Source organism: Saccostrea echinata, unplaced genomic scaffold (genome assembly GCF_033153115.1).
Source record: "Saccostrea echinata isolate AGI-Se365-2 ecotype Australia unplaced genomic scaffold, CSIRO_AGI_Sech_v1 ptg000028l, whole genome shotgun sequence".
NCBI classification, from domain to species: Eukaryota; Metazoa; Mollusca; class Bivalvia; order Ostreida; family Ostreidae; genus Saccostrea; species Saccostrea echinata.
Genome location: NW_026889777.1, coordinates 14,045,501 through 14,189,679, shown reverse-complemented (window position 1 = coordinate 14,189,679; position 144,179 = coordinate 14,045,501). Strand labels below are relative to the sequence as shown.

General features: G+C 32.5%; 3 protein-coding genes across 5 annotated transcripts; 2 read left to right on the top strand and 1 right to left on the bottom strand.

The window, feature by feature from the left end:
• Positions 1-3,600: 3,600 nt before the first annotated feature.
• Positions 3,601-26,773, top strand: LOC133194150 (bifunctional 3'-5' exonuclease/ATP-dependent helicase WRN-like). Of its 2 annotated transcripts, none has more exons than XM_061330131.1 (25): positions 3,601-4,187; positions 4,699-4,765; positions 5,207-5,282; positions 7,299-7,366; positions 7,584-7,692; positions 7,838-7,912; positions 9,691-9,883; positions 10,080-10,186; positions 11,533-11,690; positions 12,046-12,137; positions 14,149-14,221; positions 14,649-14,757; positions 15,009-15,110; positions 15,234-15,314; positions 15,791-15,923; positions 17,229-17,335; positions 17,535-17,566; positions 17,711-17,888; positions 18,282-18,420; positions 21,027-21,139; positions 23,004-23,154; positions 23,640-23,729; positions 24,040-24,202; positions 24,806-24,954; positions 25,710-26,773. In XM_061330131.1, the coding sequence occupies exons 1-25, from the start codon at positions 3,618-3,620 to the stop codon at positions 25,929-25,931; spliced, it is 3,357 nt and encodes a 1,118-aa protein (XP_061186115.1). In that variant the 5' UTR covers positions 3,601-3,617; the 3' UTR covers positions 25,932-26,773. The 2 variants fall into 2 exon arrangements, with proteins under 2 accessions (XP_061186115.1, XP_061186116.1); XM_061330132.1 differs by having other exon boundaries at positions 24,806-24,964; positions 25,710-25,801.
• Positions 26,774-36,478: 9,705 nt separating this feature from the next.
• LOC133193788 (helix-loop-helix protein 13-like) lies at positions 36,479-42,987 on the top strand. Its single transcript, XM_061329717.1, has 2 exons — positions 36,479-36,968; positions 42,902-42,987. Exons 1-2 carry the CDS (start codon positions 36,479-36,481, stop codon positions 42,985-42,987), a joined length of 576 nt encoding a protein of 191 aa, XP_061185701.1.
• A 16,379-nt stretch (positions 42,988-59,366) lies between these two features.
• Positions 59,367-121,927, bottom strand: LOC133194156 (parathyroid hormone/parathyroid hormone-related peptide receptor-like). Of its 2 annotated transcripts, XM_061330149.1 has the most exons (13): positions 121,703-121,927; positions 79,220-79,313; positions 74,608-74,718; positions 73,598-73,722; positions 72,631-72,725; positions 71,882-72,047; positions 69,306-69,462; positions 68,903-68,963; positions 68,244-68,313; positions 67,796-67,884; positions 66,322-66,463; positions 65,466-65,507; positions 59,367-60,834 (listed from the first exon to the last, which is right to left on the bottom strand). In XM_061330149.1, exons 1-13 carry the CDS (start codon positions 121,757-121,759, stop codon positions 60,475-60,477), a joined length of 1,569 nt encoding a protein of 522 aa, XP_061186133.1. In that variant the 5' UTR covers positions 121,760-121,927; the 3' UTR covers positions 59,367-60,474. The 2 variants fall into 2 exon arrangements, with proteins under 2 accessions (XP_061186133.1, XP_061186134.1); XM_061330150.1 differs by lacking the exons at positions 79,220-79,313; positions 121,703-121,927 and adding an exon at positions 75,211-75,288.
• Positions 121,928-144,179: the final 22,252 nt, after the last annotated feature.

Genomic DNA, 144,179 nt, shown 5'->3' with positions numbered 1-144,179 from the left:
GGTGCGCCATTAGCTCTACAATCAAACAACATTTTGTGATAAAACTCAGTGAACAAATTAACTTATTCAAACTGTAAATCATTTTGAGATTAAATATCTTTAATTGACTGTTTGTGACGTTTTTAGAAGATAGGGTGTGAGGACTGTCACAGGTAAAGTTTAAAAATGTGACCATCCGATGTAACTTTTGATAACTTACCAGACTTTGCAACATTTTAAGATCTAAAGCAATAGTAATGCCAACGAGGTATCACTAATCTTTTTCTAAAAATATCTGGCCATTAGGTGTCGCCTATGGCAAGTGCTTTTATAAATAAACACTAGGAGCTCCTTGGGTGGCTTGTACCTCACACACTAACCTCGGACATAAATAGTGTTCTACCATTTTGCTGATACAGTCATGTGATCTTATTTGAAATTCCTCCAAATGTTATACCTTTGAAATCTGAGTTATTTTGTGGCACGCCCAACACTATGTTTTTGGCTTCAATGATTATTAACATAAGGTTGTAATCAAAACCAATATATAAGGAAGAATTAGACCAGTTAAAAAAACTTTCTGAAGAACTTAATGCAGAGCGAAATATGAAATGAGTTACAAGACAGTTTCCGGCGGAGAAATGTATCGATTTGATGCCCCTTTGTCCAACAATCACATCCAAGGTTTGTATGGAGTGTAGCGGAGTCAGCAGAGAATTGCCAATTGATAAATAAAGGGATACCCAGGTACAGTAGAACCACTGGTATCATAGAAATGGAGTATACTATATATTTACATTAACTTCCAGTGCCCGTGTACCACAGGAGTTCGCAATTTTATCAATAAAGTCAATAAAAATCACTTGATTGACAAAGGAATGCAACGCGTTTTTTGAGAAATCGACCAATTTGCTTTTACCCACCGCTTATTCAATACAACTCGTTAACATTCATGTCAAACAACATTTCTCTACTAAAATTTGTTCTCTAACCCTTCTCGAATGCTGTCAATACCCACTTTCTTCGATTTCGCGTAAACATTCGTTTTACCGAGAAGCCATTGCGTGACGTCACATCAAAGCCGAACCTGACAGATAATTATTCGATTGTCATAAATTAAAAAAAAAAAATTTCAAAAACAAAGGGCTATAATTTCAGTTGCATGTGCGTGCAAATTGAAATATTGAGTAAGTAAAAGGAAATTCGTCGTGTCCAACAACTCTGCTGATACACTTTGGTAAGTTGGTGATAATATAAAGCAACAGGAAATAATTCAAAGTTTATTCTCTATCTTTTTTTTTTTTATTTGATAATTATCTGTCAGGTTCGGGTTTGATGTGACGTCACGCAATGGCTTCTCGGTAAAACGAATGTTTATGCGAAATCAAAGAAAGTGGGTATTGACAGCATTCCAGAAGGGTTAGAGAACAAATTTTAGTAGAGAAATGTTGTTTGACATGAATTTTAACAAGTTGTATTGAATAAGCAGTGGGTAAAAGCAAATTGGTCGATTTCTCCAAAAGCATGTTGCATTCCTGTTCGCTATGCTAACGCATAGCTCATGGCTTGGTCAATCGAGTGATTTTTATTGACTTTATTGATAAAATTGTGAACTCCTGTGCCATGTACACTGCTAAATGTACTGATCATACTGGACCTGATAATTATTCCTAAACATTTAGTAACATAAATAAATACATCTGAACTTTATGACCATTTTCCCCTGAAAACAAAATGAAAGTCAACTTTGTTTGACATTAATTTACATTTGTAAATAAATACTGATTCCGAGGAAATTCGAATCAATGAACCCTTTCTCGTGTTTACTAGTATGTCCATCGCAAACAGAAACAGTAATTTCACAGGATACGTACATTCAAAATTCCAACACTCTTTCAATGTTTAATATGGAATCTACATTTACCGTTAGGAAGAAATATTGCAAAATATGTGACCTACCATGATAATAATTGCCATTTTGGTGGCGCCACCTGTCGAAACAAATCAGATCAATTTAATTCTATTCGACTATATCGCATGCTGTTTACAGGGCAGATATAGCGTAAGTCCTACGTCTTACCCTCTGCACAAATTAAAATTTACAATCAACAGAGACATAAATTTTTTTATCTCTCTATTCAATAATGAAAAGTGGGGGAGAGTACAAATAAGTCTATGTACGATTTAACATATATTCATAATGGCGGCAAAATAGGAAAGGACAGACTAGCTCACTAAGCGTCTGAAGTATGCCATTGTTACGTGTATTTAGCTTTAGTTAGCTATATAGCTTGATTTAGCTATTTTTAATTATCATACTTTTCTATAATGTGCAATTTTTCATCATGTATAAAATGGTTCTTAGCCAAATTGCATATCCTTAGGAAACTCAAAAGCATCAGTGTTAAACAGGTCCGGCACAATCTCTTGATTTAGCTATATAGCTTGATTTAGCTATATAGCTTTATTAAGCTATTCAGAATAGCTTAATTTAGCTATTTTATCACACTTTTTTCTTAAATGTTTTATTTTCTCAGCATGCACAAAAAGTCGCACCTTGGTGCAGTGATAATATTCAACCTTGAACTCTTCTGGAAATAAAGCATGTAAAAATCACTCATCAAATTGCGTCTCCTTAATAGACTTTGTACTCAAAGTTCTAAAAGTTTTGGGGCTATATAAAGCAATTGATACAGTTACTTCTTCATTGAAATTATAAAAGAGGCCAATTATGGTCAACAAGATAATGGATTGGTAATAATTCAGTACAATGAGAAGCAATCATACTAATCCATGTCTCAACGCACACAAGGTCGTGTACAGTTACTCAAACAATGGAAATTCATCTTTTGCTTAAAAGAACTCAAATGCTGCAATGTTAGAACTATCTTTGATTTCAGTTGTTGTTTTGATAGCCCACAGTACATATATGAATAGTCTAATACTTGCGACTTTTTGTCTTTTTCTTACAAAAAATTTTTTCTGAAAAACTGCACATAAATAGCTTTATCAAGCTATTTTGAATAGCTTAATAAAGCTATATAGCTTTTTCAAGCTATATAGCTAAATCAAGAGATTGTGCTGGACCTGTTAAAATGTGTTTGATTAGGGTTCCTTTTAAATAGTCCATAGATTAGTATAAGTTGTTACATACTCCCAAGTTTTTGTCCATTTCTTGTAATTTAAAAAAAAAAATTGTAGAAAGCTTTATTGAAATAGATTTATCAAGCTATTCTGAATTGCTAAATAAAGCTATATAGCTAATTCAAGCTTTATAGCTAGATCAAGAGATTGCGTTGGTCTGTAAACTGTAAAAATAGATTTAATTATAGAAACGTGAGGGTATTCAAGTTAAAAATCGGTAAAATTTCAATTGAATGTAAATAACATTATGTCATATATATCTACACTCAATCTCGTATTGTCATTTTTTAGCTCAGATACACCATATATAGGTTTGATTTTATGACCAGTAATTATCATTTTCAGAAATGATGAACTCGGTCTCGCCCTAACTGTTGATATATATAACAAAGACTTAATCGTATATTTTATTTTAATTTGATCAATGTTGTACTTGTAGTAGTAAACAAGGAAACTCTATTGCTTTTTCAGTGAGTTGTTGAACAAGGACAGCAATGGAAACTGACGTATTGATTAAGAAACTACAAGAGTTACGGAAGTCTGTTACAGGTGTGATTAGCCAGCTTGTTTCTGGGGATAACCTGATTAGCAATACTGACACACAGCAGGTGTTTGAATACTTGGAACAGGCAGGGCTCTGTTTAAAAGATGTAGGAAAACTTCTCAAGGGAGAGGATGTCAGCAAAACAGGGGGTATTAAGGAAACAGTAAAAGCGGGTTGTTGTTCATGTGGTAAGGGCAGTGGCCAAGTTACGGACCTCGGAGAATCTTTGTCAAAAAATGTGAAAAATAACTCTGATCCAATCTCTTTGGAAATTGATAGTGATGAAGAATGTAATTTAAAGAAAAGGGGACTAGATTCGAGGGACAATGAAATAAGACGTGAATCTAAAACTGACTTCGATTCGGATGGTACTGAAGACATGGAGGAAGGAGAACCATCAGAAGAACAAGTATCCCACAATTCAAATCAATCCCATAATTTTGCTGTCAATGAAGGGCAAGAGGAAACAGCTGACGGTTTTGGATCTGATGAAGATTTCTTCGATGATAGCATGCTACAGGTATTGTGGTATCAAAAAATCATGATAAGTAACCAGGCATCTGTGAGAAATGATTCAATTTGCTGATTTATTAATCTGATTAAAACCAGATCTCATTTGTGTTCGGTAAATGATGTTAATATATGTCATTTTTTGGGAGCAGATGAGTTTTAATCAGTTTGCAGTTGAAAAGTAAATTATATGGTCAAAGACTAGTGAATTTAAAGAGATATTGAATTAAATATGCATGCATTATATATATAAGATTGATTTGTTTTGTTTTCATTTAAGAAAGTTTAGTCATATGTCTGTATATTAATTGAAAACACGTAGAAATTTAGCATTGTTTTAAATTAAGCATATTAATACTGAAAATCACTTTTCTTTCTAATCATGCCTTGACTTTGTAATTATTGTCAGTAGAGGCTTTGTTTGAATTTGAAGAGACTGAACAATTTTCCAGTTTCCATTCTTAGAAAAATTGTATATTGGTTTAAATTAGTAACTTCATGTACTGATATCACATTATTAGGAGATAGAGGAGGCAGAACAGAGTTTTAACAGCAACAAAAATGTGGTAGAAGATGACGGGGACAATGGTAAGGAGATATATGTATATATATGTACAATATATAATGAACAAGTCAAATTTTCAATAAGGGGTAGCATCCTACAGGTACATGTGTTGCACTCCACTCTGTGACAATAATATTGAAACTGTGTAAATGTTTGTATCAAAATATCTCTCTTGTTAAAATGTGCACTTCAGCATGTTAAACAGTTTATTAGAAAATGCTTTGCATTTCACATGTTTCAATTATTGTATGTATATATAACATTAGATAAGGAATAGATTAATGCATTTTTTGTTTGTAAATGTTAAAAATATTGTTTACCTGAAAACAGTTATATTGAACATAATAATCTTTTCGAGTGTGTATTGCTGGTAAATGGCATTTCAGAATTGAAAGGAAAAGAGGAAAAAAATCAAAACAAACATCAAGTTTGATAATTAAATATATCAATTTGAAAATTTCTAGATCCTCAGAATCAGCCAGATGACTCTAAATACCTGGAAGTCCTGAAGCAATACTTTGGATATTCCAAATTCAGGCCGTAAGTTTTTTTTATTTCACAGATCTGTATGTAGGCTTTTCAGATTGTGCAATGAGCTTTGACTGTAATAGATGTTGATTTTTTTTATATATCCCATAGCATACAAGTATTGAGAGAGAAAAAATTCTAAATAATGAAAAAAAATATTTTATGAATGTTTAGTGTGTAAAATTATTTTTTTATACGCCCATCTTAAGACAGGACATATTATGTTATGGCGTTCATGTCCGTCCGTCCATCTGTTAGCTTTTTTGTGTCCGGCTCATAACTTTAATGCTATTAAACCTAGAATTATGAAACTTTGTCAGCTGATACATCTTGGGTAGAAGGTGTGTCGCACATTAAAAGTAGGTCACTCTGACCTTTAATTAAAATGCTATGGCCAAATAAGGAAAAATCCTGTCTGGCTCATAACTAGAAAACTATTAGACTTGGAATCATCAAACTTGGCCAATTTATGCATCTTAGGTAGGTGTGTCGCAACCTATTTCAAGGTCACTGTGACCTTTTATTTAGGTGAAATTTTTAAAAAAAATCTGTGTCTCTATGCTATTGAATTACACAATCCAAAAAAATGTAAGAGTGTTACAGTATCCTTATTAAAAAGTGTTAAATCAAGAAAATACTTATTTTCTTTCATTATATACTTTACAGCAATCTATAACAAATGTAATTATCAAGCACTGGTCAAGGAGAATTTTGATAACAGAAAATTGCATGTCAAATTAGAGAGAAATTAATGAGTTTTAGTGTGAGGAGCTAACTGGTAGACATCTCTGATCAAGCAGGTGTTATCTATATCTCTTGGGAACTGGGCAAAAAGAATCAGCCGTGTTGGATTAAATAGATTTTTTTGGCTAGCCTAACTTTTAAAATGAATTTGGTGAAAAGTAATTAAAACTAATTTTATATTGTAAAATAAACTAATTTGATATAGTATAATATAATTATAACTAATTATATGGGGGATATTGGAATCAGCATGTCCATTTGTCCGTATGCACTGCAGCTTAAAACCAGTTTGACATTAAATCTAAAAAAAATCATCAGGTATTTTAAAAATAAAATGTTTTATGGTAGATAGTGCCTACAAATCTAAGAGTCATGCAGTTACCAAAAATGTTGCATCAAGATTACACAAGTTTTTGTTTCTTTTTATAAATCTTTGTAACAAATTGAAAAAATCTCTGTTTTCAACAGAATGACATAAATATGCATTTTTACTGCAATACAGACTACAAAGCAGATAGTGCAGACCCATTCATCCCTTGGGAGTAATGAATGGACATGCATCCAGTTAAAGATTATAATAATTATTACTTAATGAGTTCAATGTAAGAAGGCTAGCTGTCTCAATCATTTCTGTTAGAGCATCTGTGATCAAGCAGTTCTTATCTGCATCCTTTGAGAATTAGACAGAAGATCTACTAGTCAGTTTATAGCATATTTCATTTGATGGCCAGCCTTTTATTTTCAAAATTAATTTGGTATAGATTAAATTGTTAAGACTAATTTGATATTGTTTGATATGAGTTGGGTTGCAGATTGGCATTTCTCAAGCTCTGACACAACCAGTTGAGAATCTATGATGTAATATTTGTTATAATTAATGCCTACACTACAGGAGATGTATAAACAGCAAATATTATAAGGAACGGAAAAGTCATGGAAATCTTTGAATCAAGGTTGACATGATTTTCTTGCACCCTAAACTGTTTATGAGAATTGAAAAATATTTGACGAGCATATCATGCTGTGGCAGGGCACTTTATTTAATTTGACAGCTAGCACCAACTGTGCAAGTGAAACCTGTAATGCTCAATCAAATTTCAAAAAGCACATTGAAATTTTTACAATAAAGAATGTAACACAGTTTTTATGAGGTGTTATTAAAGTATAAAATGTGTGTATGTAGTCTAGATGCTGAAAATGATACGAGTGTTCATCAAAGTTCAAATATGACACATGTTTTCATCAAATATGATACATGTAAACATATTGTGTTTATTCTCACAGGATGCAGTGGAAAATTATTAACTCTGTCCTGAACGACAAAAGAGACAGCTGTGTTGTCATGGCTACAGGTTTGTCAGCCCCCCAACAATAATTGAGTTAATTGCAAATTAAAGTAGGGGTTGATCCAGTGGAAATAATGTTTTTAGGATTGAATTTGACTGCATCTGCAGTTGATTATTTACATGTATGTAAATGTATGAATCTTGGCATTTTTTCTTTACTGGTATATGATCATGTTCATGTGATTTCAGTCAGTCTGCACTCCTCTTATTTTATTGATTTCAGGCTATGGTAAGAGTTTGTGCTATCAGTACCCCTCAGTATTTACCCAGAGGTCTACAGTGGTTATATCTCCTCTTATTTCACTGATGCAAGATCAAGTGATGGGGCTCAAGTAAGAACTGTGTTAATTGTTGGTACTGGCATACAAAAATTTCATCAACAAGTTTAATAAGATTGATTGGTAAAGCAATACCTTAACTGAAGACAAAGTTGTTTATATGGAATTATTGATGTTAGAGGGGTTTTTAATGTTTCAGGGCAGCTAATATAGAAGCTTGCTTCTTAGGATCAGCTCAGGAGAATTCTGGTCAAGTCCTTCATGATTTGAGGAGGTAGACTATTCAACCACATGTTTCTCTTTGAATTTTGATTCAGCTTCATTTTATCATTTATAAAAAAAAAAAATGTACCGTAATTTTGGGGGTATACGTCGATGGGGTGTATAGGTCGAAAGGCTCATTTTCAGCCGTAATTTTTAAAAAATCCTTAGATTGGACGAATGCGGAAGAAAGGACGAGGCTTTGTTTATCGATTTCTAGATGTAGATACTACGTATCAGAACATTTGAACTTCTTGGCTTAACCTGTGATATTATCGTATTGAGAAAATAAAATGGTATTTTTTGAAACATTTTAATAGTGTTTGATATCAAAAAAAAGTTTCTTTAGTTGAAACTTCCTTGAATTCTTCTATACAACGTATTTTCTCCAACTTGCCAGTTCAATGCCGTCGTAGTTTGACTCTGTCGTTAAACAGTATCCATAAATACGGTAGTATACGACAGCTATAAATTAGGGAAATACACAAGATCAAACAATAATGATTTCCATTTTTAAACATCGTGGACATCCTTAACCTATTTTATATAGGCATTATTTACAATATCCGATGACCGCCATTTTTATATTTCTTGTATTAGGGATTAGCTGAAGCACGCAAATGACTATTACATGTAATAATGAGCAATTGAAATTAATCGTATTTCCAAGCTGTAATTTGGCCTGTGATATTTGTTGTAAAAATAAATTTAATTAGGAGTACATTTGCAATTTAACAGTCAATGTGAATTTCACAGCTTTGTATGTTCAATGATGTGTAGCACTAATACCCCTATTACGGCACGTGCTGTAAATCATGCCCCGCAGGCGGTTAAACCAACACAGGTGTCAACACCTTTTTGTACGCATTGTATATCCCTTTATCTGTCAGACAATTAAAATTCAAACAGAAGCCAATCTTTGAATAAATCAGTGTACCTCTTGGGTATGAGGAAGATAAGTTCACTTTATTAGTTAATTAGATACATGTATGAAATATATTTATGATTAGCGGTATATTTGATAAATAAATTTAGGAATTACGGGCAACAATTTATTTCACGCATTTTACATTTAAAAAAATATCACAAGACAATGAAAAAATATTTATGTAGACAATTTCAATTCATCGATACGCATAAATGGTAAAAAAAAAAAAATTAAAAAAAAAGAAAAAAAGATGACGATTATTTACCAAATTGCGATTGTGGAAACTTCTCCGTATTCTAGATTTTGATACGGTTTTATGGTTTTATTTTTAGTGAATGAATGCGACTTCCAACTTCACAAGATGGAGACAAATAGCATGTTGTAAAATATACTTTGATGAAACATTATTTACGAGATGATAAATAATTTTTTTTGGGTACATCGGTGGATATTTAAGGGAACTTAATTTGCAAGAAATCAACGGAATATATACTTTAATTCTTTATTGTGTATTATTTTTTCTCGGTAAAATAATTTAAAAAGTTACGAAAATTGTACAGATTTGTTTTGAAATTGACGTAAATTTTACGGATTTTGGGTCATTTTTCGTAAACTTGAGCCTTAGAAAGGTCGATTCTTTAAATAGGACGACCCCAACGGTTCTGAGAAGAAAAGTATCGACCTATCTTCCAAAAATTACGGTAGTTACCGCTGCTGTAAAGCAGAGTTTTAATTTTAATTCAAAAAGATTAATTAGCAAGAACGCAGATAAGATCATGAATTTGCTCTCACTGCTAAAATATAAGTTATTTGCACATTAGGATTAAATACTCTTTTGTCCTTCCTCTTTATTTGTATGGTAGGGGTAAATATCGCATTGTGTACATCACCCCAGAGTACGCCTCAGGCACTGGAGTGAGCTGTCTCACAGATCTAGATCGGGAAGTCGGGATTGACCTGATAGCAATAGATGAGGCCCATTGTGTGTCACAGTGGGGTCACGACTTCAGGTCAGCCTACAGGTCATTAGGTCAACTCAAACAAACATTCCCAAAGGTAACTCATTGATGATTCTTGTTTTCTACTCAATTTGTTTGCACACATTGTTGCAGTTATTTTAGTTGGAGAAAAACCGGTAACTAGCAGGAGTTATGGAACCTACTTTTACATGTATGAATCATTTGTGAAAAAAAGAATGTGTAAGCATTCAATTCATGGGTATATATAAGCATACATGTGCTTCAATTTGTAGGTTCCTATTCTGGCATTAACAGCCACAGCAACACAGGAGGTGCGGCTAGACATTTGTAGAAGTCTGAAATTAAAGAATCCCAGTATTGTGTGTACAGGGTTTGACAGGTAAAGAGGACCCCAGTAGTGTGTGTACAGGGTTTGACAGGTAAAGAGGACCCCAGTATTGTGTGTACAGGGTTTGACAGGTAAAGAGGACCCCAGTATTGTGTGTACAGGGTTTGACAGGTAAAGAGGACCCCAGTATTGTGTGTACAGGGTTTGACATGTAAAGAGGACCCCGGTAGTGTGTGTACAGGGTTTGACATGTAAAGAGGACCCCAGTATTGTGTGTACAGGGTTTGACATGTAAAGAGGACCCCAGTAGTGTGTGTACAGGGTTTGACAGGTAAAGAGGACCCCAGTAGTGTGTGTACAGGGTTTGACAGGTAAAGAGGACCCCAGTTGTGTGTGTACAGGGTTTGACATGTAAAGAGGACCCCAGTAGTGTGTGTACAGGGTTTGACATGTAAGGAGGACCCCAGTAGTGTGTGTACAGAGTTTGACAGGTAAAGAGGACCCCAGTAGTGTGTGTACAGGGTTTGACATGTAAAGAGGACCCCAGTTGTGTGTGTACAGGGTTTGACAGGTAAAGAGGATCCCAGAAGTGTGTGTACAGGGTTTGACATAACTCTTTAAGAATGTTAAGATATGGGTGGCTATAATAAGAGAAAAATGATTAAATCATGGATCTCCCCATCCCTCATTAATTCAGATGTCACTATTTGAGAACAGTATCTAATTAAAAATATTTTTAAATTGATATATAATAGTTTAGTTCAACAGAGCCTAAGACTCAGGTGAGCTTTTCTGAAGTGTCCAGTTTACATCTGTCTGTTGATTTGGGCAAGAGTCAGTTTATCAGTATGCAAACATCCTTTATAGTGAAAATTCAATTATTTTATAAGCGATGGTCAAGGGGAGTACATGTAAGATAGAGCTGTAATGGAAGGTTGAGGTTGTATATCAGTATATACATGTATATATAGTTATGATAGAGGAAAAAATCTTCATTATTAATTTTCCTAGGAAGCTCTGATAATCAAATTAGTAAGGACCACGTACCATAGTGTAAATTTCCAATCATAGAACACAGGGTTTGATTGTGACCATAGTAGGGAATTGTCTTTTTACCTGAGAAATAGAGGGAAACCTTAGACAAAAGTCTTTAAAAATCTTCATTACACAAACAGCAGGGCTGCAATTAGTCATTTTAAAATGCAAGCATTGCCATGTAGTGTAGGTTTATGATTTATTTTTCTCAAATATTGGCCCTGCAGGGCTAGTATACATTTCAGAGTTAAAAAAAGATATTGTCTAAAATTGTTAGGCAAGTTTGATGATCACTAATTTGTAATATATTAAAAACCTGTAAAGAAAAGTTTACTCAAACTATTCTTATATGTACATTCTAGGCCAAATCTGTTCCTGTCTGTGGGTTTGAAGTCTGACATTTTCTTTGACCTGCGGTCTCAGATGACAAAATGTGGCACCCAGTATAGGTTTGAGGGGCCTACCATTATCTATTGTCCAACCAAAAAGGCCACAGATGAAGTTGCAGCTATTGTGAAAGGTAAAGCAAGATTTATACAACTTTTTTGATTCATTTGAATGATGTAGTGACCAAAACTGTTGAATATATTTCAATATTTCAAAAGCAGATGAGGACATCATTTACAAGGTGACCAATAAAATCATCTGGTTTACATATGTATGCCCCTTTCAGAATTTAATAGTGTAGGAACATTTTTTGCCATATAATAATAATACCTGTAAACTGCTGTATTTACATGTACTTTTATAAGAAAAGAAATTTGGTATTTCTTAATTTTCACAAATTTTAAAAATCATGTTTTTTTTAAGGTGAAGGTCATTACTTGAGGTCAAAAATAATTATACTAGATGAAGATATATTCTCTTTCCATTAGGTATGAATATACCCAGTGCCCGCTACCATGCAAGCCTTACACAGACAGAGAGAAATAAGGCACACAGACAGTTTGTGAATGACCAAATCCAGGTAAAACATATTTTCAGAATGCAGGTAAACTTCTGTATTCGGACATCAGATATGTTGACAAACTGGGATATGTCAACGTCCGTCCCAGCTATAGAAATGATTTACAAAAACTCTGATATGTCAACCTCGGTTATGTTGACTACCCTGCTTATCTCGATGTATATTCACAGTCCTACGAGCAAAATTTACCATGGATGCTTGTTTTCTTTGCAGGCAAATGCATAAACTATCATGCTAGTAGTAAATAACTGACCACTTTAAGATTTAGTTATATCTTTAATGTTACAAAGCAGGTGACACATGCATTCCTAGGAACACTCTAGTTCAAGCTTATGTACAGTGTATTTTTTGTTCAGTAGTATAGAAGGGAAAAAGTATTTTGAAGAATAGTAATTTCAAGAATTGCAGGTCTGCAATCAGTAATATTTTACATTACAAGCATCTCCATACACATGTAGTTTAGAATAAGGTTTGTGAAAAGAATGGAGTCTGGAGCTAGGATTGGAATACAATTGGTCAAAGTTATAGGTCAGTGTATTATATGGGAATGTATAGGAAAAATCTTTTAAAGTCTTCTTCTCAAGAATAAGGGGCACTGTATTGGTATTCTAATTTGGATGCATCCTCATATAGTGTAGATTTAAGTTTGTTCAAATATTAAACCTGGGGCTAGATCCAGGCCACAAATTGAAATATACATGTATGTAAGAAAAAATAAATTACATGTACAGGTACACTTTGATCTGTTGACTCAGGTGAGTGTTGTGGCCCATGGACCTCTTGTCCAAATTAATGAACATTTTTAGCTCACCTCAACGAAGTTGGGGGAGCTTATGTACTACCCTCGGCGTCGGTGTCCCAGGTTAAAGTTTTTGGAGCAGTTTTCTTTTCAAGTACTTCTATGCCCTATATTAATCAGAGATGCATGTAGGATGCTTCTAATATGTTTCATTGTACCAGTCAAGGTTTCAGATGCTGCAATTTCAGCTAAAGAATGACCAGGTTAATGTTTTTGGAGCAGGTTAAACTTTTTGGAGCAGGTTAAACTTTTTGGAGCAGGTCTCATTTCCAAGTAACTATAAGCCCTATATTGACCAAACTTGCATGGATGATACACCTAAGGATGCACACTACTGAATTTGCTTCAGATGCTGGATCTGACCTACATTTTCTGGATGAGTGACCAGGTCAAAGTTTTTGGAGCAGATTTCATTTCCAAGCAGCGTTAAGTCCTATGTTGACCAAACTTGCATGGATGATACATCTAAGAATGCACACTACTGGACTTGCTTCGGATGCTGGATCTGACCTACATTTTCTGGATGAGTGACCAGGTTAAAGTTTTTGGAGCAGATTTCATTTCCAAGCAGCGTTAAGTCCTATGTTGACCAAACTTGCATGGATGATACATTTAAGAATGCACACTACTGGACTTGCTTCGGATGCTGGATCTGACCTATATTTTCTGGATGAGTGACCAGGTTAAAGTTTTTGGAGCAGATCTCATTTTCAATAACTATAAGGTCTATCTGAACCAAACTTGCATGGATGATGCATCAAGTGACGAACACTCTCAAACTTGCTTCAGATGCTGGATTTGACTTACATTTTTTGGATGAGTGACTAGTTTTAAGTTTTTAGATAAGTCCATTCCCAAGTAACTGCAAGCCCCATCAGACCAAAATTGCATAAATGTTGCATCTAGGGATGCACATTACTAGATTATTAGTTTAGTGTGGGACTTTGCCTTACTTAAAGACAACATTCGTTGAGGTGAGCTCTGTAATCTCTGATTACCTATTTTTTCCTGAACAATTCAGATGAAACATTTAATTTTCAATTAGTTTATCAGTTGTCTTGATTCAAAGTGCTTGTCTCAAAATATATTTTTATCTATCCATTAGTGGATGTGCAATGTTATTCTTGGTCAAAGGTTTTTCACAGTCATGTACTGGAGTGTAAAAATTATTGATAATTTTTCACAGATTTAGACTTCTTTAATCTACTTCAGGTTGTTATTGCAACAGTGGCATTTGGGATGGGCATCGATAAACCTGATGTCAGAAAGGTCATTCACTATGGTGGTAAGTTCTTATAAATAAACGTACAATTATTAAGATCCCGGGGGTATATTGTTTTTGTCCTGTCTGTCTGTTTGCCTGTCTGTTGTCAACTTTAACCTAGCCCATAATTTATTGTGCTGTCAAGGGTAAGGCTTTAATATATGACATGAGTGTTCCTTATGACAAAACCTTTCCATTGGTACAGAAATTTTAATCATGTGACCTCAACTGTGACCTTTGACCTACATTTGAAAAACTTTAACATTGGCTATAACTATTGCACTGTAGTCTACGTCCCACTCCAGAACTGTGTTATCATCGGGGGCGTAGTGTATCACAAACACATCTTGTTTTTCTTCTGTAGCCCTTTGAGGAATAAAATCGTATTAGTATAAGGTGATCAGTAATTACCTGTGCTTACAAATTGACATCCGTTTCTGTTCTCTAGCTCCTAAGGATATAGAGTCGTACTACCAGGAGGTGGGGCGTGGGGGGAGAGACGGACTGCCCAGTGAGTGCCATGTGTTCTACGCAGAGAAAGATTTCAATACATCCAGGTGAGCTATTCCGATTACTGTATAGATCAGGACACATGACTTTTGTGCAGAATTGCTTCACTAACTCGTGTGAATAACATAAAGTTTAAAATATCTTGAGTTGGAGAATAAGGATTAAATATGATGCACATTTCCTCTTAGTTCTCTTGATAGCAATTCACAGTTTCTCTTATTGTATATATGTGAAAAAGTATATATTACACTAGATAACACATCTGTCCTTGTATGATGTGATATGATTAATTACACAGGCACTTTATAAAAGAACTGCATAACGAGGCATTCAGAGAACACAAGATGAAGATGTTGGGGAAAATGCAGCAATACTTGAAGGCTTCCACATGTAGAAGGAGGTATGCACACAATTTCAAAGTATCCCTCCTCAGTCTGCAAAGAATTTGTTAAATCAGAATCTCTAAGGACTGAATTTTTACAAAGCAGTTTTCATTGAATATTGTCATTTTCTTTTTTGGCAGGTTACTACTTTCACATTTTGAAAACAGGAAATTAGATGACATCGGAGGAACAACTAACTGTTGTGATAATTGTCGCAGGAAGTAAGCTAGTATTAGAGTTTATTGGAAAATCCCCCCCCCCCCCAGTTTTATTGTTGCCCCTCTTGTTCTTGTTGAATGTGGGTGAAATCAAAATAGGGCTAATTCAGATAAGACAGTTATATCTTCAACACAACTATGTTTGATCAAATTTAAAATGAAGCAAAATGGTTTGAAAGTGTGATAGGGCAAAAATAACACGGGGCAAAAATAACCCTGTTTACAGTAGATAAGAAACATTTTTCTTTCCATATGCTATTTATTTACAAATCAAGTGGTCAAATCAATTGTGAAGGTCAGAGCACAACTCTGTGTAAAATGTTAAACACTTTTCTGAGTGCAAAATGATCCTCTCCAAATACAGTCCTGTACAAGTCTCTTTTAATCTTATGTCCTTTACTAAAAGCAGGGTCCTTTGAGATCTTCACCATCTCAGTGAAATCTAGTTTTCATAAGAAATTTAAATCTGTCATCTTCAGCATTGAGAGAAGCCAACAGCAAAGTTACTATGATGCCAAGAATTGGTCTACTGTGCTGCCCCCTGGTGGTGACCTTGATACAGGGGAGCAAGATTTCAGTAAAGAAGCACGAGAGTTCTTTGATGCTATTCTGGTTTGTATGCAGTAATTTTTGTCATTCAAAATGAACAGTCTAAAGGTACATAAACATGCACACGTATATGTGTATTGTATTTGTTTTGACTTTTATTCATAATTCGTTATTGGACATAAATTACGTTTCTACAAGTTTTGATATTTTATAGTAAACCCTTAATGAGAAAACTCATGCAACATAGAGATGAACAGATTCATATAATGAGAAACTTGCATTTCTTGTCATTAATATAGTGGAAACAACTTCATCAATCTTAAAATCAAGAAAAAATTATTTTCATTAACAGTAAAAAATACATGTATATATACATGTTCATACATATATAAGGAAAAAGAAATCTTCTGTAGTATTATATCCTCTGGTGATTAAGGGCATACATGTGATAAGTCAAAGACCACAAAACTGTACAGGAGCCATAAAAAAACTGGAATTTTGGTGAAAAAACTGTACACTGCCTATCAAAAAACAGTACAAAAATGGTATAAAATATCGCTTAGATTTTTCTGAAATTCCATCGTAATCATTGTAATAAACATCGTATATTTTATACCTACGAAGATCTGGGTCAGATTCACGTATATTAAGTCATGTATATCAACTTCAGAAGTTGGCTTAATTTTTTTCAATCAAGTTACGTATACGAAACATTACATGTAACAGTAATTAAGTACCCCTTAAGAAATAAAGCTACCTAAAGGGGTATTTGATACGGATTTATAGCAAGATAATTATCCCAATTGGCAGTTCACACCTTCGCACGCGATGGTTTGTGTACACTACACAATTATCAGAAGGTCAAGTGTCAAACACAGGTAACGTTTTCCAGTGTCTCGTGAGCGAGAATGAGAGGAAAATGGCGGCATTTAGCGAGAAATTCAAAATACTGTACAAATTTTCATATTCCGTGAATTTTGGTGTCCCGCCTGTACATGATGAATGGGCTCGAAAAACTGTACATTTTGCGTACAGCCTGTACATATCACATGTATGTAAGGGACAGTTTGTCCTCCATCAGTGTAACTCATTTTTATAGTGCTCAAAAAAGCTGATTCATGTTCACAAAGGCTTAATATCTTTGTGTGTTCATTCATGAATGTACATGGTTTGAAAATTTGAGGTTATATTTTAAGAGTTTTAGAGAAGCATGTTAAATAACCAGCTATAGTTGGTATAATTCCTGAGAAAATGGTTTTTAAAACTACTGTACATTTATTCCAAAAAAGAAAAAAATCTAAGTAAAGGTGAAAAAGGCACTAATTGGGATAATTTTGTCTTTAGATTAATAGAATGTTCTAATTTTAGACATTAGGCAGTCGATTTGGATTCCAGACAGTTGTCTTGTTTATTGTGGGGTCTCACTCCCAGAAAACAAGCAAATTTTCTCATCTTCCTGGATTTGGGAAGGGAAAGTAAGTGGTTCAAGTACTAGACTTTCATTTTAAAGCAGTCATGGATATACATGTAATCTGTGCAAAGTTTTAGTATTTTAGATGACATGTTCTATAAAATATGTCATTATTTTTTCATGGAGAAAAGGGAAAAAATGGCTAATTACAAAATGACGTCAAATGTTTTGGGTATTAAACAGAGTTGTTTCCCTTGTACCAGGTACAGAAAAGTTAACTGGTGGAAAAGTTTTGGTATGTTTTTATGTCATCTGATTTAGTTTTATAGTTTATTGGTGTATATTCATGGAATGAATAAAGATATGTGTGAAATCCCCCCCCCCCTCAATAAAAGGGGGTGTTCCACCCTTGTGAAATGTCAGTGATTGCTATGTTTAGGAAAGGCTTTGATGTTCGAGGGTTACTTAAAGGAAGTAGCCATAAGTAACAGCTTTGGTTCCACAGTGGAGCTCTCAAAGAAAGGGTCAGCCTGGATGAAGGGGTCACGACCCCTGAAGATGACCCCAACCACAGATATGTTGTCAGAGATGAAACCTACAGTATCTGTCTCAGTCAGGTACAATATTTATTCACATTAGAATTTCCCTGGCTAACAAAGCCTCATAAAAATGTAAAGATCAACACTTCACATATCAAACTGGTTAGATTCACGTTAGATGTGTTACTTATTTTAATGATGGTAAATAAAATGAAATTGATTTTACTGAAAATAAATGTATACCTTGAATTTTATTTTCTTCAGTAAGGGAGTAAAAAATTTAAAGCTCTTTTGCTTCAAAATGGCTGAATACACAGATGATATTAGGAAATATATAAAGCAGATTTACAGTAAACAATGCAATTCAATGCTGAAATAATTTACTTTTAGAGCAATGGAAAATTTCTAAAAAAAAAAAGGAGTGAAATTTTTTTTCATTATAAAAAAAACTGTAACTTTTATTATTTGCAGACCTGCTCCGTTGGTGAGGAATGTTAGTGAACCAACCAAGATGTCAGGAGCTTCCAGCTGGACTAGTAAACCAGAAGAAACTCCAAAAATTCTCGCACCAAAGAAACCAGAGGTGGATGAAAACACCCTCAGAATTCAGGTAAAATAATGTTAAGCTGAGGGAGGGGGGTGGGTGGGTGGGTAAGAGGTGCTTAATCTTCATAGGGACCTAGAAGTAGCTAAGATAGGCTGTTTGATTAGGATCCAGTTGAATGTTTCATCTTGAACTTGATCCACTAAGGTAAGTTGATTAACTATATCTTGTTCCACATAGATGGGCATGCTGCGAGACTTTGATCCACAAAAGTGAGTCTTGATCCACATAGATGACTTTTTGATCTGGATTTGGATCCAGCTGAGTGTTAACTGGGTCTTGATCCACTAAAAAGTAAACTGTTTGCTTGGAATGTGGATGCAGGTTAAGATGAGAATTGTGATCTGGATACACATGTAGAATAATCTGTTCTAGTACCGTGGAGCACTGAAGTTTGGGTCAAGGTGATTTGTTGTTTTTGTTTTAATTCACATAAAGCTATCATTAAAAATATCTTTGTTTCCCCTAACCCGACCCAAAAATCTCAAGTTGGGTAGGTAGGTAGGCAAACATTTTTTTTTTGACAGCAGCTTTGAAAACACATTCTTAAAATTAAATGGAATGATACCTTTATAAATAAGTTAAGTACAAAAGAAAGCAATTTGTAACAACTAGAATACCACATAGATGCTGTTTAGACTAAAATTTAAGGTAAATTAATTCACAACTATTATTAATCGAAATTGTGAAATATCTCATACCAGAATAAATTTGTTGAAATTGAATACATCTGTTTAAAAGATTCTCGGGTAAGCAAAGACCGGACGTCCGAGTATTTTATCAGCTTCCAGTGCTTACAGTGCTTACACATACAGTGTACTTTTTCAAGGACTTTGAACTGTGCAGTGGTTCTGGAGCATTTTGTTTTGGAGTCTCGAAGTAAGGAGCTATTTTCTAAGTTGCAGGTTCAAATCCCAATGCGGGACGTTGAGACCGGTTCTTCGAATGAGACCATAAAACCTATGTCCAATGTCGCAGTAGATACTAACACGAAAAAGATCCCTCACTGCTCAATGGCCTAAAGTGTCGCATACAAGTCTAAATTTGGAGCCCTTCAGCAGACAAATATTTTAATAAATATTGTTTTCCAATAATTATCAAAGGAATCCAAATACAAAGGAACAATCTATTTTGAATTCAAGGGTCTTGTTAAAGAAAACTGCACGGACGTCTCAGGAAGCTTGTATCATAATTTCAAATCTATTTGGAAAAGTATGTTGACCATATTTAATTGAGACAACCCGTATCTTAAAATGATAAAATGTCATGCACAATGTCAAAGTCATGAAATTTAACCCATGTTTAATGGGCATGAAAAAAGGACGTTTGAATTCTATTCATTAGGATGAAATATGCAGACTTATTTACAACTCTTATGGTCACATATACATGTAGTAAACATGGGAATATTGATGAACTGTTTAAAAGATCAAAACTCAAACTAAAAAAAATGCAGTGAAATTGATTGGTTTGTTCACAAGGTGGGCCTCTTGTCTGCTCATGAGGGGTATCATGAGGAGGTTCTATGGGCCTAAGCATGCTCTCTAATGACCAAATTCTCTCACCCTCTCTTTGGTCATCATTTTAAGACAGGTTGTTTTTTTTTGTTTGTATATTGTTTAACGTCCCTCTTGAGAATTTTTCACTCATATGGAGACACCACCATTTGCCGGTGGAGAGTTGCAAATTTTATCCTATACTCGGCGCTTACGGCCATTGAGCAGTGAGGGATCTTTTTCGTGCCAGCACCTACTGTGACATGGGACCTCTGTTTATACAGTCTCATCCGAAGGACCAGTCTCCATGCCCCACAGTGGGATTCGAACCCACGATGTAAGGATCAACTCCTTTTGCCGCGACTCTAGAGCAGACGCTCTAACCACTGCGTAATGCGGGCGACAAGACAGGCTGGTAAATACAACCGAAACACGCTTAAAAGGTCATTGCATATTTCATTTTATTAACAAAGTGTTTCAAGAGTGTAGGAGTCTTGTATGAGGCATAAGGTTGATACATCTTCTTTCTTTTAAAACATGAATTTACCCTCCTTGATCGAAACGTGGGCGCCATTTTGTTTCCAACGAACGCTTGAAAATCACAGAACAAAATCAGTCGCTCTTGTGAAAACGGATTTTGATGGAAATCTATTTTATAAAAGTTGATAAACATATATAAAAAAAAAAATATTGGAATAATCTCAGGAGAAAAACTTTCCAGTCGGCATGTTTTAATTGGGTCGGTCGCGTTAGGGGAAACAAAGGTATTTTTTATTTTGGCCTTAGGAGTTAAACGGATTTTGATGGAATTCTATTTTATAAAAGTTGATAAACATATATAAAAAAAAAAAATATTGGAATAATCTTATGAGAAAAACTTTCCAGTCAGCATGTTTTAATTGGGTCGGTCGCGTTAGGGGAAACAAAGGTATTTTTTATTTTGGCCTTAGGAATTTATTTTGATCTAGATGTTTAATCAGGATACAAGTAATATGATAATAAACAGGCACCATTTATCAGCATTAGCATACTTTTTTTTTGCCAGTAAATATTTACAGAATGTGTCCCATGTGTTCAATACAAAAAATGAGTACATGAACATAATTTCATCTTTAGGCTGATTTGTATTCCAAGCTTGTAAAGGAGAGGAACGACTTGGCACAGGACACAGGATACACACCGCATTCTATAGCCAGTAATAAGGTTCTTCTGGACATGGCCAAAATCAGGTACACTTTATGTGTTCTACATTAGACATCTCTAAACACCCAAAACCATTGATATTGGAAATTCAGGACTTCAAAACTAAACATTTGAAAAATGACTAGGCTAAAAAATGTAGTTGAAAAAAATCTCACACCAGAATGTTTAAGGATTTTAGAGATATTCATAAAAGATGTCCTTTATCTCTCTCTTAAGGAGGTTGGATCCTGCCATCAAAAGTAATGAGAATTTTTTATCAAGTATATTTTTAGAACTTATACACATAGCTTTTTTAAAAATCAAAACAAAAAATGGGGGTCAATGCGCTTCTTTTGGCGCTACAGAGCATTTAGTTTGACCTTTTTGCACTGTAAATACGTCTTTCACATAATTCAATTTTTAAAGTTTCTACTCCAATAATTTTTGTTCAAATAAATAATGGGGACAAAAACAGTCTTATTTCATCTTAAATACCGTATATACTCGCCTATAAGTCGGTCCGCCTATAAGTCGGTTGTATATTTTGAGCTTATATTAGAGAGATTGACCCGCTAAAATACCAATCTTTTTATAACTCGCCTATAAGTCGGACAAAGATTTTTGGACCAAAGTTTAACTCCCAAAAAACCAACTTATAGGCGAGTATATATGGTAGACACATTAAAATTTGTGACAACGAAGAAATTTTCAAATTACTCCGTATGTTCAATTATTTGACCTTTTATTACCTTTGATTATTTGCACTCAAACATTTTCATTTTTCTGGCATTAAAAATTTAACAAGCAAAAAAATCATTTGAAAGTAATGACATTTTACTGAATTTAAGAAGAATGGTTAAAAGTATCGTATATATTCAGAAAAGAAAATAAAAAGTGGGGGTCTGTGATGTTAATTTTTAGATATTACTAAAACAGTGCTAATTTTAAGCTTAAATTAGGGCTATTTTTTTCTTCATGTTCACAATATATTTGCTATTTTTATCATATATGATGATAGAATTCATGATATCATCATGATAAAATTATCTAGTTTATTTAATAGATAATTTAGGACCAATATAAAACAGTCCACTGCACAAAATAACTATGTGTGCAGACTGCATGTAAAAATAGGAATCCAAACTTAGCATACTTTAAATACTTCGAAAGAGAAAAAAAATGATCATTTCCTTCCAAAAAAACCTTCCGCCACAAAATATAGTTCCTCACTTAATGCTTTTAGAATGGAATTTAATCATGGAGTTTTAACTGAATATAGTTAAATTGGCATTGTAGAATCCAAATTTATTGTAAGAATTAAAACATTATGTAGAACTTTTGAAATATAGGTTAAAATTTGCTTAAAAGCTCAGGAGCGAACCTCGTTAAAAGTGATAAAATGTGTACATGTTCGTGTGTGTAGGCCATTTAGGATGCTTTCCATTTATATTTTCATTGCTGCTGTTTCTAGCTTATTTGGCAATGGTGATGAATACTGTGAAATCATCATTGTTCATGAGGGGATAAATGTACGTGGATTTTGTGGGTCATCCTTACCCACCAATTTACATGCCCATGAACATTAATTTTGTCAATGAATGTATGGGTTAGCCACAAAATTATGTCCCTAAGAATCAGGGAAAAATGCCCAGGAGCATTGACCCCCAGATATAAGAATAAGTCCACAGGATTGTTGACAATTCAGTGGTTTGCTTAAGGCAACTGGGGCCATGCCAGTGATATAAGTTTTGTTTGGTCAATGGAAAGCATTTTGATGCATTTATTTTAAAATAACTAGCTATTAAATCTATACATTTAGTGGTTTTAACATGTAAACAGAAAGTAAACTCTAACAGTAAATTTGTTTTGAGAGACATCAATAAAATCTAGGTCTTGAATTTCTCACTACAGACCCAGCAGCAAGGAATCGTTATTGAGGTTAGAAGATTTCCCTCAGGCCAAGGTTGAGAAGTTTGGACCAAAGTTCATCAAAATCCTCAAAGAGTATTGTCAGGAAAAGGACATCAAAATGGATGACTTCCCAGAAATTAAACTGGCCAAGGTTTGAAAATATTTTAAAAATCTTCTTTCAAATTACATCCTGAATACTATATTCACAATTGCTTGTACAAGTAAGTGTACATGTATATACACACTTTACTTTAACATAGTTTGATATGAAAATAATGATCATGACAGGTCTATACAAGTTTTTATCTCACCTCAACAAAACTAGGTCTGTCATCATTGCTGAAGGATGACAATATTTAAATGTGAGATTCTTCATCATTACCCTGTTCATCATGTAAAATTTTGCTTAAATGATAATGATATTTAAAAAAAAAAATCAAAGTAACTGAAATCCAAACTTCAACATATCTTGCAGTACAAAATTTTTACAGAAATTACCTTTTATTGTTTTTTTAAAGGGGGGAAATAGACATTAATTCTTTATCTTAGTTAGAGTTATCTCTCTTACGAGGGGGTCAGTGAACCTCAAGACCTCTATAGAACTTTTTGTTACAGTGATTTTTTTTGTCCCAACAGAGTAATGAAGACATGCAGAGGGAGCTAAGTCGACTGACAGAAACTCAGCGGACATCTTTCATTATGTTTGGTCTTGAAAACAAATCTCTGGTATGTATACTGATATACAGAATCGTATTATAGCCCCTCTTTGAAAAAATGAGGCTATTGGTTTACATCTGTCGGTCAGTATTTCAGATGTAGTTTTCACCGAGTGGTCTGTTCAATATCTTTTAAAACCCTTTACCAGACATTAAACTTTGTCAGACATCAAACTATGTTTGCTGGTACTCCTATTTAATTTGAGGTTAAAGATTGAAAGAAGTTCTCTGGACTTGCATTGAAATCTGTGAAATAAGTTTATATTCATATGATAAAAATGTTTTATATTCATGTGATAAAATGTGTGATTGTTTTCTAGGAAGAAGTTGCATCATTAAGAGGAATAAAAACTACTACAGTAGTCAGCCATTTGTGTGAAGCAATCAAAGTCGGCCTAGAGGTGGATCCAGTTAAATTAGGGGTGACACCGCAGATTGAGAAAGTCGTCACAAAAGTTATCAAAGGCCCAGAAATACATTCAGGTATGTGACTAGGTGCATTTGGGAGAAAATACATATACTTTACAATGCACCTTTAAAACTGATAATTTTCATAGATATTCTGTATGTAAAAAGCACATTCTTAATTTAAAATCTTGGTCCGATCAGATTTTCTAAGACAAAAAATCAGCATACATTACCAGGAGGTTTGAACGAATATTAAATGATGAAAATCCTTTTGATTTTAAAGAAAATTGATTAAAAATATAGTTTTAGCTGCTTTTCCTCAAAATGTGATTCAGAGAAGGTAAACAGTATTACCAGGCATCAAAAAATTGCACAAAGATCCTTCAATTATGTGAAGTCATACAGGGAATAAGAAAAAGTTCAAAACTACATTGCATATGTCCTTAAAATTTCTGCTTCACCAGCAATTATGGTTTCTGATCATTTCTGAATTAATGATCACATGAAAGGTTTTGAAGCAACTGTATGGTTGAAAAAAAAAACTGAAGTTAAGCCTAACAGTATCTAAACTAATATTCACATGTACATAATACGCTGCTGTTCAGATTTAGATACACTAGGTATAGCAAATATGACATATTCCTGGTGTTCAACAGTATTTTGTATTTTTCTGTTCAGTGATCAGTAAGCTGACCCCAATTAAAGACAGACTACCTGACTACATCGAGTACAATCACATCAAAGTTGTCATCGCTCTCCTTGTACAGAGAAATGGACAGGTGATGACAGAAGGTGGGGAACTGATGCTGGAGGACCACTCATCTCAGGTAAACACAGGTACAGGTACAAAAACATAGGTATAGGTACAAAAACACAGGTATAGGTACAAAAACGTAGGTACAGGTACAAAATCACAGGTACAGGTACAAAAACATAGGTACAGGTACAGGTACGAAAAACATAGGTACAGGTACAAAAAATAGGTACAGGTACAAAAACACAGATACAGGTACAAAAACACAGGTACAGGTACAAAAACGCATTTACAGGTACAAAAACATAGGTACAGGTACAAAAAAAAAATAGGTACAGGTACAAAAACACAGGGACAGATACAAAAACGTAGGTACAGGTACAAAAACACTTGCACATGTACAAAAATATAGGTTCAGGTACAAAACACAAGTACAGGTTCAAAAATATAGGTACAGGTACAAAATCATAGGTACAGGTACAAAACACAAGTATAAGTACAATAACATAGGTACAGATACAGAAACACTAGTACAGGTACAAAAAAACAGAAACAGGTACAAAAACACAGGTAAAGGTACATATGTACAAAAACACGGGTACATGTACAAAAACACATGTAAAGGTACAAAAATATAGGTACAGATACAAAAACATTGGTACAGGTACAAAAACAATGGATATATCTTAGTGTCATACTTATGGAAAGAATAGATAATTTTATTTTAAACTTTGATTGTTTAATTGTCAAATACAGGTATGGATTTGTTTCTGAATCACTTGATCAACATCAAATGTAGATATCGAAAAAAAATTTCTTTTTCTGAAGGATCAAGACGATGTTGTTATTATAAGTGACAATGAAAGTGGATCTCAATCCACACAGAAAGGATCTCGATCTTCACAAAAAGGACCTCAATCAACACAAAGCAATTCCCATCAGAGCTCGTCAGAATCAAGCGGACAAAAAAGAAAGTTACCTTCTTGGATGGGTGGCAGTTCTAAACCAGTAATGAGCAAGAAAATGAAGTCAAACAGTCTCTTCAGATAGTGAAGGGGCACATTTGTATTGTATTTATTCTGGAAGTGGTGCATGAAAAAGAGATGTGGCAAAATTTTGATAGTGCTTTACAGGTCAATCAAAGGAAAAATTCACAAAAGATTCTCTGTGGTGTTTAACCTGATTTAGAGCAGTATGACTGCATCTACATTGCTTCGAATAAATGTCTTATGTACAAATAGATATACATGAAGTGTCATGTGAAGAATTTGAGACTTTGGGTAGACTTTTCTTTACCAGTCCCCAGATCCGCAAGATCCGTGCGCTCATTGCACTATGACGTAAGATTTACGTCACTCAACTGATAAGGGTTAGTCTTGCACATTTTTTGACTGGTTATGGTTAGTCTTGCACCCACTTGAGAGATTAGAGTTAGTCCTTGCACAAAGTTTCAACTGATTAGGGTTAGTCTCACATCCATCCGAGAGAGTAGGGTTAGTCCTCGCACATTGGTTAGTCTAACATCCGCCCGGGAGATTTGGGTTAGTTCTCGCATACCATCCGAGGGATTAAGGTTAGTGTCTTGTTTTCTTTTTAGATAAATTAAGAAATTCAGTGGCATTTGTATTTTTTGCAAGATCTTAATTCAGCTTTAACGACATCTCTTTGGTTTGTTTACATGAAAAAATGGCTAAGTACGAAAGAAACGGCACAAAGCATGTGCTGCACGCACTTTGTTGACAATAATTTTTCTTCTCCTTTTCACTGAATAAACAATATTCATCACTTTTTATCAGAAAACGAGGTTAAAAAATTCATTTCAAAACGAAGTTTTAAACTAAACTTTTAACCATAGAATTCGATTTTGGGGTCAAAAAGGCTAAAAACCTCGTACTTTTTAGCTCACCTGAGCTGAAAGCTCAAGTGAGCTTTTCTGATCACCCGTTGTCCGTCGTCCGTCCGTCCGTCCGTCTGTCTGTCCGTCCGTCCGTCTGTAAACTTTTCACATTTTCAACTTCTTCTCAAGAACCAATGGGCCAATTTTAACCAAACTTGGTACAAAGCATCCTTGGGTGAAGGGGAGTTTAAATTGTTAAAATAAAGGGCCAAGCCCCCTTCCAAGGGGAGATAATCAAGAAAAGACAAAAATAGGGTGGGGTCATTAAAAAATCTTCTTCTCAAGAACCACTGGGCCAGAAAAGCTGAAACTTATGTGAAAGCATCCTGGGGTAGTGTAGATTCTAAATTGTTAAAATCATGACCCCGGGGAGTAGGGCTGGGCCACAATAGGGAATCCAAGTTTTACATTGAAATATGTAGAAAAAATCTTTAAAAATCTTCTTCTCAAGAACCACTGGGCCAGAAAAGCTGAAACTTATGTGGAAGCATCCTGGGGTAGTGTAGATTCTAAATTGTTCAAATCATGACCCCGGGGGGTAGGGCGGGGCCACAATAGGGAATCCAAGTTTTACATTGAAAAATGTAGAAAAAAATCTTTAAAAATCTTCTTCTCAAGAACCACTGGGCCAGAAAAGCTGAAACTTATGTGGAAGCATCCTGGGGTAGTGTAGATTCTAAATTGTTCAAATCATGACCCCCGGGGGTAGGGCGGGGCCACAACAGGGAATCCAAGTTTTACATTGAAATATGTAGAAAAAATCTTTAAAAATTTTCTTCTCAAGAACCACTGGGCCAGAAAAGCTAAAACTTATGTGGAAGCATCCTGGGGTAGTGTAGATTCTAAATTGTAAAAACCATGACCCCCAGGGGTAGGGCGGGGCCACAATAGGGAATCCAAGTTTTACATTGAAATATGTAGAAAATATCTTTAAAAATCTTCTTCTCAAGAACCACTGGGCCAGAAAAGCTGAAACTTATGTGGAAGCATCCTTGGGTAGTGTAGATTCTAAATTGTTCAAATCATGACCCCTGGGGTAGGGCGGGGCCACAATAGGGAATCCAAGTTTTACATTGAAATATGTAGAAAAAATCTTTAAAAATCTTCTTCTCAAGAACCACTGGGCCAGAAAAGCTGAAACTTATGTGGAAGCATCCTGGGGTAGTGTAGATTCTAAATTGTAAAAACCATGACCCCCATGGGTAGGGCGGGGCCACAATAGGGAATCCAAGTTTTACATTGAAATATGTAGAAAATATCTTGAAAAATCTTCTTCTCAAGAACCACTGGGCCAGAAAAGCTGAAACTTATGTGGAAGCATCCTGGGGTAGTGTAGATTCTAAATTGTTCAAATCATGACCCCTGGGGTAGGGCGGGGCCACAATAGGTATTACAAGGGGGAAATCGGGTGAAAAACAGCAAGGCCAAAGTTACTCAGGTGAGCGTTGTGGCCCATGGGCCTCTTGTAACTTTTTCGATCGCTCACGCAATCTCATATATGACTGAAGTCGCCTAGGGCGACACTATATTTTAGCGCGTTTTTCTTGGGACTGGTAAAGTAAAGTCGTTCCGAGACCTGTTTATAGAAACCGAATTTGTTTGGTATAGGTACTGTAAATGTACTTACATTCAATCTTGTGATATACTGCAGCTCCTTGCAGCTTTTTTTTTGCTTATTCAAGTACCTGCTTATATATGATTTAAGGAGGCTCATTATACCCACAGTTTATTTTAGATTTCATTACAGCTCCACTTATGTAGATTTCAAATATCCAAATTGAGGTTATGATCCCAGAAATATTTTTTTAGTGAATTTCTGATTTTAGTTAAATGTTTTATTTCAAGTTTAGTATTAATAGGATTTCAGAGAGTTTAGTGTCAAGTGATGGACATATTCTTTAGACATGTACACAAAATGACAATACTTCATAATATTCAATATTATTTTTATTAGAAAAAATAGTTTTCCCCATTGAATAAACAATTAATGCCTTTTTTTTTAATCTGCATATTTGGATTAAAAAGTCCACTTGCAAGAGTTATCTTTCCTAATTCCCCCAAATTCAAATCACTAAGGACCATTTGAAAATGTTAAATTCAGAATACGGCTAAAATTTCTAGAGTATATATTTAAAAAAAAAAAATAAAGACAAATATATAAATCAACAAGAGTACTGTAAATAGCGCAAGTCAATTATTTATTTCTTCAAGGTTGTAGATTTCAACTCGAATTTCCTCCATACATACATGTTGTCATTGGTAGAGCTCGCCGCTTTCGCTATGACATTGTACATTACTTGTTTAGCGAAGATTTGACTGTTGTTCTCTTTGGTCTCTACTTATAAACAATCCTACTACGTTTATGATTCATAATGAATCCGTTACTTTGTTTTCACTGTTTACAACATCGCATTTTCAGTCTATTTTTAAAGCATTTTGAAGATTTAGATCATAGCAAGCACAGCCTTGGTTTAATGGATATATCAGTATATTGCAGATAAAATTGTAAATAAAACATTCTTCATTGAAATTAGCAATGTCCAGGCTTCCGTTTGGTAATGCAACTTAAATACGACGTCATGTGACGTCAGAGTGTAGACCTTCCAAATGTCACGTGCTGTTTGAAGGGATGGGTCTAAATACAGGTAATAAACGGTACACTGAAAACATGGAAAAGGTATCTGAGCTTGCCCTAACGGTGGCACCGTCAACATTTTATTTATAAGGGAACCTGTACAATTCGTCCCCAGAGGACAACGGACGAAACAATGGAGGTTTATTTTTTTTTTTGTGTAGTACGTCATCAAAAAGTGATGTAATGAGCCTCCTTAAACAGATGCATGTAGATCTACATATTCAGATTTCTAATTCATGATTAAGTTATGTGTCAATCAGTTGACGACGTAATATGCACTAAATTTTTTAGTGTGCTTTACTGTGCTAATTTTTATATAATTATATACACAGTAAGTACTGTGATGACTGTATATATAAATGTCCTTTCAAAAATGTAAAGGTTCAGTAACTGTAACTGCCCCATTGTCTTTTGCGAAACTAATTCCTCAAAAAGAAAAATAAACTGTGAAAGATATAAAAGCATGCATTCTTTTTTTTGATCCAATATAGAGAAATTTTGTGAAAACTTTAATACAGTAACATACAGTAAACACTCTTATAACGAAGTGTCAGGGACGGAAGATTTTGTTTCGGTATAAACGTAAATCGTTATATCCGTTAGGTTCATAATATATTTTAAAGACATGGGAAATGAAAATCTTCGCTGTAAGCGTCAATTCCTTATAAGGGTGTTCACTGTAAGCGTGTTTTACTGTATTAGTCTACAAATTATGAGGTTTACCATATTGTAAAAAATGGAAGAAGGTAAGGATGTTTAAATATTTCCTGGAGAACTGCCAAACCTCACCGGGTTGTGAATTCAAGATTTTTTGTTTCATAACAAGTGAAACCATATTGGTATTAATAGGTACATGGTATAAATAATGCTCTAAAGACAACAATAACAATGTAATAATTTCAAGCTTATCGTCTACAGTTACACTGAAATGATCACAAGGTCATAGTGTACAGTAACACTGTCATGATCACTAGGTCATAGTTTACAGTAACACTGTCATGATCACAAGGTCATAGTTTACAGTAACACTGTAATGATCACAAGGTCATAGTTTATAGTAACACTGTAATGATCACAAGGTCATAGTTTACAGTAACAATGTAATGGTCACAAGGTCATAGTTTACAGTAACACTTTAATGATCACACAGTCATAGTTTACAGTAACACTTTAATGATCACAAGGTTATAGTTTACAGTAACACTGTAATGATCACATGGTCATAGTTTACAGTAACACTGTAAGAATCACAAGGTCATAGTTTACAGTTACACTTTAATGATCACATGGTCATAGTTTACAGTAACACTGTCATGATCACAACGTCATAGTTTACAGTTACACTTTAATGATCACAAGGTCATAGTTTACAGTAACACTGTAATTATCACAAGGTCATACTTTTCAGTAACACTGTAATGATCACATGGTCATAGTTTACAGTAACACTGTAAGAATCACAAGGTCATAGTTTACAGTAACACTGTAAGAATCACAAGGTCATAGTTTACAGTAACAATATCATGATCACAAGGTTATAGTTTACAGTTACACTGTAATGATCACATGGTCATAGTTTACAGTAATAATGTAATGGTCACAAAGTCATAGTATACAGTAACACTGTAAGAATCACAAGGTCATAGTATACAGTTATGGAATGGGTATATGAGGGAAGTAGCAAATTATGGTTCCCCTAAGGCGGAAACTATTTTCCGAGGCGGCGAAGGTATAAACTTGTAGGAAAGAACAGCGAGAAATTTCTGTTATTTTGCTTCAAATTCGTTTTAAATTTAACGAAAGTAGAACAAATTCAATAATTAATATATTTCACTATTTCAGGGGACCTCATCAGAAACGACACATGAACTCGCTGAAAAGCAAATTCACATTTATTTACACGATCGAGTCAGCGTGTCCATGAATTTTAACGATATATACAGTAAATAAAAATATGTAATACCTACACGTACAATAAAAACATCGTACATCGACCCCTGTGCTTCAAGCAACACGTAATTAGACCTTTATAATTGAGCAACTGATGTGTGTAATACATTAGTTCTGTCAGGTCACACGCTGATTTGAGTTAGATTAAACTGAGATATAAACTGACCAGGCCTAGCTGTCACCGGGGTACTAAAACCTTAATTGTTTGTCTAGCTTCTATGTGGGTCAAAAATAGTTGCATAAATCAACATTGACGGGGGTTTTGCAAGGGCATTTGTAGGTTAATAAGAAACGGTGTCAGCCGGGAGGGAAAGGCTTGAAGCGAGTTGGGGCCAGGCATGGTCGAAGTAGGGGCAGAGCCAGCCCTTTATTTGACGTGATTGCCTGCACAAAGCAAGATTTGGAACACTTGAATATTACAGTGAGTCCAGGGTAAGTCACCATTAAGCTTTACACTAAAAGTTGGTGTTAAGCACGAAACACGTAAAGAACTAGGTATGGTAACAGCCAAATTTGGCCCCTTATTTGATGTAAAAATCAAAACACAGTTAAAATTGTTATAGTTTGCAGTTAAGAACTTTAAATGCTGCTTATTTTAAAACCAGCAAAAAATTTGAATAAAAGAGTACAGAGAGGCCACAAAAGAGTGCCAAAGTCGGACATTTTAGTTAATTTCCCCAATTCTGACAGAATTTCGTCAAATTTGAGATACTTTTCACTTAGGGAAATATGGAGTACACGCTTGCCTATCTGAGAATTTTATACACAAGAAGCATCTGATACTAGTGCGTGAAATATATAAAATTGGTAGATAGGCAAGCTTGTGCTCTGTGTTTTCTGAAACAAAATGTGTTATAAAATTGATGAAAATTTGCATAAAAATGAGAAAATTTACATATTTTGTGACCTTTTTGTACCCCGTAACTTAGAATCAATACCCATTTTGTAAGAGGGATGACAACAGGTTTGTAATGAACTATCACATCGCTCCTGGAGACACCACAAATCATGCAGGGGTCTTAGTCTATCTTGTCCCTTCTTTTCAGGATTAAGCACATAAAGCATATCAGTTGTGTATGCATAATCATTTTGTACAAAAATAAAACATTTTTTTTTTCTAATTGGAAAAAAAATTCTTCCTAACGATGTGGATATCCAAGGAAAGCTGGAATGTCTAGCTGTCATTTGAATAATTTTTATTGAACCATGCAGATTTTCACGAATTTCTGTGAAGATTTATTTTAACTTTATTTATAGATATCAAAGATTATTTACATTCTCGCTTTCAGACTGAGTCCATACGTTTGTCACTGTTATAGTCGTCTCTACAGACCAATAAACTCGCTATGCCATCCGACGACAAATTCACAAGCGTGTTTAATTATTGGTTTGTAGAGACGACTATAAAGGGTTAGGAGGTGGTTAAAATATACAGGTTGGTTATAGAATATGTGTTGAATTAGGGGATGAAAGGTCGTTGATTGACCAATGCTAGAAAGTGGCGAAATACACCCCCAAAGTGCGCAGAAAATCTTGCACCGTAAATTTCACTTTATTTACATTACGGGATCTGTAGCGTTATGGTCAAAGACTTAAATATAAACCAATAACGCTACAGTTCTGCAGCTACTCCTGACATTAACTGTAACTATTCTAAGACTGAGCAAGTTGTGGTCCCAAAAGATCCTGTCTCTGATTAAAAAAAATTAAATCTCTATGAAATCCATACCGTCATTCCAATTACAATTCGACATCAAATTAATGAAAAAAGCTACCGCGGAAAGGGCGAGCTTATAAACACTATGTAAGATAAATATTTGTTACATTTATACAAGAACATTTGACGCAATAAAATAATTTCAAACCATCACTGAATGATTAGCTTTTATTTATATAAATTAAGCCTATTTTCAAATGACGTTTAAAACACGCCTTGTATAGCTTTAATAAACACTCCACCATCACGATTTTAAGCATGTTATTGAAGGTTTTACGCATCACCATACCCGAATGGACAAACTGAAGTAATTTTTAAGGCACTTACAAATAAACTAAGCTATGATTTAAAAGATTCCAGTAGCAGGTTTCCACTTCCATTCACCATTGTTCACTATACACAGACTACTAAGTATGTTCAGCAAGGTGACCGTGTGCCTAATTTTGGTGTTCTGTGTTCTAGGAGTTAGCATCACTTCAGGTTTGAAAAATAATTACGACATTATATTTTATTTATTTATTTATTTTTTTACCTTTTTCTGATTTCCTGTGAATATAACTCGCAAATGACATTCACACGTGGTATTTTGTTGAATTTAAGATTTAAAGAGCGTTTCCTCTGATTTTTCCCACATTTTAAGTACATTATGTTTTATGCACCAGGTCCCAGGATCACGAAGCAGTTTAAGACTTAGGTCTAAATTTGCACTTTGTCTAAAAATTTTATTTTATATAATGGCATGAAACAAAATAAGCTGTCGAGAGTGTAATAATGAATATTCTGATTTTCCTACATTACTAATTAACTCAAAAATCAAGAAATGGGTCGTAATTAACATCGATTTTCAACATGAAAAATAGCCCCCTCCATTTTCCCCATACCCCATGTCTCGTATATTGATAAAGGGGAAAAAAATAGAAAACTAACGTAACATATATTCATTCCCCCGGCCCCTTCAGATAGCTGTATTTTATTCCAGGTACGAGAGACACCGAATCTTACAATTATATCACAGCTTTATTTTTAATTTGTTCCTCTTTTCTCTTTTATGAAATTAGCAAGGAGGCGTAGATGTCCGAATGGATACAAGTTTGACAGGAAGACGCGCTCTTGCGTCGAAAAAAAGTGCGCGGAAGGATATGATTATTCTCCGTACTTAGACTCCTGTATTTCCTATGGTAATTGTATTGATTTGAAATTTATATCAGTTTTGATACTTATTTTGAGACAACATCACATTCTAAGCATATCGTTGAAATATTCTAAAATTAATTTGAATTGACACAGTACATGGATTAATTTTTTTTAACTTGTTAAATAAATTTCAATTAAAATTTATTAAGTACATCAATAAGATTCTCCAGAACGCACTGTGCACGTGATTAGTTTGCCTTTTTAAATGTTCTAATTAAATAACTATTTTAGACAACATCTCTATATGTATATGAAATTAGAAAAATGATAAATTCAAGACCTCCTCGGAAAAAAAATTTGATAAATGTTAAAAACATTCGTCAATAATTTAAAGTAATGCTGTTATATTTTGTTTAAAAGTTAAGTGAAAAAGACTTCAAAATGCATGGGCATTTGAACCTATCAAACTGATACTTATTTATAAAATAAAATTCTACTTCTAAAGAGATAGTATCCCCCCTTTCAGAATTCATGCGATGAGATGGCCTTGAATAAATAATTTTCTTTTATGTGCAAATGAAAATTAAAACCAATTTTTCAGAATTCATATGTGTGTATTGATAAGTCTTTTCCTCCTGAGTAATAATGTTTTTAAAATTTATTACTTACAGCTACGGGTGAAGTTAGGCGCTGCTGTAACGGTGCCCTAGGTCGATAAAGGTCCCTCATCTTCTCAGCGAAGAATGATGTCTTGTTTTTTATTTATAGCGAAATAAAAAAAAATTACCAAACTCTAGTTTTCTTTTGTCTGTTCGTATTGCAGGATAATGCACAAAATAATACGTGTATCAGATTAAAAACTAAGTAAAAAATACGGTGTTTGTTTCAGATTATTCACATAATTTTGAAAATATTTACCTTATGGTTTTAAAAAGGAATTTTTAAGGCGGTTAGGTTTTGGGAATGCTGTCAGAATCATGGTCTCCATTTTCAGCAAGTTTCAATTAAGTAAAACGTTTTCAAAAATATTTTATGCCATGCTTATTTTCAGATAATCTAAGACTTCTTCCCTTATGGGTAGAAAAAATTGCTGTAAGCATTTGTCAGGTAAACATATCAATATTAGGATTTCCAGCTGGTTTGTTACAATACGATGGGTGTTGACGTCGCCACATGGTACTAGCAATATTGACACCCGAGGTATTACGATCACTGACCACAAAATAAAATGTGTAACGATCGGAGGGTGTCATTTTGGAATACTAATTTAGCATCAGAAAACTTAAAAATTATATATACATGTATAAGCAAAAATCAATCTATTTCGATTAATTAATCTCATAATATTTTGGGTTTTTTTTTTTGGGGGGGGGGGGGGGGGGGGCTGTAACAACATTAACTCAAAAGTTTTTTCTTCAGTTTTTAACTTTTTAAACACAAAATTAGTTTCTTTTTGTTTTTAAATTTGTTTGTTTGTTTTTTCGGGGGGGGGGGGGGGCTGTCGCAACATTAACTCAAAAGTTTTTCAGTTTTTTACAAATTTTTAAAAGAAAGTGAACATAGTCGATAGTCACACATTTGAAGAAACCTGCATAAAGGAGGTTCTGATGGAAAATGCATGCACGCGCCCCCTCCCGCACATTATCTTCTTGTTCTGAACAAAATGCTGAAGTACCTATTTGAACATAGCAATTACTAAATTTTATGATTCAGTATTTTCAAGTCCTTATATACACAAAAGACGACGAATTCAGTCCCATATTCACAGAGGAATACACACGCGACCAAAACCGTCTTCTACTACCAAAAGCCTTTCTCTGAAGCAATCTTTACAGAAGTAGAGAAAACAATTAAGGAATCGCAGCAGGAATACTTCGCTTTGCTGAATCGACAAGTGCCCGCGATCACAGCGAGCTGACATGAACAATATGGAGACGTCATGTGCTGCTGGAGAAAACAGGGTGAAGATTTCCCCACTCGGAACCCTGGGCCCAGTAACGAACAACGGGATTTTAATTGCCTGTCGCAGTTGATTTTGACATTTAATTATCCTAAGATGAAAATTTTTGGGTATATAAACTCTTCATCATCCTCACTGATTTAATTTCTATTAGAACACAGACTGTCTTCATGTGACATAAATATTCTATAAAAGCTAATTTGAAGTATACCCATATTAAATCGTTCGTGGAGGAAATTTGCTTTTAAAGACATGATATTTCGGATTATTCTTAAATCCGAAAATGTTCTAATATTCAATTGAAATGGAATTTTCTCAGACTCTTCCTGTAAGATTTTACGAGTACTGCCGCGCCTTCGAGGAGGAAATAGAATATTGCTGTAAAAATATTAGCAAAGAGTTCATTTCCGAAGCTAATTTACCTCCAAAACAATACAATATATACCGTTTACAAGAAGATAGCCATAACGAAGTTTTTGACGGTACTGCAGATTTCAGATTTCCCCCCTTAAGTGACGAGAATTTGGAAAAACCACCGAGGGACGCCGCAAATTTCCGAGAACGCCGCAGGATGCTTAGTATCAACTCTGCGTTTGAAGAACTGAGGCTTCATGTACCTACTTTTCCTTATGAAAAGCGTCTTTCTAAAATTGACACCCTGCGTTTGGCCATAGCTTACATTGCCCTTCTTCGAGACCTCCTAGAAGCTGATGTGGCGGATCCTATAGAGTATGTGGAGCGGATACTTAATTCTCCCGACATTCCAAGGTCCCAAATAGTCTGGAACACAAGTGGTAAATATATTTAAAGGATGCATATAGAGATTTGCAATGTATTCACTGGAGTCCCAAGAAGATTTAGTTTGCTTTTCTTCTCACGAGTCCTGGAGTAAAGCATCATAATTATAACTTGACTTGCAAAGATGAAACTGGAAAACTAATTTTCCTCTTTTGATTTTATTCAGCAATATACATAAATAACTTCAAGTTGTATTAAAAGATTGCCAAATCATTTTGTAGAATAAATCGGCAAACATTTCTCATTGAATAAGGCATATATATACGAGGGTCATTCTGTTCAGAAAAATCCATAGACAATACCCATCTTCGTCATATTATTTTTACAAGATTTAAGATCAATGCATGCTTATATGTAAAAACATTTATTTTGTCGATGTGTGAAGTTCCATTTGATTAAATAGCACGCATTTAACTTAATTTTTAAATCAACATGTTTTGTCACCAAGGAGCACGCTTAACGTCAAATCCTAGTACAACGTCATTGACGTTTCTCAAGTTACTTCCTCTCCATTTCCCACACGGTCTAGCGGTTTACTTTCTCGTTTAACCCTTTCCATATCACTTGAACCTTAATTTGATAAGCTGAAGTTAGTTTGTCAGTGTTTTTCGAATATTTTTGCTTTCACAAGTTCCGCAGCAGTGAAGTGCACATCACTTTCTATGACGTTACTAACTCTTTTGACCAGATTTTTTTTTTACCTTAATCTGTTTCCTTGCAGACTTTCCATCGTCTGATTCAAAGTCTACCATATTTTCATGGTTTCTCCAACATTTTCAGACTTTGTTTTAGAGGTTTCCCGAGCGCAAAACAAAATTATATTGCTACTCGTTGTTCTTTGACGTCCCCTTTTTAAGCTTTTTTTCAGTGAGGTCAATCTACCGTCTGGAATTGATTTCTTTTTAACGAAGCAATTGTATTTTAATTCAATTTATCATTTGAAATTATACAAGAATACTAGTTTTAAACTTTAAATTCTTTTTTTTATTTAAGCGTTGTTTATAAGAGATGTTACTATTTACATTATAAAGTGTACTGTTGGTGAATTTTGACCGTGCTCTGTGTCCCTATTCTCGCAGTATTTAATTTTGATAATTTTGATATGCTCGTATATCACGATTCATCTAAAATTTTTATTCAATTTATTTGGATTTATTGTTAAAATATGTATACTAAATTTAGTTATAGTATGACGTTAAATAAAAAAAAAGTTGTTACAAAAGTCTACGTATTTTTTAATGACCCTCTTACATTTATAATGTTACACAATATCAAATAAAAGTAGCAAACAACAGTCATTGACAGTAAGTAACCAAGTTTGAAAATTCTTTTTTTGACTTAATTGTCTTTCAGATTTTTAAAATCTATGTTTTTTTTTTGGCGACACTACATTTTTTCTGTTGCACTCCTGACATGGTATAATTTTTTTTTTCAACTTGGTCAAACAAAAAAAAATATCTGTTTTAATATTTTTTTTTCAATATTAAATTGTTTATACTGAAAGCAATAGATCCTTACAAATTTTCTGTGTGTGTCATTTATAAAATCGCAGAGACACGCACTAGTTATGAAAAAGGGCCCGTGAAAATCATAGGGTTTTCTAACACGATAATTCATTTCTTTTAAATTTTTAACGATTTGTGCATTCCGAAGACAATTTTCAAATAAAGTGACAAAGTTATGTTGAACAAAAAATAAAAACAACCCCCCCCCCCCCCATTTTATACGAATCAAGACTGCTAATTCTGTTAAATATGAAATGTCACAGTTGATAATTATCGCCTTTTAATTTTGAAAATATAAAATATGATAAGATTTAAATTCCAGGGCCTGAAAAGTGTATCAAATTGCACCCATCTGCAATTAGCTAAGTACAATATCTCGTATCAAAACCTGTTAAAACAGAGACATGTAATTTTTGTCTTTGGAATGAAATGAAATGAATCGTTATTTTAAAAAAAATGGATACATGGCAAATACTCGAAACTTTTATTTTCATGGCAAAAGTCTGATGAATTAGAACGGTGCAAAATTTGTTTTTAGGCTATTTTTATTTACGGTGTATCCATTATTCAAATGATGATTTTGCACAATGAAAGATCCATTAATACGGAAGCCTTTCTAGGACCTATCAAATATTTCTGAATTCGGTATAACAAATAAATTAAATTCGTTATAACAATTTTTTTTGGAAATTAATTTAATCTGTTATTACAGATTTTTTGAATTCTTTATTAGCAATTCAAGGATTTGTTATTACGAATCTAATCTGATATAACGAAATTTAAAAAAAAAAATGCTTTTTCAATTTCTTAACGTTTTTACGGATTTAGAAAATCATACAGATTAAATTCGTTATAACGAATGCAATAAATTTGTTGTAACGGATTAAATTCATTATAACGAAAAAAAAAGAAGGAAAGAAAAGAAAAGAAAATGTTATTACAAATGAGATTTGTTATAACGAATTTAAAATAAAAAAAAACGGAAAACTACGGAATTTAATTCGTTATAACACTTTCTTTGAATTCATTATAACGAATTTAATCTGCTATAGCAAATTTGTGTAAATCGTTATAACGAATTCAAAAATTTGTTATAACGAATTAAATTCGTTGAAACAAATTCAAAAATTTGTTATAACGAATTAAATTTGTTTAATCAAATTCAGCAATCAGGACCTATGAAATATATATATAACCTGCATAGGGGTTTATATCTCTCAGTTGATTCGATACGATAGAGCATGCTCTACGTATGAACAATTTCTAAAACGAAGTTAAGTTACTGACAAACATGTTGATGAAACAAGAATATCAGCAGTCTCGTTTAGCGTCATCATTTCGTAAGTTCTATGGTCGATACAATGACCTTGTCAGCAAATACAATCTTTCACTAAGTCAAATGCTGACTGACTTTTTTCATACTAATTGTTAGGCCATTATTTACACACTGAATTGTCGACAGATTTTTCCGTTATTTCCCGATCACGACAAGGAGCACACGACGGGTGTGACCGGTCAGCAGGGGATGCTCACTCCTCCATGGCACCTGATCCCACCTCTGATGTCTTAGAGGTCGGTGTTTGCTCTGCTCCTATTTTGTATTGTATAATGGACTTTTGAGCTTGAATACTGTTCGTTATCTCCATATATTTCATTCATATAAACGACTTAATTCATTATAACAAGTTTTAGAATTTTTTACAACGAATTTAATTCGTTATGACAAATTTTTGAATTATAAAATTTTATAATGAATTCAACAAATTTGTTATAACAGATTAAATTCATTATAACAAATTCAAAGAAATTGTTATAACAAATTAAATTCGTTATAACAAATTCGACAATTCGTTATATCGATATTTTTGATAGGTCCTAAATGGGCTTCCGCAGAAAACAATAAGATGCATCTACTTTTTTGTTTTTGTTTTTTTTTTTGTTTTTTTTTTTTTTTATTTGTTTGTTTTTTAAATTTTGTTTTTTGTTTTGTTTTTATCTGTTTGTTTTTGGCTATACTGACAACAAAATAATTTTTTCAGCTGAAATAAATACGAGTTGTGATATTTTTTCTCTAATTCTCTTATTCAACTACAGTCAAGAACTAGAAAACTAACCAGTCAGCAAGGGCCCCGTCAAGGGGTAGAAATATAAGGGTGCAGCTTACGGAATGAGAATTATACTTGATTATAAAATTCAAAAATATATGAAGAAGAATGAGCAACAGCTTCTGTATTTATAAAATTTCAAGATAATTCCTAAATACAAACAACCTGTAAATAGTTTCCTTGTATTTTCATAAGGCAGTGAAAACACCATATCTATAATAAATCAATTAAATGTACATTTAAACAAGAATGAAGAGTACGTTTTATAAAATATTAGCCTTCAGTGAATGCAAATATCACCCAAGCTTGACTTTAACTTCAAAACAATTATCAGTGTTAATTAATCTTAAAGTGACAGATAAAGATTAAGTCACTAAAATTTTCTGCAGTAGGCAAGATAATTATTCCCAGGGGATAATTGTACTGCTGTCTCATCCTTTCCTTTTTAAAGATTACAATAAGAACTTTTTCAGCAATGACAAAATGAGGTTATTATCCGACTGCCTGTTAAAATTAATAGTGTTCATGAATTCACATAAGGCAGCCAAAATAATAATAAAAAAATAATAATAAAAACTATATCTATATCTTGTTTTTAAAATTCAATAAAATCATAACTCATTGTGTAGTTTACCAAAATACAGTATGAACATTATTTAAATCCACATTTCAGAGAATGTAAACATCATTCAGAATTAACCTTAACTTCAAAACAAACTTCATTTGCAGACAGAGGTGTTAATTAATCTCATTGTGACAGCTAAAGATAATGCTTCAAGATATTAAAGATATTCTTCAAGAGGGAAGTTAATATATCCAACGGGACTCATTGCAGCTTTCATAGTTTACAATAGGAACATTCTTAGGATTTATCTATCTTTGCCCATTCATTCTTGTATAAAGTTGAGGAATCTATCCCACCACCTCAGCTCCAAACTGGATGATATAGAGAACCAAACTTAGCATCAGGATATATCTTACTGCCTATTCAACCAACATACCAGATTTGAACGTAATTGGTCAACTATAAAAAAGTTTTTAGAAAAAAAAAACCCAGAAAATTTGTGGACGGAATAATGACAGACGGACAGACAGACAGACGAACAGATAGACAAACAGAGTGACAGAGTGATTACTTTAGGGCACCTGCAAATCCTTGCGGGCCCCAAATAAAATATACCCAAAAATTCTACAGTTAATATTTTGACTTATTTTTATATAATATGGTATATTTTGATACTTTGATTTAATGTGAAAACCTAACTTTCACACATGGATTTACCTTTAAGTTGCATCTTCACTTTGATATTTTGAATGACTATGGTACGTATTTAACTTTGAAATTTTGATTAAAATATATTTCAAAAAAATCTTCAAGTGCTTTTCAGTCTTATAGGAATTAAAGGGGCCTAGACACAGATTTGAAGGGTAATATCATGACTTATATGTTGCTATAGCATTTCACACGGAAATATAATAAAAGCTTGTTCAGAAACGTCTTTTATCTGGAAATTATTGAAACTACGAATTTCGGGACGCGTTTGATTGACACATCCTTGCACTTTCACAAAATAAACATTATCCTTAATACTAAAAAAGTAGAAATTTCGTTGTATATTAATGAAAAATATTAAAACTATAATCCATGTAAACATTAACAATAACAGAGCTCATGCCTTGTTTACAAAAACAGATGTTTGACGTGATGGAAAAAAAATGTCGTTTTAGTTGAATTCTAAGAATATTCAGGTAAGTTCAAATCATTTAATGGTCTTTGTTTTAGAATAAGTATAGAAATTCAAAATATAAACAATGCAACATGCTCGTATCTTCAATCACTGATGAAAATTAGAGGTGAATAAATGTTTGAAATACGACTAATACTTCAGTACTGACACATTATAAATAAACAAAATGAATTTAAATATAAAATGAATTTGATGTATCACGTAAAATTTTTCAGTAGATTAGGAAAATAATTATAACTTTGTATGAGAAAGGATACGAAACGTTAATAAGCTACCGTATAAACACTTCAGAACATTGATTATTTTTGCGTTGTGATAAAGAAAAAGAAACATAAATATCGATTAACTTCATAGCAATTTCTCAACTTTTTGAAAGTCATAAGTAATATAAAGGATGACAAGTTTGAAAATGAATTAATAAAAATCTTTACAAACAAATTACTAGTATAATTTGTTTCGAATACAACACTTTTTAATTTAAGAATAGTTTTATTAATTGAAACAAAGGCACACGTTTAACATTCATCTGTGTTGTGAATTGGTGAAATATCTGTAACCTTTACATTTGTAGACCTGACAGCCAGAATCGCCTGGATAAAGTGGGAGAGTCTTGGTGTCCATCGAAGAAAGAAATCTTCGTGTCAACACCAGCTATAAGACGACGCTAGCTATAAGACGATACTAGCTGTAAGGCTAATTTGACTACAGCTTCATTTCGAATAAACAACCATGTTGACTTTTTTCCGGATTCTTACTTTTGACTTTTTACCAGACATTGATGTATGTAAATGCTAAATAATTGTAAGTTTGACAAAAAGTCAAATTATATAAGTAATCTGGAGTATATTTATTTATTGAAACCTTGAAAGAAAAAAAAATTATCATAACTTGTATAATCTTATATGTACTAGCATTTGATTATATTTAAGAAATAAATTGTAGTCACTTGCCATGCAATGCTTTGATGTGTAGACCTAGCTGATCTAGTGACGTATATTTCGTGTTCCCACAGTTAAAAATGAGCCACACTGCATTTGTAATGACAGTTTTTATTCATTACATACAAATAATATCCTACAATGAGCAAAACAATGTAGTTGGAAACGAACGACATACCGGTATTAGACACTTCAAACCCGCTTTGTTCGAAGAAAATTAAAGTTTTATTGGAGTCCATAATTATGTTTTGAACAGAATCTAAAAAAAAAAAAAAAAAAAAAAAAAAAAAAAAAAAAAAAAAAAAAAAAAAAAAAAAAAAAACAAGAAATATGTATGTCATATATATTTTTATAAAAAAAAAATCACAACATCGAAATAAACTCTAGAGTTTCTGTTTCAAACCTTTTTGTTCGAAGAAAATTGAAGTCCTATATATTGGAGTCCATATGATTTGATCATAATTTAACAAACAGAAAAAAAGTCCTTACAATTGGTACCTGAAGATTTAAAACGAAACCAGTTACTTTCACTTTAAATGGTTACAACTGTAAATATCAAATCATATTTCTATGAATTAGTACTGATAGACAAGAAAGTTTTTGAGGTCTGACTCCAGGGCCATAAAACTTAAATGAACTCACTTCTGATCTCAATCTGTTTTACAAAAGGAATATATAGTAGAAAAGTGAAACTGAAATTAAAAGTTTTCTAAGTTTTATGGCCCCGAAATCTGAGTGATTGTTGAGTGGCGTCTTTCATACACATTGTTGGGCCATTATTTTCATGCTGAATTGTCTACGGATTTTTCCGTTTACCCGGCCCAGGATCATGAAACAGACGTAGACTTATGTCAGATTTTCAATTGCCTGTAGAGTGTTAATTAATTATTGAAGTAATCTCTAAATTTGCAGATAACAACACTTTTGTAATGCAATATTGAAAAATATTTTAGTTTTGTTCTGCTTGACTTCTAGAACATTGTAGTACAACATAACGATTTTGACTTAAGCTTCAGATGTTTCATAATCCCGGGGCCCGATCATGACAAGGAGCACAAGGGTTTGCCCGGTCGACAGGGGATGCTAACCAGATCCCATCTCTGTTTTCATAGGACATGCTGGCTCTGCTGTGAATTTGCATTGTTTAAATTGTTAATGATAATTATCACTGTTTGTTATCTTATCATTTCATACAAAGCACGGGTGCTTGACAGGTCGGATGCAGGTGAACATAACGTTTTATAGCTAATTTTAGTTTGGAAATTTTTGATCAATTTAAACATAACTTTGTATAACTAATGAATCAGTTTGGAAGTTTTCGATCTATTTTTAATCAAATGTAGATAAAAATAAGTGTTTTTTTTTTTTTTTCACATGGAATGTCTCGTGCATGTTAACATAACTTAGTATGATTTCTACAACATTGGATCTCAGTCAAACAGAGACTAGGAATTATTCTGTCACATAAAAACACAGATTGTCATTACTTAGAAAAATCTACATCTCGAGCACACACAAAAATCTACACCTCGGCAGCATAAGAATGTAAGACATTTACATGTATAATAAGGTTTAAAATATTTAAAATAATGGTAGCAAAATATCATCGAAGAAGGATCCAAATCTTTTACTCTGCAGCATAAACACGGCCACAACCAGTGAGCAAAGCCTATGTTGTACATTAGTCTGATACGTGCAAGGTGTTCCTACAAATGCATATTATACTTGTACTGTACTTTAAATTATGAATTTCAGTGAAGATTTAAACTTCAACTTTACTTCATAAATGTGCGTTTGTACATTAAAGTAGTCATATACATTTTTAAGAATAATACGTTAATACGTCAACATACGTTTTTTAATTACTATTTCTAGTGTACTTGGATTTTTTGATTTTGATTTTGATCAAGCTGTGGGAAACCTTTGAAACTACATCTTTTTTCTTTGAAAATTCATTTTAGAAATTAATATTTGTCAATATATTTAATTTGAAGTAATTGTAATAAGTCTAGAACTGAGCTAGGTCCTGACAACCCCGTCCCTGTTCAGATAAAATTAAGTCTCTGTTGAACCACTACCGTCATTTCAATGTACACAGGCAACAAATTAATGAAAACACGTTTACTGAAAGTGGCGAGCCTATAAACATTATTAAACAAAAATATTTATTTCATTTATAAAAAAACATTAGACACAATAAAGTATTTTTAAATCATTAGCTTTATTTGTATTTAAATCCGATTGTCAAATGACGTTTAAAAACACTCCTCGCTGTTTTGATAAACAGTGTACCACAATAATTCAAAACATGTTATTAAAAGTGTTACGCATCTCCATACCCGGCTGGACATATTGGAATAATAATTCTGGCACTTATAAATACACTGGCTATAATTTGAAAAAAAAAATTCCAGTAGCAGATATCTATTTCCATTCACTACACCGGATATTAAGGATGCTCAGCAGGGTGACCGTGTGCTTTATTTTGGTGATATGTGTTTTAGGAATAAGTATCACTTCAGGTATGACATATGATTATTTTATCCTCTTTTAAATGCTGTCCGATGATTTTTTTTTTACTCGCAAAAGACAATGTATCTTGCATTTGGTATAATTATTTATTATGCAGAGTGATCTACCCTTAATTCTCAATCAAATTAAATTGTAACTGTATATCATATTTATGAACTGAAGCATTCTTAATACGTTATAATAAAAATAAATCAATGGAAGACTTTCTCTGCATGTCTTTTCTCACATTTAATTAAGAAACAGTGATTTCTGTTCGTCTTAAGTTTGAATTTTTTCCTGTAGGTAAAGGCTGGTCCCTGCGTTGAAAGTGAAATTGAAATCGATAAACTCATATTTACATCTGTATACAATATACTAGTAGTTTTCTCCAGGTCTATATCTTTTTTTATAATTGCATAGAGGGTTCTTAATGAAGTTCCTACGTTCGATGAATAAAGATGAATATAAGAATCTTGATCATGTTGATTGAAATATTAAGAATTGACACAGTTACGTGATGCTGAAAACGTCATCAATAGCTCTCCCATATATTCTTTCTTAAACTCTTCAATACCATCTCCCATGTCTTGGATATGAAACAACTGCAAAAATAAAGAGAGAAAAATAAAGGAAAAAAGAAAAACTAGATGTATAAGTGCTATTTCGAAGATTGTGTTTTCATCTGCTTGCTGAACAAGACTCTATTCTATTTCAACACCTCTACAAAAGAAAGAAAATATTATAAGTTATATTAACTTTTTTTTTTATTTTTTCCTCTTGTTTCTCTTATTAGCAAGGAGGATTGGATGTCTGGCAGGTTATACATTTGACAGGATGACGCGCTCCTGCGTGAAAAAGTGTGATCAAGGATTTCATTATTCTCCATACATGGATGCCTGTATTTCGTTTGGTAATTGTATTTGCACTTTTTGTCAGTTTTGAGATTAATTAGATGATTATTTTCTGTGTTTGGTATCCAATATACGATTCTCCACATGCTTTCCCTTTTGAAATGTTTTTAAATTGCTACCTTCCCAGAATAGAGAACTGGGAACAAAAAATAACATATAACATCACCTTTATGCGATTCAGAAATGAAAAAAAAATTGTTTTCTTTTCCGTGCGAATTAAAATTAAAACAAAATTTTCAGAATATGTATGTGTATTGATTTTATCTCAAACTGGGTTACAATAAAGTAATTCATTTACATATATATTACAGATACAGGTGAAGTTAAACGCTGTTGTAACGGTGCCCTAGGACGATAAAATGTCCTCATCTTCTCGGAGGAAAACCATTTCTTTTATGTTTACTTACAAAGAAAAAATAAAAATAATATAACTATAATTTTCATTTGTCTGTTCATATAAATTCAAATTTCATAAAGGAGCTTGGGCATGTTTCATTGCCATTTTGTGTACAATTTTAAATTTATATTTTTATTCAATGTTTCACTTTGTTGGTGCGCCCGCGTGGCGCAGTGGTTAGAGCGTCTGCTCTAGAGTCGCGAAGTAAGGAGCTGATCCTTACGTCGCGGGTTCGAATCCCACTGTGGGACGTGGAGACCGGTCCTTCGGATGAGACCGTATAAACCGAGGTCCCGTGTCGCAGTAGGTGCTGGCACGAAAAAGATCCCTCACTGCTCAATGGCCGTAAGTGCCGAGTATAGGACAAAATTTGCAGCTCTCCACCGGCAAGTGGTGGCGTCTCCATATGAGTGAAAAATTCTCGAGAGGGGCGTTAAACAACATACAAACGAACAAACAAAACTTTGTTGGTGACTAAAATATTGTCTTTGATAATAGTAATAAATTTAACTATAATAAGTAGAAACAAATGCATTTTTCTGCTTTCTCGGAACCCATAAAAGTGTAAATATGCAGTGACCCCATTTAATACTCTCACCATACTCATTTTATCCATTTAATAATATATGTATATAAATCTATCCTCGATATCTTCTGTAACATATGACAGTATTGTCCTTGTTTATTACATATATAGCTAGTTATAACTAAACAACTTATTTTGTTTATATGTATGCATTAATGAACCACTTGGATGAACATATATACTACAACGAACATGATTACTTAATTTGATGATCCATTAAAGATATATAGGACCACCTCTGTGGTAGATAATGCACACTTGCATACAATATTGTATTTACATGTATCTGTGTATTATACATATAACTCTCACTATTATACATAAATCTCAATACATATAATACATGTATACGACTAATGTGTTCTTTTAGGCTTATTTAAGTTTAACAATTTTAAAATTGTCAGTGTGAATAGATTGCATAAACTGTGTTTTTAAAAATTACCACAGAAAGTTAAAATTCAATATATCATAATTATTTGAGACGTAAAGGTCCAGCACTGGACACTGATTTTTCTTCGCAAGATAGAGAGCATGGGAACAATTATTTTTACCAAGCATGATATTTTTTAAGATTTTTTTTTTACCATTTTGCACCGGCCCCATGCTTGTATGTAATAATTTTGAGCAGTACCTGAGAGGTATCCAGAAATATTTGATTCCAAAACTTACATGCAGGTATCTTTCCTTTGTGGCTAGAAACATGACTGAAATGAATTGGCAGGTAAATATAACAATATTAGGATTTCCACTGGTTTGTAACAATGTAATGGGTGTTGACGTCGCCACATGGTACCCTTAATAGTGACACCCGAGGTGTTACGATCAATGTTCGTGTAATGCTCCAGTAATGTCAATATGGAATACGAATTAGGCACCAGAAAATTTCTTTATTATATTTGTAAACAAAAATGTTTCGATTAATTACAGTATGTATTTTCATTAGATAATAAGTTCTTTTTGCTGTCGGCGTTGTTGTGTGGCTCCAGAAAAGTAAACTGAATAAGTTACAATCAGATTTTACAGTAAGAAATATGCCAAAATGAAATACACATGTATTCATAGACGACAGTCATGAATTCGAGAAAAACATAAGCTGGATCGGGTGGTAAATGCAAGCACGCACCCTCTCTATTAGATGGCATCCTCTTGTTCTGAAGTACCTATTTGAACATAGCAATTACTAAATTCTATGATTCAGTATTTTCAAGTCCTTATATACACAAAGACGACGAATTCAGTCCCATATTCTTATAGGAATACACACGCGACCAAAACTGTCTTCAATAACCCAAAGCTTTTCTCTGAGGGGATCTTTACGGAAGTAGAGAAAACAATTAAGGATTCGCATCAGAAATCCCTCGCTTTGCTGAATTGACAAGTGCCCGCGATCATAGCTAGATGACAGGGACAATATATGTTGGCGGAAAAGGCAGACTGACGATTTCGCCACTCGGAACCCGTTGCCCAGTAACGAACAACGGGAATTTAATTGCCTGTCGCAGTTGATTCTGACATCAAGATAAAATTTTTTAGGTATATAAACTCTTCATCATCCTCAGTGATTTAATTTCAACAAGAACAGAATCTGTCTTCAAGTAACATAATTTTCTTGTAAAGGTATAGTTTGAAGTAGACACATTTTTAATCTTTCGAAAAGGAAATTTGTTTCTAAAGAGATGTTAATTCGTTTTTTTTTTTCTAAATCCCAAAATGTGGTAATGTTCGTTTGAAATGGAATTTTTTCAGACTCTTCCTGTAAGATTTAACGAGTACTTCCGCGCATTCGAAGAGGAAATAGACTATTGCTTCAAAAATATTAGCAAAGAGTTCATTTCCGAAGTTAATTTCCCCCAAAACAGCACAATGTATACCATCTACAAGAGGAAACCAATAACGAAGTTTCTGACGGTAATGCAGTGTCAGTTATCTCCGTTTGCTAACGAGATTTGGAAAAAAAAATATTCCAATTATTTGCATTAATTGCTAAAACATGTTTTCCAAATCTATAGTATGACGTTAGATTAAAAAAAAGGTTATAAAAAAAGTCCACTTTTTTAATGACCCTTTATATTTTTAATGTTACACAATATTAAATAAAAGTAGCAAACAACAGTAATTGACAGTAAGTAACCAATAAAAATCAGAATGTGATATCTGTTGTTTAAAAAAACACTTTTAATATTAGATTTGCTCACTTCTCCATGGCACCTGATCCCATCTCTGATATTTGAGAGGTCCTTGTTTGCTCTGCTCCTATTTTGTATTGTATAATGGACTTTTGAGTTTGAATACTGTTCGTTATCTCCATATATTTCAGTTGATTTTGTTATTGCGTTGTTTTCTTCAGATGTCTGAAAAACAAAATTAAATAAATGAATAGTATTTCATTAACTGAGAAATAAGAAAAAAAAACAAAGGTGTATTTATAATTGATAAATTAATACATGTATAATGTTTCTGATTAATTGCGCAAATGTATAGGAATAAACAGATATTTTGCAAGCCTTAATATTGTAATCTGCCAATTCCTTCTCCTTAATAAAAAAACGAACGCGAATAATTGCAAAATTGCATTTGTTAATCTTTTTGTCGTTTGCTGATTTTTTTTTTAAATTAGAAATAAGTCGTGTACTCATTTCATTTTCAAATAAAAATCAGTAAACGACATTAAAAAAAAAACATTAAATGGTAGGCGTATTAAATTCTATTAAATTTGAAGAAAATTTGCTTCAAAAAGCACAAGCTATAAACATTCTCTAGGATATGTACTTATTGTATAAATATAAAATATACAAATATGGTAGACAGGCTATAGATTACATTCTGTGTTTTTGACAAACGTCTTACTTCAAATTAAAGAGAATGTCATCAAAATGAAGAAAATTAAAAAATCTGTATAGGTTTAATATCACTCAAAGTCAAATAACTCACCTTGAAACAGATATGACCTCGTGTAATTTTTTTTTATTTCACTAATGAAGAAATGGGAGTTTGTTTAGTTGCTTAGATTTATCAGCTTATTAACTTGACCATTAATCTGTATATACAATTCATACCTGTATTCCAAATATTTAACTAGAACATAACCATTTGTTCGGAAATGAAGTCAAAATGGGAACGTATCCACCTGTTTACATATTGTCATACATATTCACTACTACTTTAAAACCTCACTTGTAAGTTTTACTATGTCTCATGACATCTGGTAATTTATTTCCATCAAAGAATGCAAATAAAAAATACGTTTTAAATTCGTTTGTCAATATTAAATCTTTTATGATAATAAAAAAAGAGAACTATTTAACGACATATTTGGTGCCAGTTATTGTTGTTTACAATTTCAGACTTACATTGTGCTCTCAAGATGGCAAATGTGTCTATGATTTTTTTTTTCACTATTCTTAAAGCTTTCTTGTACAATTACATTTTGTTCATTATCAAGCTAAATTTTCAATAGATCCATATAATTTTCTAGGTGTGCCATTTAAAAAATTACAGAAACACGTACCCTACTAGTTACGAAAAAAGGGCCAGTGAATCATGGGGTTTTTCTAACACAATAATGCATGTATTTCTTTTTAAATTTGAATGTTTTGTATGAAGACAATTTTTAAAATAAAAGTGAAAATGTTCCTTTGAACAGAAAATACGAGTCAAGACTGCTAACTCTGTTGTAAAAGAAAATTAAACGTCACATATTATAACGCGTTACATCGCTTTTAAAATTTGAAAATATGAAATATTGCAGGATTTAAGGTTTTACCAAAGTGAATCAAATTGCACCTATCTGTAATGTCATAAGTATAGTATATCGTATCAAAACTTATTAAAAACAACTAGAGACATGTACATTTTACTTTGTAATGAAATGAATCATAATTGTTTTTTTAAAAATGGATTTATAGCAAATACCCGAAACTTTGCAAAAGTCCTTTTAAGTCTGTTATCATAACAAAATCTATATAAAAATAGATATATGACAGATATTATTGTTTTGAGGGAAAAGGTGGTACATGCGGAGATGTTTATTCTATCGCATAAGATAAAAATAAAAATGGATGCTGGGCACAGGTGGTTAGACTTCCCATCGGTGAAATGCAGTGAGGGTATTTGTTTGCATGAGTGTGTTGTAACTTGATTATCGCAAGATCCTTTTTGGTCATGGCGAAGGGACAACCAATTGGACGTAACAGTCGAAAGGTCAGCCTGGTGTTTAAATTATATACAAAGAATAAAAACTTGGGATTTTGCAAAAAGTTTAATATGAATTTTAAAGTGCATATAAAAAGAATTTAAAGGTACAGTAATGCAAGTAAAAATTCAAATCATAAAGTGATGGTTGTAGTTGAAAATTTTGATAAAATAACAAATATGGATAGGGCGGAGCTAACAATTACGGATTGTATAAATGCGGGAGACTGGGACCTCGTCTTTTAATGGTCAAGACGAGTTGTGTCTTCTCTGCTGCATTTATACAGGTAAGAAACTTTTGTACACTTACGCATATTTTAAAAGAAAAGGTTAAAGTTTCGTATGGCTCATTTTATTTACAGGATAATATATTTTATAATGTTTGTTATAATATTTATTATATTGTATGAAGTTGTTAATTATAATGATGGATCGTTAAAAATTAATAACCGAATGGTCAAGACGAGTTGTGTCTTCTCTGTTGCATTTATACAGGTTGGGTAAAAACGGCCATTCCCCGTAGCCTGAGTGCAAACCAGTAGTCAGAGGGGGAAAAGTAATTTGCCAGATAAAATGCTCTTCAAAATAAATTAACACTGGTTTACAGAGGATTGTACGAGTTGTTCAACTTGGTGTGACCTCTCACTTTCATAATCAAAGATCCCGGGTTATATGAACAAAACGCATGATCGGCCCAATGTAATTCGGGACTCTGCCTTCCTCAAACTTCAGTGGTTGAGGTATTAAAGGTCATTTTAGGCTGGAGTCCAACTTTAAAACATGTCTGGTGAATTTAGAACTTTGCAAAATTGATTGAATCTTAGCCTATGTGGTGTATCTTTTATTAGTCCCCTACCGGTGAAACCGGAGGGGACTATAGGTTTCCTCTGAGTCCGTCTGTCCGTCTGTCTGTCTGTCTGTCCGTCTACCTGTCTGTCTGTCTGTCTGCCCGTCTGTCTGTCTGTCTGTCAGTCTGTTCCACTTGGTTTTCCGCACTTTTTTCCTAAACGCTTGCAGATATTGAGCTGATGTTTGGTATGTGAGTGTATCTTGATAAGTTACAGATCAAGTTTGCATTTTTTAAATGATGATCTTGCACAATGAAAGATTCTCTTTAAAGTCTCCTAAAAATAATACAAAAGGGAAAACAAAACAAAAAACGGCTACTTTTTTGCTTCTTGTTTTGATTTTTGTTTATATGTTTGTAAGGTTTTGACAATAAAATAAATTGTTCAGCTTTCTCTGTACTGAAATAAATACAAGTTGTGACTTTTTTCTCAAATTCTACCACAGTTACAAATAAAAATATACCCAAATATTCTACAGTTGATAGTTCTACATAATATATTTTGATACTTTGATTTACTGTGAAAATCTAACTTTGACACATGGATTTAACGAAAGTTGCATCTTCGCTTTGATATTTTGAATGACTATGATATTTAGTCCCCTACTGGTGAAACCGGAGGGGACTATAGGTTTCCTCTGAGTCTGTCTGTCCGTCTGTCTGTCTGTCTAGATGTCCCTCTGTCTGTCTGTCAGTCTGTCTCACTTGGTTTTTCGCAATTTTTTTCTAAACGCTTGCAGACATTGAGCTGATTTTTGGCATGTGACTTAACCTTGATGAGATATAGATCAAACTTGCATTTCGCTCCGCTTCATTGATATTTGACGGAATTATGGCAATTTTTCAATTTTCAATTTTAAATGGGAACCAGATTACACTTGCCGGTAGGGGACTAGTATTGCTAATGCAATACTCTCAGAATGCTTGTTAATTTTGACACTTTGATTGAAACATTTATAAAAGTATATATAAACATATCTTTACTGCTTTTCAATCTTTTAAGAATTAAATGTTATAGTGCCCAGATCTTCAATTACTGATGGTAATAAAAGGTGACTTAATGTTTTAAATACGACTCATACTACATTAGTGACACATTATGAAAAACAAAATGCCTTTGAAATATGAAGTAAATTCAATGTGTCGCGTAAAATATTTTTAGAAGATTAGGAAAATAATTATAACTTTTTTATGAGAAAGCATTTGTAACTTTAATTACAATGTAGCTTTCGTATAAACGAAGCTGAACATTGATTACTATTGTGCTGTGATTAAGAACCAGAAGTCTCTGACGGGGCTGTAGCTCTACTGGTTGTACTTATAAAGGAAAATAAAAGTAGCACTTGGACTTGAAACTCTGCAACAGCAATAAATAGAATATTGATCCTTGGTTTAGTCTCTTCTTGTGGCAAGATTTAATATTGCAATCAGACTAAAACTGTAGGAGGAGTAGCCTTTTAAAACAATTTTACAAGAAATTTCGATTTAAGTAATCATGGCAATATCAGTCAATAAAATAAAAAAAAACAACAATAATGACAATTATGTATCTTGGTGTAGTCTACTTGTATGCCAAGTTATACTGAAATCAGACAAAAAGTGTAGAAGGAGTATCACTTCGAAAGTATTTCCACAAAATTTGTACATTAGTTAACCATGGCAACACTATTCATCGAAATCCAAAACTGATAGAAAGAATTATGTATCTTAGTGTAGTCTACTTGTGTGCAAAGTTATACTGAAATCTGTCCAGAACTGTAGGAGGAATAGCGTTTGAAAGTATTTCACAGAAATTTCTATTTTTAGTAATCATGGCAACACCGTCCATTGAAATCAATAACCAATATACAGAATTATGTATCTTAGTAAAGTCTTCTTGTGTGCCAAGTTATACTGAAATCTGACCAAAACTGTAGGAGGAGTAGCGTTTGAAAGTATTTCAAGGAAAATTCTATTTTTAGTAATCATGGCAACACCGTCTATTGAAATCAATAACCAATACACAGAATTATGTATCTTAGTATAGTCTTCTTGTTTGCCAAGTTATATTGAAATCAGATGAAAACTGTCGGAGGAGTAGCGTTTTGAAAGTTTTTCAAAGAAATTTCTATTTTTAATAAGCATGGCAACACTGTTCATTTAAATCAAAAACCGAAATACAAAATTATGTATCTTAGTATGGTCTATTTTTAGTAACCATGGCAACACCGTTCAATGAAATCAAAGACCGATACACAGAATTATGTATCTTAGTATGGTCTACTTGTGTGCCAAGTTATATTGAAATCTGATCAAAACTGTAGGAGGAGTAGCGTTTTGAAAGTATTTCACAGAAATTTCTATTTTTAGTAACCATGGCAACACCGTTCAATGAAATCAAAAACCGATACACAGAATTATGTATCTTAGTATTGTCTACTTGTGTGCCAAGTTATATTGAAATCTGATCAAAACTGTAGGAGGAGTAGCGTTTTGAAAGTATTTCACAGAAATTTCTATTTTTAGTAACCATGGCAACACCGTTCAATGAAATCAAAAACCGATACACAGAATTATGTATCTTAGTATGGTCTACTTGTTTGCCAAGTTATATTGAAATCTGATCAAAACTGTAGGAGGAGTAGCTTTTTGAAAGTATTTCACAGAAATTTCTATTTTTAGTAACCATGGCAATACCGTTCAATGAAATCAAAAACCGATATACAGAATTATGTATCTTAGTATTGTCTACTTGTGTGCCAAGTTATATTGAAATCAGATCAAAACTGTAGGAGGAGTAGCGTTTTGAAAGTTTTTCACAGAAATTTCTATTTTTAGTAACCATGGCAACACCGTTCAATGAAATCAAAGACCGATACACAGAATTATGTATCTTAGTATGGTCTACTTGTGTGCCAAGTTATATTGAAATCAGATCAAAACTGTAGGAGGAGTAGCGTTTTGAAAGTATTTCACAGAAATTTCTATTTTTAGTAACCATGGCAACACCGTTCAATGAAATCAAAAACCGATATACAGAATTATGTATCTTAGTACTGTCTACTTGTGTGCCAAGTTATATTGAAATCAGATCAAAACTGTAGGAGGAGTAGTGTTTTAAAGTTTTTCACAGATATTTCTATTTTTTAGTAACTATGGCAACAACTGATATACAGAATTATGTATTTTAGTATGGTCTACTTGTGTTCCAAGTTATATTGAAATCGGATCAAAACTGTAGGAGGAGTAGCGTTTTGAAAAATTGTTTACAGACGGACAGACAGACAGACAGACAGACAGACAGACAGACAGACAGACGGACGGACGACGGACACCTTAGTATCGCATAAGCTTTTCTGGTCCCTGACTAGTAGAGCTAAAAAGAAAGATAAATATCATTTAACTTCGAAGCAGTTCCTCGGTTTTGGTAAGTCATAAGTAGGATATACAGGAAGCTTGAAAATGAATAGGTAATAAATATTTACAAACAAATTACAATTGTCCATTTACTGCAAAATCAACACTTTTTCTGAAAACTAGTAGTTTTATTTGAAAGAAAAACACGTTTAATACGCTTTCAGTTGAATTGTGAATTAGTGAAATATCTGTAACCATTTCATTTGTAGACTTGATAGTTTGAATAGCATGGATAAAGTGGGAGAGCCTTGGTGTCAATCGAAGAAAGAAATCTTCGTGTCAACACCAGCTATGAGACGACGCACTGGCTATAAGACGAAGCTCACTATAAGGCTAAGCTGACAACAGATAACATCTATGTTGAATTTTTTCCGGATTTTTAAACACGCAGTGCTAAACATTCATTAGTTTAACAAAAAGATAAATTATATAAGTAATCTGGAGAAGTATTTATTTATTAGAACATTGAAAGACTTGTATAATCATTCAAGTTTTTGATTATATTTGAAGAAACAAATTATAGTCACTTCATCGCCATACAATACTTTGATGTGTTGACCAAGCTTATCTAGTGACGTATATTTCGTGTTCCAAAAGTAAAAAAAAATTAAGTTTAACTGAATTTGTAATGACAATTTTATTCAGTATATACAAATAATATAATACAAAGGGCAAACAATGAAGTTGGAAACAAACCACATTTTACACGATTCAAGCCGAAGAAAATTGAAGTCCTATAGGAGTCAAAATGTTTTGAAGAGAATTTAAGAAGCAGAAAAAATATATGTCATACTACTAATTATTTAGTCTTTAAATAGAAATATGTATATTGCAATTCTGTTTGTTTCAATTTAGACACATTCTAAAAATGCTTGAAAAATATACATGTAGACATGGATGTCCTTCTGTTTTTCTTTTAAAAGATAGAATATATATATATATATATATATATATATATATATATATATATATATATATATATATATATATATATATATATATATATATATATATATAAAATTTTACATTAAAACTGATACATTACACAAACGTGGCTCATAACTCTCCAATGTATATAAGTGATAGTAAATAAAAATAATATCTTTGGTCTTCAATAGCTAAGAATGTTAACAATCGATCGCTCAATAAATGTTAACAGAAGATCAATAAAACATTCATTAAGCAGGCAAAACACTGTGTCAGAATTCAAAAGGTGAACTTATAAATACTATACAAAAGTTTCAAAAAAGTTCTTACATCTTATGAGGTGCTCACTTTTAATGGTAACAACTTATTTATTTTCCATAGATAAACAAATAGAGAAGCAGTTCTGTTTTAATACATATATTCAGTGTATGCTTGAAATCAGAGGCCTTTATATCGCATTAATCCGCCTGACAAAACTGTGGGTATAAAAAATAATTTTGTAGAGTTTCTCAGATAGGATACCCAGTTTCGCAAATGAGATACTGATAAATCAAATGATCTAAACTTATACTTTCTGTTCTTTTCTCTTCGTATATGAACAATTTAAAATTTCTTCTAATTAATTCCAAAATTCCGTATACGTTTCACCATATGCTTAAATCAATTAAAACTTTTAAATCAATTAAAACTTTTTTTATTTATTAGAAACTAGCTTAAGCCTCTGACCATTTACACTAATTTTAAAGAGGGAATTTCTAGAATGATTTTTCAGGAATTTATTCGCTACTGTCTAAACACTCCTAGCACTCAGCCCCTTCAAAACTATCATATTTGATCATATGGTCTTACCAAGTTACCAACAACATTATTTCAAAACGCTAAAAAGGTATATAAATAAATACACTCCCGGAAAAAAATCGTTTATTGCTTTTTTTTTTTTTTTTTTTTTTTTTTTTTTACATTACCGGTAGTTAACAACATGGCTGAGTAGTAGAGTTCCTTTAATGTTTTTACTCGAAAAAATTGGAAGAGATTTAAACTTATGACCTGGGATTAAAAAAATCAACATAGAAATGTTGATAGAATATGCACATACTATGCAATTTTCACTGCATTTTAAATGGTATCTGTATATACATGTGAAGACCCAAGCTAATTTCGATTAAAGAAAAATAGTTCAATTTGAAATTCATTTTAGGATTTGGGAATAATACGGAATTTTGGAATGAACTTTGCTAGAAATGTAGATTGTTTATACATGAATAGTTATGAAAAGAAAGCTTTAGTTTTATTTTAAATCATTTATCATTATTTCATTTGCGAAAGTGGATACCCTATCCGAGAAATTCCATTCCTTTATTTTTTGTTATACCCACAGATTTCCCAGTCGATATAAAGCGATTTATAGGTCTGTGCTTGAAATGTCTTATTTGAAGTCTTAGAGAACTAAATAATTTCTCTCTAACATTATATTTGTTGCAAACAAAGAACAAATGACACCAGTCTTCTTGGATGCTGCATGAACAATTGAGACTCTCAACAATATTTCTTCTAAAAAGGTCATTATTCAAAATACAGTCTGTTACAGCTTGTTTGTCGTCGGTGTCCGTGACAAAGTGTCTATAGTCACACAAATAATAAAAGGGAATGTCGTATGTTCAGCGCCATATTATGTCAATATTTAGAATCAACATGCTAAATAAAAGTAAAATTCAATGCGGCTACTGGCCAAGTGGTGTTGAACATGTACTAGGATATGAGGGCTGTTCAGGAATTATTGAGACATTTCATGTAACCCCATAAAAAAAGAGATAAAATCGAGCAAATTCGCCAACATTTTGTCAAGAAAAAATAAAACAAAGCTATAAAAATTCTAGTTAAAAGCGCCGATAGATAAGCCCCGCTGAAATTATAAACTTATATGTCCATTGATCTGGAGCAGTCAGCAGAGATTATCGCTACGTCATTTTAAAGATTTGAAAAGGCTTAACTCTTCTTTATTTTCTGTCATCTCTTGATAACATTCTAGAAATCAAACTCCTAAGTGCTTCACAAAATTTAACTGAAAATTGAAAAAAAAAAAAAACATATATATTTCTGATTTTTTTTTCATTGTATGTGCTTTAAACGTACATGTGTATGTTAATTGTCATCAAAAGACATTCATTAGAAAAGAAAATACACAAAGTGTCTCAATAATTTCCGAACAACCTTCGTATTAAGAATTCATAAATTAAAGAACCCAACATTTTTCACATTAATACATATATGTATATAAATATCCAAAGTGTAATATAGATATTAATCATTATGGTTTTACAATAACTCTTAGTAAATTATCAATATTTATTTTACTCGACTTATAAATATATACATCATAACAACAATGAATATACAATGTGAAAAGTATAATTTGTTTTACAAAAGAGGAAATGTGTAGCAACCGCTAATGATAAAACGCCGCTTAACGCCATGAATTATTGCATTAATAGTTGACATTCTCAACTGCTAATGCTATTTCCCCGCTTAATAGATGAATTGAATCATTAAGCGGTTGAGGATGTCAACTATTGAATAATGTAACAAGTTATTACATTGAGCGTTGCATTGCAACGCATAATGATATTTCTATCATTAAGCGGTGTTTTATCATTAGCGGTTGCTACAATGCTGAGAAATAATATATACACCTATATATTTCATAATAACAATGTTAAGATGCAATACGAGTATGAGTTCTGAGTCTTGCTTCATTGCTGCCGGTGCCTTTCATCTTTATAATCATTAATAAGCTAATGGTACAAATATTGTTCCTTATGGTACAAATATTCTGTTACCTATTTGCTTCAAATCACAGAAATCTCCAAGTGGACTCGTTTTGTAATAAGTAGCAGAAATACATTTGTATAAGAATGAGTAGGTTGAAATGTTTACGAATATTATTACTTAACAGTAAAGTGTGTAGGGAATAGTAAATTCATTTAAAACCATGTTTCAATACATTCCACATTAAATATTTAAGGTAAAGGTGATTTATTGTTTCTATGTACATCCTGTTTTTTGGAAGGTACACGGTGGCGAATTTACTTTTATTTTTAAAATCATTCTTCTATTAGGAAGCTCATATTGCAACCACTCTAGCTTTGTATGCCATGTTATCTTTTAAGTAATAGCTAATAATTAAAGAAACTATATATTTTATATTATGCCAAAGATTATTAGACGGTAATTGTAAAGGCATTTCATAAACAGACTTAAAATAAATACTTATTGATACATTTAACAGTTATTTTCTATTTGATATCCATATTCAATCCCTTGTCAGACATGTTATAGTACACTGTTAACATGTATGATCCTTAGTAGATGGGACTCAGCAGAAAGAAATATAGTGAGCATTCCACGACTGAGATCAACTAAATGTAGATGATCTTCATAACTCAGCTTTCGGTCTTTTCTCTGTCGATAGGAACAGATAAGAATCTACAATTAGCCTCCTCACACGTCTCTCTACGTAGACCATCGGAATTCATCGAAGACCATCGAACGCCATCGGAGTCACAAGGACTCGAGTCCGTAAAGGACCGGGACACACAGTCATTGTTGTTTTTGCCCTTGGGGAGGAGTCGACTAACGTTAGAACAGTCCGTGGATCTCTCCCTGTCGATGAAGGAGGACACGGTGTGAGAATTGCGGGAACTCTTTCTCCACGTGGTCAGGAACGCCGATCTTGAATACGCATAACTTTCCTTCCGCCGTAGAGCGTATTTGTACCACGCCTTCCGGATTTCTTGCAACACCTAGAAAACACATAAACCAATGGCTGAACTAAACTAGGTACTTGCCACAGTTTCATGTTTGTCGCCCTTTCAAATACGGTAACCATCTCTGTAAGCTGATGAACGATATCATATACATGTATTATGGACCGTATTAAAAAAAAACCACATGTCTTGAATTAAATCTACTAAACACGTATATAAATAAATGAAATATTTATTAACACACTAACTTTGCTTATGACTTCAAAGAAACTTCTAAACATAAATTATATTTTTTGTAAACCTGATATTAGAGTGTGAATAATAAAGTGGAAAGCGTATTTTTCCAGGTTACTAAAATGTAGTTCAAAGACTAAACATGTCGGAATTCACTTTATAGTGTGTGTGCAAAAGCATAGCATTTCAAGAAATGAAATATATGGAGATAACGAACAGTATTCAAGCTCAAAAGTCCATTATACAATACAAAATAGGAGCAGAGCAAACACGGACCTCCAAACATCAGAGGTGGGATCAGGTGCCATGGAGGAGTGAGCATCCCCTGCCGACCGGTCACACCCGTCGTGTGCTCCTTGTCATGATCGGGAAATAACGGAAAAATCCGTCGACAATTCAGTGTGTAAATAATGGCCTAACAATTATTATGAAAAACGACAGTCAGCATTTGACTCAATGATAAATTGTATTTGCTGACAAGGTCATTGTATCGACCAAAGAACTTACGAAATGATGACTTTAAACGAGACAGCTGATATTCTTGTTTCATCAACTTATTTGTCAATAATTTACCTCGTTTTAGAAATTGTACATACGTAGAGCATGCTCTTGCGTATCGAATCAACTGAGAGATATATACCCCGTATGCAGGTGATGAAGGTATATTGCTGCATAAGTAAGGGAAGTCGACGATTGAAAAGTTAAAGTCATCACGTTTATCATAAAGCTTGGTTGTTAACGTCTTTTTCAAGTAAAATATCCAAATATGAAACAGATGTGTCAGACTCTGTGGTATCTTTTATCTCAAGTTCACCAGGATATATCGTATCGACATAAGAATGGAAATAGCCATTGTTAATTGACAATACGTCGTCGATATATCTAAATGTCGAGTTGAACGCCATAGCAAGTGTTTTCTTCTTTTCACGTACAAGATTTTGGACAAATTCTGCTTCATATGAATACAAAAAAGGTCTGCTAATAACGGGGCGCAATTGGTACCCATAGAAATTCCAATAGATTGTTGGAAGACCTGGTCTCCAAAAACCACATAGATATTGTCAATCAGAAACTCAAGCATCTTTTTAATGTCAACTTCAGAGTACTTGTGTGTACAATCAGAATGTTTTTTAACAAAATAATTTTGCAAATGACCAATAACAAGGTAAGTATATTTACGAGTTCCATTTTTACTGAAAAAGCAGCTGTCAATGATATCAAAAAGCCTGGACTTTAATTTATCGTGGGGAATGGTTGTGTATAAAGGTGAAAAGTCGTAAGTTTTTAAGCTGTTGATTTTGGTAAAATCTCGTGATTTCAAATTTTCCAAAAGTTCCTTGGAATTTTTACATGTAAGTATCCACATCTGATTTACACCACTTCTCGAATATATTGTTGCACAGTACTCTTGAAGTTTCTCCTTCACCACTGTTAACACTTAGTGAGGAGTAAAGATAGAGGCAGCAAGGAAACCTAATTATATGTGTATTTCTAAAAGTCTTTTTAAGCTTTTGCATAAAATATTTCTGATTAGATTTGAAGAAAATCTTAAGATCGTGGTTTTATGATTAAAAAGAAAACATCATTTGCTATATTTTCAAAATATCACATAATTTCAGGGATTACTATCATAACAAAGTACTCACATGCGATAGAAGTGTTCATAAAAACTCTTATTTGTATGAACAATTAAAATATCTTCGTACATCTTATTAATGATTTATTCATTTTCACATTAAGAATAAACCAAGCATTGCTGAAAAAAAACAAGATATGTTTGGGAAACACTGATGCCCTCGTATGGCAACTTTTAGCGAAGGTTAAACTTTCTCAAATGCAAATCATATATGTTGGTATCCAAAATAAGGTCTTGTCTCAAAGAATGTACCTCTGAAATATGAAAGTCCTAGCAGCAACCATTGAATAGATATGGAAAAGGTTAAAATTTTTCAAAAGTAAGTCAAACATCAAGGTCAAGGTCAAATGGTCAAAATTAATGGTGCTCAAGGAAAGGCCTTCTCACAAAAAAGACACGTGAAATATGAAAGCCCTAGCACCCGCCCATCAAAAGATTTGGCCAAAGTTAAAGTTTTCCAAAAGTGGATCAAACTCCAATCAAAATTGTTGGTGTCCATAGGAAGGTTTTGTCACAAGAATTACATATGTGAGGTATGAACGTCTACCACCAACAGTTCAAAAGTTATGGCCAAGGTTAAAGACTTTCAAAAGTAGGTCAAACTCCTAGCTCAAGGTCAAAGAGTCAAATGTTGTTGATATCTAAAGAAAGGTCACATCAATGTCAAGTATGAAAGCCCTACCACCAACTGTTCAAAAGTTATGGCCAAGGTTAAAAAGTTGGGTAAAATTTTCCAAAACTGGGTAAATCTCCAAGGTCAAGATCAAAATGTCAAATATGATGGTACCCAACGAAAGCTTTTGTCACAAGGAATACACATGTGAAATATAAAAGCCATAGCTCCAACTAATCAAAAGTTATTGGCAATGTTAAAGTTTTTGCAGACAGACAGACAGACGGACGGACAGGGCAAAAGCTATATGCCCCGAATCTTCGATTACGGGGGCATAAAAACTAGTACACAAAAACTGGAAGGAGTTATTGAATTAAGAGCTGTAAGAGCTAGAAAAGGGGTACTGTTTCTTTATATATTATAGAGTAGATAATCTTTGCTTAAAAACAAATCTACAAATTAAAAGAAATGTCAATGACTTTGACTATATATTGTAAAACTAGCAAAATTAAACGTCTACATGAGTTACAGTCTGTACACTAACTATTTATAATTCTACGTCATTTTCATTACTAAAATGTATATTATACACTTGAAAATAGGAAACTATCAGTCCATGCTACATTTCATCCAGGAACCGTGTACTTAATTTAAGGAACAGATTATTTATACAAAAGAAAAAAAAATTGAATGACTAAAGAGCAGAGACAAATACAGGATTTAATTTAAAGATATTCGTATATACCAAAGAATCTGTGAATCACCAAAAAATTCCATTGGTCGCATAAAATAAACATGAACATGTTTATTCTTTAGAGAAATAAACCATATACATATGCTATACTGTGAACAACAAAATTCATATAGAAATATCAGATATTGAAAATAGCAAAATACTATATTCAGAAAAAAACTAAGGGGGGGGGGGGGGGAGGGCGGGCCCACCCTCGTTCTACGGGCATGCTATATTTTTGTTAGTAGCAAGGTCCTTAAATGTACACAAATAAAGAACTATTCATACACAAACTTTACTTATGACTTCAAAGTTTTAAGTCAATTTCCAACTGTACTTTTTCGTGTGGAAAATCTGGCATTAGGTAGTGAAAAATGTGCAAGGACGTCATAATTTTTCTAGGTTACCAAGATAAACATGGTGAATTACTAAAATAAATGAAGTTTATGAAATACTGAGCTTTCAACAGGATAAAAACGATTTAATTCAACACTAACAATTAGTTTAACATGTCTTATTTAGGAATGTGTGCATTAGCATAGAATATCATGTGTGCAGGGAATCATGCTATTCTATGCTAATGCATACAGTCTGTGTATCATTTCGGTATGTATTGTAATGTTTTTAAAAGTCTTTAAAATCTTTCACATCAAAATATCTAAATGAAGTTTAGGTTAGAGAAAATCTAAATGATTTTGATTCTTTATTAAAGAAATCCCAAAGACAGCAGAAAATAAAGGAAAAAGTCTAATAACTTAAACTTAAAAGTTAACATAACATATAATATTAACGATATCAACATACCTTTATATTTTGTGACTGTATTTTTTCAACACTTTGTTGAAAATATTTTCAAGAAAGAAACTGAATTCAACGTAAATTCTCCCTCAAAATATACCTTTATATTTTGTGACTGTATTTTTTCAACACTTTGTTGAAAATATTTTCAAGAAAGAAACTGAATTCAACGTAAATTCTCCCTCAAAATATTATTCGGATACTAAAATCTCCACTTGTTAATTTTCTTTATAAATTGATTGGTTGGCAACGTTTAATAACTGCTAAATTTAAAAGAAATTTTATCGAAAGTTAAAACGTTTGCTGAAACATTTTACCAAATACACGGTTGACGTGAAGTGAATTGCTAGGCCACTGATTTTAAAAATTCTCAGTTTCATAATTTTAAAATGATTTTCCACACACGTAATTTTTATAACCAACCTATGTGATAACAATTTTAACTTTAACCTAATAAAGGACCTAAACAAAAATTCTCTCGCTCTCATTTTAAGGGCAATGAAAGAATAAACAATATATGCTACGCTCTTAATAAAAACAAACGTAAAAGAATATATTGTTGAAAACATAAATTAATTTGTACCTTCATGTAGTATCTTTACAAAATATCTTAATATCTGATTATAGAAATTAAAAAAGTTAAACAGACTTACCTCTTCATTCAGAAAACAGAATAAGATGGCTAGTATAAAACCCTGAAAAATAAAACAAGTCAGTTATTATTAAACATTATTTTAATAGGCCAATAAATTTTTAGTACTTTTTTATTAACACCATTGCTTATTGAATCTAAATCAATAGGAAAAGACAAAAAGTCTATTTCATAAATCTTTTAAAAGCAGGTTTAAAAAGAAAAAAAAAATATAAAAAACTGATAAAAGCTGAAAAAATATAATTGTATCTCCTTATTCAAAAACTTTTTATGCACATATTATTCTTTTCATCGTTCATGAATTGCTCTATTTTTGTCTTCTAAACTTTGAAGTATGAATTCCATATTTCCATACTTGTGTAAAGGTTAACAGAGAAAAACTCAGAAAGGATAGGATGCGTCTTAATTTTGGAAACGACATTCAAATGTCTGAAGAACAAAAATAACAATTTGCAGTCTGGAATTACCTTTCAAATTCTTCTGTCTTAACCATACATGTTACACAAGGTATATTAAAAAAAAAAATAGATCCAATCCTCAAATTGTTTTGTGGATACTTTTTTGGAATTGGTTATTGAACATTTCTATGTAGTTAGTATAGTAAATGTTTTTATACATCGATATCATTGCCAATACTTACTCTGGAGGAGTAATAGAACATGTCTTTATAGTATAAAACATTTCTATATAAAGGTATGAGATAGATATACCTCTATACATCGATATCATTACATCGATATCATTACCAGTCCCTACTCGGAAAGAATTACAGAACATTTCTATATATATAGTCTAGAACACTTTTGTATAGAGGTAGGGGTATCTCTCTGTACATCAATATCATTACTGGTACTTACTTGGAAGGAATTATAGAACATTTCTATGTAGAGGTATGGGATATCTCTTTGTACATCTATATCATTACCAGTGAGGAAAGAGAATACAATGTAACAAACACCAAACAGTGGAATCAGTACCACTATGAACTTGGCCATCTTCCTGCAAAAAAGGTGTATATAAAATGTTACATCTATGATAGGCAATGGAATATTTACCATTAAAACATAATTATATTTACATAAAACACAATGGAACAGTTGCGCAGCTAGAAACATAAATTTAAAGGATTGGAATCGGAACCAGTGCAAATTAAGCTATTTTTCTCAAACAATAAGTACCAAAAATCTCTGGTGAGACTGTAGCTCTACTGGATTTTACTTAGCGAAAGTAGAGAAAGTAGCACTTGTACTTGAAAAGATGGCAACAGCAATAAATAAAATAATGATCCTTGGTTTAGTCTCTTTCTGAATCAGGTTGCAATTGAACAGAAAATGTAGTAGAAGTAATATTTTGAAAGAATTTTACAGAAATTTCTATTTTCAGTAACCATGACAACACTTCAATAAAATCAAAAACCGATATACAGGATTATGAATCGAAATGTAGTCTACCTGTTAGCCAAGTTATATTGAAATCGGATTAAAAACTGTAGGAGGCGTAGCATTTTAAGAGGATATGTATTTTTTGTAACTATGACAACCCCTTTAATTCAAATAAAAAACCCAAACACAGAATTACGTATCTCAGTGTAGTCTACTTTTTTACCAAGTTATACTGTTATTGAATTATAACTGTAGGAGGCGTCGCGTTTTGAAACAAATTTACAGAAATTTATATTTTTAGTAACCATGGCAACACCGTTCATTGAAATAAAAAACCAATATATAGAATTATGTATCTTAGTGTAGTCTACTTGTGTATTGTGTATAAAGAAACAGCACCCTTTTTCTAGCTCTTATACTTTTAAGTTAGATTTAAAATGAACTAAAACTGTAGGAGGTGTAGCGTTTTGAAGAATTTCACAGACATTTCTATTTTTAGCAATCATTGCAACATCCTTCATCGAAATGAAAACCTTGTATAAAGAATTATGTATCTATGTGTAGTCTACTTGTGTACTACATAATATTGAAATCGGATTAGAAATGTAGGGGGAGTAGTGTTTTGAAAATTTTTTACAGCTAGACAGACAGACGGACTGACGACGGACACCTTACTATCGCCTAAGCTCATCTGGTCCCTGACCAGTAGACCTAATAACAGAACAGCCCTAAACTATATTGTTTGAGTGGCCTTTTGAGCTTGATTACTGTTCGATATCTTTCTATTTTATTAGCAATTTTTTTCTTGTTCCGTGTTCGTTACCTTAACCTATTTCGAACATACATACAGGAAACTCTTTTTCCACGAAATAAGACATTATCTATATACTATACATGTAATCTAAATCTATGTTTTTCTATTCATACAGGCTTTAATGAATTGAGTTACCTCACTTTCCTTGCCCCTGACACACGCTTATTTTTCTGAACGCGAATGAAAAGCACTCTCACAATGTCAACGAAAAATATGAAGTTTATCTGAAAATAAGAAAGAAATATGTGTTTATGCCATGATGCAAACAGCCACAAAAATAAATATCTTATATTTATGCTTGTTAATTTATTATGTAAGTCATTTCAGAAATTTTACCGAAATGTTTTTCATTAAATTTCAAAAATTTCATCTTCGAGACAAAAGATTCAGTTGATACACACAATGTTTCGTATTGAATTGAAGTCAATAATTACCAGCAATGGCAAAAATAAGGTGCACAAAGAAAATGTTGATTTACTTAAGACAAACACATTAATTTGAATTAACTTTCCAAGAATATTTTAACTTACGAAGTTTTAGTTTTCATAACTGTGAATATAAACTTGATATACAAAGTACGTACTATGTAGATACCTAAGAGCGGCCCCCTCAGGATCCAAAGATACTCCGGGGAAGGATTCGTATTCCAGCACCTGTTAATATTAAGGTCGTTGTACATGTATGCAACATTGATGCTAATAAAGGGAATGATTATATTAATTTTAATATTTCATTTTGCCTTTCCAAGTGAATATTTTGCTTGAAGTTATTGATAAAAGAGTTGCTCTTTGTTAAACCATTCCATTAAACACGGCGTTTATAAAACAGAAAAATCACAAACTCAGAAAAATATAGCATTTGCTTTATATTTAGAAATTAAAATCTAATCTTGTAAAAAAGAATCCTGTCCTAGAATAAAAATGACTGTGCATTGGTTTCATGTGAATACCATTCTTCATACTGCAGCTGTTGATTGATTGGTCATTTATTTATAATATTATTTCACAAGGAATGAAAATATAAGTTACATGTATATTATGACACCTGTGAAATTAACATTGATAAAGATGAAGATATACTTATTCAAAATCTTTGGACAATTTTCACAATATGTTATAATTCACAAACAGTGTTGTGAATACTTAATCCTATTCTTTTCGTCCCATTGCTTTGATCTTCAATTGTTTTCATAAAATGAGATAAAAATGTCATAAAGTTGTAACCATTTGTGCCGAGACTTACAAAGAATCCTCTAGGGTAGCTCTAACAATCACCCAGGGTATAAGGAATGAAAAAGGACCCACTGGAAGAAAATATTATTCATCTATCATTGATAAAGCACTAACAAAGTAAAAAACAATGCAAGAAAAAGCAAATATCATTATATTGTTGTATTTGTCTGTTTCTTATAATAAATTGAGACTTGCGTAACAAATTTAACAATTTTTTTTTTAGAAGGTGTATGTTCGAGTTTAAAAAAACAACAATATTTTTTTCGAATTCGTTTAAAACCGTATTTTTTAAAAGTAATTTGCCATTTCATCAAACAATTAGAAGCTATAAGTAGAAATATTTCAATTCAATAAATACATAGTGTCATAATCTTATGAATCGATGTCCTTGAAAGTTTCTTTCATTAACTTACGCCATCCAAATACGATGTATAGATGAACTCCATGTTTTTCTGTAAACATGGTCTTATAAACCATCATGTACAAATATAGAGCCTCCATAAATATCCACATGGCACAGGCTGATATGGTGTAAACAAACAGCGTGAAAAGAAGTTTACATTCCCAATGCTACAAAAAATTAATATATATTTGAAAAAAAGTTAATTAGCAGAGCTCATTTTCATAAGTTCTGTTAAAACAATACACAGACCACTGGAAATGCCAGGGGTGTGATCGGCTACCTAGGAGGAGTAAGCATCCCCTGTAGACTGGATCAGGTAAACGGAGACATCTATAGTCAACATTGATATAAAACAATGACCTAACAATTTGTATGAAACATGTCAGTCAAAATGCCATCAAATGATAGGTTTCATTGCAATCATTGTCAAAACAATGACTATAGACCTTACATAAGGCTGACAACACGATTGTGGAAAGCCCTGTAACATCAACTTATGTGTCAGCAACCTGACTCGGCTTATAAACTGATCGCATCAGAGCATACTCTTGCGTATCAAGACAGTTGGAAGACAAAAACACAATGTATACATGTGATCTTGTGATAACACTATATAAAAAAGGGAATTTGAGAATGATTTAGCTGAAGTCATCCCGTTTGTCATATAGTTTAGTCGTTACAATTTATTGTAGTTGGTCATCAACATCTAAATTCAGTAATACATTCAAATATAAAGCAATTGTGACAGACTCGGGTTATTTTATTTAGACACGGCGATACATTGATTTGACATATGAATGAAAATAGCTAAATGTATTTTTTTTTTTTTTGAAAAAGAAAACGTCGTCGATATATCCAAATGCCATAGCAAGAGTTTTTCTTATTATGTAGAAGTTTTTGAATAATTTTTACTTCATTAGAATATAACAACAGGTCAGCTAATAATGAAGCACAATAAGTGTCCATTGGAATTCATACATTTTTTGGAAGGCTGAAGAACCCGACGGACTGATTCAGAATTATAACTCGTGTAATAAGTGGTAGTTTAAAGAACTTGTGAAGACTGACATTTCTAATACATTTTCTAAGACCATTATTTTCATATTGATTTGTCTACGGAATACTACGTTTACCCGATCAAGGCTTAAAGGCTGAAGGCCGATATAACCGTTCGTCAGACGGGGATACTTACTCCTTCATTGCACCTGAACCCACCTCTGAAGTTAACAGGGCTCCGTTCTCATTTTATAATTTTTCAATAGATTTTTGAGCTTAATTGATGTTCGTTATCTTCACATTTAATGCATCATATTTCGTGACAATCCACATTTATCAAAGTATTCCTTTACCCATAAATTTACAGACTCAAAAAGTTTAACTCATCGGGTATATCTATCTTACTATGGATTCACACCCAGCATATGAGAATTAGTAAATTAGAACAACTCCACGAAGTCAAATCATTCCATAGTATATAATAGCAAGTGTCCGTGATAAAACACACTTCATATTGTTGTCAAAGGCAATACAAGGTATACATGTACATAGAATGCCTTCGTTATATAATCATTGTTCATTTCCAATCGGGTTTAAGCCCTGACTCATTGCAGGAGAAAACATTCTTGTTATATTTTTTAAGCTTCATATGAGGTTAAAAATCCTCGTAAAAATATTTGTGATGTTTGGACAATTAAAATTAAGTTATAAGAAAAATACAGTGAAATTTATTTTGTTTTACGGTATCAGCAATGTTTGTATAGTCTACGTAATCTCTTAATTTTTTAAAATTAGATAAACTAACTTATAGATAAAATATTGAAGGTTGCTTAATGTACAAATAAAATCCTTAAAAACAAAAAGTAGAAGTTATATACAACACTGAAGTCATATTACTAAGAAGGAAATAAATCCTTCTTTAGCGAAATTGTTAAATAAGTTTCTTTTTCCTAAACGAAGACTTCCTTTTTAATGTTTAGAATGTTTTCTTTTTTTTCAAACTTATTCCCCTTCTTCAAGACTTCAACAAATCATTATTCTTTCTAATCATGAAAAGACTTGTCTTATCATATTTCTTATGACAAGTATGTATTTCAAATCTTTATACATGTATTAATGATGAAACATATCCTTTCATATCTATACGTATGTAGATCCATCATTTCAAAGACCGGGTTTATAAAGAAGGTGACTCTTGTCTTGTACATACTATTGTAGTCCTATTCTATTGTACATGACTTATTTTAAATTTAAACAAGGTAACTAGAAAGGAATGCATCTATAAGATCTTTCCATTCCTCGTTCCAATAAATATGGTTTAATTTGTAAGATGTAATAAGCACGTAAAAAAATAAGTAAAAACTTAAATGGTTTTGCCTTCTCATTACTATTTCGTTGTCCTTGCGGAAATTACCATTCAGGAAAGGGTTTTATAGGGATGATAATTTTTTTTTAATGTTTTGCATCATAAACTACATTTTGGGAAATCGTTATATCTATTACTAATTATAACGATACCAACATAGAGTGATTAAAAACTGGGTAAAATTCAGTTCAGTATCATTTTTACAAATATATCAAATTACTTACAGTGCCACCTTCCCGGAACCGGAAGACACCATTAACATCCTCTATGTCTTGCTGGAGACCTACTCCCTCCACAAACAAACTCTCCTTCAGAAAAGACATAAACGCTCTCAGAATAAAGGCAATGAACAGATTGATGTGCAGCGTGTTGCTCTTGGAGGACAATTTCCTGTAGAAAAAATACAAATTCTATGAATTTTCCTTTTTTAAAGTTTATAAAACCACTGTTAAATTTTACTTTTCTCTTTTTAACTCTATTGCTAAATAAATTGGGTTTTGAACCCCTCCATTTTTTTTTGTTGGCATAACAATTCTCGCTTGTATTGATGAAAAAATGCTATGTTTATTTGGAAGGTCGGGTGCAGGTAATGTATCAATTTGAAAGTTCTTGATCTTTTTTAAGTCCAATGTAGAAAAAATAAATTTTAAGTTCACCTTTAATGTCTCGTGTAGGTGAACATAACTTAGCATGATTTCTACAATGTTAAACCTCATCCAATCTGAGAGCTAGGAATTACTCAATTATATAATAAATGAGATTGTCAAGTCTTAGAAGAATCAATTATATACACCTCGGGTACAAGGAATGCAGAAGAAGGATGTGAGACTTGTATCATAATTTTATAGGACAAAGATCTAAAACATTTTATTATTTCAAAATATTAATGAAGAAGGATCTTCTGCTACATGACTGCATAACAATCTAGAATAAACAACATTGATGTTATATAATCATAAAATAAATGCCTTACCTGCAGCATAACATGATAAACACGGCCACAACCAGTGAGCAGAGAGACACTCCGTATCCTATGTTGTACATTAGTCTGATACGTGCAAGGTGTTCCTACAAATAATGCATATCAAAATCTGAGAAATAATGTCTTACAACATATTTTTATATACCCAGGTGCTTAAGTTTGACATCATAATTTTAATAATCCTCAGTATAGACGTTTCTTATAGAAGTTTCTATAGACGTTTTTAATGTTGTAATTGTGTTTATGAAAAAAAAAATATCAGTATACGAATTTTTTTTTTAATAAAAATCGTATGTGCATTTAAAAAGAGTTTTCAAAGACGTTTCCAACTGATATCTCCGCTCCGGGATCGGAAGGCTGTGGGCGACAGACCTAATAGGCAGCAACTATTCCTACGCCCTATTCCTACGCCACGCGCTCGGCACTTTGAAGTGAAACTTGGGGGGGGGGGGGGGGGCTTTCGAATGAGACCTTATAACAGAATCCCTGTTTCACAGTACGCGTTGGCACGATAAAGATCCCTTACTGCTTAATGGTTTTGAATGCCAAGTAAAGGTTTAAATTTGAAACCCTCCACGATGTTTGGTGACATCTTTATTTGAGTAACAAATTCTCGAATAGGACCTTAAACAACATTTCTTCAATTAATTAATTAATCCAGATTAAATCTTTGTTGGAAAACATACTAAATTTAAATGGCTCTTTATAACACATATCAGTATCAGCTCTTCAATGCTAGAATAAGGAAATTTTCTGAAGTGGCTTCTTAGTTTTCAAGAGACATTTTGATCTACAACTGGATGTTCTATTGACAAAATAAACCGAAGCATGAGTTGGACAGAAGTATAAACAAATAGACAGATTTTTAAATGACGGATAATCAGTAGATTACAGTATATAAAAAAAATAGAGATAATAAAGATAAATATTCGATAGAAAGAAGAAAATATAAACTTACGAGTAGATCACTTGAATAAATTTGCTGGTTATCCCTGACACATTCCCCAAAATCTGTCCAGCTGATATTCCTCCCTGGGGGGATGTACCAAGTACCATTTTCCAGGCACTGTCGTCTAGCAAAACCTAAAAAAGGAGTGAAATATTGGGACGTTTGCTTTCTTCAATAAACGTTCAAAATAATTAAAAGAACTCTACATAATCTTTAATGATGTAAAGTACTCGTATTAGTATATGATACAAATATAATATCAACATTTTGCAAGAAAAAAAAATCAATGACTTAAAATAAATTTTGAATATGTATTTAAGGTCCTCGTTTTAAATTCAAAGAAGCCCATGTAGACAGTATAGTATTTTAAACATATCGTCTAAATACTAGAAATACCCTCGAGATGCTCTATAGAAAATGACTTTGTCATGTTTCTCAATGAATGTTTTAGGAAAGAAATTTAAATGAAGGGTAGTGATGTTTATATTGCTGTATTACACAAAGTCTGCAGTTAGAGCGTCTGCTCTAGAGTCGCGGAGTAAGGAGTTGATCCTTACGTTGCGGGTTCGAATCCCACTGCGGGAGACGTGGAGACTGGTCCTTCGGATGAGACCGTATAAACCGAGGTCCCGTGTCGCAGTAGGTGCTGCCACGAAAAAAGACCCCTCACTGCTCAATGACCCTGAGTGCCAAGTATAGGTCAAAATTTGTAGCCCTCCACTGGCAAGTGGTGGCGTCTCCATATGAGTAAAAAATTTTCGAGAGGGACGTTTAACAACAAACAAACAAACAAATACAAATTCTGTATAATGCTCTAAATGATGGCCAGCCATATTTTAATGTATAATTCTATAATAGGGTTGAAGTGTTATACGTACCCTCTGTATTGAGAATCTCCAGTACGTAATGTTTTGTACGTACCGTCTGTATTGAGGCCCTCTATATATACTAAGCAATGTTTTATACGTACCGTCTGTATTGAGACCCTCTATATAGGCTGGGCAATGTTTTATACGTACCGTCTGTATTGAGACCCTCTATATAGGCTGGGCAATGTTTCTTGGCAATTGTTCCTGCTCGCGTTGCTTCCCAGCACATAATCTGATCCCAAATAGGCTCACAATACAAATCTAAAGAGAAACGATTTTGCATGCTTTAAGTTAATCGGAACACACAACTCTTTTCCCATATGTACAGAGTATCGATTCTTCTTAGTATTTTGAGAACTGCTTTCATGACTCAACCAATTTAAACCCTTGATGATTGTACGTTTTCTAAGGACACGCTAAACTTTGTGACTCGGAGGGAAAAAGACTATTCATAATTTTCTTTATTTTTTTCTAGGCAGCAAAAAATTAATGGATAGCACAATTTACAGTCAAAAAATCAAAGGATCGGCAAATAGATGTATTTTCTGGTATACTTACAAAAATATGCATACAAGTATTCAGGTTTTAAAAGAGAAACCAAAGATATTTGATACAGTTACTTATTCATAAATTAAACTGTTCGCCGTTTTAAAACAAGTTTGCATAACCTCAGTGCACCGTAATAATTAAGAGATGTCTTTTAAAAATATGTTGTGAACTGGAACGAAAAAAAACAGTTACTCTTATACTCACGGAAATAGTGCTGGTCAAGTACGCACATATGTAAAGAATAAAGCTGAATAGATTTAAATTCCTCTGTCATAGTTGTGTATTACTCACGCGTAGGAATACACGAGGAATAATTCACCAAAGACAAAAAGGATCAGATTTTGCAGAGCGCATCTGGCACTCAAGGATCACAAAGAAAGCACTGTGAGATTTCCCATAGAGAAAGGGGTCAAACGATATCCTCTTACTGTTTAAGTATGACACTCCATTTTTGTTTTCTAATTTGGACTCATTTTTCAACTTTAAGAGTTTATATTATTTTATAACCTTAATTTATAAGGTTAAGGTATATAACTCCTGACATGAGTTACGAGGGGTGATCAAAAAGTTCGCGAACTATCTCTATATTTACAAAACCACATATTTCAGATAAGAAAGAAATATGGCACACAAATAGTCATAAACATGTTCTATAAATAGCAGATGCTACGTAATGTTTTGGTCCATGTTTATAACGTCACAGTGTGAAAATGACGTCAATATGTAGGTGACTTGTGACGAAAAATGGGTGACTCAGTCTTACTCGAGCAAGGTACGGTTGTAAAGATCAATGTAAATCTTGGAAATTCCTTTGCAGTGGCATATCATAATTTGCACAAGGTTTATGAAGACAAAGGACTTGCAAGAAGTTCAATAATTAAGTAGATTGATTGTTTTAGTGATGGAGGGGAGATGGTTAAAAATAATGTTTGTTCTGGTGCCCATTGAAAGTATGCTGGGAAAGAGATGTGTTTTTATTTGAGCAATCTGTTATGAAAGATCGCCAATATACAGTTGGAAAAATAGTTGAATATCTTAATAAATAAATAATTATTAAATCTCTAAAATATCATTTACTTTAGATTTTAAACATATCAGATATCATAAAGAGAACGCGCCTTTACTTGTTTCACATTACAAAAACGACTCATCTTAGACAAAGGAGTTCGGTTGTGATGGTCACCATGCTCATTCTGGTGAAAGATATCCTTATCCACCCATCCTTTTGCTGAGATTTGGTCATTTTTGACATATGGACTATTCTTGTTATAAAAAATAACCGGCATAGTAATAATTGTAAGACTCGTAGAAATCTCTTGGCTGCTGTAAACAGAACGCTACAGAGCATGTCACATTATACCGCTTGGACCACGTGTTTCGCGCATGGGCAGAATGGTGGCGGAGGTGCATAAAAACCGGAAATGACTACTTTGAAAAATAATACATAATGAAACCTAATTGTGTTTCTTTTATTGAAGTGATTCAATTAGTTTGCAAATATTTGATCACCCCTCGTACATAAAGAATGTTTTGAGAACTACATTTTTGAGCATGATTTTCAAAATCGCAGAAAAAGGTCAGTGTGCATTTTACTGAGCAACGATACAATTAACTGGGGTTTTTTGCACTTAACGAGGCCGAGTCTAACTAATTCTACCCTAGCGATTGTGATAAATTTTCTTGAATTAATTTTTACTATTATATTTATTGTTTTAAGATTAAAAAATCGAATGTTTACCGTCTTAATTTCTTGGGGGGGGGGGGGGTCTTAAAAGTTGTCAAATTTTACTATTGGACCCTATGGGAATTTGTTGAAAAAGCGCCAAATTATAACATTTTTTCCATTTTTTTGTTTGTATTTCTGCCCTAGAGATTTCTTTTTCAGCCAAGTACGTGAAAGTTATTGTAAAAAGTCACCAAATTGTGAAATTTCAAAAAAGTTGACCATCTAGGTTGGTCTATGAAGTATTACAAAGTTTATTTTTTCAATGCCCAATATCTCTAAAATTCCCATATATTGCGGTATAAATATATATCGGTGCAGATGAATTATCGGCGCAGATGAATTATTTTGATAAAAATAGCAATGTTTAGATTGCTAATATGTTTCTTTGATGTTCTGTCAACAGGTTTTAGTAAAATATCCATGGACGTCTTGAATATACAAGCGAGTAATGTGTCATTCTTCAGCGTCATGCATTGCTTACAAAATCGGAAAACAGTGGCGTCGTTAGATCCATTTCAGCGTTTCTTCCTAATTATTGTCGTAAAAGCACATTTTCAGACCCATAGGCGTTAGAGATAATGTTAATTTTGTATTGAAATCACAATATTTGGGAAAGGTGTAATGTCGCACGTATGACTGCATGAAATTAAAAAGCTGCGCAAAGTCATGCGCACTCGAATTAGACTCGGCCTCGTTAAATTGAAACTTTTATGTTAATCATTTTGACCTTTTCCATATTAAGCCATGGCAATAGATATAAATTATTTTTATGTAAAGTAGTCTGAATAGTATTTATTATTGAAAAATCCTGCAAACTAATGCGTGAACTTTTTTGCACAAAAAAATCTCATATTTGGGCTATTAAAATTCTAAATAGATAATAAGCTATTTTCTTGTAACAAGCCTTTTTATACAACTTTAGTGCTAATTTGGTGCTGATTGGTTGGAAGTATCGTATACTTTAAAGTAATGAAAGAAAATAAGGGGACCAGTGAAGTAAATGTTTAGTTATTGGTCAAATATGCGAATTTCAGGCAATAAACAGAGTAAATTTTATAATGATTCCTTCATTATATCTCCATTTTTTGGCAAATTCTGTTGAGAAAATGTGAAAAGCTTGTTCTAAGAAAATTAATTGTAACCTATATTAATTTTAGCATATAAATGAAATGACGAGAAAAACAAATTCTCTGAGTATGTAGGGCTTAAATCCAAGATTTTAAGTTTAATAAATGTGTAGATTTTGAATTTTTTCTTCTAAATATCCTTCCACTTCAAGGAATAGTCATGCATATATTTTTTTCTTTAATTTTGTGAGAAGACTGAAAATTAAATAATGTATAATTTGTATTGCTTAATTCAAACACAGTATGTTTTAAAAATTGATTTGTAGTAAGTAGTTCTGAAGTTAAAGGTTCTGGCCAAAGTTTTCTCAAAAGCTGACGAGTTGCATACCTTAAAGTTGTAAAGCAGACAATAAATATTTCTTAAAATACACGATTTGTATCTTGGAAACTATTATCGTCATTTCTATAGAATATTATTTACAAGATTTCTATCATACCAATTACCATTGTAAAGTAGGTCAAATTTCCAATCTGTAAGGAATTCAAAACAAAATGCATAATAATGAATGTTGATGATCATAAAGTCATTTCTTTTTTTAGGTTCAATTATCTGTGCTTAATTATAGTATTGATTATTGTAGTTATCAATATTTTATGTTGATATGACTGACATTTGTGAATGTTTTAGATTATTAATTTAAAAATGATGTAATGAAATACAAAGATACTGAACAGTAATCAAGTTCAAAAGTTCATTAAAACAATACAAAATTGGATCAGAACAAATACGGGCTCTAAAAACATCAGAGGTGGGATCAGAAGCCATGGAGGAGTAAGCATCTCCTGTCTACCAATAACACCTGCCGTGTGCTCCTTATCATATCCGCAGACAATTCAATGAGAAAATAATGATCTAGCAATTTACTGTAATCCAACTTTTATTCGCGTGCGAGAAATTATTGCGAGTTTCGCGACCTACTTTAACTCGCGAATATTAATCGCCGCAAACCATTTATTTTGCTTTGTATTTGTAGAGAATCTTTCCTAAATCGCGAAAATTAATCGTCATTGATTGATTTCAAACTGACGAATCGCGAATAAAAGTTGTCGCAAATAATAGTTGGTTTACAGTATATGAAAAACGTCAGTCAACATCTGACTTAATGTTAGATTATATTTGTTGACAAGGTCATTATATCGATCATAAAATATGTGAAATATCGACTTTAAACGAGAGTGTTGATATCTTTTTTTCATCAACTTATTTGTCCATCGCTTGCATCGCTTCAGAAATTGTTCAGTATGTAGAGTGTGCTCTTGAGTATCGAATCAGACTCTGTGGTATGTATCTTTTATTTCAAACTCAAAGGGATATATTGAATCAACGTAAGAATGAAAATTAATAATTATTGTTACTTACTGTTAAATGAAGCATTATAGCTGTCTATGGCATTTCGGCAAATCAAGCTTGCCCTTTCCAATTTTTCCATTTGTTCATATTTCTTTCTTGAAGTCTATAATAAAGTCAAAAACAATTTACAGTTGTAAAATATTTTCTTCATCCTACGAATTGAAAGTGTTTATATTTTGCGAGGCTTGCAGATCATATATGTACAATTTCAACGAGATGAAAAAAAACCTTAAAAATCTAAAGACAGTTTTAGACGGGTCAGTCCAGAAAATTTTTCAGCAGTTATGAAGTTTATAAAATTAGAAAAGTTAATAATTAGGCCCCGTCTTCCAGTACTGTATCAGTGATGTGATTTTTAACTTAAGAATAAAGTGTAAAGATAACACACAGTAAACAAAAGTACAATAAAACAATACAAATTATGTGCACAGGAAATATGGACTTCTGTAAAAAGAGGTGGGATCATTTACAATGGAGGAGTGAGCATACCCCGTGAGCAACTTGTTATGATCGGTTAAACAGAGAATTCCGCAGACAATTCAAGATGAAAATTATGGCCTAACAATTTGCTTGAAACAATTGGTTTGAAGTACAGCAGACAGCATTGACCGATAGAAAACTTGAGGTCATCACGTTTATCAGTTTATTTCTTAGTTTGCCATTAATGTAAATGTCTGAAATTTTCTCTGATTGATGAATCTATATGCAGTGTAAAAGTTACAGTGAAATGTCTTCTCAAAATTATTTGTTTGTTTTTAATTTTGTATCGTCGACCTTACTAAGAATATCTTTACATCGATAGGCTAGATCTGCATACGTAGTCATGACGTAGTGTTCTTGACATGGAGAAAATTATTCGTAGACAAAATTACAAAATATGAAAACAATAGTATTGTTTATAATGACTCATTCACCGTGATATATTCAGGTCATGTATCAAATAAAATATTTTACAAATATCTAAAAAAAAAATACATTATGAATAAGACAGTTCTATGATTATTAATAAAAGTCGGGAAAGAAATATGCGGGGCTTTATTTATACTTTTTTCCGTCTTTATAAGAATCTCTGCATAATGTTAATTCTCAGCACTTAAGTTGCCTCAACTGAACGACATACAGAAACTATTTACATTTAAAAACGACTTCAGTCCTTCAGTTAATCCTCTTAAATAAGGAGATAAGAAAAAAAAAAACATGTTTGCACGTACGAAAAGTCATTGCTTAAGATGTTTCTTTTTTATATTCTTATCATAGGTTTTTAACAAGCAATTCTACACAACTTACATAGATTGAAAACAGTAATTGAACCCAAAAATAGATTGTATTTGTTAACATTCATCATAACAACATTGACTATAGGTATTTTTTTCCTTTCAAGACAATTAACTGATATGCAGGCCTGGTTTCATTTGAGAGAAAAAACAAATGGTCAGGAGGTTTGGATTTTAGAAAATAACAGAACTAAGAACTTCAGTATTTATGTTAATTGTATTGCACAAGATAATGAAATCTTTATCAAACGACTGTAAATCATTTGACTATAGAAGTGAAAAATTCAGAAATTAGTCTGTCAGGTCGTATCTTTGTATTATATCTGATCTGTTCGTTTCGTTACATGCATAATTGTCGCCCGCATAGCGCAGTGGTTAGAGCTTTCGCTCTAGAGTCGCGGAGTAAGGAGTTGATCCTAACGTCGCGGGTTCGAATCCCTCTGTGGGACGTGGAGACCGGTCCTTTGGATTAGACCGTATAAACCGAGGTCCCGTGTCGCAGTAGGTGCTGGCACAAAAAAGATCCCTCACTGCTCAATGGCCCTAAGTGCCGAGTATAGGTCAAAATTTGCAGCTCTCCACCAGCAAGTGGTGGCGTCTCCATATGAGTGAAAAATTCTCGAGAGGGACATTAAACAATAAACAAACAGACAAAACAGGCATAATTTTGTGCATGTCTTTGTCTGCTAGATATACATGAGAAAAGATGACTTTCAAAAGTGTAAAATAAATGTAAAGTATTTTTGACTTGACAAGGATTTCAAAATATTGGTAAAAGATTGAGTACTCATCGCGATCATGCATAGAGTTTGTCTGCAAGATGACTATTAGTTAAGAAGATTTAATGAGATATTATATTGCATTTTCAATGTATAATCAACTTAGCCCCACCCTTCGGCTTTAACCCTGAACCTTAGGGCCATGAATTTTACACTTTTGGTAGAGGGTTCAGTGCTTACAATACAAATTAATACAACGGTTTGAATGCAAGCGTAAATATGATTTCTGGAGATTGTATCAAGTTTGATGGTTTTGGCCACTCTCTTTATGTCCTAAGAAGGCAAAGATACTGTATTTCACCATTAACCCAAACATGCTTTTCACAAAATTCTTGAAAAATGTTGAAATATGGTTAAGCAGTTCTGAGCAAGAAGCTTAAAATGTTCAAAACGACAGAAGACGCAGGACGACGGTCAAAACAAATAGCAACAGATAGCAAGAGAGACTCAGTTGACCTTAGAACCACACATTTCCAGTGCGTAGTGATTATTGTATATCAAAAAAAGATAGAAATAAGAAGAAGTTTCACAACATAATGCAGCGCTTTAAGCATGCCAATGAAAAAAATGAAGATAACGAACACTATTTCTATATGTAGCTTGTAACACGAGATTTGATTGGTTTGTAAGCCGCGGGTATACATAGATTTCCGTACACCCAACTTGAGCCTGTTGTGAATAACGTGACGTCACCATAAATGGTTCTCTATCACAAAAAAAACCCAAATAACATGACGTCACGACAGTTTTAAACATTATTATTTATACTTTGGTTTACAAAGAATTAATTTGGTTACATATTGAATAAATTCGTTATCCAGGTTCAATCAAGGGTTTGAAATGCATTCAAAACCTTTACTGAAATCATTGTTTCAATAGTGAACGTTATTTCAACAGTGGCTGCAACATGTGAAATGCACTTTCAACCACTATTGAAATAATTATTTAAAAAGTGGACGTTATTTCAAGTGGTTGCAACAGACGCCACTACTTGCCTGTGCAGAGCTGCAAATTTTGACCTATGCTCGACACTCAGGGCCATTGAGTAGTGAGGGATCTTTTTCGTACCAGCACCTACTGCGACACTGGACCTCGGCTTATACGGTCTCATCCGAAGGACCGGTCTCCACGTCCCACAGAGGGATTCGAATCCGCGACGTAAGGGCATCAACTCCTTACTCCGCGACTCTAGAGCAGACGCTCTACCACTGCGCCACGCAGGCGACTCTTGATCCCCATGTATTGAACACGTAGACTAAACTTTAATAAATTCAATCATTCTTAATGACAAATCTTTGTCAATACAGACGTTCTTAGTGAGATAATGATATCATGACACTTTTGTCATGTAACCATCGACAAATATCTAATGAACATGTTACCACTACGCTATAAATCACATTAAAAATAGTCGATATCAAACAGATTTCAAACCCTCTAGCATGACTATCAACTGGTAATTACTTAATTGACATTGATTCAATTTTACGATTTGATCTCTAGTATTAAGGGCACAGTGCGCTTGAGGAAAAATTATGATTTTTGATCCATTTGAAATTCTCTTGTGTTTCTTTGCAATTTAAGTAATTTGATCTCAGAAATAAACATGACAAAAGGAAAAAAGATCAAACTCTTATTTAAAGCCAAACTACCATATTTTACACATGGTTCAAAAAGTACAGTAGTTAATATAAAGTTAGTAAATTTCAGTGATCACTGTGATACAGTTTGTTGCTGATAAATTACAAAAGTATTTTGAGAACTTCACACGTCGTTTTGTCTGATCTTCATATGGAATTATTGAAATTATTTTGCAGACAAAAGTTCAAAAAATAATATTTCATAATAGGAATTATTAGACAGAAAGAGACAGTGCATTAATTCTAAGCACACATGCATCATCTTGATAATTGCTCAGTTTACTTCGAACAAAAAAATATGTAAGCATCTTCGCTGTGAAACTGCAGCAAACACAAACTTTTTGTTTAGCTCTCTGATGACTAACAAAAGCTTAGATTTGTTTTTTAATTTTTTGTGTAGGCTTCGATCTACAAAATAGAAAAAAATATATTTCTCTTTACATCACAATAAAAAAAATTCACACGTTTTACACGTACCTATATGTATATTTAAAAAGCAATATGGAAGTATTTTACAAAAGTCCCTTCATGTACAGAACATTCACAAGAATGTGCTTTAAAAAAAAACCTTGAGTAACATACTACTTTAGAATGCGATGTCGCTGTAACTTTCGTTGGTTCCAAAATTTGCAGGATATCGCTTAAGTTTCGAGTAAGTAACATGTAATGCTGAATATATTTCAAAAATACATTGTTTGTTATAATCGTAAATAGCATAATAAAGTACACCGCCTAGGTGTATGATACGCCCGTCAATCATAAACGTATTAGCGTGCAAGGTAGAAAATAGTGTCTTTCTGGGAACAAAATTTCAATGATTTTTGCATACCAAATGTTTGATGTGCATCTCCTATGGTGTAATTTTAATTAAAACAAACAAGTAATAGCTTTTCAAAAAAGCTTGCCTGACTGACTTAATCAATATCTATGGAACGTGTAAGCAAGAAAAGTGCTAAACGTTCTCGTCATCAAGGAGCGACATAGTTGCGATACTTCATTACACAAGATGTACAATTGATTTTCTCAAATGTCATAACTTAATATTACAGATTAGACATGCCACTGTTTGGTCATTTATTAGTGAGCCCATGGGCTGACTAGTTACGTCGGGATGAAACTGCAAGTGCACTTGCGTAGATTGTAATTCTGGGGGAAAAAAGACGAATCGTTCTAAAGAAATTCATATTACTCTCTTACCAGAAGGAGCGCTTCTTCATGCACACTCTCTGGTCAATGACAGATTGATGAGACGGTCTCTATTTATAGACTGATCTGTTCCCCGTCATTCTCAACGACAGAGTAAATTGTGAACAGTTTTAACTAAGAAAGTTGTCTTGAGACAAAAATGCTTCAATGCTGCTCTAGGACGCAAAGTAAATGGCATGTATATTTTATAGCTAGAGCAAAACAAGATATTAATACCCCCCCCCCCCCCCCCAGGGAAAAAAACCTTTGCGATGATGGTCTTACCATATATTATGAATGAGTTTAAAATATTATCTTTATGTACAGTTTTAAAATCGTTTACAGTTTTTCTTTCCAATCGATATCAGGATTTTTCTCATTTCTTCTATAATAACGTGTTTTTTTTTAATGAAATGAAACCAGTTCAGATATGATGTCTTCTGAAATCATTTTGCCGATTCTTTACTTAGAACCTTACGGGAGTGAAGCCCATTTCCTCTATGAGTACTGGCCTACACTCTTGTCACAGTATTAAAAAGAAACCCTTGTACATCAGAAAGCATTGAATAATATGCTATTGGCTGATTTTCTAAGCTTTTTAAGAAGCTAAACTTGTAACCTACATTATTTTGTAATATTGAAAGAAAAGGTGGAAAACAGATTGAATCAAGAAGGGGTGTCCCATTTACTAGGTGGAGGGAGTTTGTTTACGATTGGACTATTGGTAACCGGGAAACAAAATAGTAAGAATAATCAGAAAATCCATTGCTTTAGTGTTGTCTGTCCATATACAATGTGTTTTTTTTAAATGAGATAAAATTTGCAGTTAATAAAAAATCTGAAGCTTAAGAATCAGGTTAAAGAACAAAACTTTATTTATTTCGATAGGATTATCACACCCATTCAATAGGACAATCCAAGAAAATGGCGCGAAGATAATTTACTTGTGACATTTGGCGCAAAATGATTGTGCCACCCCTTTCGTAGAAGACAAATGGACTGATTCAGTAGTTTAGAAACGCAGGAAAATGTTACACGGACATGTCCGTATATAGAATCGCAAAAAATAAACAGGTGCATGCAAAAAAAAAAAAAAAAATGAAGGAAGTAAATACATCATTATTTTGCATCAGTAATATGGTTCTTTCTTATGCAAACTGTATTTGTTTAAATGCAGGTAACAAATTCCGATGTAAATCAGCTTGCACAAAATCTAGCTCACTAAGTATGATCGCTTAGTTTCGGACCATGGAAATTTTGATCCTTATACTGCCTGATGCACTTGGCGTCAGGCAATAATACGTCATATATTTGTCATCTGGTGGTGTTAGAGTTTTACAAATACCCATCTGCAGCTTTGTTTTTTGTATTTTTTATAAATGAAATGAATTAATATGACATTTAACTCACTCTGCAATTTGTTGCTGAGATATCAAAACTAAAATAAAAATGTTTTATTATACAATATTGAATTAATTTTTAAAACTTTACACCAAGTTAATTTTGAATGTAAAGACTAGCCAATAAGAACTATTTAAATTCTGAAAAGAAGGAATAAATTGCAGTTAAGAGGCCAGATCCCTCGGCCCAATTCCCAAGAGATATTGGTAGCTCCTGCTTGATCGGAGATGCTTAAGCAGAAATCTTCTTACACTAAACTCATTAATTAATCTCTGATTTGACACATTGAATTTATAGCTTGATAAGTACCTCAATCGGACAAGTGGATTTTCTCTTGTTATTAACATAAAAGAAATCATATTTTTTTTTATATATTGCTGTACGGTATATATAATAGTATAATGAAAATAAGTGTATAATCTTGAATTAACAGCTTTTTAAATACATGTATAATTACTGCAATACTCTACATCTGTAGGGATGATGTAATTAAAAAAAAATGTCCTAACTTTAACCTTAATTAAAAGTCACAGTGACCTTTTAGAAGGATGCAACATACCTTCTACCTACATGTAAGATGTGTTAAGTTTGATGATTCTATGTCCTATAGTTTGGAAGAAAATATCGACCATTGTAAGAGTACATCGAGACAAGCACATAATCACGCTTATACATTTAACTTGCAAGATTTCTATTCAAGATTGATATTTTTTGACCAAGGGACTTATTTTTGAAGTAGTTTGGAAAAGATAACAGACAAAAATCGCACCGGAATATGCAATCTGTCAAAATAATCGTAACAGAATTAGATGCGAAGGAACAGCACTAATATGCTTATTACCTCTGTACACATCAAAGTAGCATCAGAACTCAGTACGGAGAAAGCGCGGAAAGTGCACTCCTCCGTTTATGAGTATCGTAATTAATGCAATAGAGAAGCATAAGCCTATACCAAGAAAACTGTAAAGAAGTATTTCGGAAGTCAATGCTTTGCTGTTATATATATGCATCGGGTACTGAAGAAATTGTTACACAGAAAATGATCGACACAGATTTACGTCCAATAATTAAGTTTACAGTTGAACTCGAAGATTAATTTTAAGTCATTGATTTCAATATCTTTTTCCTTCCTCATTTTGCTTCACATCAAATAATCTGCGCGGTCAAATGATCTTATATTCTTATGTAAATCAACATAATTAAAATAATTATACATGTTTCTAAATACACTTAATATAACCAGATTCATAATTGCATGCAATTAGTATTTTTCATGTTTTTTTTTATGCATGAAACTAATGCCACATTGATGTAAATTTTTTTCTGGACACGAATAATCAAACTGCAAAAATTAATTTGAAATTTAATCAATGGCGCCAAAAGACTGATATTTAAATCATGTACTTTTAAAACTTATTCAAGTATGAGAAGAAAGCTTTCAAATACATAGTTCAAATAAAACAATTTTGACAAATGTTTATACTTTTATAATTAAAGTGCACTGGATATGTAGACAGTTTGTAGTCTCCATGTGTATTGGACTCTACCGATAAAAAGACGGTAAAATGATAACATCACTAAATAGAGATAGAGTATAGTAGCAGAAAAAGAAGCACTCATTGCGGTGCGTATTCTGCTAAAAGTGCATTCATAAATACCTCTTTTCCGTAATTAATGTAATTAAAGAGCACTTGAAAAGTTAAGGATAAGCTAATGATTAAAAACTACCGGAAGTTATAATCTAATGCAATTGATCCAACAATATGTCCTTCAAAGACAGTGTACACCCCCTGTCATTACTGCATTGATTGCATAAGAAAAAAACCGTTTTCCACTCATTGAACTTAGTAAAATATCAGACATTGTACGCAAAGTTTGTCCACTAAAGTTTATAAAAAAGAAGTTAGGGAAAGGTTTCTCTGTCGTACTTGTGTTAATTGTTGTTTTTTTAATTTCGCAATTTGAAATATAACCCGTGCGTTTGTTCTGTTTACGTCATTCACTTGATTCGACCCATCCTTATCTGTTTTAGAAATTGTTTTTAATTACTAGAAATTCAAAATTTTTCATGTCTTTATTTAGTCTGCAAAGAATCTTTGGATTGATTGATAACTATTTTGTAGAAAGTGAGCAAAAGGGGTTGAATGGGGAAAAAATAAATATTTTATTACATATTTAATGACCCAAGGGCCTTCATGGTTACCTGAGTAAAAAACGAACCCGTGAAGGATCCATAGAATGACATTTTAGTAAATATAGACAGATGCCTTTTCAAAAAAAGAGAACTCGTAAAGCTTACCTTCTCATATGCCATTTGCAAAAAAAAAAAAAAAACTATTTTGTTAAAAACATTCTGATTGTACATACAAGTACTCCGAAGTTGATATTAAAATGATGCTTGAGTTTTTGGTTAACAATATCAATGTACACGTAGTTTTTGGAGGTCAAGTCTTCCAACAATCTGTGGTATTCCCATGGGTTCTAATGGAGCCCCATTATTAACAGACCTATTTATGTATTCATATGAATACATATTTATTCAAAAATTTCTCTTGCTCGATCTGTCCTTCAATTCAACATTTAGAAATATTGACGGCGTCTTATCAATTAACAATAGTCATTTTCATTCCTACGTTGATTCAATATTTCCGTTTGAACTAGAAAATAAAATACATCACAGAGTCTGACACATCTATTTCATGTTTCGATATTTTGTAGGAAAAAATTTAATGGAAACCTAACGATAAAACTTTATGATAAATGTGATGACTTCAACTTTTCTATCGCCAACTTCCCTTATTTATGTTGCAATATACCATTATAACCTGATTATGGAGTTTATTTCTTCCAGTTGATTTCTTTACGCAAGAGCATTCCCTGCATACAAACACTTTCTAAAACGAGGCAAGCTATTGACAAATAGGATGATGGTACAAAGATAGCAAAATCTATAGTCGATTCAGCGACCTTGTCAGCAAATAGTCTGTCGTTAAATCGAATGTTGAATGGTATTTTTCATCAAAATTGTTAGACCATTTTTTAATTCCTATGGGATTTTTATTAGAGCAGATTTATCAAATGTGAATAAGAAAAAGAATGATTTTAATTTATTTTTCTTAACACGGAGTATGATCATAATAGAACCCTATCGCAACTCCAAAACCCCTGACCCATATATTTCACAATTTTGGGAGAAGCCCTCAGGCTCATCATAACCATGCACTAAGTTTGTCTGCAAGAGCAGAGAAGGTTTTCAAAGAATAAACGAATTCTTCACTATATGATCAAAAAAGTTCCACCACCCCTGCCTTATGGGCTATGAATTTCACAATTTTGGAAGAAGCACTCTTGCTCATTATATCTATGCACTTAGTTTGTTAGTTTTGACATATGTCACCTAACTAGGCACTGAGAGTGGTTATAGAAATTTTAATGCAACATCTTCTATCAGGAATTAGGCAGGTACATTATTTTATCTTTCCTTGAATAAAAATCCGAAGCTATGTTTATATACATGAGTTTATGTGTGATACGTCGGAAGATTACATATTATCTTGGCTCTTCAGAACATAATACTTTTTATCTTTAAGAAGATAACAGAAACAAAAGGTCCAAGGTCCTCACTTTAGTGTGACAATGTTGTGAAGGATCCATAAAATGGCAATTTGATGATTATATAATAAAGCTAACTGAATTGTTAGAATAGGCGTGTCGCTCAAAAACAAAAAGAAAGAGGGCGATCACTGATCACCAAATAATTTGGTAATTTTCAACATCTTTAGAGTAGTTTTAATTACTAGACATATTTATGCCTGAGCTAAGTACACTTCCATCTGACACTAACCTCAAGTATAAAATAGACTGTGCTCTTTTAGTAATATTTATAGTACAAATTTAAAGTATTTTTATTTTTTGTTTATTTCTTACAAACAAGTTTACCTGGCAAAACTATAAAAACATTTTTTTGCATTATACATTAAAAATCTTGTGTAATTCTTTTAATCAATACAATGATTATATTCATCGTGAATGGAATAATTAAGGGGATTAATTTCTCTTAAAGTAGAGCCAAAATTTAAAATTTTCCATATAATATAAATATGGCAACTGTCCTAGCACCAGATCCCCTAACTCAAGGGCCATGAATTTTACAAACCTTTGCTCATCACAACTATATTTGGTTTGCCTGCTAGATGCCTTAGAGCAAAGAAGAATTTTAAAGAATTTTAAAATGCATTTTTACTATATGATCAAAGGAGCCCCTCCGTAACACCAGAACCCATGATCCAGAAGCCATGGATTTCATGTTTTGGAAGAGATCCATGCGCATCATAACCATGTAATTAATTAGTTAGTTTCTTTGCTTGGTACACAGGGGTAGAGATTTTCAAGAAATAATGTAGTTTGACTTTATTATCATAGAGCCCCATTCTAACACCAGGCTCCGGGGCCATAAATCTTAGATGTGCTCACTTTTGATCTCAGTCTGACTTTTCTACTATTAATTCTTTTGGCAGAAGTCAGACTGAGATCAAAAGTGAGGTCGTCTAAGTTTTATGGCCCCGGAGCCAGAACCCCTTAAATTACCCAGGGATATCATTAATTTCACAATCATGTAAAGATACCCGTGCTCACCATATCTATGGATTTAGTTTGTCTGCAGTATATACGTTGAGGGGAGAAGACGTTTAAAGATGCATTTTTTTTTAATAACCAATAGAGGCCTAACACCAAAAGTTTTCCCCATGAACAATTAAACAATTTCGGTAGAGGGCTCCATGCTTATTACAATAATGCCAACAATTTGAACATGTACTGGCATTAAGTTTTACATCATAATAAGTGCAATTTATAAATCGATGATATGCCCCAGAACAAAAACTTACAACAATAGGAAAATTGATTTGTCATCATGCAACTTTCATTATTTTAACACCCAATGGTATTCTCTAATCAACATGTCTAAAAATGAATTGAAGAGAATGCCAATCTGTCATTCGGAATACAATTTTACAGTTAAACTTTCAATTCTTCAATAAAACTTTTAAAAATTTTCTTATCAATTTATTTTATCATCTATGATCGCGATATTTCAGGAAGCAAAATGTTTACATGAGATATGCCCTGGCTCCACTGATACCATTTTTTTTATCTCAAAAGACTGAAGCCAACTATCGACATTAATAGATCTTTTTTTTTTTAAAATCCTGTGATATTCTCATTAAAGGCAGCTATAGCTTCCTGATAGACGCGACTATAACAGAATATAAAGCAATTCTTCCGATTCAGCCGCTCAAATTAGACATGTAATAGCGGGAAATTACTGAATATGATCATTTCGTTTTTCTTTTATCATGTCACATCACCCCCAAAAGCTCAATATTGTTGCAAGTGCATGTCACAGTAATTAAAATTACCCTGGTAGTATACACTACACATAAAATCTATATTCGGAGGAAACAATTTTGATTCATGCAAATGGATGCAAGCATTTATTCAATGGAAAATGTGGTCTCGTCTAAGCTACCGCTGGCATCAAACTCTTTGAGACTGAATGAAGTTCACGATCTTAACTTCTTGTTAGCTGATTAGCTGATTGATTTCTTCAAACCGGTATTCCACGCACAGATATTGTATGCAGTAGAAACAATGCGAATAGAAATATTTACCGTGTAAACGTATGTAAAATATTTTGCCAGTATCTCTATCACATCGAATAAATTTCCGCAGAACTGACGGCCTGCAGTGATAACGACTGATAATTGATTTAATGTTTAAGATTCAAAGGTCAGGAATTTACTGTCTGTACATTCTCATTAATCTATAGGCATCAGCTGTTTGTATACACATTTTGTAAAGATACTTTGTCGGCTAGACGTATCAGATAAAGATTAAACTCTCTCTCTCTCTCTCTCTCTCTCTATATATATATATATTGAATCTATTCAACATCAATGAAATTAATGACCATAAGTAAATGTCCGAGCACTCTATCATTTTTGTACATACAGGGTATTTAGATTAAGTGCCTCACGCAATTAAAGAAACCCCGGGAAAACAAACCACACTTCTCTGTTAAAGATATGTTTTATATTTTGCCAGTTTTCATGAATCTGAAGAAATTTCCACTATTCTCTTGAAACTCATTCTACTTTCCTGTGATATTTTCCTCCATTAGCATAACCTTGCTGTTTTTGTTATAAAATTAGGTTTGTCATATTTTATTCCTGCAAGACCCTCTCAGAAAATGGAAGAAGTGCCACAGGTCTCGATTTCCTTTCGCTAAGAATCAGTCAAAATGGAGACATAGATAATTGCATGGTTATTGACTGTGTTACGGTTTGATGTGGAAATATTTACATTTCCAATGTCTTTGTCCGAGATAAAATTACAAATTGTAAAAATACTTTATTTCTACATAAATCTACTGGTTCATTGATAAGCGCGGTTAAAAAAAATCACGTGCGGGGCGGGACAAATAAAGACAGAAGCGGGGTTATTAGCACGGGAATTTGCAGAATCAGGAGCATGTAAATATAAGGAATAACTGTCAGATTTTTTGGATTCATGACGATGATCAATCGATTGGCCGAAGGCGTTTATGCATAAAATTATCACGCAAGCCACTCGAATGATCACATCATGAATCCAAAAAATTAGACAGTTATTCCTTAAATGTGTTGGTTTAAAAGATGATTTTATCTAAAATTTCACAGTAGTATGTACGAAAAAATCTCAGTTTCGTCAACAGAAAGAGATTGAACACACAGTCCAAGCAATATTCAAGTCAAGGAACAAAAGTGTATTGTACGGCAATAGTTTTATTCTATTTACTTGGATATGGATTTTGATCTATGTTTATACGAGGTTATGTCTAAAGTTGTACTTAAAACTATTATAAGCTATTTTATTATTTTCTTCTTCAGTGATCAGAATGAAGATTTTTTTTTTTACTTTATTTTACAAACAATTCTTTATAACAATGTAAAAGATAAATTTTTGGTGAAAAAGAAAAAAGATTCTTTTTTCTGAATAGCCAAGACATATCAGAAAAAGATTAAACTCTCAAACTCTCTCTCTCTCTCTCAATTTTGAAATTATTCAGTATCACTTAATCAAATGAACATGAACAGATGTCCACGCAATCTATCCGTTTTGTAGATGCAGTTTATACAGAATGAGTGCATCAAGCAATCAAATAAACTTCTGGAAAACAAACCGCATTCTCTCAGTTTATATTTTGCTAATTTTCATAAATCTGAAGACCTTTTCAGAAAATGGAAGAAAATGCCACAGGTCTCGATTTCTTTTCGCTAAGATTCAGTCAAAATGGAGACACAGATAATTGCATGGAATTATACTTTGTTACAGTCTAAAGTAGAAATCTGTTGATAATTTTTTTAAATCGACATTTCTAACTTTTTGAATCTAACATCTAACAATTCATAAAAATCTCATTTTCGTCAACAGAAAGAGATTGAACACACACTCCAGACAATATTCAATACAATTGTATGGCAATGTTTTTTTATTCTATATACATGGATTTTGACTTATGCTTATATGAATTCATGTCTTAAAATATACTTAAAACTATTGTCAGCTAGCTCATTGTTTTCTTCTTCAATAATCAAAAGAAATTATGATTATTTTTACTCTTTTTTACAACCAATACTTTAAAACAGTGTAAAGGTTCAATTTTTAGTTAAAGAGAAAACGAATTTCTTCCCAATAGTCAAACCTCATTTACCACAAAATATTTTGCTAGATTCCTAAAAAGTATATATTACTTAATCATGTTAATATTCTGTTCAAAGAATACATCATATTCTAAAGTTAGCAATTTTCAATGACATTTTTTCTAAGCAAGTTACTTAGAAACTGCTATTCCGTAGCTGCTTTCATTTATAACCCCTATTAGTTTTCCTGATTGTGTTCCATTGCCGGAGTTTGACTGTCATTAATAAAGACCACTTTCTCTAATGTTTTCTCACAAAAGCCCCTGTAAATTAGCAGGATATTGCTATAATGCCGCTAGTACGCCCTGATGATACAGCTACTCGAGGGGAATAAAGCGCTTAATGCACAGAATCCGCCAAATCCTGTCATTACAAACAATCAACTGAAATATTCTATCGCAGATAAAATAAAAGTATAATGATGTGCGATTACAAAGTGCTATTAAAGAATGGGGACTTTGGTATTTTATTCTTTACCTAATGGTATTTCTTCAGGAATGATTTTATTGCGGCAAAGTCATCAGATCGTAGTTAATAATTTATTCTTCAAATAATAAAATATTGGTCCTCTCATCAAACTACAATTTAAAGTTTGTTTTATATAATTAATATACTTGTATCAAAAATATGAGAAAGAGAATAGAAGAATCTTACTGCATATTTGTAGAACAAAAGCCTGAAGAAAAAACTCCAACCTTCTGTTCCCTAGAAAATAGGAACAGCAAAACGATTGAAAATGTGTATTTGATGATGATTTCTGCAAATCAAACCTTGTTTTTGATTAAAACATGCAGAGAGATAGAATTTACGGTTATCCTAAATTCTTACCACTTTTCATCATTTACTTAGATATATAGAATGTTTAAATAAACTAAAGAAAGCTAGTCTTTCAGAGATTTCCAGACACAAGATATTTCTGATATTACAAAAAGAACCACATATGCTTGCATGTAATCTTTTTGCAAAGCAAATTTTATGCTATAAACTCTTGAAATTCACTTAAAAGTGGGAAAGGTTGGAATATAGCAAATTTATGATCATTGCGTATGCAAAGCTGTTACTCAATTTTAAATTAGAATACAATCATCGACGTTTTATCATGAACTAATGTATTATTCCAATTGTCATATAAACAGGGGACAAAAGAAATACTTTATATTTCTATCGAGGTTTCATAAAACGACAGAGTTAATTGCTCTGAATCTATTTCTGCAAGGAACGTAATGCAATGTAAAACATGTCTACAAATCAGTAATAAATTAATTTTGGAAATGATAAGGAAAAAAGCATCATTGGAATGACTTAAGATCAATGTGTTAGATAAACAGACGGATCAGTTATATTGCATGCACAATTACCAATTGGTTGTGTAACCAGACACGTTAATCTTATATATTACTTTATTATGTATGACGAAAAGAAACAATTACAACTACTTTTCTTCTTTCATATGTATGTTATTTGACATAGAGAGAGAGAGAGAGAGAAAGAGAGAGAGAGATTTACAAAAAAAAAGAATACACTCTACCGCCCCAGCCCAGGGTTTAACTATTATTACAGGAGAAACGTGCTAAATCATGCACTCTACAAACTAGCCAAGTTAAAAATAACCTATAAAATTATTTTTGATCTCATAATGTACATCTTCCCCTTTTTACATTATCTAATCATTTAAAAATTATTTATAAGGGTCGTTTAGAAAACAAGATCTGAATCAAGATTCTGAATCTGACTTTCCTATGCTTGTAATAAAGTGCCAATACCTAGAACAAAAAAAAAATGAAATATTACACAATATGATTGATTGATTGTATGCTGTTTAATGTCCCATTCGATAATTTTTCACTCATATAGAGACTTCACCATATACCGGTGAAGGTCTTTAAATTTAGACCTATACTCGGCACTTAGGGCCATTGAGCAGTGAGGGTCCTTATCGTGCTAACGCCTACCTTGACTTCGGTTTTTAAGGTCTCATCCGAAAGACCCGTGAATCTCACTTCTAATTCCGGGCGCTTGGCGAAGGAACAGTAACTTTCTATGTTGACGTCTTACATGTAGGTCTAACGCGGCACGGTACGGGCCTCCCGATCACGAAGCGAACGCCCTACCACTAGGCTACCGTGACCGGTCTACACAATATGTAATGAACACTTAAACTTCATCTACTCATTCCATAAAACATAAATGTTATATCAGGTATGAGATAATCTTTGTGATCAACCTTCATTGTCTCTGAATCAGACATTGATGAAATCCATACCACAGACATGTCTTGGTGCAGAAGTAGTAAAAATGGTGTTGGAAGTTTCACATGTTCACCCATTACCATTGAAATTTGCCACTTTTAACCAAATGAAAAAAAGAAAAGCTAAGAAATATAACTCATTTTTATCTGTATCTACTGCACTCACACATAAATCATAGGGTCATAAGAAAACATGATCACATGAGATTTACAGGGCATATAGAAAGGCTCTCTACAAATATCCCCACTCTGTGAAGGTCGTGCAAAATGACAGGGTTTCTGAAAATGTGAAAAATGGTACATCTACTAAATTAATCTAATTTTTTTCCCAATAGCTAACCACAAATCGTTTTTTTTTTAGCCAAAAACCATGAAATTTGGTGTCCATGAAAATGCAATGAAAACACATTACAAGTTCTCAACATCTCCTTGAAAAAAAATTCATGAAAATAAACATAAGTATTAAAATTTACTCACTTGAGCTGTTACATAAAATCGACGTGTGGACTGTTCCCTCGAGAAAAGAAAATACATGGCCTAGCGCACGTACTTCGTCTATATAGATTTTTGAATACAAGTTTATTAAAAAAATTGGGGATCAATATTATTTCTACACTTCAATGGTTGGTTGGAATGTTAATTTTTTTCTAAAAAAAAATTGATGGCGTTGTTTTGAAAAAAAAATTGAAACTGTTCGTATTTTACTCAAGATACAGTATGCTAGTATGTTTTTTTTTTTAATTTTGCATTCCGAATTCACCACTTGGTTATCCGTGTAACGACGGTTCTATTGTCTATTGGGATATGTGAAGGCGGGAAGCTCGTTATATCACATCAACACCAATCCTTCATTTGTGAGGTAATTAAGTGGCATGGAAATGAAATCAACCAGAATGCATGACATGATATCAAGACATTTATTTTTGACGTATGAACGAGAAAAGATCAACACGCAGGAATATGAGAAAACTTTGGATTCACATTTATTTTAAGTGAGAGAAGATATATTTTAAAATCTGCTTCACTTTTGTAAAATTTCCAGATAACGACTGCTGCATGTCCTTCGTGCAACTAAGCACGATTGTACGCGAATGACCCATCATGATATTGCAAGTTAAACCGACACGTGTCAGATTTGTCCGTGATATGCCTTTCTTCTTTATGATTACAGTGAGAGGCAATACGTCATTGTGAAACTCAAGAAATATATTTTCAAAACATCGTTAGTTTTTTCTTTAAAGATTTGGAGAAAAAAATCATATAACCATAAAGTTTGAACACTTCAAGGAGACGTACCATTCTGCAATAAAGTTTCAAGACAGAAATATGAATCAGTGCCACGGTTTGACATTTGATAGAAAATGCTATCATGCTTCTAATGATAGCGTCGCTTAATATGTAACAGAGTTACATTTTCCTTATGGATGAATATAAATATATCCCTTTTTATTTCTTGTTTTTATCTGTACAGTAACAATCAATTTTAGGTATTTGAATATCAAAGAATTTCCAAAGGAAATATCAAAAGCCAGGAGACCGTGCCTAATCAATGTTGAGACAAACGGATAGATGATGTGAACATTATATAGTAACATCTGCAATCAGAAAAAAAGCTCAGACTACTTTCCACTATATTTCAACTTGAAGTCTACACTCTGAATTTTCTACAGCTATACTTCCCCAACTGCTGCTTCCAACATTTTCAATTATAAACAACCCTTACTGTGTCTACATATTGAAAATCCAAAACAAAATCCTCTTAAGTGTTCTTGCTCTTCATATACACAATATAATTCAATAAGTGCTCTGGATTTGATATTAAAAGGAAGCTGTAGTTCCTTATTGACAACATCTCTGTAGTCCAATTCTTTCAACAGACCCGATGGACACTAAATGTCCTCCTTAATTAGCCGTCCTGTTTTATATTACAAAGAAGCAGAATTTAATACATGTAAAAACACTTCAAAATGAGAAGACACCTAACTTTTAAATCGACATTCAGATACTTTTTTAAGTTAACAATATTTACTTGCATTCATACATAATCTGTCACATCTGCTTCTTTTTGGATGTTTATTTTAACTATAAACAACAATGGCCAGCAAACAATTTAAGTGAATAACAAATGGGATGACTTCAACTTTTCCATGGTCAATTTTTCTTATTTATGTTGTAATATTCCATTTTCAGCTGTATATGGTGTTAATGTCTCCCAGCTCATTCGAAACGCCAAACGATGCTCTGAGTACGATCTTTTTCTTTAGACTTAAGCAAGTTAGTGACAAATAAGTCAATGTTTCAGTAATTTCAACAATTTAGTTAAAGCTAGTATTTTGCAAAATCTATAGTCGTTATAATGACTTTTTAAGCAAATACAACCTTACATTGGGTCGTATTTTGACTTACATATTTCATACCAAAAGTAACGCCTTTGTTTTTATGCTAAATTTGACTACTTTTTACTCTTTCTACCTAATCAACTGGTGATGCCTACTTCTCCTATAAACCTGATCCCACATCTGAAATTTACAGGGATCCGTGTTTTATGTCCTGTTCACAGATATTATATGCAGTTTGTTTGTTTTTTGAATCCATCACTATGCGTTATCGTGTCATCTTTTATTTGACAATAAACTAGTAAGGAAATAACGCAAGTTATTCGATGTTCAGTACAAGTTTACGAAAAGTATTTTTTCTATATTCACAATTCATTTATAAAGGGAAACTGCATCTTTTTTCTATTATGATTATCAATTTTAAGATGCCCTGCTCCATTCTTTTATAAATTATATCAATGTTTTTCAGAGCTTAGACAAAAACTGAATCAAGTAGGAGATGGCTAAGAAAATCAGCCTGAATTCTGTCCTCGAGAATGATGTTTCGTAAAATAACAACCACCAATATCTAGAGAGCATTATAATTTTATCTTAGCAATTCTATAGAAAAAAAATGGTCAGGGTACCAGTTCAATGTATACACAAAAATTTCTTTTTCTTTGAAATTAAACTACCGTTGCATTCATTGTTGCATATTGATTTTCCTTCATGTTTGAATAGGTTAAAATAAAGTTTAAATCAATGCTATTAGAAAAAAATGTATGTATGTTATAAGGTATGCAGCTTTCCATTGAAAACTTTCTCTTACGTTCCCCCCTTTCGGGTATATTCACAGTCCTCAGTCATTAACTACACCTCGATATAATTCGTTTGTTTGCAAACATAACCTATTTTGACTAACGTGTTTCATACCCATTGTTAAGCCATTGGTTTAACACTAATTTGGACTAACGTTTATTCTCTTTACCTTTCATACAGATGTTTTTCGGCGGATGTGACCTGTCAAAAAGGGATGCTTACGCCTCCTAGGCACCTGATCCCATCTCTGGAATTTCCATTTTAATTCTAGTATTTCAAATCAAAGAAGTTAAAAATGAATTTTTGTGGTATCGGAAGCACTAAGTTGCTTTATAAATGGTAAGAAAGTTTTACAGCGTTTGCATACTACATCATTCACATTTTCAAAAGGTATTGATTTTCGTTCAAAGTCTTTTGAAAACTTGGAATCATGTTTCAAAAGTATAGCACAATTCTTCTTCTAAAGAAGGTAAAGATAATGAATAATGATCTATCTAAAAATATTTAAAGTACTGAAGTCATAAAAATTAGTTTTTTTTTACATAAGTCACATCAATTCTAAAGAAATTTCTTTTGCGACCTTGTTGTGAAATAGATTTGCCTTTGATTTAAGGAAAAACTTTTGCACCTACTATGTAATCTCTAAATCTTTGATGATGGACTTATCTTTGTAGCATAGGAATTGATAATGCTTTCCAACATTTACTCTTAAATTCAACATTTCTTTAGAAAATAAACTTCGGTGGAGTAATGAAAATTATCAAAATGAAAAATATTCATAAACATTTAATCTTCGGCCGGTTTAAAAAAAATCATTTTTCATAGAAATTTTTTTTATAGATTAAAGTTTCAGACAAAATCTTTCACTCATCTAGATCTCTGTCAATATCTTCTTTTTGAAGCATTACTTAACATACATCCATAAATATTTTAGAATTTATCAATCACCGAATTTCGGCGTACATTAAGGAGATAGATAAGACAATAATCAGATTCAGACATTCTATATATCTCATTGACCTAGATTTTTGTACCATTTTATGGAGAGCCATCTGAGATAATGCTATTTTATTTTAGAATGGCTATTACTGTTGTTTTATCTATGTTTCTTAAGACAAGCTTTTTTATTCAAAGAGTTTTTAAATTAAAATGCTCGCAGATATTTGATATTGCTCGATATTTCTTTAGTATTAAAATATCTGGCAACATATTCATTTTCAAGAAAACAATGCTTTTATCTTGGCTTGTCTGTCTGTACAATGTCTAAAAAATCAAGAATGCATTTCGATAGCTTTTTGCTAGTTTGGGACATGTACTATACGAAGCTCCACATCTCGATGCGATTTTTTGTGGACCAGAAGATTCTTGGTTTGAATCCCAGTCGTCCAAAGGTTTTCAATACTTCTGTTTGCTGTCCTGAATATCGAAAACCACAAAAGCTTAAGGAAACCAAGTATATCTAACTTGATTACAAAAATAACAATACTAGAGTGTCAGAACTTAAAACAAATGTGTCCATATAAACTTGCCCATTATAATATTTGAATACTTACCACATGTATATCAAAATGATGGGTTATTGGCAAATGTATGGGATTTTTAAAGTAAGACTACATTATCAATGATATTTTCTATTCTCCTAATATTTTTACAACTTAAGTACATGTATTTAGTTATCATATACTCCATATCAATTATTGTAATAATTGATTTAGATTTTGTGTTTGTTGGATAATTTTAAGATATTTTTATACTAAAAACTTGTTTCTAAGAATCAAATTTTGTCATTAATTCTGGTTAGGACTTTGCATTATAAGCTGTAAAATGGCGTTCAAACACTAAAGGATCAACATAATGGATATTTTTGATTTGATTCAGAATTTCAAAAGAATAGTAGTTGTTTAGCGAAGATAATGGAGAATTCTCGTGGTATTGCTGTTGGTGTAATTTGAAGAAAAGATAATGGCTGTTTTTGGTTAGGTTTTAAAAGGGGTAATAACTGTTCGTGGTTTATAATGAAACCCCCCCCCCCAGATAGAAATGGAATTGGTTTCAGCACTAAAAGTGTAAGTACTGTTCCCTCCTTTAAAACATTGGTTACATATTCATTAATTATTACGGTAAGTATTTTTTTTTTCTTTCTAGTATTTGAAAAATGTTCGACTGGATGACAAAGATGTTCGCCTTAATAAAATAAAGATGTTTGATTAGATGACAAAGATGTTTGACTAGATGACAAAAGGATGCTCGACTGGATGTCACCAAGATGTTCAAGTAGATGATATAAAGAATATGAACTGGATGACATAAATATGTTTTACTAAATATCGCAAATATTTTCGACTGAATGACATAAAGATTTTCGACAGAATGATATGACATAACGTTGAATCAGTATCAATTAAATGCCAAAGAATTTTACACATGAAATGTGTCAATTTTTTTTTTTATTTTATGCATATTGAAAACCTTTTTTTCTGTTCTGAGCGTATTTAAAGGAATATTTGAACTGCACTAAGAGAATCATATATTTTTTTTTACAATATATATCAGTACGTGGAGACAGGTCCTTCGGATGAGACCGTATAAATCGAGGTCCCGTGTCGCAGTAGGTGCCGGCACGAAAAAGATCCCTCACTGCTCAATGGCCGTAAGTGCCGAGTATAGGACAAAATTTGCAGCTCTCCATCGGCAAGTGGTGGCGTCTCCATATGAGTGAAAAATGCTCGATAGGGACTTTAGACAACACACAAACAAACAAAACAATATATATCAGTCATATACTTTGGTGGCATACATGTTACACATTGAATTTTTTTTTAACTGGAATTATGTGAAGGCATAAAGAATGAATTTAGTTGTTTATAAAAGATATAAATATCATATATTAGGCATTCTCCCCCCCCCCCCCCTCTCCCTCTCTCTCTCTAAGATCTTTTTACAGATCTATACACTTCGGGGGTAACGTTTATTTTTACAAAAGATTAATGCAAGTCAGGTAAGTCTGGAGGAAATGATCATATCCAGTTCAGGAACTCCAAAATATGAATTTGAGTGACATGAAATGAATAATATAATATATTTGCGACGATTTCGTGGATATTTATGAACTAGCATCTTCTTCAAAGCGCCTATGCCTACTAGAAGACACTCATTTTACAGAGAAAACAAAATAAAATGTTCTGCAGTTGAATTGCCTGATATAATATCACAAAATTGAAAAAAAAAATATTCGTAGATTACGTGCTGGATAGAAGGAAGCAAAAAATTTTAGGGAAGCATCTTTCTCAGTATTTCAACCATAATCTGTAAGCATTTTAAAATAAATTATATTTTCAGTGAAATTCCATACCTTGTTTGATCTCTTTTGTCAAACAGATATTGTGCAAAATTGAGGAAAAGGTAAACAACCTCAATTAAGTTTTCTCCAAAGTAAACAGAGGAAAATGATTTGTCTTTTATGTTTAAGTGGGTCAGAAATAAGAATTAGCACCATTCAACGCCTCCTTCAATAGAAATGTTGAGGGTTAACCCCCTCCCCTGACGTGATTTGAGACCTCAAACTTTGTTTCCTGAAAGGGGAAAACCAACTGAGTTCCAATGAAGGTGACAAATGAAGTTTCAAAGATCACATACTAGCAAAATGCATATCTATATGGTTCTTATATTAGAAGTATGCCAAAGTTTAAGATCATTCCTTTTTCAAAAGGACGAGGTAAATTCAATTCCATAAATGGAAGTACTGGTTCAATTCTTTTTTCGAATGATCCTTTCAAGATGAGTTATGGCAAAAGACTCGAAAAAATGGCCCAAACAGCTCTGACTTCGGATATACACTCTCACTTTAATGAAGGGGCAAGAGCATAACCTTAAATTCTGGTCAAGGGGCATTTAATGATAAAATTGTACTAAAGATTTTAAGAGAATACGGCGCGACAGGTATGGGTGTAAGAAGTCACTTTCAGAATAAAATGTTTTTAGTCTTTTTCAGGAGGAAGAATTCTCTGTCAAGAAATGCAACTTTTATATATAGAATAACGATGGTAAGAAAATAACAACTATATGCTTCTGCAACGGCGTAGGAAAAGTAACCAAAGAAATGTCACAGTTGCACAAGGCAGTACAATATAACCAACATTAATTCATACAGTGCGTTCAATACGACCTAGTTATCTAGCTTAGCAGATAGGCTAACTGCTACGATCTTGAACGTGGTCCTGATATGGGAGATAGGAAAACTAATTTAGACTCTAGCTATTTACAAATCAAGTTCACCTTTAAGTACAAACGTAAAATATAAGGAATCAACAGTATTCAAAAGGAATTTTAAGATTAGTAATAAGAATTTTGTTGCTTGAGTTCTTGTAGGTGACTAGTATGCAAAGACTCTTCAGTAGTACTTTCATAATTAAATTGATTGCCACTGAAAAAAAAATATTTCCTTTTTAAATAGAACACAATTTTTTTTAAACTATTGAGTTAATCGACAATATTCTCATTAACAGTGTTTCTATGAGGGAATCAAGCAGATAGCTTTACATGTCCTTTTGCAAATTTCTTAAATCAATTATCTGATGACAGCTATGTCAAAAACGGTGTTTGAACCTGACAGAAAATCGTCGGCATATGTCTGATTTCCAAGGCTAATGCGGAGTAAATCACGGTAAAAAATAGTAAACTTAACACTGTTATAAATTATTCTAGTATGTGAATGAACAAATGAGTACTAAATTAACATTGAGTCCAATAAAAATCAATCAATGAAAAGAAAAAACTCCCTTGTCTTTCCTCCTTTTGACATAATGTCGATATGAATGGAAATTATCGGCAATTGATAACAGTTTCCTGTTTTGGACAAAGAGTAAAATGTAATTAATATTCATGGTAGGACATCAAAGGGCATGGAAGACAAACGTTACAAAAAACGGACAACTTTTGAGTGTACTTTGTATAATCCATGCATGTTGATAATTATTATTTACATTATGCCTATTGGCTTTAGAATTGCAGCAAAAACATTGTTTTAAAGAGTCCTTTTTCATGTATAATAAAGGCTCAAAGCAGATGCCCTATCATTACTCAATGGTACCTGATTAACCCTGTGCATATGCTGTTTCTAGAGGTTCGTTTCTAGCCCTTTTCTCAAGTATTATTATTTGATTGATTGATTGTATGTTGTTTTAAGCCCCGTTCGAATTTTTTTCACTCGCATAGAGAAGTCACCATATACTGGTGAAAGGCTATATGATCGTGGTCATTGATGATGAGCAGTGAAGGATCTTCCCTTACAAAAATACTATAGTAAATTATATTTAACTATAGTTAACTATAGTTAACTATAGTGATAACTATGGCACTATGAAAACTATAGTTAACTACAACGATAACTTTGACACTTGATTTACTATTGTGATAACTTTGAAAACTTTGAATTACTATTATAGTGATAACTATGAAAACTTTGAAGTACTATAGTGCTCACTATGAAAACTTTGATTTACTTTGGTGATAACTTTAAAAACTTTGATTTACTATAGTGATAACTTTGAAAACTTTGATAAACTATATGGTGATTACTTTGAAAACTTTGATGTACTATATTGATAACTTGAAAACGTTGATTAACTATAGTGATTACATTGAAAACTTTGATTTACCATAGTGGTAACTTTGAAACTTTGATTTACTATAGATAACTATAGTTTACTACAGTATTTTTGTTAAGGTTTATCGTGCCAACAACACCTGCCGTGACACAGGACATTGGTTTTTAAGGTCTCATCGGAAAGATCCGCAACTTTAACTTCAAAGCAGCGAGCGATTGGTAAAGGAACAGTTACTACCTAATTTTTATCGACTCAGGTCAGTATCGGGTTGGGTTTTAACCAACGACCTTCCTAATATTATTCTAACTGTATCACTGTTTTTTTTATATTTTCACATTTCATTGATATAAATTTTAATCAGACTTTTTATAAACTAATTAAGAGAAAAGACAACCTACAATTAATTTACTGAAGGCAATCAACATGAGATATGATATATACACCATAAATATTATACAGGAGCAAAGAATGTCAGCATTCTGTCGAAAAAGTGCTATTAACTGCAAAGATTCCTATCCTGTAAATGTACAAAATGATTTCTTTCCGTTATCTTTATTATTTTAATTGAAAAAAGACATACAATATCTCAGTGATTTTCATGTCAGATAAATCTCACAACCAAAAATATTTTCCGGAGAGAAATAAAGATTACTTGATATAACGACATACAATGTTTTCAAGTATATTTTATTCCGATTCACATTTATTTTCAAGGTAAACATAATTGCTTCAGATGGTGAGAACCCTTCTTATATATTCCATGTCAGATGTTAGTATTATATTTAACTATAGTTAACTATAGTTAACTATAGTGATAACTATGGCACTATGAAAACTATAGTTAACTACAACGATAACTTTGACACTTGATTTACTATTGTGATAACTTTGAAAACTTTGAATTACTATTATAGTGATAACTATGAAAACTTTGAAGTACTATAGTGCTCACTATGAAAACTTTGATTTACTTTGGTGATAACTTTAAAAACTTTGATTTACTATAGTGATAACTTTGAAAACTTTGATAAACTATATGGTGATTACTTTGAAAACTTTGATGTACTATATTGATAACTTGAAAACGTTGATTAACTATAGTGATTACATTGAAAACTTTGATTTACCATAGTGGTAACTTTGAAACTTTGATTTACTATAGATAACTATAGTTTACTACAGTATTTTTGTTAAGGTTTATCGTGCCAACAACACCTGCCGTGACACAGGACATTGGTTTTTAAGGTCTCATCGGAAAGATCCGCAACTTTAACTTCAAAGCAGCGAGCGATTGGTAAAGGAACAGTTACTACCTAATTTTTATCGACTCAGGTCAGTATCGGGTTGGGTTTTAACCAACGACCTTCCTAATATTATTCTAACTGTATCACTGTTTTTTTTATATTTTCACATTTCATTGATATGAATTTTAATCAGACTTTTTATAAACTAATTAAGAGAAAAGACAACCTACAATTAATTTACTGAAGGCAATCAACATGAGATATGATATATACACCATAAATATTATACAGGAGCAAAGAATGTCAGCATTCTGTCGAAAAAGTGCTATTAACTGCAAAGATTCCTATCCTGTAAATGTACAAAATGATTTCTTTCCGTTATCTTTATTATTTTAATTGAAAAAAGACATACAATATCTCAGTGATTTTCATGTCAGATAAATCTCACAACCAAAAATATTTTCCGGAGAGAAATAAAGATTACTTGATATAACGGCATACAATGTTTTCAAGTATATTTTATTCCGATTCACATTTATTTTCAAGGTAAACATAATTGCTTCAGATGGTGAGAACCCTTCTTATATATTCCATGTCAGATGTTAGTATGATCATCTCCTTTTCATTATACTAATGTAAATTCAAATAAACGAATGAAAGACGATTCATGTATATAACTTAAATGTGTTTCAGAGATATTTATTTTAGAAGGTATAACAATTAGGGCTGGACACTCAACAACAAAAATATAAAATCATGATAAATATAAGGGCTTTTATATATAACTGCCAAAATTTATTCTTGTACTGAAGCTAAAATGTAGTTACTGGTAATTATTTATTGATATCGACAGAGGGTTCGATCTTCCAATTTAAAATAAACGTATCAAAATTGTTCAGAGTGCTCAAAGACCAATTTCCCTTTCTGAATTGGTACATCAACAAGGATTTTGTATTCGGATATAACGTAAGTACACTTACCGATTTGAAGGTGTCGTAATAATTGAAATTATAAAAGAGCACTTGCAAATTCAAAAGCAAGATAGTTCTTAAAAGCGCAGAAATTAAAGTTACTATATTATTTTATATGTTGGTTATATTTTTGAAGTTTCCAATGTTTTATCCATTCTTAAACATACGGGTAGTTCTCAGATTTCTTAAAAGTTCTATATTCTTGTTTTGGTGTACCATAAGATGTAATCACAATGCGCAATAATGCATTTCCTCTTGCATTGATTTAAAAATGTATATTTTTACTTTAATCATCATGCTATAAATTTCATATTAACGTACAAAAGTCTTTCTTTTCTTTCTTTTTTAATTTTATGCATATATTTTTATGCAACTGTTGATTCTATTTTGTGTAGTCTTTAATATTTCTATATTTATGTTTATGGAACATAATTAACATATCAAAGCAATGTATGCTGACTATGCAATATTTTTTTTCAAAAACACTTTCAATATTATAGAATTTTAAATGTTTATTCTTAATACTCTTATGTGTAAGAAAAAATCGAATAAATAGGATCAAAAGAATTTTTTAATATTTAAGTTTGTATAAAATGTACACTTTAAAACGGTTATAAAGAACATAAGTATTATGTTCCACTTTAACCCATTAACAGATGGCATGATAATATCACATGAACACATCTTGTAGAGGTGCAATAGAAACAGATGAATTGATACATGTGGTATGCCAGAAGTTTATTCATAAATACCTCTTTGCATTAATTAATGTAATTTAGGAGCACTTGAAAGGTTAGGGATATGATAATTGTTCAGAAAATTACCGGATGTTTTGCATTAAATGCACTTTATCCAAAGCTTGAAATGTTCAAAGTTATTTATGTACCGCAGTAAATACATAACAGGCGGAAGAACTTTGCACTTTTTCTTTCATCTACTAGTGATGCAGTGTGCAAGTGATACATTGGTGTCTTTTTGTGATTTTTATGTTGCAAAGCGACAATTAGAAATGGAATGAATCATTTTTGTACCTGTTATACGCTGATATTTCTGTTCTTCCACAATGTATAAGGTGAAGATAACGAAAAGTGACAAATTTCATAAAATGAAAAAAGAAAACTGATGGTGCACAGGGTACAAATGCGGTCCCCCTTAAATTCTAGAGGTGGGATCAGGTGCCCAGAAGGACTAAGCATCTCCTGTAGACTGGAACAAATCACATCGTTTTCCTAAAGGATTTAAAGTGAATGGTAGATATGAACCTTTTTGGTTGCATATATTGAATACAAAAATACAAATAACCAATAAGGCAGAGTAATTTCCACTTTTACTGATAGGTATAAAAGGTGTTAACCTTTCTTCTAAAGTTTGACGTCCGAAAAAAAAATGAAAATTATCTAGAGCTTTACAATTAAGGTGCCTTATGCTATTTTCATGAGGCGTTCGTCTTGATACAAGTTACATACTTTTTTTTTCGGTATTATTTATTAAAATTGAGACGGTAAAAGGTCCTAGACATAGGCACAGTGGAAATAATTTTCTTAAATTTTAATTTTCACTATTTATTCCTGCCTGATTTGGTTCAACATGGAAGGCTTATACATGTAAACTACTGTAAATGCAGTAGTCATCAGTGTATACCTTTAAACGTATTCAAGTGGAATACAGTAAAATGTAAATGAAATGTAAATGTAACGAAAACTGTTAGAGCATCAGCAGAATATATAATCTTAAATTATTGATAAGTGACATGTACCCCTTTAACAGGTCTACTGAATATAGAAATTTGCATAACTTGATAGAATGAATTTGAGGTATTAAAATGAAATAATTTTTGATCTATGTTTTTTTTTTATTTGTGATATTTGTTTTAATTATGTCATATTCATATTGTGTAGTCAATGTTCATTTTATTACATTTTTGTGCAAACACACCATAAGTTTTTGCTATATCTTGTCTGAAACTTGTAGTAGGATAAATATAAAAGCACGTATGGTTGTTTTATTATCATACATTATCAAGATGCACACTTAGCTTGGGTAGCTTCATTTACTAGACTTATACGATCCAGTTATTACATAACGAAGATACAAGAATTTTTTCCAGATAATTTGAGAGCAGTCTTACATTAATAGTATATCTCTTATCTGATTTATATTGCTTACAATCACGTTTTCATCGTTGCAATGACTAGACATTTATTGATAATTGCAATTGACAAACATTGCCCTTTGATATAATATGTGGTTTCCGTTTTCTTGATAAAAATAATAACAAAACGTTACTTATAACTTTCAGTGAAACTCTCATAAAATAGAGTAATTAATGACATGTGATATTGAATACACCCACAAGAACATGCTGACTGAAAGCTAAATTGTCATAATGAATTTCAAATGGTTCATTTTTATATCATATCGCATTAGGAAATTCATGATGTAAACTATCATCAACTTAGACATATGATACATTATATTTGTGCACAAGATTGAATGAAAAGAAGAACTAGTTTGACATCATCCAACCCTAACATTCTACAAGTTATGACTTTAATACTTCGATTATTACACAAAAAAATCAGCATGTTCTTGTGGGTGTATTCAATATCACATATATTTTAGTACTAACTTTTAATTAGTTTAAATTTGCATAATTTTCTTCATCCCTCACTGTGTGTTATTACGAGAATCAGATGGACTGCAGCTTCTATGGATAAATTATCTCAGATGACTAGGAGCCAGCTATCAATGTTAAATCACACTTAATTCAGAAAGCAAACTTCACTTATCTGTCAAATTAAAGCCAGAGAGCCGCCTGACAGCCCGCGACTACTGCGGAGTACAAAGCAATTATTCGAACTCAGTCTCTCTAAAGCATTTAAATTTAGAAAGATTATTAAATACTATACATGTGTTGTGTTCGTCATTATGTAACCTAACCCCAATAACTTTACATTGCTGCGAGTAGACGTCACAGTGATTGAATGAATCAAGTAGACTCTGGGCATTAATCGTTACATTTCGAAAGAAAGATTTTCATTTGTGCAAAAAGATGCAATCCTTTGTTCAAAGGCTAATGAGATCTCGTTTAAGATACTGTTGATATCAATCTCCTTGAGAATAAATAAAGGGTGCGATCTTAACTTCGTATCTTCAAACCGGAAATGTAGAAGGTAAAGACTGTATGGTATGAAAACTTGGCGGGCAAAATAAAAATATTTACTGTCTGCGTAGAATATTTTGCCAGCATCTATATCACATCAAACAAGCTCGAATTTCAACAAAACAGACAACATGTGGTGATAACGACTGATAATTGACTTAATGTGTTTAGATTCAAAGGTCGGGATTTTTTTACATTCCCGTCAACATTAAGCAATCACCTTATTTTTGCTACATGTTTGTAATCGCATTTTTAATGAGATTTTTCTTGTGCTAGAAATGTATAATGGCAATTACTCTCTCTCTCTCTCTCTCTCTCTCTCTCTCTCTGGTTCAAACCATATTGAAAAGTTAAAAAATATATAATAGGTGAATATATGAATAAATTTTCTTCTTGTATTTAACTATAAATATGCCTTTAATAACATTACCATTATCTATGACCTTTTGTATATGTAGTACACATCTTAATTGTAAGACCGTCACGCGGTAGTTCAGTCGGTTAAGCGCTCGCTCCATGATGGGAAGGTCGTGGGTTCGAGCGACTGACCTAAGTCGATAAAAAAATAGGCAGCAACTGTTCCTTTGCCAAGCGCTTGACACTTTAAAGTGAAAGTTGGGTTTCTTTCGAATGAAACCTTAAAAACCGAGGCCCCGTGTCTCAGCAGGCGTTGGCATGATGAAGATCCCTCACTGCTAAATGGCCCTAAGTGTCGAGATAAGGTCTAAATTTGAAGCCCTTCACTGGTACATTGTGACGTCTCAATATGAGTAAAAAAAATTCTCGAACGGAACATAAAACGACATATAATCAATCAATCAATTTCACGAACTGCAGAAGATACGCACTGCTCTCGGTTAAATACCTGTTTTATGTATTGTTAACTTTTCTAAAGCTGTCAAAACAATCATTCCTACCACAGAGATTCTGTGTTCTTTCCCTGCCTTCATTATTAACTTCCTTACCGTACTTTCCATACAACTAGACTTATCATGATATCTTATTCCTACAGACCCTCTCAGAAAATCAAAGAAATTGCCTTCTGCTCATGAGTGTTTCTGTTAACAACAAATAATCAAATACCGACAACAGTACATTAAGAACTGTGTCTTTTTTTATATAAGCTGATGGTACCTTATTTGGGATATTTGAACCCTATTAACATTCATAAGAATTGTCAAACAAAAACGTCCGTTAGAAGTTTTTCTTTTATGTTGTAGACTGTTTCTTCAGTAATAAGAAATATGGATTACAAAAGGATTTCAAAGGGTACTTGATGATGTCACTGTGTATCCCTTTAATGACTATTATCGTATAATAGAAGGTTGTCATTATTTTTTAATTTTATTCCTATTTTCAGCAATGCTCTACTACAGCACTAGCTAGTATGATTAATAACGTTTTATTTAAGGATTGATTTATTGTATATTGTTTTAGGTCCCATTCGAGAATTTTTCACTCATATGTAGACACCACCGTATGCAGTTGAATTTTGACCTTTACTCGGCACTCGGGGTCTTTGAGCAGTGAGGGATCTTTATCGTACCAACGCGTATCGTGACAATTGAACGAGAATCGAACCCTCCAGCTGATCCCGATCACGAAGTCAACATGCACCTTACCACTAGACTACCTTGATCAGTTTTTGTTTCGGGAAAAACCTCATATCAGGTATTTACGATTGAATATACTTAACGCTGAGCATAATTCGTAAAAGTAAGAGATCTATGTCCGCGATATTTCTCTCCATTTTTGTTACCTGTGCGGCCCCTGTAAAAACTGTTCACTTGGCCACGGTTCATTGTAATCAGTTTCACCGGAATAGACGGACGTTTTCTACATAGCAATTGTTAAACCCTCGGTAGCAACAAAAGTAACCGTGTGCTTCTTCCACCGCAGAAGAGAACGTTACCAAAGAAACTTACATCAGTTGCACAGGCCGGTGTACTACAAACAAAGACATATATATACGTATACTGCGATAAAATGTAAACAAAGGTAAATTAAGATAGCCAGTACGAACACGTGTCGTCCATTTCACGCAGGTACCCGTGACAAGAAAGCAGTTAGATGTTACGAATGAGAAGAGTATACCCCAGTATTGATATCGTAGATAGAACTAATATGGCTTACGCCTATTTACGAGTCGTGTTCAGTTTTAATACTTATAAAGCTAGGACGTTTTAGTGATATATTCTAATAATGTCTCCAAATCGCTTTTCTAGCGTTACTTTTTGACCAATCCCTGTTTAGTTAACGTTAATGTGATTCTCCTCACCCGAGATCCGCTATCATTAATAATAAAAATGTTCTGTAATGCTATCTCACAAAGCATTCCGTTAATTGGCATACTGCTATAATGCCGTGAGGACGTAGTTTTAATGCAGTATACAGCTTCTTATGTAGAGTAAGCTGCTTAACGCACGAAATCCGCAAAATCCTGTCAATACAAACAATCAACTGAAATATCCTATTTCAGAAAAAAAAAAAATCTTGTATAATGATGTGATATCCCAAGGTGGCACTTAACAACATGGACTTTCTGCTTTTCTTTACTAAGCAATATCAATAGCAATAATCTACATGTATCAAAATATCAGACTAATGACTACAGTAAAAGATTCATATTCTATATTAATTAATATGATAGTCGGGAGAAATTTAGTCCTTCAGCTTACCTAAGAAACATGAAATTGAAGTTCAAATTCAGCATGCTTTTCATTAATTTTTAGTAATGCCTGATGCAAATCCTGCATTGGTTTTGATTCACATGTGCTAGAATCTACAAGAAGGTGAAAGGTTAGAATGCTTTAAGATTATCTTTTGTATTAAAAAACACACACAAAAAAACTGGAAAACAGGTAGAACAGAGGTCATGATACCCTATCAAAGAAGATTTCAAGACATCGAAAGGATGTTTTTCTTATGGAAACATGAACATTTCCATTGATTAGAAATGCTTAAATCTAATCTGCGTTTTCTGGGGCAAAATGTTTCCAAAAATAAATGAAATTGAAAATGAAATTCAGGAGAAATGCATTTCGTCAGAACATGTATATGCGATATGATTTTTTCATCTTAATTTAATATAAATGGATGTTCGTCACAAATATTGGCATGTCTGGAGTGCACCACAATGAGAGGGAACGTAGAAAGAATTTTTTTACAGAAAGTAACTGTTTTAAAAAGGAGAGGCGATTTCTACTGAGACCAGAGAAATCACCGCATGATTTAAATCTTTCTGGTTATGTTTTTGCCATGAAATAATGCAATGTAATTGTGCGGATACAATACTCTCACAAATAGGAAATATATGCAAGAAAAGGAAATCAGATAAATGCACTCAGAGATGCATTTGCCCATTAATGTGAAGTCAGAAACATAAAACTCTTACGTAATTATAATTGTTATCTATTTGAAAAGATAAAAGTAGTTTATTTGAAAAGATAAAAGTAGCTCTGGAAAAAAAGCAGCAATCTTAAGGGAGTGTTTTATTGGGAATGTGAAAGTAGAAAAATGTTTGTTAAAGCCGAGCGAGCATATTTATTATTATAAATATCCTACTTATGTGATTATGTTCACATAAACGGTAGTTATTAGTCCTTTACAGAGAATAACATCAAAGTGATAAGGTGATTATTATGAATTTCCTCTGCTGCTATTTTTGATATTTATATTCCAAACAGAAAGAAACTTTCAAGGTCACCGAGAATGTAAATTCTACACGATCCATTAATATATAGGAAAATATATAAATATAAACTTTAGACAAGCTTATTAAATGATTATAATCTCTTTCATTTCGCCCGAAGCTTTGCACTAGTAATTGAATAATTTCAAAATCTGAATATCTTTTTGGTTGTAAATCCTAGATTTAACCCTACCTGCCATAATGCCTAAAAGAATCAATGCATCGAGCTCAAATTGGACCGAACGCTATACTTAATCATATAAAACATCTGTTTTGATAATATTGAGATTTTCAACGATTAAGTAGGTCAAGATTTTTTTTTCTGGAGCCTTTACTTACAGTGCATGTCTTCACCTTAAGCGGATAATATCGATAAGTCTAGGACGATTTTTTTTTAAACTTTAAAAGATAAAGTTGTGTGTATCTTTTATTTTATTTATGCAGAATACACCTATCTACGCAAATGACCCCAGCTAGATATATCATAGCCACAGGAATAGAAGATGAGGTGGCGTCTAGAAGAAACGATTCACTTTTTTATTTCTTTTAAATACAATAAATAAACTTCAAAAAGTTTTTACACCTTAGTTGTAGTTGACTATCTTACATCTTCTAATTAACTAGTAATTTCAAATGTGCAATTTATTTACAACTTATAAAACATGTATTCAAAACAATTAACTGAATGCAGGAATAAGAGTAACTTTGTTACTGAAAATATGACCTCTAAGCAATCAATAGAGTTTATGATCAGACTTGTTTATAAGCATAGCAAATATATCTTTAAAAATACGATCCAGAAATAAAATTTGCCTCATCACTCGCTCCGTCAAATACTTTCACCTCAGAAGAGCACGTTCTGAGTACGATCAATTTTTAAACCAATACAAGCCTCTGACAAATATGTTAATGTTACAGAGCTTTCAACAATATTGTTTAAAGTCTGCATTTCGCAAATTCTTTAGTTGTTATAGTGACAATTGAGTCTAAGGTTGACTGACATGTTTCATACCAATTGTTCAGCCATTGTATACTTATTTTTATTACAAATTACCCTGCTAACCTTATCAATACAGAGAGTTCGCGGCGGGTGACAGGTCGACAGGCTTTGTTTACACTTCTTACGCACCTCTGGTATTTCCATGCATCCATTTTTTTTTGCCCTGTTCTTACGGGAGTAACAAGATTTATCACCTTTATCGTTTGTTTGTTTGTTTGTATGTTTTTTAACGTCCCTCTCGAGAATTTTTCACTCATATGGAGACGCCACCACTTGCCGGTGGAGAGCTGCAAATTTTGTCCTATACTCGGCATTTACGGCCATTGAGTAGTGAGGGATCTTTTTCGTGCCAGCACCTACTGCGACACGGGACATCGGTTTATACGGTCTCATCCGAAGTACCGGTCTCTATGCACGTCCTTACTTCGCGACTCTAGAGCAGACGCTCTAACCACTGCGCCACGCGGGCATCCACCTTTATCGTCATCTTTTTCATTAAAAAACTTAATCTATCACATTATTTGTTTAAAAGCCTGCAATTATAAAAAAACAAACAAACAAACAAACAAACAAACAAATAAAAAAAAATGGTAGTATTTTCAAATCAATGAAAAAAAACTATATTCTAAACATCTGCCTCATCTAATGTACACAACATCTAAGTCACATCAGATGTGAGTACTCGGTGTAGCCAAGCACGTTTAAACTCAACTGACCCAGCACGAAATTGCAAATCTCATCCATCTTTTTATCACATCGAGAATTTTGGAAACTATTATTTCAATGTGAATCAAGAGAATGGAAAAAAAATGTATACACGTATATCACAGATAACCTTTGTTCCTAATGGCTAATTTTATCAGACTTGGAATATAAATCATAAAAAAAAAAAGAATTGCACTCTAGTCGCGGAGACATGCCTTTTACCATTTCATACGGTATTTTTGTACACCCATTATTCAAGTGCAGCGAACATTGCATTGATAAACAGGCTGCTCATTCACAAAGATAATGCTGATTGTGTTTAAAAGTTATTTAAAAAAAATAAATTAACTTAAAAGCCTTGTTTCAACTCAATACCACAATTATTTTGGAGACATTCAAAATTGGTGTTTTTTAAATGTATCACTCTCTTAATAATTTAAGTTATATAAAATACCTTTTTCATATCAATATTTGAATCTTACGGGAAAAAAATCATTTTTGTAACAAGAATGAAATTTTTTCTTTATTTATCATTTAGTACACATGTATTAGGTAGTAATTTAAAGTCTTCATACAAGTTAAAAACTTCAACAAAGGGATGACATTTAACTTCAAGAGAAATATTGATGAATACTCGAAATCCAAGCATCTTACCATATTCCAGACATTTACATGAGAATTTATTCATATTTTAAATGTCAGATAAAATATTTTATTCGATCGCTGTTTTAAGTAACATCTTCTAATTTGTGAGAACTTTTATTTCAAATCCTCTTTGTATGTACATATGTATTTAAAAACTAAATATAATGAGAGGGTCTCAAAATCTGACCACATTTCTTCAGAGTTTATCTCTCACAGAAATTTGTGAACCATTTTCTGGAATGCCATCAGAGATAATGTCTTTTGCCTCTTTTTAAAAATCTAATTTTTGTTCCAGTAAGACATTTATTCCGAAATTCCTCCTAGAGATTGCTTGATAATTCTATGGATTGAACAGATGAAGAGCAATGGATCTGCGAACATATGATGAGAGAGGCAATATTTTTATCTATAATGTTTGCACAAACTAGAGAATGGATCGCAGTTACTTAGCTATATGCATATACATGCGCAATATAGGCCTTGTATTGCGCATGCCTTGATAGTCTATTGTGATAAACTGTCAATCAAAAGGTCATTAATTGGAAGACTTGTTCTTCCAAGATCCTGGATAGAAATGAATAACCAAAAACGAGTAAGTATCTCCTGTCGACCTGTCGCACCAGCCGTTCTAAGAATATCCTACATTCAAACATTGGAAATAGAATGAAATGTATTTGGAAACAAAAGAAAAAAGTTGTCCTAACCTATAAGTGTAAACTAAACAAGATCTAAGGTCACATAAACAGGACGTAAAATTTTTTCACTTTGAATAACAAAAATCAAGGAAGCTCATTTTCAAAAAAAAAAAAAAATGCTTAATGGTAGAAAATATCATTATCTTGAAACATCGTCATTTGCACGTCACATGTAATATTTTTTTTCTGACAGCATAATAACATGTGCTACAATAAAAATGGAACTCGGAATTTTAACATATTCTGATGAGCACTAATTATGACTGTGTCCTTTATTAGTCTACCTGTTTATATATTCTGATGATACAGAAGTTATTCAAAAACTTTGACGTAAAAAATAGAAAACTTGCTGCAGCCTTCACTTAGACATCAAGGTAAATCGATCACACTTTCTCAATTAACAATATCTATTTTCATTAGAATGTCGAATTGATAGATCTAGGTGATTAACATGAAATAATAGGCACCACTTCATCTACTACAATTATTATATATTTGCATGTTATATGACTGTATAATTACGTTAATGAGCAACTACACTATATGACAGAGGCGATTAATTCAGCTTTTCCATCGTCATATTCCCTTATTTATGTAGTATCATTCCACTATTATCTACATATGGTATTCATATCTCCCAGTTGTTTCGATATGCAAGAGCATGCTCTGAGTACGATCAATTTTTAAACGGAGCTACTGACAAAAGAATTAATGTTACAAAACTTTCGAATATTCTACAGTCGTTAAATGACCTCGTTTTCAAATGGGTCTAATATTGACGGACATGTTTTATACCAACTGTAGGCCATTGTTTTAATACTAATTTTGAATACAGATAATTCCGTTTACCCGACCAATACAGAGCTCTTCTGGTTCTACTGGTTGACAGGGGATACTTACTTCTAGGCAAGTAATCCAACATCTGATGTTTTAAGGGTACATGTTTTTTGTCCCGTTCATAATTTGTATTGTTTAAATTATTTAAGATCGATCACTGTTCGTTATCGCCACCTTTTTCGTTTTACAGATGCGGTCTACACTGTAATTTCTAATGATTATTAAGTTTTTCATTTATACATTTTTTTTTTCTTTTTCAAAATTTTACTTTTGGAGTCTGTCTATTGCAAATTATTTATCACTCTAGGACATTTCATCTTATTTGTTAACAATATCAATACAACTCAATTATGCTCAAGGCAACTGAGTTTCAGAATAACATCTTCATTTTCTAGGATTCGATTCTTGAATAGATGCAGAAGAAAAAAAAAAGAAAATAAATTCACCCATAAATGAAACAGAAAATGAATTCTACACCAAAAAGAAAAATTTTACGCAAGAAAAGTGTGCGGAGAAATTTATTGTATTTAAATATGTAGAAAATATTCCAAACGACATTAATTTATATACTGCATATAGCTGCATAAATATATATGTTTTATCATCTCTCTCCCCCCTTCTCTCTCTCTCTCATCCGTATTAAAGTTTCCGAATTCACGCTTCAGATGTTTACATTTTTATGGGGGTAAAAAAGTCTCGTCAATTTTTATACAAGATATAAATGAAGACTACTGTCTCCGGAGATAACCCCACAACATCCTGTCTAGAAGCTTTCAGAGAATTCTATGACTGACACGGAGTGAATTATATATCGTATATATGTGATGATAACATGGATATTTATATGAGACTGTGCCATCTTCGCCACGGAACCTGCAAGGGGAGACTTGTTTACAGATGAAGTAGAAGCGATGTTTATTAGAGATCGATGACATCATGACAAAAAAAATCAAAATATTTGCAGATAACGTGCTGGATAGACTTAAATGATAACATTCCTTAGTATTTTCACCATGAACTGTAAACAGTTTGCAAGAAAAAAAAAGATTTAACATTATAAATGAAATGACGATACATTACTTTCATTAGTGCATTGTAAATCTCTCCGGTAAAAGAAAACGGAAACCCCCAATAGTTGGAGCAATTCTCCAAAGTAACTAGGGGAAAAGATCCTGTGTAAAACTTATTAGTTAGGAAGAAGAAAAACCTTCCATTAAAATCTGTTGATTTTTAATGGACAATTAGGACACTCCTCCTAGCCATCTGACCCCACCTCTGGAATTTCCAGGGATCCTTGCTCACAGATTTGTATAGTTTGTAGGTTTAACATGCAATATTTCCAGATATTACAATGAAATTAATATTCATTATTTGAATTAGATTCGTCGAGAAACATAAGTTAAACCTATTACCCTCTGAATGATAAAACTAAGGCCTCCAGTTTGATAGAACAAAGCAACATTCAACATTAATAGACGACGGGTGATTGACTGCGCTGATTTTATGCGCATAGGGTTCACCGTTTTATGTATTTGTATAAAACATTCAATGGTCTAATTTTCAATGCTACCCTCCCTACATGGAATATATATATAATACTTCCTTATTTTCTAAATTTCTTAGGTGGACAATTTCCATTTTCAGAGACTAGTCGCGGTAGTGGCGCTAAGCCAACTGGTAGGGCACTCACTTCGTGATCGGGAGGCCCGGGTTTGATTCTCGGTCGCGTGCCGCATCAAACCTAAGACGTAAACAAGATAGTGACTGTTCTTTCGTCAAGCGCCTGGAACTAAAGGAGAAAGTCACGGATCTTTCGGATGAGACCTTAAAAACCAAGGTCAGTAGGTGTTGGCATGATGAAGAACCCTCACTGCTCAATGGCTTCGAGTGCCGAGTATAGGTATAAATTTGAAGCCCTTCACCGGTAAATGGTGGCGTCTCTATATGAGTAAAAAATTCTCGATTGGGAGGTAAAGCAACAATCAATCAACGTCAATTTCATAAATTAAAGAATTGGATATATTCGCTTGAGTGAACAATTTTAGGTTAGATCTGTAAATATTATGTTTTGATTTTAAAATGCCATTTTATACGTCGATATATCTTTCAGGTCATATATAAGATTTTCTTCGAATTTTGGAGCATGTATATATTCATTAAATCTTTCTATTGGCATAATATTGTGTGCATTTGTGAATTTTGATAGATAAATGAAAATTTTAATTCAAGTACTGTGTACTCAATAGCCTTCCAGCCAGGGGCGGGGGGCATGGAGGTTTTACGTCCCATTCGAGATTTGTTCACTCATATAGTACCGGCGAAGGGCTCCAAATTTAGACCTGTACTCGGGACTCAGAGCCATTGAGCAGTGAGGGTTTCAATCGAAGGGTGCCAACGCCTACCGTGACATGGGGCTTCGATTTTTAAGGTCTCATCAGAAAGACCCCTGACTTTCACTTCTAATGCCGGGCGCTTGGCGAAGGAACAGTCACTACCTGTGTTTTACATCTCAGGTTAGACGCAGCGCGGCGAACGAGAATCGAACCTGGGAATCCCGATCACGAAGCGAACGCCCTACCACTAGGCTACCGTGACCGGTCTAGATTTATTTGAAAGTAGGGGACTGTTTTCAATCGCATTGATAACAATATCTCTTTCATAATCATGGTTTACTTTTAAAGACTAATTAACCGTTTTTAAGAACTGAAATGTCAGGATAATTCTGTTATATGTCTTCATCAACAATAAAAAAAGGCCTGTGATTTTTTTTTTTTTTTTGGGGGGGGGGGGGGGGTCATGTTTATTTTCATGATTAAATGGCCTTTCTGTTAATTTCAAACTAATGTCAGTAGCTTTATACTTACTTAAAGAGTTGCGGATATATAAGTTTTATCATCACAAGAGCCAGAAAAAATTTTGACGTGATACGTATAAAATGTTTCCTTACAACTCTTCTCTTGACGTTTGGTATCTTTCTTTAATTCTCTCTCTCTCTCCCTTCCTCTCTCTCCATAAATAAAAATTTACATGGGAAAGAACCATGATCCAACGAAACTTTATCAAAAATGGTTCGGAAAATATTGAACGCCGTCCCTACAGGTTTCTATCATTGATTTCTCATAGTTATCCATGACATTTCACATCTTTATCAGAAAACGTTAATTTGAGAGGAAAATCACATTGGGGATTTTTCCCTTTTATGTCTGCAGGTATCTATATTTTGACTGATCATTGTTTTGAAAGTGGATCGCAGTGTTTATGGTAAATTATATAACTTTCCTGATAATTTTTTGATAATGCATTATTATGTAATAAATTTGCCAATTAATGTTGATAGTCATTCCCTTTGTATGGCAAGACAGTATCTAATTTTATGGTTGCAAGTTTATTATTATCGAAGATAAAAAAAATTCTATACAAAAATAGAAGCCCTATAAACTATTACATCAACTGATTCTCGGAAATTGGGTCTGTATTTTTGACTAAAATTTTATTAAGGAAGAAGTCCGAGCGAGATTGGTTCTAACGAATAGACGATTACTCAAACCCCAAATAAAAAAGTCTCTTTGCCATATCATTTGTCAGTTTTTTTTGTAATTAAAAGAAAATATTCAATGAAAGATTATTGTAACTTTCTACCGAAATATCTTTTAATTAATAATAATCTTATTCAGAAGGTTACTTCAAAGATGTCTTCTCTCTCTCTCTCTCTCTCTCTCAAATGTGAGATGTAAGTTGGAAGCGTAAGAAACCGATTTCTATCAATCAGTGGACACTTTACAATATAACATAATTCTAGCTGCTTAATCAATTAAAAAAAACACCAGTTACTAAATGCGGTATGCTATACACAATTTGATTAATTAAACATTTCCCAATGATATTTCTTTCTCGGGGTAATGAGCATATTCGGATTTTAGAATGTAAACTTACCCCCCCCCCCTTTTTTTAAAATAAAACTTTATTGGCATGTATAAATAGGTGATAAATATATATCATTCCTATGTTTTACTAACAAGCAATTTATGAACATGTGCAAAATTGACAATTTAATATGTTTTACTGTATAGGATAATGTTCATAAGATCTTATTTCAGTTATTGAAAGGGAAAAGAGGGGGACTTCGGAAGTCATTTTGTTAAAAACCAATATCATGCCCCTAGTATAAGATATATATGTGTTGTTTATTTTTCAAATCTACGTGTACATCAGTCGAATTCCGTTTTTACAAAATATGGTACATGTAATTTTCATACGACAACATTTGAATCTTCATTCGCACACACAAAAAGAAAAAAAGATTCAGAGCAGATGTACTATCATAAAACACAATTTGCTCTGTCAGATACAGCAAACATAACAAAATCTTTACATTTCTGATATTAATAGGAGAATTTTGACCAGAACTTACCGACTTCCAGGAACTACATCAGGTTCAAATCACACGCTGATTTCCGGTTGTTGTTTTTTTTCCCCTGAAAATTTATTTATATGAGAAACTTTTCGTGAAGTTGAAGGATAAAAGCAATACTTACGATGCTTGTTGTAGCCCAGGTAGAGGAGTTGTTGTCCAGAATCTTGTATGATGCCATTGTAAATCACAAAAATCCGTTATTTCTTCAGGTCTTAGTATTTCATTCCTAGATGATAAAAAAAGTTCTTTCTTCTTAAATTCTAGAGGACATTCTCTACACACACAAATGTTCAATTTTCCCTTAGATTAGACTGCATATAATAGAAATAAACTTTTTTTTCATATGATAGAACAATATTGACTGAAATACTGATAGCAGAAGCAAAGCATTAAATTGAATGTTTCTGAAAAAAAAGTTATTCTTTCGGATGTCACGTGATACTACTGAGTGATTCAATTGGCTGAGCTAGTAAGTGGACGTATAGGCTACACATTCAGCATCTAAGAAGGTTCATTAAATGAAGAAGTAGCTAGCATTAATAGATAATTGAGGCTCTGTTCATCGTTTGAGTGGCTACCTTTGCTGGATGAATGGTTTCGATCAATATAGGTGTTAGGGTACAACTTATATCTCATGATTATTTGGCTTTCATGCTAAATTGTTGATTATTTGTTTTTATTCTACTCGCACCTGCTTGTATCTGCTGGTAAAAATGCTTCACAGTTGGTATCATCGGTAGTAGATAAAACAAGGGATATAAAGGCTTCATTTCATGTAATTCATGCTATCAAAGTAGAGCGTTCTAAATGAATTCTTAAATTTTCTGCTGGCAGGTCATGAGTGATAAAAACGTTCGATAGCAATGTTGCAAATTGGAGCTAACCAAAAGTATTTTGAATTCCATCTCTGATTAAATAAAAAAAAACTTTTCTAATTCTGTTTAATGATAGCATACAACTTAAGAAGAAACACAGGAGTATTTTTTGTTGAATTACCAAGTTCCTAAAATTCACACACCACGTACAGAATGTGTATGAAGCTAAAAAAAATTAATACAAGTGTATACATTCTTGAATTTTTCAAGGTCATCTCGTCACACATTTCTCAACTTCTGTCACAGAATGGGTGCGAAATATTATCTAGATCTTTTATAATAGTAACAGTCTTTATAGCTTTACATAAGTTAGTTTAATCCAGATGGCTTTTATATGATATTACATGTATTAAATATTTTGATAGATTTCTCAATATATTATTGTATTGTGTTATTGAGAGCACCTTTTACAACGTTTACACACAAATAAGAGAAAACAATTATAGAAAAAAAATGGACAAAATGAAAAAGTCTTAATGCAACAGAGAAGGAAAATAACTATACTGAACTATTTTGACTTCTGCTTAAGCCAATTCTGTGGACCATACCAAAAGTTCATAAATCTGTCAAAGGAGGATAACAAACATCAAAAAGGACTACATCACTTCACAGTTCTAATCCTAAAAATGATTTAGTCATTAAATTCATTAAATTTAGTTTTACTATTAAATTGAATATTTGTCATAAAATTAATAACGCAAAAATAAAGTAATTGTGCATCATAATTATTTAATATTAAGACAATATTGTAAACTACATTGTAAGATAGAAAAATACGAGAATTGCAGATTACTTAAAACAAAATCACATACATGCATAAAGCAAATTGTTGAGGCACACAGATGTACCATGATCATGACTTTGAGATGAAATATATTTAATTTATATATTTATATGTCTATATTTAGTATCCGATATTACTAATATTTATATAAGAAATAGAATAATTCTAAATTATCCAAATCACAAGCCTATGTTTTATCATTCATTAAACTTAGACTCCTTAGTGATTTCTCTCTACAGTGTACGAATCTGAAACGTGAATATGTTGCTGCATGAAAAAACAGTATACACAGGATGTGAATGAAAACCATATTAGTTTATTCAGGATATAACTTTGGGCAATACAGCCCATCAGTTTACAAAAATAACATATAATAACATATATCACAAAATTTAAGACTCTCAGTGAGCCTAAATTGGGGCGTGAAACCTCTGGTCAAGTGTTCCTCAGTCCCACAGTTCCACTCATTTATAATATACAATAATATATATTGAACAAATTAAGTACAATACAATAAGCAGCACAATACATAATTCAAAGTTATAATACAATATATAGCAATGATGTTTTAATGTACAGACATCTGAAAATATAAACCTTACATAGATAGAAATTAGGTTAACCTGATTGATCTTCGTTACGTAATATTAGAGCATAATGAATATATTTCCCTAAACCAACTAAAGTAGATATGCGGTTGGTACCCAACAATTGGATTAATTTAAAAGTACTTGGCGATTTGTAATAATATTCATTTATATATTTTTTTCTTAAATTTAGATATCTAGGGCATTGAAGAATGAAATGGAATTCGTCTTCTATTTCACGTGTATTACAAACATCGCATAATCTATCCTCTCTACCTTCCGCATTCTATGTTAAGATAGTGAGACGAAAGTCATAACGGGGAATTATTTCTGAGATTCCAACCAGTATAGAAAGGCTGTCAATATCACCAAATAGGATAAATAGTAACAGGATCAAAAGCAGTAGGATATAATCCTATTATTTATAAATATCATAATAAATAAATATAATATTTAATATAAAGTCATAACAAAGAAACGATATAGGCCTATACATCGATTTAACCTTTTATCAGCTGACGTATGACTGACTTGTTAACTTGGTTGTCAAGTTAGCAATTGTAACTTCTTTTTGGATCCCATCGTGAAAATTCCGTTCTGCTTTAGACCATTAACTGGTAATATCCTTAGACGACATATTTAATACCAACCAATCGGCATGACTCTGATCAAGGATTTACATAGCTTTCCTTTTCTCATGGCGAGGTATTATTAATTAATAATCTGCTCAATGTCATTTTGGATTTCACTTAGCTGAGGCTAGATCGATAGATTTCCGGATATTGATAAAGATGATTAAGATTTTTTTTTTCCAGAAACGAGGAACACGGACCTCATTATCTCTGTCCATTACACCGTGTGATAGGTTACTTGTCAACTCTAGCTTCACACAATCTTGTCTAATTCTTGTAAAATGTTTTACTATATCCTTACTTACTTGGAAAAATCATCATCTGCTTTAAAACAATTACCATTCCCCTAGTTTTAAATAAGATTTTATTCTCAAGATCCAAGATACCACCGAGAATCCTGTCTGTTCATCCTATGCTTTTCATTCGCAATTTCCTTTTGTAAGTAATAAAAGAAATGATTTTAGTTTTAAAATTTCAGGACCAAGGTAAATCTCAAAGTAACTGTTTTATCTGCAGTGACACTAAAATCAAAGTATGGATTTTTATAATCCACCAAACAAAAATTTCGTGAGAATTCTACCCTTCGTTCAGTATACAGTTAATAAAAGTATATCATTGAGGGAGTTAGCAAGATTCAAGTTCCCCAAGGCCAGGACTATTTCCCGAGGCGAAGCCGAGGGAAATAGCCCTGGTCGAGGGGAACTGGAATCTTGCTAACTCCTGCAATGATAAACTTTTAACTGTTTTATTATACCGATACAAACGTAAAATTTAGAGGATTCAGATAGCGTGATTTCATAGCAGGGATTTGCTCACTGAACTAACACACGGGGATTAGTTCATTCACATATACCTATGTAAAAGTAAAACCTAGAGGATTACGGGTAACCGGGAATTAGCATTTGATGCAGGGATTAGCTCACTTGATTAACGGACGGGGATTAGTACATTCATAACGATTTCTAGGGAATTAGTCACATCTAACGATCTAATGTTATATAGGGAAAAATCAGTAGAGGTATAATAATTCTGTTTAATAGCTTAGATCAGGGTGGTGGAATGGACTCTAAGCATACCTTCTTTTTCTTCAAATTAATAACTCTATCAGACAGGTTCGACTTTTTAACTTTTTTCGAAAAATGATGTAAAAACACATAGAGATCCCATATCAAGATCAAAATGAATCATTTGATTCATGGATTCTAGCGTATAAGGTGCAGACTCATATAATCTGGGGAGGGAGGAAAGGTTTTTTTTTTTATTTTTTAGAATAGCTAGTCTTTTGTATAAATTTTCATTTCAAGGCCGATTCCCTCCTCCCTTCACTTTTTGTTGCAAATATGGCAAACTCCTCGTACGTAATTGTTTTAAAACGAGAGTGAGATTCTATCCCCACCCTATGTAAAAAAAAAATAAAATAAATAAATAACATTTCGATATGGGGCTGGGGGTTGGAGGGGGCTTCGATCACCCCCACTCCCTATACACACGGGGTACATTTTTTCGATTTTGAAATTGTTCTTTTGGAGGGCTAATCAAACTCATCTTTAAAATATATGTATTTTTGTTTTTCAACAATTTTCTGAATGTCAATTACTTTTTCTACCCCCCCCCCCCCATTTTCAAAAAAGATCTACATGTCCGTGTCTGAGGTGTAAGAAATTGAAATTTTAAAGTGAAACTTCAAGAAAAAATGTTATTTTCCCCAACATATTTTGCTGTTTAAGGCGAAAAACTTTCAGAGATACGAAATAAAACTTTTTTTTAAATCCCTAATTCAATAACCCTCTTAGCCCGCGTAAGACGAGCAGCACATTTAGTGGGTAAAGTTGACATATACTATTTGTTTCTTAATGTGCATGATTCACTTGAATTACTCCAATCAAAAGTGTGAGACTAGATTGACGACGACCAAAAGAAATCTTAGGAGGACATTTTTCGTAAATCCATTACATAATTCGTTAAATTTTTAAAGTGAAATCGTGAAATTAGTATGAAAAATTTGAAATCAATAAAAGACAATCCCAACTTCACTTAGAAAAGTTCTCTGTGGGCTCATGTCTCTCGGCTCCTGACAAAGCTACTAGTATTCGAAATTGACCAGAATGAAAGGAAAGCTCATCCCGTTCAGTAATATAGAGGAGGTTCAATGGATTTATGTTTCGAACCAGGAACATGCATAAAAAATAAAAAAGAACTTGGTGTTGAAATACCTCTCACTATGTTAGTATGAATACAATATGAAATTGTAGGTATCAAATGCTATGGAAAAGATATATGTCACTTAACATATAAATTAAACAAGAAAAATCTGTACTAGAGTATATTCACTGTGTGACGAATGTAAGATAAAGGAAAATGAATAGTGTAAAGAAACGTTAAAGTATATAAGTATGAACAACAGAGACGATTTTTCTAAAATATCAGACACTGTGCACAGCTCTATTACTGAACAACAGATATGACAACAAAGTAACCCCCATAAAATGTGTGGTTTGAAAGATTACAATTAAACAGGTAATTCTATAAAGCAAAGAAAAATTAGAGAAATAAGGAAATACAGAATGTATGAGTCAGATGATTTTTCTGCAATACCGGAAAGATTGAGCAAAAGAAATAGTTATAAAGTGGTCACTCTAATATAAAATATACAGGGTGAATAAAGCGTTTGTACACTTTCTGCCCGTTTGTAATATTATAAAATATAATTCTGAAAGCAACGTGAAGGTATGATAACTAGTACGAACAATTGAAATGATTTGTCTGCGATATCTGAACAGCAGAAATAGTAACAGAAAGTTCATGAATACTGTAATAAAATATACAGGAAATAAAGTTATGGATATAAAGCTATGGATATCAAGTTCGATTAACTCTGTAGGACTCTACCATGCTAAGCTTGTCAAGCCTGTGATCGACCTTTATCGTGTAAAGAACCAGGCAGGAAAATTTAGTGTATAATCAGGTAAAGCGCCGTGGATTTCCGAGAACATTTTGTGAGAGTCTGTTCAGTGTTAATCTGCAGAATAATGGACATCAATTAGGACACGTCAAGTGTTATTAACTAGGCAAAGTCCGTATGGAACGATCCGCATGTCTTTGAGATAAAGTACTCAAGAAAGGTTTTTCTACCCCCTTCGACTGGATCAGTACAGAAAATATAGGCATTTAAGGGCTTATTGTTTTCTTATTAACAGTTGTGATTTTGACAGAATTTTGTATTGCAATTTTAGAAAAGAAAATTTCCCTAGAGGATAAAGATGGCTATCATATGATATATGGCCTGAATATTTTTTGTATTGGAATGTTATTTTATCATATTTGCATATCACTGTCGTAAATTATATAGTTCAACATGGATCAGAGGTCACAAGACACATCTTACGGATTAACTCAATATTACGTACCGACTTATGCATGTATACCGTAACTTTTTGTTGACCTGAAACTTGATTTGATACGGCATACAGGTTTTTATATTCTCATTTAAATCTTGGTTTCCTTTGACTTTAATGTTTCATTAAGCTATTGAACGAAATGTATTTAGAATATGTAGTTGGCAACTAAAAAATTTAAATCATAATTATAATATCATGCATTCGATATTTTGAATGTGGAGAGGTGAAGAGGATATCACTGAATTTAGAATACGGGAAAAATCAAGACATGATTGAAACTAGAATTTATTCTTTTTTAACTGTGAAACAAAATCAGCATGAAAAAGAAACGACTTAATTGTCCTATAATTAAGGAGGGATTCTTTTTGTTGTATTTAAAAATTAATGAAATTTTCATAGATTCAAGAAGACATTATTATTAAGTGATGGTATCAATTAGATTAAATTTGACCGTTTTATTTTAAAAGCAAGGTCAGGTCAAGGTCATTATTTTTTTCCTTGACCTTAAGAACAAAATAATACCGTTGCCAATCATGGGATGCCTACTTTTATTTCAAAAGATTGAATCTTTATCTTTTTGCATAAAAAGATATTACCATATAGGGTCTATCAAATGATACTACCAAATTGACATAGATAATTTCGCTAAAATAGATATTGGCTAATCCGAATTTCCTCTATTTTTCTTAGATTTTTAGGATATATTAGTTATTTTTATATGCTTCGTATATTTGAATTTTTCTTATTTTCACATATGGTAAAGTAGTCGTATAAAGAAAAATTGGTACAAAAAACAAAAAGGTTTGACCGTTTATTAAGAGAGAAAAAAAACACTTTTTATGGATTTTTGGCTCAAATCTGTACTTAGATTGGAAGCTTTTAATTTTAACATAATTGTAGTTTGCTTGGAAAATCATATTTATTTGATATATTTTAAAACTTCAATCAATTATTATTAATTTTACTTACATTTGAAATTTTCTTTTAGTCTTTGACTGTTAAATTTTTTTAACTAAATTCAATGTTCTATAGTAATTTTGAGAAGCAAAAAATGACATATTTTCATACGCTGCCGCTCCGCCGAAAATATAGTCCCTGCTAGATTTTAAACTCAGTTTACCATTTCTATTTAAAGTTGTACAATTATGATGAGGAAAGAAAAATATTATCTTTTAAATCTCTTACATCTAAATATATAATACATATAAGCAAATATACTTTGAATATTTCATCTAGTCAGAAACACAAGAATCCCTCCTTAAAGGATTTTCAACTTCCATAATCACTGCATTCTTAATTTTGAATTAACCATTAAGCCTTTCTAAAAGCTTTGCCAGCTATATTGATTTAAAGCATATACAATCATGTTCAAGTATAAGATAACCTAGTTATGCGGGGAGATAACTCATAGTTATCGCTATATTTCTTGCTAATAATAAAAATCAACATCATCAATAACAACATTTATTATCCTTGGCTAAATTTCAAGGAGAAACTAAATCTCGGGTTTCCGTCCCTTCAAATATCATGGTATAAATAGATCATTTTATCAAAATAATGTCTGATATCTTGAATACATTTTTTTCTTTGTAGTTCAAACTTTTTATATTCACTAATTAAATAGATTTCATAATGTTTACTTTATTACCCAGAGACGTTATCTAAACAATTGTTGTAGACTTTAAAGGAAACAGTTCTAATGTTCTACATATACATTTACATTTTAGATAATTTATTTTTCTGTATTGATTCCATCTTAAAATTTTTATTAATCCTTTTAACTAAAAATAGTTAAAATAGTGGTCGTTCCAAGCAGAATGTACGAAACAAAAGGAAATGATACGAAAATAATAAAAAAAATTGTTTGATACGCGATTATTGACAAAGAACTATTATACTTGTCTGTAAGGATAATTGGAAGAAAATGATTATTAAATAATAATCAGACTACTTCCTTTTGATTTATTATTACTTTTTCTTAATAAATAGCGATTGAAGGAAATTTTAGATAGTTAAATGTCATTAAGAACACCAAATACACAGGACCGACCATGTATTCAACAACTCACTTTCATTTCTTATAAACATTTCATTTATTATTTTACCTTTTAATTCTTATATGACTGGTTGATGCCAGATAATTTGCATAAATCAATGTATGTTGCTCAGTTCTGAAAACTACAGAGATAACTGGTCGCTTATTATATAATCAGACATGGACTGTAAATCCTCATCACAGATAGATAAGGGAAATTTGATTAAATGTTCTCATTTTCCCTATATTTAGATTGCCTTATCATAGTTTGCACGCCTGACTAATACTGCTATCCTATTTTTTAACCCCTTTTCACGTCAATCTGGGACGCAAATTGTATAACAAGTTAAATGATATATATTGATTTTAGTACTAATTAATAGTCAGCAAGAAGAAAATTTGCCTCATTTCAGTTAAAATTTGTTGAGTTTTACAATTTTTTTTTTATATATTAGCGCTTTGGTTAGAAAAGAACTAGGTACACTTTGTCCATGTAAAAGGTAAAGATAACGAACATTGATCGATTTCCTGGAAATTCCAGAGGTGAGATCAGGTGCCTAGGAGGAGTAAGAATCTCCTGTAGACCGATCACACCCGCCGTGTGTATTATGTATTGAATCAGGTAGACGGAACTATCTGTAGTCAATTCAGTACAAAAACAAAAGCATAACAATTAGTATGAAACAAGTCAGCCAAAATACGATTCAATGGTACAATGTAGGTTATATTTGCTAACAAGGTCATCATAACGCCCATAAAATTTACGAAATGCTGACGACTTTAAACGAGGCTGTTGATATACCTGTAACATCAACTTATCAGTGAGTAGCCTGCCTCGCTTTAAAAATTGATCGTACTCAGAACAAGCTCTTGAGTAGCGAATAAGTTGGGAGACATAAACACCATAAGCAGATGCTAGTGGAATCTTTTAAATATAAATATACATAAATAAGTAAAGTTGACGATGAAAAGCACTTTTAACTTCTGGCCATTTTTGAAGAAATTTTCAGGATTGGAGGATATGGACGCAATTCATGACGTCATAATACACGTATTAGCGAGAAAATTTTGATATTCAGTCACCAAGGTATATTAAAGGTATTGTATTAGCAGATGATTGAAAGTATCCCCTTTCACCGGGTGCTAACCATGTCCAAGATGGCGTCTCTTCTGTTTCTAGCCGAGATGGCTGCGCTTTTGCCAATGATAGCGTCTTTTTCGCTTCCCCCAAATTTTGTAGATTCTTTAATATACCGAAGGAATTGATTATCGCGTAATTTCGCGAGAAGCACCACTCGCGAAATAAAATTGCTCGCTTTTGGATAGTTTTTTCCTTTGATGTATTACACGGATCAGGGCTAATTTTTTTCTAAACCTATGCAATTTGTAATGGTCACTTATCACTGTGCTTAATCATGTTCTACGTCCTTGTAAATAAGATATTTATGGTATAACTTTCCTGTAAGATAGCGGATCTATGCCATTTTGAATCATCTTTGTTCAGCTTCTTACAGAGCAAAAACACACTTAACGTCTAATATCTTGTTTTACATTTATTTAACATCACCATTTTCACCTAGCTATAGATGATAACATGTTATGTTAGAGAAATAAATAATATGGTTCTGTTTTGTTGGAATGACATTGTTTGACACAACTGGTCTCTGGTTATCACTCTTCACTTTTCACCAGGATGTCAATAGACTTTCAGTTTAATCACAAACACGGTTTCTGCAAAATAAAACGTGTCTTTTTTAAGAACGACAAGAAATCATGTACCGGAATTCCAGGATACAAAATTGTAAACACTGTTTTTAAAATGAAGTCTCATTGTTTTGATCTCCAATTCAAAGAAATCAAGGGAAAGTTTTAAAGCTTAAAATATTTAAAAACATTTAAAATATAGCAATTGTATGTTTAAAATTGATTTGTCATTTTCCCCCTCGCAATATTCATTTGCGTTATCCAACGTCACACTGGCTCTTACGTCTATTAGGCACACTAGTTTTGAAAAGTGCTAAATTCATAATAAAGGTTAACGAAATTATCAATTAACAAGAGAGAAAATTAAAGAATGTATATATAAGCATTGAATTCTTATTTTTGGATGTCGTCCGTCCTATAACTGCCCGTGCCAACAAATTATCATGCCGCACTAACACGTTGTATTCAATTTGTCGGCACGCTGTTATAGGAGCTATGACATCCAAAAATAAGACATCAATGTTAAATTAAAGCCACATTGTTGTATGCACAACACTTTTTAGCTGATTGAATGCTTCAGGACAGCATAAGTGAGATTAAGTGGTAATATACATTAACTTTTCTCTTTACTGAATAAAACATTATATAACTCATTGTCTAAATAGATTTGCATATATAGGTACATGTATTGCCGGATTCTACACCATTTTCTGAGAGATCCTACAATGGCATATTTCATATTACCCAGCTCTTAATAACACAAGAAAGATAACTTGCTTAGTAAAACCGATTATCTTTTACACAGAAGAACATCATGTGTACATGTACCTTCTAAGAAACGACCCCAAAAACCTGATTTTTTGTTTTGTTTTGTTTTGTTTTTTTTGTTTTTTTGTTTTTTTGTTTTTTTTTTTGTTTTTTTTTTTTGTTTTTGTTTTTTTTTTTAGAATTTTGCATAACTTATGCAAATTTTGTTTAATTCTTGATTGAATGATTAATTGTATGTTGTTTCAAGAATTTTTCACTTATATAGAGAGGTCATCATAAACTGGTAAAGGCTTCATATTCAGACCTATACTCGGCACTTAAGGCCATTGAGCAGTGAGGGATCTTTATCGTGCCACCGCCTGCTCTGACACGAAGCTGGGTTTTCAAGGTTTCATCCAAAAGACCCACAAGTGCCGAGCGCTTGGCGAAGGAACAGTTGCTACAGTACCTTTTTTTATCGACTCAGGTCAGACAGGCCTTGGTTTGAACCCACAACCTTCCGATTCAATATTTGAAAGCAATAGGTTAAATAGAATTTCCAGTTTCAGAACCTACAAAATTTACAGTTTTGGTTAGCGCAAAAATATTCATTAATTTGGATTATCCCTTCCTCCTCATTGTAGCCGTGCGAATGAATCATATTAAATAAGTCACGTTAGCCTCAAGTCTTAAGAAGTGGAATGTCGGTAGACCGAGGATTTTGACAGAATCTTCGAAAATATAACAAGAACAATTTTTTTTTACCTTCGCATGTTCCGATCCAAAGTACATGTATACGAGATTTAGGCAATGTGACATGAACATCGAAGCCGTTGATACAGCATTCTTTGTTTTTTCGATATAGTTTTTACCTAGGTTAGAATTTAACGCCATGGGCAGAAAGTTCTCCCCAGCATATTATTTTCCCCAAACACAAATTAAGTCAGTATAGATTTCTATCTTGGATGGTAAACCGCCCTAGGGTAGAATTTTCTCCCTTTTCTTTCGGAGTCTACACTTCTTTCGTGCCTAGTTTCTTTTATCCTAGACAATGTGTAAGATAAGAGCACTCTGAGCTCCTCGGGTGGCGCGTGCCTCGCATACTACGGTGTTCTACCATTTTTCAAATACAGTCATATGATCAAATTTGAAATTCCTCCAAATGTTATTTCTTTGAAATCTTATTTACTATGTTGCATGCTCAACATTATGTTTCTGCTTTCAAAGACTACTTACATAAGGTTGTAATCGAAACCAATATTCAAGAAAGAATTACACAAGTTAAAAATATAGTTTTTTTGGTGAACTTTATGCTTAGCGAAATATGAAATGAGTTAACAAGCGGAGAAATCCATCGATTTGATGCATATTCTTTCCACCAATCACATCCGAGGTTTGCATGGACGGTAGCGAAGTTATCCGAGGATTGCCGATTGAGCTAAGAGTCTATTGCATCTTCTCGGGCCTTTCGACAAGCTCGGAAAAAAACCTTAAATGTATTTACCTAACCGGATGCTCAAATTATATACGAAATGGACTCTCTTTCTATTTATTAACGTATTGGATAGTCATATTTAAGTGTCCAATCTGTGGTTATATCTCTACATTTCATGAAGTTAAGCACCAGACCCTAAAGATAAGAGGTCTCGATCGTACATTTACTTCTTTGTTTGTAATACTGACACATCGAGGTTGTTTTTCCGCTTGCCGGAAAGGACCGAGAAGTTGCCTTTGTGAAAAGAGTAAGTTTAGTCTAGATCACACCTTGCATATTTTCCCCTTGATCCCCAAGTCTACTCTCCGACAGACTTTAACTGGTTAATGAAATAAAATATTTTCATGAATAGGTAAAAAAATGGTTTCTTAGAGGGAAAAGTTTCTGAAAAATAAATTAGATACATAAAATACATCTTTAAACATATATATATTTTATGATAGTTATTAGTGTATCTCTAAGTACATGTGGATCTATAATTAGAAATACACTAATCATTATTTTAGTTGTGAACGTATTGGTCAAACATATCAAACATGTTTTATAATGACCATGATTTGACAATATCTTATGAAATTATATGTGAAAATTTGAAGCAGTTCAGCCGGAAACAGAATATATAAGATGAGGATGGTGAACTGTCATTTAGCGAAAATTTTAACCGAGAGTTTTTTTTTTCTTATGGATGAAAACTGGTTCGGATTGTTTCTTCCTCGGAGAAATTCCATACCAGATCCATTTTTTCGGAGAGAAAGTCTAACCCGGAAAGAAAAACTAAAAGCTTAAGAGTTTAATGTATTCACTTACAAAATAATGCAATAGTAAACTATAGTTAACCATATATCAAAGTTATAAAGTTATCACAATAGTAAATCGAAGTTTTCAAATTTATCACTAAAGTGGCATCGTTATCAGTATAGTATAATAGTGATTACTATAGTGTCATCGTAAGACGTTATCATTATTTATTATGCCTCCTGTCAGTTTGTCTCTATATAGTCAATACCCAACTATTTTCGCATAGTGGTCTAAGGATTTATATAGCGTAAGCATACTATGCCGAAATAGAGCACGGCTTCTTTTTCTTCTTTTTCCCCACGCCGGGGATCGAACTCACGACCCCGAGATTGTCAGTCCGACGCGCTACCAATTACGCCACAGACGCCGTTATCTATAGCACTGTATTATAATATATATAAACTTAGTTTCAAATATTTTACACTAAAAGAAAAAAAAATAAACAAAATAATTTTTATAAAATAGCATCTTGCAATTTTTTACCCTTCACACAACTAAAATTCTCTGAAACTATCTGTACATGGAACATTCAAAATTAAAGAAAAAAGGTTATGACGTACATGTAGCACAACATGACGTCATAATAGGGGTGTACTAACATGAATATAAGAGGTGATGAAACATTGGAAATGGAGAAAATATTGTCGTTTTTATAAAACAGTCAGCATAATAATAACAATAGTGTAGTACTTTGCATGCACTATGCCTAAATAGTAGTCAGGGTTTGACACATAGTGCACTCGCCTCCGGCTCGTGCACCATTTGTCAAACCCTGACTACTATTTAGGCATAGTGCATGCAAAGTACAACACTATTATATGTATAGAATATCAAAAGTGTCAAAGTAATCACTAAAATTCATCAAAGTGTATAATAATCACTATAGTAATCAAAGTGTCAAAGTAATTATATGTCATCAAAGTGTCAAAGTAATCACTGTAGTAAATCAAAGTGTCAAAGTAATCACTGTAGTAAATCAAAGTAATTATAAGTCCTCAAAGTGTCAAAATAATCACTATAGTAATCAAAGTGCCATAGTAATCACTATAGTAATCAAAGTGTATAATAATCACTATAGTAATCAAAGTGTATAATAATCACTATAGTAATCAAAGTGTCAAAGTAATCACTATAGTAATCAAAGTGTCAAAGTAATCACTATAGTAATCAAAGTGTCAAAGTAATCACTATAGTAATCAAAGTGTATAATAATCACTATAGTAATCAAAGTGTCAAAGTAATCACTATAGTAATCAAAGTGTCAAAATAATCACTATAGTAATCAAAGTGCCATAGTAATCACTATAGTAATCAAAGTGTATAATAATCACTATAGTAATCAAAGTGTATAATAATCACTATAGTAATCAAAGTGTCAAAGTAATCACTATAGTTTATCAAAGTTTCAAAGTTATATATAATCAAAGTGTCACTATGGTAAATCGAAGTGATAACTAAAGTACTAGTAATTCAAAGTTTAAAACTTATTTTTACTTTAAAATTTTCTGTGATAGGAGTCTCATTTATTTTGACGAAGTAGGTATAATCCAGTTTTGCAGATTTTCTCATTTCAAAGATATTTCTTGATTGATGTCTTGTTGTTTTTACAATAATTACATGCAATTACTAAAAAAAAATATGCTTAGTTTGATACTTTTGAAACTGACTTTTATCAATTTTGCTACTGGCAAAACATTTCTTAAATGAATAATACTTGTTTTTCATTTTAATTAGTCTTTTTTTATATAAGTAGGTAACGTTATATAAATGACATAAGGAACGTCAAATAAGACCTAGAATTATCATCTTTTACTCAAAAGTACATTTGTTATAGTGATCACTATAGTTAATCAAGCTTTCAGATTTATCCTATCACTATAGTGACACAGTGACCATTTTTCATTGTGCCAAAGGTATCACTATATAGTGTCATAGTGATATATATATTATATCCAGTTTTTAAAGTTATCATTATAATAAATCAAAGTGTCAAAGCTATCACTGTAGCTGTAAATAGGTATTCCAAATAGTATTTCAGTATAGTATTATATATCTTTTTTTTTTTTCAAGATTCAACCAGGAACTAAAAAAAAATGATAATGCTCCCTTATAGAACAAGAGTGTTCCAAGGAACGTATGCGTCGACTGCTTTATAGCAAATAAATCTGTGTGGTCAGCTATTTATTTACTACTAGAACAAGTTATAGTTCATGCCTTTGCCTGCAAAGAAAAAAAATCCACTGATAGTAAGACTGCAACCCCATCTGACAATTAAATTCAAATATTAAATTGAAATTATTATTTTAAATAGATATTTAATTTATTAATTATTTAGGCGTTTTCAATAATTCTCCAAAAGAGATTCAAGTCTGTCTCTATTTTCAACTGTCAGTATATACTATCCATTTTGGAATACCCATCCTGATGTACTTCACAGTATTTAAAATTCAGCTTATATGGTAACTGTATATCAGTTTCAAAGTACAGTGTCATGAGCTCATAAATATATGTAAATGCTAATGAGTAAATACCCTGCCTCTTAAAATATTAAAAAAAAAAAACATAATTAAAATTTTAAGATATTATTTGAGTTGACTTCTTTTTTTAACCACACTTAATTAAAACAATATAACACCCATGAAAGTTTTTTTTTTTTTTTTTTTTTTTTTTTTTTTTTTTTAGAAAAAAAAAATCCTACATTTATTTAGACCTGCTTTTAGTAGGTATAGTTCACGCCTTAAGTCTTCACGTCGTAAGCCTTATAAGACATCGTAAGATAAAAAATGACTGTATTTGATTCTGACTTTGATGTTCTTTTATTTCTGTCGCCCCTGTTACTTTCACTTCTTTGAAGTTCTTTTTTTCTGTCGCCCCTGTTACTTTCATTTCTTTGACGTTCTTTTCGGTCTCTCTTGTTAAGTTCATTTCATACCTCATTTTTCTAAAACTTTTATAAAGCAAAAATTTACATTTAAAGAGACACAGTAAATCATTGTTATATATTTCTTTAATGACTTCTGTTTATTTGTTAAAGAATTTGGTCAAATTAAAATAGAAATTTAATGTCAAAATGGCTTAAGACTGTGAAACAATAAATAATTAGGTGATTTTGTTCTTACTGTTTTATAAATAATAAGGGATAGCAACGGTAAACCGTTTTTACCGACTTCGACCGTCGGTCTAAAAGAATCGTAATCGTAAGTATTCCCCCGTGAAAAAAAATTCTACCAATATTTGGTTTCAATTGGTGCGTTAAGAAACTTTCTACTCAGCAGTGTTTTACATAGCAATTGAGCTCGTTCATTTCGACACTTTGCAATTTGTTAAGTGAAATGCCACCACCACCATCGACGACTTGGCGATATTTTAAGAGAGACTGGGGCGGAAAAAGGAAAAGAAAAACCTTATACCAAAGAATCTTTACACTTCCTTACTTTTAAACTCCGATGACTTGGGTCAAAAGGTATGTAGCAGACCCCTCAATGATATTAAATAGTACAAAATCTCCCACAGCTTTCAAATAATCAAGAAGGAATCTTAAAATCACCAAACATCTCTGCAGCATTTTTTAAAAAGATTAATATTGCAAATTTGATGTGATCTGTTTATCATAATCTAGTTAGTTTTCATTCTTTTTTTGAAACAAATTGTTGTGTAAGAATATAAATTAAAAAAAATTACAAACAGGTCTTATGTGTTCTATTAATCAGTAATTTAATTGCCTATCCCTGATTTAAGATTTAATGTTGATAAATATAGCATGAGATTTGGCTGTAATTTTGTAAGAATGGGTCTAAAATTACACTAGCGTAATAAAACACCATGTCTGTAGACAAATACGTGATATCTTGATCTCCCCTTTTTCTCTCATCTGAGTTGAAGGACAGGATTTACAAAGGATCGATACCAAATAAACAATGTGGTATGTATAGTCGTAAATCAATGTATGACATATTTACGTCTTCGAACATAATATTTCCCTTTAGAAGATCAATAAAGCACGCATTAGTATTTTCAAAGTTACCATAGGTTAGAAATTTTTTGTGAAAACGTTTTAGCAGCAGGTCACAATGTGGTCAAAAGAGGAAGAATTTGTGAGAAGGAACGGGTTTTTTTGACCATGTTTGTCTGTTAATCTCATTTTGACACATTTATTTTTACAAATTTACAACTACTACTTTTAAGAGAAAAACTGACAAACATGCACTGACAGTGAACTACGAGGGGTGATCAAAAAGTTCGCGAACTATCTCTATATTTACAAAACCACAATTTAGATCAGAATGAAATTTGGCACACATATAGTCATACACATGTTCTATAAATAGCAGATGTTATATAATGTTTTGCTCCGTGTTTGTGACGTCAATATGTAAGTGACTTGTGACAAAATATGGTTGACTCGGTCGTACTCGAGCAACGAATGGGTGTAAAGTTTAACGTATATCTTGGAAATTTCTTTGCAGTAGAATATGATAATTTGTACAAGGTTTATGAAGACAAAAGACTTACCAGAAGATCAATCATTAATTGGATTGATTATTTTAGTAAAGGCAGGGAGATGGTTAAAAATGATATTTGTTCTGTTGCCCAGCTAAAGCAAACCGGGGAAAAGATGTGTCCTTAGCTGAGCAATTTGTTATCAAAGATTGCCAAGTTACAATTAGAAAAATAGATGAATATCTTAACAATAATATAATTAATAAATCCCTAAAATATCGTTTACTTCAGACTTCAAACATATGAAATATGATAAAAAGAAGGCGTCCATACTTTATCCACATTGGATAAACGACGCTCCCGAGGCAGAGGACTCGGATTGTGCTGGTCACCATGCTAATTCTGGGAAGGGATATCCTTATCCACCTATCATACTGCCGAGATTTGGCCATTTCTGACAGATGGACTGTTTTTGTTATGAAAGATAACTTGTATTGTTAGAAATATAAGACTCGGAAAAATCTTTTAGCTTCTGTGAACAGAACGCCACGGAGCATGTCACGTGACCGCTTGGATCACGTGATTCGCGCATGGGCAGAACAATGGCAGATGTGCATTAGAATCGGAGAGGACTACTTTAAAAAGTAGTACATGTAAGAGGTTCGTGAACATGTAAACCTGTATAATTAAGGAATAACTGTCTAATTTTTTGGATTCATGATGTGATCAATCGAGTGGCTTGCATGATAATTTTTGGACTTGCGTCGTATTAACAGAAGACTACCCTTAAGACTTTATGTAACGATTCATAGATCTAAAGATATGATTTTTATTAAGAGTTCAGCGTGTGAGTAAATGAAATTTTGATACTACATGTAGGAATAATATAAAATCATTTTTTTTAATTAAAATCTCTAAGTAAACAACGATTCAAGTGAATGAAAATTAATTCCTAAGTTAATGTTTACATACTTAAAATGACACGTGTTATTCCTTACGACATACAGAATCGTATAGAAATTACAGTAAATTGGTGGTTTCTGAGTATCAATTTTTCTTTATATGTTATATACATTAACATACAGTACTAACGCACTGTTACATGTCTTGATGCAAATTTTCATTTTTCAGTTTGCTAATTCATGTCACATTTGTTTTGCAAAAAAAAAAAAAAAAAAATTATCAATGCAAGGTAAGTGTTGTTTTTTTACATGTTGAAATTTGTTCAGATTCTTGAAATTGTTTATAATACATTTGTGTATTTTATATAATTATTTAAAATGTGTTGTTTTATAAAAAGCCTTTATATCGGTGTGTGTTTTAAAGGGCAGTGTGTCTTGAGGACGTGCTTAAATTTTATTATTCTGAGGAAGCCTGCAATTTCAAGAAAGGAAAGTTTACAGAAATTTTTCAGGGTATTTTTAAAAATGGTCTTTTGTATAATACAGTTACTTTTAATGGTTATAATTGACCTCTCAATACAAAATAAAACAGATTCTATGTTAAATCGGTTAATGCCTTTAATAGAAGCTATTGAATAAGTTGTTTTCTTTCTTTTAATAGTTTACTCGCATTTTTGAAATCATATTGATATATAAATACTATTTTTATCTCCATATGATTTTAAAAATCATAGAAAATTTAAAAGAAAGAGAGAAAAACGCTTATTTGATTTTATAAATAATTATTTATCAAAAGGTGAAATATATTTCAATTATGATGAAATTATGTTTTTAAAATGTATTTTTAATTCATAGAGAGCCAGAGAACATGTCTTGTCGATTGTAAACTATCTAAGAAGAATCTAAATGGTCATGAAAAGTTTGAAATTGAGTCAATGGAAATAATTTTCTCCACAACATTCACTTTCACAGTGTTCTACCATGTGGTGATTTGAAAATGTTGATGCTTACATTACTATGACTTGTGAAGAGAGGACATTCAATGGTAAGTGTATATTTCAAATGTACAAGAAAAAATACACGAATTGAATTATTTACGTGTAGGTTATGCAGTTCAACTTGCATACAAAGAGAAATACATGAATATAACTTAAAGAAAATTACTCAAAAGACAAAACGGTGTCTTATGAGTATTTGATGTGGAACTAGTGTAATTTACTTCGAAGACTTGAATAGCTTGGAAAGGGCCCAGAGATCAAAGCACAAACCCTTATCATACAAGTAATTAAATACATTTAATTTTTTTAATATTGTACTTTTTCGTCCAGTGTAAGGCCAAGTCCATTTAATTGCCATGCAAATAATACAAATGTATAATAAGGAGAACCAATTTGATTTATCAAGAGAGAAGACTTGGAGAATCCTGTACTGACTCATCACAATGTACACAGGGAAACCCCAATACCACCTGTAACATGACCAGTGGAGTCTGTGAATGTAAACGAGGCTACATAATGATGTATAATACCTGTTTTCAGGGTAATGATTTGTAAGATGTTAATAGTAAAATGAAATATCTTAATATTTTTTTTCTGTAAAATTGCAACCGGCCTTTTGATTGTAGAAACAAATTGACATAGCAAATATTGCTAGTGAAAGAAATATAACATTAAACACATAGACTATTGTGCTATTCGAGGAATACAAAAAAGGAATAATTTTTATATCTATTTTTCACAGCTGATCTGTCATTAGGAGAGACATGTGAAATAATTGAGCAATGTAGCGGATTTCATGAAACGTTAACTTGTAGACAAAACAATTCCAGGAAAATATCCCCCCCCCCCCGCCTGAGTCCAAAGTTAATTCCTCTAAAATCGATGTTAAGAATCTTTTAAGAATGACCTTAGTCAAATGTTTGTTTTTGTACTTAATAACTCTTCAAAATCGCTCTCACATCGCTTCAAAGATGTCTTAAATGGTGTTTTATTGGGATTCAATTCAACATTAAAGAAGAAAAATTCAGTTCATAAAATTAATATAAAAGATTTTAGTGTCAACATGAAAAGGATTAGTCTTAAGTCACAGTGTTTTCCTTGAAACTATATGCCTTCCCTAATCATTTTTGGAACAAATAATGAAACAAAGTTATGCATAGATATGCCTAAAAGGATAAGCCTACTTTCATCATTTAGATGATAGTTATTACAAGTAGACAGGTATCATATTTATATATTAATCTGAAAGGAAATATAAGAACCGATTGTTGATGTGAAGTAACATGTATCACTCCATTACTACAGCTTTGTAGAATTATATACAAGCACTTATTTCGTTCGAAAAATGTTGATTTTTTCTTGGGGTGCAAAAATTTTGCTTCAAATAACTAATCTATTAAAGTTAGATATGGAGTTAAGCTAAAACGTCCATTAAAACAATTCGAACCCGGAGGAGAGCAAACACGGACTTCTAAAATCATGAGAGGTGGGATCAGAATGGGTAAGCATCCCCCGTCGACCGTTCACACGTGCCGTGTGCTCCTTGACTGACAACTGCGTAGACAATTCAGTGTGTAAATAATGGCCTAACAGTTAGTATGAAAAGCGTCAGTCATCATTCGACTTAAAGGACACTGTATCAACGATAGGATTTTGAAAATGATGACTTTAAACGAGACTGTTGCAATTCTTGTTTCATCAATTTGTTTGTCAATAGCAGGCCTCGTTTTAGAAATTGTTGGTACATGGAGTACTCTTGCGTGTGGAATCAACTGGGAGATATAAGCCCCATATGCAGGTGATGAGGGTATATTGATGCATAAATAATGGAAGTATCAGACTCTGTATTATGTTTTATTTTAAGTTCACTGGGATATATCGAGTCCATATATGAATGGAAGTAACTTTTGTTAATTGATAAAACGTCGTTGATAGATATAAATGTTGAGTTGAAGACCACAGGAAGTGTTTTTCTTCTTCTCATAAAGAAGTTTTCGGATAAATTCTGCTTCATATGAATACAAAAATAGGTCTGCTAATAACAGGTCGCAATTGGTACCAATGGAAATTCCAACAGATTGTTGGAAGACCTGATTTCCAAAACCTATATAGATATGGTCAATAAGCAAATCAAGCATGTTTTTAATATCAACTTTAGAGTACTTGTGTGTACAATCAGAAAGTTTTTAATGAAATAATTTCGAAATGACCAATGACAAGGTAAATTAATTTACGAGTTCCATTTCCCTAACAAAAAAGTACTATAGTTAGCTACAGTTTACTATAGTAAATCAAAGTTTTCACTATAGTAAATCAAAATATTTTTATTATGAATTTCAGATCGTCATAATTCATTCTTTTTAATTCCTACAAGCAATTTTTCATATTAAAAAGTATTACTTTTATATTTACACGTTATTTAAAACAATTACATCATTGGTATGTAATTTAAGACATATTAAGGCTATTAATCTTCATAAAAGTTCTAGAGTAAAGTTTCATAGTATCAAAGTATTTACCTTAGTTAACTATAGTTAACTATAGTAAGCTTAATTAACTATAGTAAATTTTTGTTAAGGTTCTTTTGAAAAAGCAGCTGTCTATGAAGTCAAAAAAAAAAAAAAAAAAAAAACAGGAAAAGAAACCATTTGTATATCGATTTGGATTCAAAAATGAGAGTGAACAATAAAAAGCAAAGTTATAAATGATTGAGAAATTGAGAAAATGGGGAAAAAAGCTGTCCGCAACATTCAATTTCACAATGTTTGAAGCATGTGGTAGCTATAGATTTTAAGAAAAACATAATGCTTACATTACTATAACGTGTGAAGAGAAGACATTTATAAGTTAGTGTATCTTTCCACGGTACAAGAACAAATCTCGAGCTAAATCTTTTACGTGTAAGTTATGTAGCTCATCTAGCATTCAAAGTAAAAAACGCTGATAACTTAAAGCTGATTACTTAAAAAAACACAATAAGGTGTCTTCTGAGTACTAGTATTTGATTTGGAACTAGTGAAATTTCATTACAAGGCCTTGAGTTATTAACTGTTTCCTAATCATGACGTCGTATGGTTTGTTACTCTTGGAAAGGTATGGATATCCAGGCACACTCTTAAAATACAAATGATCAAAATACATTTTCATTTTTATATATTACACTTTTCCTTCCAGTGCAAGTCCTAGTCGGTCTTTTAAATTGC

Coding starts and splice junctions, on each gene's coding strand:
- LOC133194150 (XM_061330131.1), top strand. CDS start 3,618: ATGGAAACTGACGTATTGATTAAGAAACTACAAGAGTTACGGAAGTCT. Junction 23,155..23,639: donor CAGAAATTAAACTGGCCAAG/GTTTGAAAATAT, acceptor TTGTCCCAACAG/AGTAATGAAGACATGCAGAG. Junction 23,730..24,039: donor GTCTTGAAAACAAATCTCTG/GTATGTATACTG, acceptor ATTGTTTTCTAG/GAAGAAGTTGCATCATTAAG.
- LOC133193788 (XM_061329717.1), top strand. CDS start 36,479: ATGGAATTTTCTCAGACTCTTCCTGTAAGATTTTACGAGTACTGCCGC. Junction 36,969..42,901: donor AATAGTCTGGAACACAAGTG/GTAAATATATTT, acceptor TTACATTTGTAG/ACCTGACAGCCAGAATCGCC.
- LOC133194156 (XM_061330149.1), bottom strand. CDS start 121,759: ATGGCATCATACAAGATTCTGGACAACAACTCCTCTACCTGGGCTACA. Junction 79,314..121,702: donor CCTGGGCTACAACAAGCATC/GTAAGTATTGCT, acceptor ACTTTATTATAG/ACTTCAAGAAAGAAATATGA. Junction 66,464..67,795: donor TCAGGGGCAAGGAAAGTGAG/GTAACTCAATTC, acceptor CCTTTTTTGCAG/GAAGATGGCCAAGTTCATAG.